This window comes from Nuphar pumila, chromosome 16 (genome assembly GCF_984573655.1).
Source record: "Nuphar pumila chromosome 16, dmNupPumi1.hap1.1, whole genome shotgun sequence".
In the NCBI taxonomy this organism is placed as follows: domain Eukaryota; kingdom Viridiplantae; phylum Streptophyta; class Magnoliopsida; order Nymphaeales; family Nymphaeaceae; genus Nuphar; species Nuphar pumila.
The window spans coordinates 85,860,572-86,004,750 of record NC_143264.1 but is presented as its reverse complement, the minus strand read 5'-3'; the positions used below and the strand labels follow the sequence as shown (position 1 = coordinate 86,004,750).

At 37.9% G+C, this 144,179-nt stretch overlaps 7 protein-coding genes and 1 long non-coding RNA gene across 10 annotated transcripts; 3 read left to right on the top strand and 5 right to left on the bottom strand.

Moving 5' to 3' along the window:
- Positions 1 to 14,603: 14,603 nt before the first annotated feature.
- On the bottom strand, positions 14,604 to 15,671 carry LOC149813970 (uncharacterized). The gene has a single exon (XM_089991239.1). It carries the CDS (start codon positions 15,669 to 15,671, stop codon positions 14,604 to 14,606), a length of 1,068 nt encoding a protein of 355 aa, XP_089847365.1.
- A 1,712-nt stretch (positions 15,672 to 17,383) lies between these two features.
- On the bottom strand, positions 17,384 to 17,896 carry LOC149813969 (putative pentatricopeptide repeat-containing protein At3g23330). The gene has a single exon (XM_089991238.1). The coding sequence runs from the start codon at positions 17,894 to 17,896 to the stop codon at positions 17,384 to 17,386; it is 513 nt and encodes a 170-aa protein (XP_089847364.1).
- An 8,854-nt stretch (positions 17,897 to 26,750) lies between these two features.
- On the bottom strand, positions 26,751 to 33,386 carry LOC149813968 (ABC transporter I family member 19-like). Its single transcript, XM_089991648.1, has 6 exons — positions 33,154 to 33,386; positions 30,852 to 31,012; positions 29,737 to 29,788; positions 29,172 to 29,308; positions 27,941 to 28,027; positions 26,751 to 27,163 (listed from the first exon to the last, which is right to left on the bottom strand). Exons 1-6 carry the CDS (start codon positions 33,329 to 33,331, stop codon positions 26,879 to 26,881), a joined length of 900 nt encoding a protein of 299 aa, XP_089847774.1. The 5' UTR covers positions 33,332 to 33,386; the 3' UTR covers positions 26,751 to 26,878.
- A 20,948-nt stretch (positions 33,387 to 54,334) lies between these two features.
- LOC149813967 (uncharacterized protein At1g03900-like) lies at positions 54,335 to 59,380 on the bottom strand. Its single transcript, XM_089991395.1, has 3 exons — positions 58,381 to 59,380; positions 54,795 to 55,088; positions 54,335 to 54,677 (listed from the first exon to the last, which is right to left on the bottom strand). Exons 1-3 carry the CDS (start codon positions 58,861 to 58,863, stop codon positions 54,612 to 54,614), a joined length of 843 nt encoding a protein of 280 aa, XP_089847521.1. The 5' UTR covers positions 58,864 to 59,380; the 3' UTR covers positions 54,335 to 54,611.
- Positions 59,381 to 77,787: 18,407 nt separating this feature from the next.
- On the top strand, positions 77,788 to 78,331 carry LOC149813966 (histone H4). The gene has a single exon (XM_089990842.1). It carries the CDS (start codon positions 77,827 to 77,829, stop codon positions 78,136 to 78,138), a length of 312 nt encoding a protein of 103 aa, XP_089846968.1. The 5' UTR covers positions 77,788 to 77,826; the 3' UTR covers positions 78,139 to 78,331.
- Positions 78,332 to 82,387: 4,056 nt separating this feature from the next.
- Positions 82,388 to 96,231, top strand: LOC149813965 (putative methyltransferase PMT8). 3 transcript variants are annotated; one of them, XM_089992408.1, is made up of 8 exons: positions 82,388 to 82,527; positions 83,850 to 84,233; positions 84,329 to 84,493; positions 84,882 to 85,064; positions 85,173 to 85,767; positions 93,260 to 93,372; positions 93,472 to 93,692; positions 95,658 to 96,231. In XM_089992408.1, the coding sequence occupies exons 2-8, from the start codon at positions 83,946 to 83,948 to the stop codon at positions 95,971 to 95,973; spliced, it is 1,881 nt and encodes a 626-aa protein (XP_089848534.1). In that variant the 5' UTR covers positions 82,388 to 82,527; positions 83,850 to 83,945; the 3' UTR covers positions 95,974 to 96,231. The 3 variants fall into 3 exon arrangements, with proteins under 3 accessions (XP_089848534.1, XP_089848536.1, XP_089848535.1); XM_089992410.1 differs by having other exon boundaries at positions 82,396 to 82,527; positions 83,856 to 84,233; XM_089992409.1 differs by lacking the exon at positions 82,388 to 82,527 and having other exon boundaries at positions 83,706 to 84,233.
- Positions 96,232 to 97,286: 1,055 nt separating this feature from the next.
- LOC149813964 (uncharacterized) lies at positions 97,287 to 120,634 on the bottom strand. The gene is made up of 6 exons (XM_089991956.1): positions 120,208 to 120,634; positions 119,934 to 120,111; positions 101,027 to 101,124; positions 98,457 to 98,553; positions 97,871 to 97,956; positions 97,287 to 97,751 (listed from the first exon to the last, which is right to left on the bottom strand). Exons 1-6 carry the CDS (start codon positions 120,475 to 120,477, stop codon positions 97,698 to 97,700), a joined length of 783 nt encoding a protein of 260 aa, XP_089848082.1. The 5' UTR covers positions 120,478 to 120,634; the 3' UTR covers positions 97,287 to 97,697.
- A 2,636-nt stretch (positions 120,635 to 123,270) lies between these two features.
- On the top strand, positions 123,271 to 129,321 carry LOC149813963 (uncharacterized). Its single transcript, XR_016428355.1, has 2 exons — positions 123,271 to 124,353; positions 129,034 to 129,321. It is a non-coding gene; the product is annotated as an uncharacterized LOC149813963 (long non-coding RNA).
- Positions 129,322 to 144,179: the final 14,858 nt, after the last annotated feature.

The window sequence follows — 144,179 nt, the reverse complement described above, 5'->3', positions numbered from 1 at the left end:
GGCCTACGCTAGGCATTGACTTGCATAGAGGGCCAACGCCCATGAAAATTGAACCTTGAATGCCCGTCTAGCAGCCAAGGCACCATCTTACTAAGCCAACCCCCTTGGGGCGAAAAGTAGGGATTTAGAAAAGGAGACTTATGAGTATCTTTTCCCAGGGAGAGTTTTGAAAAGACACATTGTTTTCCATGGCTGAAAAAATGGCAACTCTCTCCCAGACTCTCCACAAAATCCCAAATCCCTCCTCACTGTCCTTTCCCAAACACCTGGGCCTGTTTGTTTCATTGGCCGAGCCTTTCATACAGAAACAACCGAGCCCCTAAGGGCCATACATTTTTTCATGGAAAAATGTCTTCCTAGGATGAGTTGGCACCAACGGGGGCTCCTCTTGTCTGGTAGGAGCAGCTAGTGCACCTCACTCTGTGTTGGGACGTTGCAAGTTCAAAACCCAATGGTAGAGTTGTATAACTGGTAGGGGTCTGCGAACCCCAGCTTGGCTTTCAAAAAAAAAGGGATGAGTTGGTGCCATGGGAAATGGTTTTCATATGAAAATCCACCTCTGAAAAAATGTGGGCTCATGGCCAATCGTAGGCCACGTGTTTGATGTCCCCCAGGAAAGCAGCCATTTTCATGTGAGAAATGACTGTAACTCCCACGCGTAATTTAGCCACAAACATTTTCAAGTCTCCCAATTTCCCCAAAACCATCCAAAAATGCCACTGTGCCAAAACAGTTTCAGGGTCATAGTCTCATAGACTGTGCCACGAGCAATTATTTGTGCTTATTTCTTTGTTCATGTGTTAAACAAGAATAGCAGCTGAAGAGAAGTTGAAAATTATTATTCACTTTGTAAATCTAAGTCTTTTAAAGAAAGATACAGTCTAAGATAAAGATACAATCCTAACTATCTTAAGAAGATTCCTCTTATCTTTCCTTCTAATGTGGCAACTAATCTTGGTTGCCATGCCGCATTTGAGTATAACCATACATAATGAGGTTACATGTTTTACATGAACGTTTATGTGAATCATGCTAAACTTTTCATTTGTCTTGAAGATCTGCAAGCATGAACAAGTTCATGATAACCTTCATGATGCATATGGACACCACCCAATATCCATAGTTCCTGGATTTTTAAAATTTTCCTACAGTTATCTACAAGTTGGACCTGGAAATCCATGAGAGGTTGGACCTTCAGTAGCATTTCCTAGTATAATTATTTTCATTATTTGTAATTCATTCCAGTCAAGGATTTCCAGGATTTTCATTAGCAGTCACAATCACGCCATCTACCAAAAAAATTTATAAAATAAAAAAAGGAACTTTAGAAATGAACCAAAAAAAAAAACAAACGCTGCCTCAAAACAAGATCTCTTCCACTTCTTATCACATCTTTTTGGCGGCATAACCGCGATCGTGAAATATTGAAACTGAAAAGTGAGTAAATTTTAACAATTAAGTTGGCCGAGTTTAGGATCCAATATTGGAACCAGGGATCCAAATGGATCAGATTCCATCAAACATCCAATATGGGATCCAAGCATTATTCTAGGATATGGATCTTAGAAAAAAGATCCTAACAAATGTTCGGGTTGGATGTGGACAAACATGATTTTACCTCTTCGTACTCAGACTCAGATCCATTTCAGTACTTACTGCCTGATGTGGATCCAAATTGAATCTGATAAGGAAAAGGAAAATCTCCAACGAAAACTGCCGAATTTGCACTTTTTACATGTTAAATCATTGTTGCAACCCATTTTTTTTAATCAAATCCAGTGTTATTATTTAACTTTTGAATACAAAGTCAACTCTATTAACCCAATCTAATTTGGATTTGGAACTGTGTCTGAATTTGCCGTCCAAAATTTAAATTTGGATTCAGATTTAAACAAGGATTGGCTTTTTAGCAACGCATGGAATGTATCATCAAATATTTAATGCGATTCCACAAGATTTATCTTCGTTCAAATAATGCATTTTAGCCAACTAGATGAAGATCCGATTGGCTTCTGGTTCTCCAATACAGTTTGTTACCAATTCTTTGACTGGGGATCTGCATTCTAAAAAAGAGATCCGATTCATGTCAAAATCCAATCTGTACCCACATGCTGACAAATGCCTTCATACAAGTCATAGTATGTTGCATGCATTAGGAGCATTTACGGTTCATTATTTTTATTCTTATGGACCATAACCTGCCGATAGTGTTATATAGGGCTGTGAACGGTTCAAATTCGGGTCAGATGTAGCCAATACCAAATCTCACTCTTTGAACATTGGTTAATTAGAGTTGGATACAAATTCAGATTCGGATGGAGAAAACTCATTGTGAATCCTATTTTTTGCGTGTAATCGGATTTAGATATCTATCAAATTCTGATATCTGCCGCATTGCTAGCAAAAACTAAAACCAAATTGGACTCTGGTTATTAATCAGAGCCGGCTAATCAATGTTAGATTTCATATAAAATCTGATCCCATGTTATGAAATTTACATCCCCCACTTTGAAATAAGTCGTAAACTAGTTGATTGGTGTAGAACAAGTGATTACACGGGTATGCTATTTATGTACGTACTGCAGGTAGGAGTGTATGTGGATCGGATTCAAAACTTGGACCCCATTTAAAAAAAAGGTTTGGTTCTTAAGTATAGAAGTTTAAGATGTGAATATGGTTGTACCGGAAGCATTTTTATATCCAGCCCGCAATATGCAGCCTAAATCGACTCGGACCAAAACTTGATAAGTACAAAAACCAATTTGTGCTCATACTCATAATGATCCGAAATGATTTAAACCTAGCATGAGCGTAGACATAGTATCAATTTCATGAAGTTACCAAAAGAGTCATAATCCTCACAAATATCAGCGTTTTTTTAATGCAAAAAAAAAAAAAACAAACAGAAGAAATTGTTTAGCTGATAAAAAAACAAATTTATCATGAGAAATTTAAATTTTTAATGTTTTAAATTTTCTTTTAAAAAAGTTAGTTTTATTTTTTACATTTATTTTTTGCTGAGATTTTAATGTTTTTACATTTGTTTGGGACCCAGGTGGACCAAACCCAGATCTGATTTGTGATGCTGATACTGGGTCAGGACCCAGGTCCAATCAGACCCATTATAGAGAAACCGGATCCTATAAGGATTACATTAACCGGATCCAGACCATTTTCATAAAAAAATTGTGGATCTTAGTCTGAACTGGGTCATACCTGGCTCTGTATGTAATGAAATTTCACAGACCATACCCAGCTCCATATATTAATCAGATCCTTTGAGCCTGGCCCAGATTCTAATCGGACCTCCTTGTTTGTCACCAAACCCTGACCCTATCAGGTCAGGGTCAAACCTGACCCATTGACACCCATAATCACACTGAACACTTTAGTGTACCTCTGCACCTGATCGGCCCTCCATCTTCTGATGGCCCCCCACAACTGGCAGGCTGTGGAGGGCATTCAGATTCAGCGGCACACTCAAAGTGTGCAATGTGATTGCATCTGATCCGCCCTCACTTTATTGCCACAAAGCCTGCCAAAACAGCTCTCTCTCTCTCTACATAAAAAGGTGTTTGGAATGCACCCACTTTTGCAGAATATAATTTAGGATAAGTGGGTGCATACAAGCAAACATCCCCTAGAAGGCCTCTTTTTTGTGAGCAGTGGTGTTTCTTTAGCCTTTTATTTTTACCTAATTCTATATGTTCTCCACAGCCTACATTCAATGTGCATGTTTGTCTTTTCTTTTTTTTTATATTGAATTTTTAATTGTTCTATTCACTGTCCAAGGATGTATAGTTATTTAATTGTAACGCCAGTGTTCTTTTTCATTTTTAATTGTTATCAGTAGTTCTGAATTTTTGTAGTGTCTTTTACGGCCCTAGTTGTTTCTTTTGCTTTGGAATTGGATATGCTTTCTGTCATCATCATCTTGGACAAGAGTTTACATTATCCCTACCAACTGCACTATGCTCTCTGTCATTCTGGACAATGAGTTATTAAGAGGGTGTTTCTCTTCACCTACTTATTAAAATAAAATAGGATAATCAGGGAAATTGCATTGGAGGCTATTGATGCAAATTCCCAGGTAAACTCACTTTGTTGTTCCAGACACCGCCTAAGGTGCATGGTTATTTAATAAATGCGATCATGTTCAGGAACTCCAAAGGAGGAACACTGGGGTTTTGGTGACGTTTCAATTTTCAGGTGGAGCACAAACATTCAGTCAAGATGGAAATTCATGCTTGCCTTGGAGTAAAAGTTCCATTGAAGTGTGATTGAAGGATGCCATTTCTTTGGTAAACATTTGCTTCGTATAATTAACCAACGGTTTGTTTGGTAGGAGCTGCTATGTGTTGGAACTAATTTATTATTATTTTTTTTTTTTATAACCCGAACCGACATGAAGACCTGGTCGCGCTTGCTCTGCCTGCCATACCTATGGTCATCATGCTGGCAGTATAAAACTCCGAGCCTAAGACCCTTGCCCTCGGGACCTTATGATAGGCATTTACTTGTGCAGAGAGGCGACATCCATAGGAATCGAACCTTGACTGGGCATCTAGTAGCCAAGGCCACAACCCAGTACGCCATCCTCCCTTGGGGCACCATGTGTTTGGAAGTTGCAAGTTCAAAACCCAATGGTATCTTGTGTAACTGGTGGGGGTCTGCCTAACCCCAGCTTGCCTATTAAAAAAAAAAACATTTGCCTCATAAGGCACTAGTGGCAAACTTTAAAATGACATTGTAACGTGCTGGACGTTACTGGCTTGAATTTCATTTAAGTTAATGGGACATGCCTAAGAGAATTATGAGATTCCATTGTTGCAGGTTTGTTTTCATCAAATTTAACGTGGTAGATGTGATTTACATGCTCTGCTTCGTGAAGATCATTGTTTTAATCACTGGAATCTGGTCTAGGTATGTGCAGATTTTCAATACTTCAAAATCAATGGCCATAATAACACTAAAATTCTGTGATTAAACAATTATATTTTTTGTTGTTGAAAAAACATGGTCAACTCCTATATACCGAATCGGCCATGTTGAATTCATCTACAGTGTCAGATTTGATGAAAACAACATGCAATAATATCTCGCAAGGGGTATGACATTACAGTATGAAGATGGGGATGAGTGGATATCTATCATCTGCATCGTTTAAGATGAGCAGATGAAAAAAAAAATCGAGCTTGTTTCATTTTTTACATCACGTTTACCACATGTGAATTGCTCACCAGTCATTTCATGTGGAATTTAATCCCAAGATCCGTGATCAAGATGGAGCCAGTGGGTAGTGATAGGGACCGAAAGGCTGCACAGTGAGCTGAGCTTGGTTTTGGGCTGGCTCGCCAAGGCTTGGACTTGTTAAACCAAGTTCTAGCTAGATCGGATGAAGTTGGGTTAAGATATCCAAATCCAACGAAGGAAGAAGAGACTTCTTCAGCAAGAACGTCTAGGAAGGAAGGTATGAAATAGTTACTCAATCAGGTTCCTTGGTGGTGAAGGACTCAGCTAACTCCAAGTCTTCTTCTTTTTTTGTGAAAGAAGCTTATTGTCAAGTCATCTATGAGTTTTGGAACGTATACAAGCCTTTCCAAAGTTAAGTTGGAAAGAAAGCTTGAACAGAGGGAAGCAGATCAGGTCATGCTGAACATGAGCTTTTTTTTTGCTCATGCCAACATCGTGGCCGTCCGTTTTGTATCTTGAAAAGTTAAAAAGTCAACAGAACAGTTATATGCTACGTAGCATTCATCCAAAATGCAAACAGACGGCCACGATGTTGGCATGAGCAAAAAGCTCATGTTCAGCATGACCTGATCTGCTTCCTGAACAGAGAGGCTTCTACTGTGGACGCTGAACCGAACCACGTAAAAATAGCGTTCAGAGTGTGTACTTGTGATCATATATCATCTCATGTTTTCTAAGATGGTATCAGAGCCATCTTGTTGTTGAGGTCGTGCATCATTTGAGGGGTGCTTTGTCGATATTGTTGTCAGTGTATAATTGCAGTTGAAGTGTTATGTTTGCCATAACCGTGAGAGCTACTTTAATTTGGCCGGCGTCATGGCATCTTGCTCCCAACGTTGCTATACCCTTCTGCAGCTTGGTTTCAATTAAGTTGGACAGAAACAATTATTTGCTTTGGCGGTCACAGATAGTCACAAACAGAGCCTCCTGTGATGTATTGCCAAGACTTGATCAAATATGTTGATGAGTTGTATTCTCGGTACGTTTGAATGTGGATTTTCTTATTTGGAAGAGTTTTGATCAACTTGTTTCAAGTTAGATTAAGGCTGCTTTGACTAAGTGGGTTTTTAGTAAAATTATACAGATTCCCTCAACTAGGGAAGCCTAGGTTGCATTGGAGTGTATGCTTCTAAGAAAGAGCTCAACGATGTCGTAAAAGGAGATAAGTAGATAATTGATTATTTAAACCATGTTAAGTTTTTTTGCATATTCTTTTGATGAAGTGGTGTCCAAAAATGATGTTCAGTTTACTCTCACATGAGTACGAGAGCTTTGTCACCACCGTGACTACCTTGAAAAATCTTACCTCATTTTATGAAGTGCATGACATGTTGCTGAACCAGGAAAAACGTATTCAAATATGAATCAGAAGTCATCAAGTGAGTCATCTGCAATAAACTTCTATGCTCAACAAGAGGGTGCGGTGACTTCACTAGAGGAGGACGTGCAGGTCGAGGAAGAGGAAGAAACAATGTCCATTTTCAAACTGGAAATAATTCAAACAATCAAGTGTCTACGTCTAAACCTCTGCAGAGTAGCCAGGGCGTGATTTGCCAGTTTTGCAATGGGATGAACCACTCAACCAAAAACTGATGGGACATATCAAAGGACTTTATGGCGAAGCAGGTTATATGTCCCCCCCGAACAGGGAAGTTAGCTACATCTCATGTTCGGGGGTCTCAAAGAGCACCACGTATGTAAGCATGTGCGTCTCGTATCCCCATGTTTGTCAGCATTAATTAGCGTTGGAGTTTGATGCGATTGCAAAGACTTAAGTACCCTCTCCTCCATTGGTGCAAAAAAAATGACGATTCTTGAAAATGAGTGATTGTAAAGACTTAAGCGCCCCGAAGATGATTATTTAAGACCCAGTCTCTATACTGCAGGATTATCCGAGAAAGAAATCTCCCCTGGAGGAGGCCATGAACATCAACCCTGTCACTCTCTCTCTCCCTTCTATTTTTGCTTTTGTGCACATCCAGCAGAAGATCCTACATTGCTCCATCAAGCACCGACTGACCTGCACATTGACTGTTGTGGAGCCTGATTCAGAGTTTTTACCCTTACAGAAGGAGGGTTTGGGGGCTCATCCCAGCGTGGGTACCATCATTCAACTAAATGAGTTGTAGATCCTGATTCAGAGTTTTTACCCTTACAGGAGAGGGGTCTGGGGGCTCCTCCCAGCGTGGGTAGCATCATTCAACTTGATGAGTTGTGGAGCTTGATTTAGAGTTTTTGCCCTTATAGGAGGAGGGTTTGGGGGCTCCTTCCAACATGGATAGCATCGTTCAACTTGATTTATTGTGGAGCCTGATTCAGAGTTTTTGCCCTTACAGGAGAAGGGTTTGGGGGCTCCTCCCAGCGTGGGTAGCATCGTTCAACTTGATTCATTGTGGAGCCTGATTCAGAGTTTTTGCCCTTACAGGAGAAGGGTTTGGGGTTTCCTCCCAGCGTGGGTAGCATCGTTCAACTTGATTCGTTGTGGAGCCTGATTTAGAGTTTTTGCCCTTACAGAAGGGGGGTCCGGGGGCTCCCCCCGGCACGGCTCCCGGGTGTCGTGGTAAAAAAATGCACAGAGTGTCGTGGTGAGAAAGACATATGTTTGTTTCAAGCAAGGTTGGAAGAAATCAATTGAAAATCCAACAAGGAGCATGTCAGAATCAAGATGTGGATGTCAAGCGAGAAAGGTGTTGTGCAACTCAAATAACACAAAATAATAAGGGTCTGGTTTTTAGTTAAAATAAGGAATGAAATGACAATAAAAATTGTTTAAAATTTACAAGAATAAACTAGACTCAATAACGAAGACACCACTTTTTACGGATTTGGAATATGACCTCCGGTTAGGGAGATATGGCCCTGACAAGTTTGTCCTAATTCGGGTAGCGATTTACAGCGATTTGCTTACTGAATAACACTACAAATCGCTATAGTGATTTGCGAAAGACACTACAAATCGCTATAGTGAGATTCAAAAACACTATAAATCACTATAGCGATTTGTGAAAGACACTATAAATCGCTATAGTGATTTGCAGAAGACACTATAAATCGCTATAACGATTTACGGGAGATACTACAAATCACTATAGTGAGATCCAAAAACACTATAAATCGCTATAGCGATTTGCGGAAGACACTACAAATCGCTATAGTGAGATCCAAAAACACTATAAATCGCTATAGCGATTTGCGAAAGACACTACAAATCGTTGTTGAAAAGCCGGATAACACTATAAATCGTTGTGGGGCTCGTTGAAGACCCGAAAATACTACAAATCGCTGTAGAAAAGCCCGATAATACTACAAATCGTTGTTGGAATGCCCCAAAAAATTCAAGCCCGGGATCCGCGCCGGGGGGGGAGCCCCTAGACCCCTCTCCTGTAAGGGCAAAAACTCTAAATCAGGCTCCACAACTCATCAAGTTGAATGATGTTTCCCACGTTGGGAGGAGCCCCCAAACCCCCTCTTGTAAGGGCAAAAACTATGAATCAAGCTCCACAACTCATCAAGTTGAACGATGCTACAGTCAGTGTGCATGTCAGTCAATGTTTGATGGAGCAATGTAGGATCATTTGCTGGATGTGCACAGAAGTAGAGAAAGAAGGGAGAGAGAGTTAGAGGGTTGATGTTCATGGCCTTCTCCAGGGAGAACTCTTTGTCTCCCTTGATTTCTTCTCTAGAGAGAGAGAGGGTTTTACAGTGTTTTAAGGAGAAAGAAGAAGAAGACTTTGAAGAGTCAACATCATCCTCGACTTTTTGGATGGAGGACATGTTTGTCCTTTTTTTGAACTGTTTGTTTTTTCTTTTTTGAATGAAGGGCATTTTTGTCATTTTCTCAAACCATCACTTTATGAGAAGAATAGCAAGAAAGGGTACTGAAGTCTTTGCAACCACACCAAACTCCAATGCTTAGTGATGTCAACATACACGAGAATATGAGCCCCAATGTGCTTGTATACGTGGTGCTCATTCAAAGCCCCGAACACAGACGTGGGATTCAGTGAATCATCGGGGGGGGGGAATGGCAGCAATGAATGTGTTCCGGTTCTGGAAATCCAAACTAGTGTCTACACTGGTGCTACTCACCATATGTCTACCACTGATGTCAACATGATAAACAAGGTGGAAAGTCAAGGTCCAGATAGTGTTACGGTTGGTAATGTGTCAAGCTTGTCTATGAGCAATCCAGATAATATTACTTTTTCAACAGGTAAATTTTTTATTTTAAAAGATGTTTTACATGTTCCTCTATTCAAGAAGAACTTATTGTCAGTGACTTGTTTTACAAAAGATTTGAGTTTTGCCCTTTCGGTTTCTGTGTTAAGGATTTTAAGAACAAATTTTTGCTTTAAAGGGGAACAATAAAAGTGAATTATGCTCGTGACCGATGGTTAACATGAAAGCAGGAGAAAGCATAGGTTGGCATGAACCCCAGAAAACAGTGGAAAGTGGCATTGCAGGCTAGGACACTCAAACAAGGACATTTTGAATTATCTACACAAGAAACATTCTTTATTTTCTGATAATGACTATTTTTGTATATTCAGTCATTCTAGTTGCATGGTTGGTAAGGCACATAAACTTTAATTTGAAAGCTCTTATTCATGCTAATATGTGGGCACTAATTAACCCTTGTTTTGTCTAGAGAAGGTTATAGCTATTACTTGCTATTGGTAGATGACTATTTACATTTCTCGTGGTTGTTTTCTTTGGTTAAAAAAATCAGACACTTTGAAATGCTTTAAAAAAATTTAATGTATTGCAGAAAAACAACTAGGGTATTCTATTAAAATATTTCATAGTGATGGAGGAAGTGAGTTAATGAATGGGTTGTTTTCTAAATTTTCGAACCAGTATAGCACAAAGTTTTGGATGTCTTGTCCTTATATCCACAACAAAACGGTATTGTTGAAAAGAAAGCATAGACATGTTGAGATCGGGCTGAGTAATATGTCATATGCCTCCATAGGTGATTGGCTCTGGGTTGATGCATTCAGGACTACAATATATCTCATAACTAGAATGTTAAGTGTTAAGCTTAAGTATAAGTCCCCGTATGAGATTTTATTGAATAAAACTCCATAATGCATATAAGGATATTTGGTTGCACCTGTTATCCTTATCTAGTACCTTATAATCATACAAAATTGACCACAAAGTCCAGGCAGGCATGTCAATTACAAGGATTACATGTGTTTGGATACAGTCACAGTCTCCGCTTTCACGACATGTTCAATTTGATGAGATGAATTTCTTGTATGTCAGGTCGGGTTCACCTGTCACTAGCCTTGAAGACACGAACTAGTTAAAAAATTGTGAGCTTATGCCCTGCTATTGTTCCTGTTTTGCCAAACACACCTGCTACTATTCCTATTTCACGTAACATAGCTGAACTTATGTCTGGTTGTGATCTTGAAGGAGACATATCCAAGTTGGGTCTTGGTTATGAGTCTCCTCAGCATGTACCGAGTGACCCTAGCTAGTGATGATGCAGAATCCGTTTGCCCAAAGTCGGTGTCTTCAAAAATCAACCTTTTTGTTGATATTAAAGCAAGCATAGAGAGTTTTCCTCGGCTATTGAGAATACATCACATGGTGAAGGCTCAAAACCTTTTTTGTGCTGCTAAATATCCTGAGTACGGCTTTACTTTGTCAGCTTAAACAAGAAGTTGAACCCACTTAATGCTAGACAGGATAATAGCTGGCAAAGTGCATAAAGGAAGAAAAATGATGCCTTGGTAACGAATGAAACATGATCTTTGGCTCTTCCTAGTGAGATGCAAATGTATTTACAAAATCAGGAGGCATGTTGCATTGCTTGTCACCAAGGGTTGCAGCCAACAAGAAGGCATTAACTATTTTGAGAGATAGTTACTTTATTGAGCTTAAAGTTGTTAAAACAATGTTTTTTTATAGAAGTCAGTTAATGTTGGATTTTGCATAAGTTAGAAGTCAACAATGCTTTCTTATATGGGTTTATTAAAGAAGTAGTTTATATGAGTCAACCATTGACTTTCAAAAATAAATGTTTTCCTTATTACATTTGTAAGTTAAATCATACTCTTTATGGGTTCAAACAAACACCAAGAGCATGGTTTGGTCTTTTAAATGTTTATCTAATTCACTTAGGGTTCATAGAATCAAAGGCAGATAGTGTTTTGTTTATCAAACACTATGGAAAAACACAATTTATATGTTGATGATATTATTATAAACGAAGTGCAAAAGTTGATTGGTGAATTTGAAAAGAAATTTTCCATTAAAAACCTTGGTTCACTTTGGTTTTTCTTGAGCATTGAAGTTGTGACAACTAGAGATGGAATCATTATGTCATAACAAAAGTATATTGTTGTTCTTAATAGAGCTGGAATGTTGGAAGCAAAACCAATGGTGACTCCTGCCGCTGTAATTAAATGTGTCGCTCTCCAAGTATAATGGAGAACCCTTTGAAGATGATTCTCATTATAGCAAAACCAATATTTGTTGAAAGAGCTTTATGTCTAACAATCCGGACTTCCCTGGTGTGATAATTTGGGAACTACTTATTTAGCAGTCAATCTAATATTTCATGCTTGTACAAAGCACATAGAAATAGACTTTTATTTTGTTCAATAAAAAGGTCAAGATACATGAGCTTGAGGTTCGTTTTATATCAACAGAGGAGCAGCTGACAAATATCTTTCAGTTTAATCATATCAAAAGCAAGCTCAATCTCTTGAGGGAGAAGTTTAAGCCAAGTTCTGGATCGGATGGAGTTGGGTTAAGAGATCCAAATCCAACAAAAGAAGAAGACACCTCTTCAGCAAGAACGTCTGATAAGAAAGGTCCACAAATAGTAAAACAACCAAGTACCTTGGTGGTGGTGGACTCAACTAACCTACTGTCCAAGTCATCTATGAGTTTTTGAAAAAACATGTAAAGCGTGTAAAAGCATTTCCAAAGTTAAATTGTAAATATGTAGAAGTTTTTCAAAGGAAGGAAAGCTTGGACCATAATCTTGTACTTTTTTTTTAAATTTTGAAAGGGGGTGAGGCAGACTTATACAACTATATCTTGGTGTTTGAACCTGCAAAGTCCCAACACAATGTGACGTGCAGCAGCTGCTCCTACCAGACAAGCTGATGAGTCGGAATCGGATGCAATCACATGGCACAAAATTTGTGCATTAAGCACCTGATTGCCCTCCATCAAGCCTTTGGGCCCCTCAACTGACAGGCCTGTCCCCAAAGATGGAGGGTAATCAGGTGCTTAATGCACAAATATTTGTGCAATCGTATTGCACCAGATCTTGTACCTGGTTGAATATAATAAGTAGAGAATACCTCTCTCATATTCACGTTTTTAGAAAGGGAGAGAGGCTTCTACTGTGGACGTCGGTTCACGCTGAACTGACCGAACCACGTAAAAATCGTGTATAAAGTGTGTGTGCTTGTGATCATATATCATCTAGTGTTTTCTTAGAGGAATGAGCTCACTCCTTTACTTAAATGAGCCAAGCGTGCCCATGAACTTGGGTTTATTGGACTAGATGAGCTATAGCCTGAACAAAAGCTTAGGCTCGATAATACATGAGACACTGAGCCAAGATTGAACAACCTGGGATTGGGCTTAGTGCAGCCCCAGCAGTGGGCCTTTTTCAAAACCACCGTCATCGACCCTCAACAACCCCACCCCAAAAAAGTATCAAGTGATTGGAGAAGCAGATCCAGTGTTGGAGCAGAGCACCTTTTGCTCGGTGGGTTCCTGAGCGTCGTTCATAGGGACGGCAGTGGACCTGCGCAGTGGACAAGGTCTCTCCACTCCTGCCCCGTCTCAAAATCCTGCCCTTCATCTTCGCCTCCATCCTTGCACAGGTTTTGATTTTAACCTTCATCCCCGCCTCCATATCCCTGTTTAATGTCATCCATCCTTGGTCCAAATAGGGCGAGGTGGGGGCAGGGCAGGAAAAAGCATAAGTCTACTTCCTTCCCTGCACAGGTTTTGATTTTAACCTTCATTCACGTTTCATGTCCTCCATCCCCGGTTCAAACGGGGCGAAGCAGGGCGAGGCCCGTTTCCCCTCAGTCCACTGCCATTCCTAAAAGTGGAAGGAGCAAATCAGGGCATATCGTAACCGGATTTATCAGTCTATCAATCCCCACCGTGAATCTCACTTTGATAGAGATGTGGGTGGGGCCCAATTTCACGTGTCCTATGTGAAATACATGGTTTTCAAGTAAGATATGAGATAAGCATCTTTTTTTGTCTTTGACTAACGAAACTATATAAACCCACCTCAATCCTAGGGATGATGGTTAGAAAACTCGCCACGTATGTTTAAAGGATGCACGAATTGAGTCAGGATGCAATTAATTTGCTGGAAAACAGTGGGCATATTTTTGCAGATTGCCCTCGTGAAGGAGTGGGATCACCACAAATACAAATGGAAAAGATAAAAATAAAATAAATAAAAAGAAAGAAATATTGACCTAGCATTTGTCATAATCAACAATTTTTTTTTATAACCCGAAGAAACTGCACCAGCAAAAACGGACATGGTCGTGCTGTCTCAGCCTGCCATACCTACTGTCGTCATGCCGCAAAACTCCAAAGCTATATAAGACCCCTTCCCACAAGACCTATGCTACATGTTGGCACTTGGAGAGGGGAGAGGTGACGCCCATGAGAATCAAACCTTGACTGTCCTTATAGCAGTCAAGGCCTGCCCCCCATGCCACTCCACTACGCCAACCCTCCTTGGGACCAACATTCTTATTCTTGAACAATATTTTAGCCAAACTTCCTCAAATTGACTAAAGCAACTAACTACCACCACGTTAATTTCACTGTTAAATCATCCCCCCTCATTAACGTCATTCATACATAAGATCATTTGCAAGATCCAATAAATTGCATAATTCCTCTCCTTACAGTCCAAAAGATTCACGTTTAGTGTTTAGAGATACAATTTATACTTATGTATTATAAATGCAACAAAAAGATACATATGCCCTCATGTGAATCATCACCAAAGAATAATTTGGGTAAGTTTTGTGGAACAACAACCAAATCAAGGAGAGGATATATATTACTCGGGCAAAGGTACTAGGCCATGCATATGGATGACACGCGTACCCCAATCGCCTCCTCCTCTCATGGGGGGGACGCGTGGCATGCATTGGTTAAACTGAACGTCCGATCACTAGGTCTGCTCTCCAAATCAAAATCAAAGGCACCAATACATTCTATTGTCAAAAAATATAACAAGACAAAAGAGTTATAGTAGATAGGGTGAGTGATATATCTTACTCTCAGAAAATTCCAAATATCAAGCTTCTGGACTAAGGTGGCAACTTCTTCATTGTGCCTCATGAGGCCTCCAAATATGCATTGAAGTCTTCCCCGGCCTTCTGAAGGCGTGGTGAGACCACCAATCTGGAGGATGATGTTGATTTCAAGAAAGATGGTTGGGAATTGAGAGAGAAACGAACATGGCGAGAAGAATCAACGGATTTCCTTGAAAAAGATGATATGCTCTTCTTCAGGACGCCACTCAGCCCTGGCACCTTATTGTTGTTGAAGACGAACGCGGTCGAAACCGGCGAAGTCGCATCGTTGCCATTGTATCTGATCAGTTCCGAGGGTAAATCAAAGAAGAGACCAACTTGTGATCCTGCCTCATCATCCATAATGGCTGAAGATGTCCAAGATCCACACTCAAACTTCTCTAAAGAGACCCTGCTAGATGCCACCACCCCACCTCCCTCATTATCACTGGCATATCTTTTATTGTCAATCTCTTTCTTCACTTGTTTCCCTTTGGAAAGGCCAGGTAAGAACATGCACATTGCCCCACAGTGAAAAGCACTATCATCATCCTCGTTGGATTTTTTCAACTTGTTATCTTCAACGCGTATGTACTTGTCATCAGAATTGCTGCTTCTGCTACTGACAGAATTATAGTCAGTATAATTACTCATCCTTGATTCATTACTGCCCTTGATTTCCTCGCGACTCATTGTCTTTCCAAGCTCAAACTCATCAGAGGGATCGTATGTTTGCTCGCCGATGTGACAAGATCTGCTACGACCGATCGAACCGTGCCTTAGAAAGGACCACTTCCTCGTGGTTGGAGTTAGATCGCTATTTATGCTCCATAAGTGTGCATCCTTGTTACCTTTGAATGAATCTTCGGACGATCTCGGAGACGAATTGGCAGAAGGAGATAGGCTTGCGCTAATGAACTTTTGTTTTCTTGATGATGTTTGTTTCTTCGATCGGAATTGAGACAACGGTCGGAAATTCTTAGTAAATGAGGATGTTTTCAATGACTTGGGATCAACTGAGATTTGTCTCTCTTCCTTGTCCGCCATGAAAGGTTCATTTTTGCTTTCTTCTTCACTGGTGTGTATAGGAGAAGATGGTATGGAAGCCATCGTTCAAGGGGGGTGGAAAATGGGTGGGTTCTATATATATATATATATATATATATATATATATATATATATATAGAGAGAGAGAGAGAGAGAGAGAGAGAGAGAGAGAGAGAGAGAGAGAGAGAGAGTATGCGTTAGGTAGACGTGGAAGGCATAACATACATCAAGTCTAGCACGTTCTTCTCTCCCTTCTTTTGTCTTAGATTCCTTTATTTCATTTTCCTCCATGTGTAGAACTATGGGCGTTTGCATGTCAAGGAAGGGGTAATTCCTTTCGTGGAAATCCCTGCCGCGAAAATGGAATCGGACCCCCATGGAAACCGTTTCCGCGGAAAACCCAGAGGCAGCGTGTATTTTGGTACGCTCATCGAGGGTTTTCTACGAAAATGGCAGTTTTGGCTGTTTGATTCGTTACCGTGGGCCCTATGAAAACCCACCCATTTTCCGTGACACAAACGTACCCTACGAGCATAACGTCCAAAACGTCATTTTCCCTTTTCCAAGGTGATTGAATCATGCTGATGGATGTGATGATGATTTTTGGTCATGGGGATGAGAGACCCACTTGGGCAATGTTGAAATTTTCACTAATAAATAGCTTAGCATGACCATGGATAACGTGAAGCGTACAAGAAGCAGTCGCCAGAGAAGTCGGATCTAAGAGATGAACGGTGCACACTTCAAGGTGGTTCACAGAGTGCTGCTCATAGCAGGCCACTGAAATACCAAAAACCACCTAGGTTTTAGGGCCACCAATGGCGGGGTAAATCCAACACGTCCCCGACCCAGTTGATTAGGCCTAGGGACTCTGTATCCAGAAAAGTGTGCTTAGCCAATTGCCCAAAGTGAGATACCAGTGTTTCAAGGTACTAGTAGCCTATAGGTTCTTTTGGATCTGGATAACTAGCATTGAAGTGGATCAAGTCCACAGAAGCTTGGATGAAAATAACCCCAAGTGCCCTGGATGATATTCACTTAGGCAACTCATGCTTAAAGGTGCAAATGGATCGGGTTTGGTTGGACCTTCGATCCTAATCTGACACTATTTCTGGATGAAAGTTCCTAAAATAAGAATTGGAGATGTCATTGCATGGAATCCATTATCAATAACCGCTCTAAGTAGGTTCATGTTATTCGGCTTGTCATCACTTTTTTGTTGTTTAAATCCATTATTTATGTGGGCTTTGGTCTGCCAACAAGATCTGTGGATTTAAGCTAAGCTTAAATGTTGCTTAAATTTGTGCATATATAGCAATCTTACAAATACTTTTGCACCAAAACAGTAGAGGAAATAGGCTATATTGGTCCTCCAATTCTTTGAAGTTACTCAAATTTCCAAATATTCCACGAACTTTCAGAAATAACCAAGAACTCTTTGTTATCAAAAAATAAAATAAAATGTGTGCATTGGGTTCCTGATATTTTTTCTTGCGTTTCGGCTTCCAGAAATGCAAGACATCATTAACCAGTCCCCTTGCATAACAATCTTCTTCAGACGCATATTCTCCAGTCTATGTACGTTAGCTTGTCACAAATGAGTCAGAGTGCTTGTGGTGTTCACTAAATATGTTTCATCCAGAAAATGGTAAGAACAAGATTATCCAAAATCACAAAGTTCATTGATCAACTTACAAAGCCTTAGAAATAACTCAACATTCTACCACCATACTGACCCAAGTCATGGATGTAAGAGTTTTCTCTTCATGCAAAACTCACCAATAGTCACCACAGGAACATGACCCATCCTTGAAATGGTGAAACCGGCTCACATCCCTCACCACAATCTCCCTTCCAACAATTTTAGATATAAACTTCGTCGCAATGTGGCAATCTGAGCACACCCGGAGGTTCTTTGTCACCCGAATCGACGTCGCAGGAGGTGTGCTGATGATTCCGAAAGCTATAGCGAGCCGCTCGCTGTGCCCGCAAAGCATGTGCCTCTTCTGCTCTTCCTCTACATCATGCAGCACATCCTCTGTGTTGGGAACATATCCCTCGAGCTCCACCAGTTCAGAAAGAACAGCCAATGTGTCTTGGATTGCTTCATAGTCAGGGTGGGATTTATCGTCAGCGACAAAAGCATGCACTGCATTCTTCACCTCAACCCAGCTGCAAGCTGGTATCTTCTTGATCCCCTTGCCCCTCATTGTAATCCTCAGCTTTGCAGCAGCATTCCATCTACCGGCAGCCGAGTAGATGTTCGACATCAGTACATATGCTCCCATGTTCTCTGGTTCAATTTTGAAAATTTTGTCCGAGACCTTTTCCGCCAATTCGATGTTTCGATGAACTCTGCAAGCACTCAACAATGTGGCTCATATGCTAGCTGTCTGTTTCACTTTCATGCTAGAGATGAACGTTGGCAAATCCTGTGAAACAAAAGGCAGGAAGCATACCTGAATTCGCCATGGATCGCAATTACGTGTAGATAATTCGGCGTTCTCCTCAGCCGGTCGACGCCAACAATGAGCCCAGGCCTTAGGTCGACGGTGAGCAGGACCCTTCCACGATATCAGAATGTGGAATTGTTTTGGCAGGATAGTTGCAACGATTAACTCATCATCTTCATAGCCTCCTAACCCCTTTATATAATGGGAGAATAAGGCAGTTACGTGAATGTGATCCCTCCACATTCACGTAACACCCACCCACTAACCCCATTATGTGGCCACTAAAGTGACCTACTAATGACTGTCAAACCGGGTCACACTGTGGGTTGGACCCTTAACCCATAATGCCCAACATTCTCCCACTTGACTCATTGACACCAAAAAGTGTACTAAATAGAGGTGTATATCGTTATCTCGATTTAATTCTTCATGTGGGTTCACATGCCACCCTTTATCACAAGGATGAATCATATGAGTCATAGATATGAACATTCATTTATGAAATATCATATTCCCATGTACTACACTACAATTCACTTTCAGTGCTTAAGCATGTAGAAAATTATCTTTATGAATAGGTTGGTCTCTCACCTATTCTATTGGTCCTTTAATATTGTTATTCTGTTATTCTCTCTAACCCATATGAGAGATTCTTTATGCAAAATCAATAATAACACAAAACCTTAGAAAATAAAAAACATAAACACAAATGTGATTACATAATGTATTGTCATACATTAGAAGAAATTAAAAACACCCATCCCCTTTACATGTTGGGAATACAATCCCGGTGCTAGCCCTTTAGTAAGGGGATCCGTAGTCATTTCCTTCGTCCCAATTGTATCAATACATACCAGATGATTATCAGTCATTTCTTTAACAACAAAATATTTTAACTCCATGTGTCGACACGATGTTGAGCTCTTATTGTTATTTGAAAAAAACACGGCTGCTTCATTATCACAAATGATCTTTAGTGGTCTCTCAATAGAGTCCATTATACTAAGACTCATAATGAAGTTTCTTATCCAAATGGCCTGTGATGAAGTCTCGTATAGAGTAATAAATTCTGCATCCATGGTATGAGCAGCAGTGGTAGACTGTTTTTCACTTCTCCATGAGACAGCACCACCCGTTAGAAAGAAAATGTATCTAGTAGTGGATTTTCTACTGTCAATACACCCTCTTAAATCCGCATCAGAGTATTCAATGACCTCTAGGTGGTCAGCTTTCCTGTAGGTCAACATATAGTCATTCATTTCTTGTAAACAACGCATAACCTTCTTCGCTACTTTCAAATGCGCAATGCCTGGATTTAACTGATATCTACCAAGCATTCCCACAGCAAATGTTATATCTGATCGAATGCAGGTCTAGCGCGTACTGCAAACTCCCAACTGCTGAAGCATATGGGACATCATACATCTGAGCCTTTGCAATATCATCCTGAGGACAGTCCTTTAAGCTCAATTTATCCCCTTTCAGTATAGGTGCCGAACAAGAAGAACAATTCTCCATCCCATATCTTTTAAGAACCTTAAGGATATAGGATTTCTGAGAGAGGTCAAGGACACCCTTAGTTCTGTTATGACGGATCTCAATTCCAAGAACATAAGTGGCCTCACCCATGTCTTTCATATCAAAATGAGAGGAAAGAAAATCTTTTGTTTCATGTAATAGACTCAAATCATTAGTTGCAAGAAGAATATCGTCAACATATAAAACCAAAATTATGAACTTACTCTCACTAGTCTTAATGTAAATACACTGATCAACAATGTTTTCAGTGAATCCAAAGTTCATTATTACCTGATTGAACTTCTTATACTACTGACGGGAGGCCTGTTTAAGTCCATAAATTGACTTATTCAATTTGCAAACTAAGTTATTCGAGTCATCTATACTGAAACGAGGAGGTTGTTGCATGTATACCTCCTCATCCAGATCCTCATTCAGGAAGGCAGTTTTCATATCCATCTGATGCAGCTCTAAATCAAAATGAGTTACGAGGGCCATGATTATCCTCAATGATTCCTTAGTTGAGACAGGAGAAAAAGTCTTATTATAATCAATGCCCTCTATCTGTGAAACCTTTTGCAACAAGCCTAGCCTTATACCTCTCCACATGACCTTTAGAGTCTGTTTTGGTTTTATAAACTCATTTACAACCAACAAATCTAACTCTATCAGGTCAAGGTACAAGATCCCACACTTGGTTCTTTGTCATATAGTCAAGCTTTTCTTTCATGACATTAATCCAATGTGTTGATCTTTCACTTTCAATGGCTTCTGCAAATATGAAGGGATCTTCATCAATGTCTATGAAATCATTTGACTCTTATAAATACACCACATAGTCCGGATGGATAGCAGATTTCTTGATTCTGGTGGACCTCCATACAGGTGCTACAGGTGGTTCAAAATGAGCTTTTGTATCATGTTGTTGTTGTATATCCTCATCAACAACCAGATGTAGTTGAGATTGATATTCATTGACTGGACTTTCTCTTACATTATTCGAAGGAACAATGATAGAGAAAATTGGGTCTTTATCATTAGCAGGTGTGAAACCTGAATCCTGCATTTTCTCAAAATCAATATTTTGAGACGCATCTATCCCAACAAAACCATTTTCAAGAAATCTTGTTTTATCTATTTCCACTATCTGCGGTGTATAAGATGGATAATAAAACCTAAAGCCTTTCGATCTTTTTGGATAATCAATGAAGAAACCACTAGTTGTCCTAGGATTAAAAGTTTTTATATGTGGGTTATACAATTTAGCTTCTGCTGGACATCCCCATATGCGCATATATGACAAAGAAGGTTTTCTACATGTCCATAACTCGTAAGGAGTCTTTTGAACAACCTTCGTAGAAACCTTATTCAGAATATGCACTTCTATCCTAAGAGCTTCACTCCACAAGGTCAAAGGAAGGTTTGAGTGATTCAACATCGCTCGAACCATTTTTTTAAGCGTACAGTTTCTCCTTTCAGCTACACCATTCTGGTAAGCACTACCAGGCATGGTATACTGAGGTACAATGCCTTCCGCTTTTAGAAACTGCACCAATGGACCTTCCTTTTGTCCTATATCAGTGAAACGACCATAATAGTTGCCACCTCTATTAGACCTGACAACCTTAATAACTTCACCGGTTTATTTCTCTACTTCTTTCTTGAAGTCCTTAAAAACCTGAAAGACCTCTGATTTTTCAGATAATAAGTAGAGATACATATACCGTGAGTAATTGTCTATAAAGGTAACAAAATATTTTTCACCCATATAACACGGTGAAAAAGAGTCGCACACATCCGTATGCACTATTTCTAACTTTTCATTGATGCGTTTGACATCTTTCTTATGTGTTAGACTACTTAGCCTTTATGCAGTCAACACATGACTCTATATTCGTAAAATCAAGGGATTCGATGATTCCCTCTTTCACGAGTCTTTGGACTCTCTCTTTTGAGATATGTTCTAACCTCTGATGCCAAAGCAAATAGACGACCTTCACTACCTCCAGAGGATGAGGTCGTGGCCATAATTCTTACCGTGGTCGCGATAGAGGACAAGGTAGAATTTTTTCTCCAAATTCATTCTCCACCAATCTTATACCTCAGAGTCCAGGTACCCGTGGAGTTGTTACTTATCAATATTGTGGCAAACGTGGTCATACCACTAAAAAATGCTGAAATATTTTTAAAGCCTTCTCTGCTATGTCACTTCAGCAAGTCACCGATGATTACTGGTATCTTGACACAGGTGTTATAAATCATCTATTCATGGATGATCAATAACTCTCCAATAAGTCACCATACCATGGCTGTGAGCAAATCATGGTTGGCAATGATAAGATGCTTTCTATCTCTTCCACTGATAATCTTACTCTAACATCTCGTGGTTCTTCTTTTGATCTAAAGAATGTTCTTCATGTTCTTGCTATCATGAAGAATCTATTATCTGTGAGCCAGTTCACTAAAGACAATGATTGCATCTTTGAATTTACTCTTTATGAATTTCTTGTCAAGGACCATCAGACAAGCAAGATTCGTCTCAGAGAACCGAAATCTAGTGTGGGACTCTACCCAATTGAATTGGATAGTTGCATGAAGGTGGCAGCTTATGCAGACAAAGTGGCCGCTTTTGACATATGGCATCAGCATCTTGAACGCGCCAACAAGAACATTTTTTCTTTTTAAAATTCTAGTAATGTTATTTTTGTTAATAAGAATAATTCCACAACAATTTGTGCGAGTTGCCTTGGCGGTAAAGCTCACAAACTTTTTTTTGGATGATCTTTGTCTTCGACGTCTTCTCCTCTTGAACTTCTTCATACTGATGTGGGGGGGGTTGTCCCAGTACTTTCGCATGATGGTTTTTGGTTTTATCTTCTAATTGTTGATAATTTTACTCGGTCCTCCTGGTTGTTTCCTTTATATGCTAAGTCTCAAGTGTTTGAAGTTTTCAAGACTTTTAAAAGTGTTACTGAAAAGCAACTCCAACAACCAATTCGCTCTTTTCAAACTGACAATGGTGGAGAGTTTACTAGTCATGAGTTTGACAACTTTCTACAGGAACATGGCATATTGCATCAGTTTTTGTGCTCACACACACCGGAACAAAATGGGCTTTTTGAATACAAACATTGGCATGTCATTGAAACATCACTAAGTCTTTTGCATACCTCTTTTCTATCCTATTTTTTCTGGGTTGATGCTTTCTGCACTGCCACTTACATCATTAAACGTCTCCCAACTCTTGTCCTGGATCGCAAGACCCTATACGAACTTCTTTTTCACAAATCTCTCGATTACAGTCATCTCTGTATCTTTGGTGCCCGTTGCTATCCACTTTTAACACCTTATCATACCTCCAAATTTCAGCCCAAAAACCTCACTGTGCGTTCTTCTTGGCTTTGCCTCCCGCCACAAGGGATATTTGTGCTATAATCCCTCTCACAATCATACATATATCTCTCATCATGTCTATTTTGATGAGTTCCTTACTGGCATTGAACCACAATCCACTTCTTCCTCTTCTCCTTTTTCTGACTGGGACCTCACTAACTGTGTACTTCTCCCTCCCCCTCCTCTTCTCTCCTCTCAACTGACCCCCCCCCCCCCCGACTCGTCCAATTTCTCCTGTTTCCAGTGCTCCTCCCACTCCGGTCCCTGTTCTAGACCCACTCGTCCCCTCATCTCCAATACCCACATCTGTTGTCAGACAACCGGTTGATCATACGCATCCCATGGTCACTCGTTCCATAACCAACTCCCTTAAGCCTCGTGCTTTCCTCTCGACTCGCTATCTCATCTCCTTTGAGTGCTTTAGCATTGTCCTCCTCCCAACCAAACCGACCTCCTTCAAGCAAGTAACTCTTGATCCCAAGTGGCGCACAACCATGAGTGATGAATTCAAAGCTCTTAAACTTAATTACACCTGACATCTTGTCCCTCCTCTTCCACATTATAACGTTATTGGCTCCAAGTGGGTGTTTCGAGTTAAATGGCATGTTGATGGTTTTGTCGCTCATTATAAAGCTCACATTGTTGTTAGGGGATTTCATCAAGAAGAGGGCATCGATTACTTTGAGACTTTCAGCCCTATAGTAAAGCCTACCATTATTCATGTTGTTCTTGCGCTTGCCGTCTCTTCAGACTGGTCGATTCATCAATTGGATTTTAATAATGCTTTTCTTAATGGTCTTCTCTCTGAGGACGTTTATATGACACAACCTCTTGGTTTTGTTGATCCTGCTTGCCCTCAGCATGTCTGCAAACTTGACAAAACTCTGTATGGCCTCAAAGAGGCTCCGCGTGCATGGTACCAGTGCCTCAATTCTTATCTGTTGTCCCATAATTTTTGTATCTCGCTCTCAGATGCTTCGTTATTTATTTTCCAAGATTGTGACCTGGTTATGTATTTACTTGTTTATGTTGATGACATTATTATTACTGGCAATTCTTCTCTTGCTATTCAGGAATTAATTAAGTGTCTTAGCATTGACTTCTCCATCAAAGATCTTGGGCAGCTAAATTATTTTTTGAGCATTGAAGTTATTTATGCTCCCTCTGGGCTCTTTCTCAGTTAGCGCACATATGCTCTTACGTTACTACAGTGTGCCTCTATGGCTGGCACCAAGCCCATCACCACGCCATTAAGCTTCACCTCTCGACTATCTAAGGATGATGCTACTCCCTTTCATGATTCTACTTTATATCGTAGCGTTGTTGGTAGACTCCAATATCTTATATTCACCCGGCCCGATATTGCGTTTGCAGTAAATAAAGTATGTCAGTTTATGCATCAACCTACTGTTACACATTGGTCTGTTGTCAAACGCATCCTTCGCTATGTCAAGGCAACCATTCATAATAGCATGTTTCTCGCATAGTCCTCTTCTCTACATTTCAGCGTCTTTTTTATGCTGACTAGGCGGGCAGTCTTAATGATCGTAAGTCTACTAGCGGTTTTGCAATTTTTCTTGGCTCAAATTTAGTCTCTTGGTCCTTCCACAAGCAAAGAACTATTGCCCGGTCCAATACTGAAGCCGAATATAAGTCCTTAGCCTGTGTTGCTGCTGATCTTCTTTGGCTCAAATCTCTTTTATCTGAGCTTGGACTTGTTCCTTCCTCTCCACCTACTCTCTGGTATGATACTCTGAGAGCATTATATCATGCGACTAATCATGTTTTTCATGCACGCACCAAACATATAGAAATTGATTTTCACTTTGTAAGTGACCATGTGCAAAAAGGACATCTTCACAGTTTGTTAACTCTGTTGATCAGCTTGCAGATGGCCTCACCAAGCCTTTACCAGTCCCACGTTTTACTGTTATCCGTAACAAGCTCAACGTTGCTGACCCCACGTTGAGCTTGAGGGGCATGATAAAGATAAAGACAAGGTTACCTAAAACATAAGAAATATGCATATGATTGATAAGGATAAAGACAGAGTTAACGCAGAGTCGGTTCAGTCTAAAACATTGATTTTCAATAATAACAAAAGTCTGAATTGGTTGAAAGCCAGTAGAAGCTTTCAGAAGATTGAACCAAGCATAATGTGAAGAGTCCACGGTCATCAGCCCTATCATTTCTGATAAACGATAGAGCCCGATTTCATTAAAAATGATAGTCGCTGTGGTTTATCAGTATTGTGTTTTATTGTATCTGGTAATCTTATTGATTGATGTAATGATTTTTGCGCGCGTGTATATATATATATATATATATATATATATATATATATATATATATATATATATATATATATATATATATATATATACACACTCGGTTTCTCTATAAAAAAACGTACAGGGAAAATCTAGTTTTCTCAAGCGTTTGTATTCCTTTCAAGAAGAATAGGTCAACCTCAACATGAGAAACCCGTCAATTCTTGATTAATCGGTGACATCATGAATGACACATTAAAATGTATACACCTAAATTTTAAAATATAAATCATAAAATTTAGCTAGTTGCACTTTTAAATTTGATGGAATGTTAATATTTTAACCAATGTTGTCAGTATCATCCTGAATCGGCCAATATGTATCGTATTGAAAGAAACGATACTATACTAACCTAACCTAATTAATACTCTCTCTCTCTCTCTCTCTCTCTCTCAATGCACAAACCTTTGTCCCTAAAAAAACGGCCATGTATGGGGCCCCAATAATTGCCATGTTTATCGATAATTAGGCGACTTCTCCACTTTTATTGCACAGGGTCGTCACCCCTCATCCCCAGGGAGTCACCTTGCTTCTGCTATAATGCAAGGGGTTGACGCCCATTGACTTGGAACCTTGTCTGACAGTCTAGCAGCCTAGGCCCCATCCCACTGCAGCAAACCCCTGGGGGCTTAATCAGGTGTGATTCTATAAGTAATAATATCTAGGAAATGCTTAAAGATCCCATATAAGATATCTGGCCCAGGCCCAGTCTGTTGACATCCATGGGCCCAAGAGCCATAGCAGCACACATTAACCAAGAGATCGTGCACACCCCTATTAGCAGCACAAAGTCATCCACCTCAAGTCTTTGGCTCGAGGGCCAGATCTATACATTGCACGAAAACAAGGGAGTTGATACCGTTGCCTGGGTAGAATGGCTCGGAACGATTTCATCACCACTCACCAAGCAACCACCACCCCAAATGGGGTTCCATTTATCCCCCATGTCATCCCTGTCTTCATAACCCTCCTTGGGACTTCATCGATGCAAGTTGTTTTGATCAAATCGGACCCAACAGATGTGATCTACACCATTCATTTAGTGAAGATCAAAGTTTAAATCATCAAAATAAGATTTGTGTACATGATTTTTTGGCGATTAAAAATCAACACGGTTGACAAAACACAAAATTTTGTGACTTGAAAGATTAAATTTTTTTGTTGAAAAAAATATGATCCAAGGGTTGATTCTTATCAAATCAACCATACTGAATACACCTATAGGATCAGATTTGATCAAAACAATTTGCATCATGAGATTTAAGAGGGCCACGAAGATGGGGGATGACATAGGGGATGAGTGGAACCCAACTGACCACCACCGTGTGTTGAAGGGAACATGGATGGCATAGATCCAGACATGTCCATCGCAAAGCAGGAACCTCAGAGATTTACTTGGAAGTCGGAACAAGTAATAATACAGCTGAAACAAGTGACCACGCACACCCTTAGCTATGACATACGGATACAGATTACTTATAGATCACCTCAAAAAAATGACAATCATACATGGAAACCTAAACGAACAAACTAAATAACCATACAAAAGGCGCACTAGCATTGGGGATTAAAAACATCAACGATAATAAGCCATGTGTCTCGATGATCTGAAGGGGGAACCATCAAAGGGAGAGGCCCTACTCACTTGGCTTGTGGGTTTTAAGACCTTCCTCTTGTTCTTGCTCTCACTCCGCAGCCACGATTCTACAACGGAAAGCAGGTTCTCGGTGTTTCTCATTTCTTTCAGATCGGAGAGCTTCTCGACACGCCTCAGGTCACCATCTTCAATGTAGGCCACATGAGTGGCCCACGTTTCCAAACCATCAAATATATGGGTAGCATAAACAACGGTCGCCCTTCTCTGAGAGAAAACTTCAATTAGCTTGAAATCATATAGAATTTCTCCAACCCGCAATATAATCAACAAACATACGTGCAAAGTGCACATAAAGAATCACGCAAGCACATGGATGAATTATAAAGTAGGAAGCTACAGTGTTCTTATTTTCCCTCCCCTGTTCAGTTTTTGCTTAGGCCTCGTTTGTTTCATTTGCATGTAAAGGAAAGGATTTACATGGGATGGGCACAGATTTCTAAAAAAATCCTGCCAGCTCAGTCCATGTGAAAGCTTTCATAGGAGGGGAGGAATGGACGGATTTACACAAAAAGTAGCAGGTGGTGGAAAAAACTAGAGCCCACTTGTGTCAGCATGGCACTTTGGTGTTTGTTTCATTCATGGTGGGAAAAGATAATATCAGGGTTGCCAGCTCAGCACTTTAGCATGTAAGTTACATGAAAAAAAATGAGGCCTTTGGGTCTGTTTGTTTCATTCCCATTAAGGGAAAGGTCTTTCATGAGAAGGGGCACGAAATTCTAAAAATCCTGTCAGCTCAGCCTTCCCATGATAAAGCTTTCATAAGAGAGAAGGTACGAAAGGATTCACATAAAAAGTGGTAGGTGGTGGAAAAAACTGGGGCCCACTAGTGCCAGCATAGCACTTTCCCACAATGATGATTTCATGGTTGTTACATTCATGGTGGGAAAGGGAAAAAAAAGGATTGTCAGCTTAGTGCTTTCCCATGAAAGTAGCATGAAACAAACAAGCCCTTAGAAAAAAAGTAGTTCACATTATCCACACCTGTTCACACTCTTCCTTGAAAAAATCAAGCAAATCCATCCGTGCAACAACATCTAAGTCCACGGTGACTTCATCCAATAGCAACACCTGTAATTTAGCAAAGCGAATGTAGTTGAGTCATATAGATATAGAAAAAGAACCCATGTTCATCAACTAATTATGCTCCCACTTTGATGAAATAGTCAAGCTAAAAGGATAATAGAGAAGGCCAAGATTAATTAGACCATCAGCATTAACAGATTTTTTCATTTATCCATGCATTTGGCCTTGAAATGACAAATTTCATCTGCTGAGAGCTCTGAACTTCATATTGCTATTTATGGTAATCCCATTTTACCAACATCAAATGAAGATGTGTGATTGTCGCCCATTGGGCCAGCCACAAAGTGATAAGTTTCTAAAGGTCCTGGACACACTAAAGCAACCCCACATCCTCACAAGTACATGCCTCAAGGTGTATTCCTTTCCTTTTCCTCCCCTAATAGTCAACCCATGGGTTGCCCCTAATGGGATTTGATCCCAATATCCTTCATTAAGAGTACAAATCTAACTAGCACTTGGTGCATTCGTCAAATGAGATTAGAAATTTTATCTATTATAATTACCAACTTGAGAGTACCTCAATTTCGACAAGGGCTTCTGCCAAGATAGAACACTACCCATCACCATAGATTAGCTACACATGAAAACATCAGAATAACACTTTACGGGCAAATGCATATCTTCAGGTTGAGACAGAACAGACAAGTGCACACAATATGTCTTAGTATTGGACATGGTAAAAAGCCTACCACGGATAAATTCAAGAAAACATCATGAGACTCGCCACTTGAACCATTTGCAGAAATGGATAAAAATTCAGGTTACTTGGATAACAAAACATCACAAGTTGCCCACCCAAGTCCATCAGGGTCTTGGATGCTAACATTCTGAATGTGTGACCAAGGCCTCTTTTGAACAATAACATATCGCAAACCATTTAATCAAGTATATGAAGATCCAAATCACACAGCAACACCTAAAAAAATCAACTAAGCTCATAGGGACTGAATCATAACCAGAGGAGTTGACACTCAAACTTACATTTCATGCATATATTGGATTTAGCTTAGGAAATCAGTTCAAACTGTTGATATAATTTGCACTCCTGAAAGCCGCTTTTTGCTCTTCTACTTGTACAATAATATTAGTAACTACAACATATGCTGGTGTTCATACCATAATGGCTTACCTTGAAAGGATGAAGAAGCCCCATACATATTTGAACTCGACGGCGCTGCCCATCAGACACTTTATGCATCCGCCACTGCAGATCGATGTCGAGCAGCTCAATCAGCTTCTCCCTCCTAACAGGATCTATCCCTTCAACTGCAAAGAAAAAATAGAAACAAACAAAGGGAAATTAAAAGAAAACCAGATGATCTAGCACAACCCATTCCTCTAACTCAATTAGTGACATATGGTCTTCAAAAAATAATGGAAGACAAGAAAGGGGCTCCCACATCAAATAGCACTTGCAAGCACACATACACACACAGGTCATAGAGAGAGAAAAAAAAAGATAAAGAAAAGAAAAAGAGGGATTCCCTCATCAAAGAAAAAGATGGGTGGCTCACATTCCATATGATTATCCAGGTTCCTCAAAATGACCATTAAATAAAGCAGCTTGGAGATATCAACAGTTGACTCTTTGCAAAATATTTAACTCAAAAATAATCCAAAGGGAAAACCAGAAAGAAAAAGATGGAATAAAAAAAAAACTGGCTTCCAAATTATGCATATCAGCAATAGCATACCTCCAAAAATCATATGTTCAGCTGAGAAATCACCTTGCAATGGAACCTCCCCCTGTAAGTATATGAAATGAAATACAGTAAGTCATCCAATTACAAATTAAATTCATGCAATGCTTTGGAAAGAGCACTTTGAAGAAGCAAGGCCAATGTTTTAGCCCTACTCATAAGTCTACCTCTTTGAAGCAAAATGAATTACCCAAAAGGAAAGTACCAGTCAGCTACTTATATCTAGATTAATATTTTAGGAGCCATATGAAGCCCTAGTATCTGGGCATTCGCAACCAACCTTCAATCCCATATGAATGAAATGAATTATAGTGCGACCAGCACAAAAGTTGAGGTTTAAATTGCCTAATCATGATTGCACACCCAACTTTTTTCTCGCAACATAAGTTTGGACAATATCATGCCAGCATTCAGATTCCCTAGCTAATTGATATCACAAGACAAAATTAGCAATGAACGACCAGAGTATGGGGCCAGCTACCAAAAAACTTTAATCAAGCTAGAGACATCAGGCGACTGACACCAACCATCTAAAAAATTATAATCTATACTTTATACTTGTCTTTACATAACATGGGCAAGAATTTCTCACAGCATGCACCTTTTAGAAGGATACCACAATTTGAAAAGCAAAATTTTAATAAATACGAAAGAACTTTTTTAACAAAGATTTTAATCAGAAAAAAAAACAAAGAGTGAAGAATAGCTATTTTTTCTTTATCTAAGAAATTTGCATCAAAGAGAAAACAGAGTTAATAATAGCATTAAGAAGTCAATACACCGTTGTGAAGACTAAAAGGCCAAGTGATCATTTTTCACTAGCAGAGCTTGTGACATTCAATGAGGATTTATTGAAAATATAGGTCCAATCCCACATCAGAATATAAAACAGGTTTCCAAGACTCATGGTTCAGAATATCACAAGTAGGATGCCTTTTTACATGTGAAAGTTACATTTAAGTTGGATAAAACCCAAAATAGAGACCATGGATATGCATTTAAAGCTAAAGTATAGTATTTCACCCATTCACCATGTATTATTTTCAGAAATAAAGTGAAACAAAAAGAAAGATTGCATCAAAATCATAGAATAGTTGCAGTGAACTTACAGCAGAACCAATAGTCTTACTCCATGAACCTCCCAAATAAGCAAGATCACCACTACAAACAAGTTGTGTATCATGAAAAGCAGAAGAATTGAGCACTCTTACTACATCTCTGCCTCCCACCATGTGCTTTCCTGCTAAGATTTTTAACAAAGTCGTCTTCCCTGTCCAAACAAGGGAACGAAAAACTGTCAGACCAGCCCTATTTTGAAAGATTTGAAATTTGAATATCAGAGACATCGTTTCTTGGAGTCAAGGAGTGAGTCATATCATCATAAATATCTAAACGAGAAACTCAAAATGAAGCATTTTTTGCAATAGATGGTTCTTACTCAGGAGAGTCAGGATAGTTTGTACATGTAACACTTGCAAGACCTCATCTCCTGGCATTAGAGAAGCAAAAGAACAACCATTGAGTGAACAATACCCAATGACCGCTTCAATGCGGGGCTCGGAAAATTTTTTATTGTTTTTACACTATTTTAAGCAATTCATCCTTTGCTCCCCTGTTCCAAAGTATAACATAGCTTATCCTCAAATTTCCACTTGCTTTCATTTCTCACTATTCATTATGTCATGTCCATGCTATACTTTTTTGTCCGTTGACCTTGAGCCCCTGTACCACCAATCATCCCTTATTTTTGGCTGTCCAAAAAACCTCTCTCTACCACAAATTCCACCATATATGCATCATTAGGCTCACAATAAATATAGGATTCCAAACCCAATGGAAGCACATGCAATAACAAACTCATAGAAATAATATCCAAGAATGGCATTAAGCATTAGAAGTGAATATTATAAATGAAACTAAGTGACACAAACATCCAAAACCATGCAAACCAGTGACAATTTTTCATCAATCAAGAAGCACTGTGTAGATAGAGGCAATTTTTAAAAAGCATTCCCTTTTAAATTCCACAGTGATGTTTTGCCTTGATAGAGGCAAGGGTATTTTGGAATTTGGATCACACACACACACAAAATGCAATTATCATGTTTTTTTAAGGTATCTAGTGTCAGAAAAAGTATCACACAGCTCTGCTAAACTTATTTGAGAAATTACATATTCAGAAGGTTCACTAAGTTAAAGATTGAAAGCTAACAAAAAGGAAGAAAAATCACTGTCACTCTAGTGTTGAAGCTATAGCAACTGCTACCAACTAAAACAAGTACCCAGTCAACTGCTACCAACTAAAACAAGTACCCAGTCAATGGTTAATGAAAAAAAACGGTAATTTTTTCAATCACATAACACAGACATATCCCAGTGCCGATACCAGTGACGAGAATAAGATTGCATACTCGAACTTACCTATGCTAACACCCCAAGTAACAACTCCACAGCATTTACATAAAGAAACAACTGAAACAAGCAAAAACCTTAAACAGACCATGAGGGAAGCCAGATTTCCAAACGCTTGCATTTTCATTCCGAACTTACTCAGAAACTCGGAATATTGTGCAATGAATGGGAGCAAAGAGATCAAATATATTTAGCCTAACACCATAGAATTAACAATCTACCCGTTTGTACCATCAGAACAAGCAAAATTGTAAGAAAATGACCCGGTTGGATCTTCAAACTCCAAATTCGTATTAAGCTAAAAGCCTAAACCTACAATCGGGGAGGAAGGAGGTATATGGGTGTGGTTGGGGGTGTAAAGAATAAGAAGAAAAACAGACAAGTGGGAAGGCAGGAAAAAAAAAACAGGAAACGGAAGGCAGGAAATCAGGAAACGAGATCCGTCAGCACATGAAGTAACTGTTCCACAGTGTTTGATGATACGATAAACCGAGAAAAAAAAGTAATATTGGAGCTCAAAAATCAGTTCCTCGAAAAAAACTATACTTAATCGAAAGCCCATATCAAGTTACTGGACCCGTTAGCTTCGATGAGGAGGCAACGGGAGGCAGGAGAAATACTGAGATCGAAATCAAGCAATCAGATCTGTCAGCACAGTTCCACAGCCTTCGATGAAAAGAAAACACGCTTCCTCGATCGAAAGTTAAAATTCAGAGACATCCAAAACCAGAAATCAGAGAAAATTGAGAGCTGTAAATCAAATCTCTAGATCCATTAGTGCCGATGAGGAAGCAAGAGGAGCCAGGAGAGATACTTGGATTGAAATCGAGTAACCTGACCCTTCAGCGAGCAAAGCAACCGTTCTATGGTGTTCGATGAAACGGATAAACAATAAACCGTAAAACCGAGCCCTGAACCCGCTTCCTTCGCCAAAAAATCTCAGAGATGGCTAAAACCACAAATTAGAGCAAATAGAGCGCGAGAAATCGAGAGAGTTACCGGATCCGTTAGCGCCGATGAGGAGGCAACGGGAGCCAGGAGAGATGCTGAGATTGAAATCAGCGAAGAGAAGCGGTTGGTTCTCGTACGCGAAGTTAAGTCCCTTCACGTTGATGCTGTAAGCATTGCCCTGTCTCTCCTCCCCTTCCATTACCGCTTGCTCCGACGCCCTTCCCATCTATCATCCGCCCTCTTCAGTTTTGAAAGCGCGCGACGTCGCCTCACCGGCGCACTCTTCGCTCCCGCGCCTTTTATAATTTTAGGTATGCGCCACACGAACCGAACACGAAGTGTTCGAGCTCAAGCTACAGGAACCGGGTTCAAGCTGGTTCGTTTATATATATATATATATATATAGAGAGAGAGAGAGAGAGAGAGAGAATAAAAATAATAAGATTTAAACACAAAGACTCACTATGCTAAAGCTCAACCTGACTCGTTTAGTATATGATGTAATTTTAACTCTCTCTCTCTCTCTGATCGGTGGTCACGCTTCATGCGCGTAACCTCAATGATTTCATAGCGTGTGTTTGACGTGGACTCACCGAATCCACATTGCAATGAACGCAGTAGGTGGACTCCCTTTGATTTATTCATTGTTTTTTCTCTCCTTTACTTTCAATTCTTCATTTACTGGTGATCTTATCGATTTGCTTTTTGACAATTTTTGAATGGTGGAAGGGTGAGAATCAAGGGTTTGCATTCGGTGAGTGTTTGAGGAGATTCACGGATACGTTTAGGAGGAGGCCCATGAAGCGGCTGAAGTGGACTTGGGGAAACTGGCTCGCCCAGCTTCGCCCTATTTGGATCGGGGATGGAGGATATGAAACAGAGAATGGTACGAGGATAAAGGTTAAAATCAAAACCGGTGTGGGGATGAAGCGGGGATGAGCTTACTCTTGCCCTTGCCCCACCCCCGATCTCTGTTAAGAAAATTATCATTATACTCTTATACATATTACATAATCTCACACACACACACACACATATATATATATATATATATATATATATATATATATATATATATATATATAACCCAAACTTAAAATATTTTCTCGAATCTTTTATCCTCCTTCCTCTAACAAGTTGTGCAAGCGCTCATTTTCTTCCTCTCCTTCCTTCAACGGCGTAAGGCGACAGCAACAGAAGAACCAGGTAAGCGAGGCCACACCCCACCTCACCCCGTTTGGACCAGGGATGGAGGACATAAAACAGGGAATGGAGGTTAAAATCAAAACTTGTGTGGAGATGAAGGCAAGGATGGAGGGCAAAATTTTGAGATGGGGCAAGGGTGGAGACCTAAAAGTTTAAAATGGTAATTTCTCACAAAATTTTTAAATCGTGACAAATATTACGATATTTATGTTTTTAGCAAATATTTATCATGAAAACCCCCAAGATTTTTATTTTAAAATATGTTTTATTTATATTTTCTAATAAAATTTATTTTTATACTTTTTAATTTATTTTTTACTACAGATATTTTGCCAAAAAATGTGAGATCTATGAAAGTTTTCAAAATCTCCCATATTTTTTATTGTTGATATTTTGTTGTTCTAAACTTTTGTCACTATGGTCTTAGGCTAAAACCTTCCCATCCTCATATCTCAAGTTTGATTTAGAAAATGAATTTGAGGATCTCTGGTTGAGATTGCTAGAATCTTGCAATGTTGTAAGATTTTTTTTTTTACAAAGAAAGCTCGGGTTAAGCAGACCCCTACCAGTTATACAACTAATATCATTGAGATTCGAACTTACGGCATCCCAACACAAGGTAAAGTGCATTAAATGCTCCTACCAGACAAGCAGAGCCCCTGTTGGTAACGCAGTAGTAAGTAATTTAACAAAAACTATGTAACAAATATAAAAAATATTATGAAGTTAATATTTTCAGAAGCCAATGTAAAATATTGAGAGGAGGTGCTGCCCCCCTATGGGCCTCACTCAAGTGACATTTGTCACTTGAGTTAAATAAAAAAATTTGATTTTTTTATGACACTTGTTAGTTTTTATTACTTTTGTATTTTTTTCTGACATTTGTTGGAAAGAGAAAAGGGTTGGGTGTCGCTAATGTCACTTGAGTTAAATAAAAATGATTTTTTTATGACAAGTCATTTTTTTATTACTTTTGTATTTTTTTTGACATTTGTCAAAAAGAGAAGGGGGTTGGATGTCACCTCCTCACTGTGAGATGACACATGGCAGCCCATGGTTTTGGGCCTATGGTTTTTCAAAACCATGGTCTTTGAAATAAAATAATATAAAATATTATATTTTATTTAATTTCCTATTTTTTTATACCTAGACTACCCCTGTTTAAATCTCATATTTCAGAAATGCCATATGGAAATTTGAAAGTTAATTTATTATCATTTTATAGTTCAAAAATTTACTAGGCCCGCCATTAGGGTGAAAATTATCGGTTTACCCCTGATAACTTTATTAATTCCCTAAAAATATCCCTAAAAGAAAAGTTATCATTTTATCCTTATATAGTTGGAGATTTTACCAAAAAATGCCACTAGCTTAGAAAATTACCATTTTTCCCATGACAATTTAATTTATTATAAAAATATCCCTGAATTCCATATTTTGAGCAATTCTCTACTTGATTTTATCAAGATTTCAAATATAAGTTCAAGTTTTCACTTCAATCAATACTTAACTCAAAAATTTAGGTTTTAAGACAATAACTTATATCCATAATAGGGGTGGCAATCGGGTCGGGTTGGCGGGTTGGCGTGTCAGCATACCTCAACCCGAACCCGACCCGTTTATTAAACGGGTCGGCTGTGGCAAACACGAACCCGACCCGTTTAATAAACGGGTAACCCGACACGACCCGCCAACCCATTTAATAAATGGGTTGGGTCGGGTAAACGGGTTTTCAGGTTCGCGGGTCAGGTTGGCGGGTTGACGGATCGGGTTGGCAGGTAGGCAGGTTGGCGGGTCGGGTTGACGGGTCGGGTTGGCGGGTCGAGTTGGCGGGTTGGCAGACGGGTTGGCGGGTTGACCCACCCGCCTAACCCGTTTATTAAACGGGTCAGCCGGGTTGGCGGGTTGGCATACCCCCAACCCGAACCCGACCTGTTTAATAAACGGGTTACGCGGGTCGACCCGTTTATTAAACGGGTTGGCTTAAGCCCAACCCGAACCCGCCTAAGAGGCGGGTTGGCAGGTCGGGTTGGCGGGTCGTGTCAGAAATTGCCACTCCTAATCCAGAATAGATCAGAATTAAAAACTTGAATCTTTTTTATAATTTATTAATTATTAAATTTTTTCAAGTATTACATTCTACCCTCCTAAAAAAAATCGTCCTTGAAATTTACTATACAAATTAATTGAATAATTCTGGATACTTCTCCCTGATATTATTTTCTAGTGTCCATATACATTCTTCGATCTCATGATGTTGTTATTAATTTGACTTTAACTAGAGGGATAGTCTTTGTTCTTAATACTTGATCCCTTCTATCCATAATTTTTAATGGCTTTTCTTCGATGGTCATATCTTCTCGAATTGCTATATCCTGATGTTGGATAATATGGGATGGATCATAAATGTATTTTCGTAATATTGAAACATAAAATACATTATGAATCTGCGTATATTGAGGAGGCAATGCAATTTTGTATGTTGTTTTGTTGATCCTTTCTAAATTTTTAAAAGGTCCAACAAATCTGAGGCTTAATTTTTCTTTCTTTCTGAATCTGAACACATTTTTGGTTGGAGCTAATTTAACAAAAACCATATCATCAACTTCAAAAGTGAGTTTCTTACATCTTTGATCAGTGTAACCTTTTTGTCGGTTCTGAGTAACATGCAGTCTGTCTCGAATCATATTTACTTGTTGTGTGTAATGCTATAATATTATTGGTGATTCTAACTTTTGTTTATCAATTTCATACCAATAGAGTGGTGATCGATAGGGTCTTCCATATAAAGCTTTGTATAGCGTCATTCTAATAATGGTATGATAATTGTTATTATAAGAAAATTCAACTAGTATAATATGAACATCTCAATCTACTTTTCATTCTAGCATACAAGTGTGTAGCATATCTTTCAAAGTTTGTAAGGTACGCTCTAATTGTCCATCAGTTTGGAGATGGAATACAAAACTAAAGTTTTATTTTGTTCCCAAAGCCTGTTGAAGTTGGTTCCAGAATCGAGAAGTAAATCTGGGATCATGATCAGAGATAATTGAAATCAAAATTCCATGCAGCCTTATAATTTCTCGAATATATAAATCTGCCAGACTTTTCAAAGATTGATTTATTCGAATAGGCAAAAAATGAGCTGATTTAGTTAATCGGTCAATAATAACCTAAATTGCATCATGTTGCTTCTGAGTCTTAGGCAAACCTAGTAGGAAATTCATAGTAATTTCTTCTCACTTTCATTGTGAAATTTTAATTTGTTGCATCATTCCACCAGGTTTCTGATGTTCGGCCTTTACTTGCTGGCAAAACAAGCACTTAGATACATAGTTTGTCACATCCCTCTTTATACCATTCCACCAATACTTTTTCTGTAAATCTTTGAACATTTTATACATTCTGGGTGAATAGTATACTTACTTTTATGAGCCTCTTCAAGTATTCCATTCCTTAATTTATGGTTATTCAGCATCCATATTCGATATTGCATTAAGATGCTCTCATCTTCTTTGAGTCAGAAAGAAACATCATCCTTTTGTTGAGCTCTTGCTAGAAATTCTTCACATTGAGGATCTTTATTTTGTAAGGCAGTGATTCGAGTGAAGATTTCAGGTCGAATTATCAAATTGGATAATCGAATTTTCCCAGATTTTATCATAAATGATTTCCAATTGATGAAATGTTCAATAAGTTTTCATTTTTTTCTACAAGATTTGCCAAAGTACCTTCAACTTTGCGGCTAAGGACATCAGATATAATATTCATCTTTCCAGGATGATAAGAAAGGGTAAACTCATAGTATTTAATAAATTCTAGCCAATATCATTGTCTCATATTCAATTCTTTTTTTTTATAATAAATATTTGAGGCTCTTGTGATCGCTAAATATTTCAAATTGTTCACCACATAAATAATATCTTTAGATCTTTAGTGCAAAAACAATTGTTGCAATTTCTAAGTCATGAGTTGGATAATTCTTCTCATGATTTTTCAATTGTCTTGATGCATAAGCAATAACTTTTCGGTTTTGCATCAATATACAACCCAAACTTGTTCTGAAAGCATCTATGTATACCACAAATATTTCTTGACTTAAAGGTAGAGTTAGCACTAGGGTTGAAGTGAGCTTTTCTTTCAAAAATTGAAAACTTTCTTCATATTTAGAATCTCAATCAAATTTAACACCCTTTTTTAGAAGTTTGATCATCGATGACGCTATATGGGAGAAATCTTGAATGAATTTTTTATAATATCCCACAAGTCCAAGGAAACTTTGAATATTTATAATATTCTTAGGTTATTTTTATTTTAACACAACTTCCACTTTGGCAGGATCAATAGAGATTCCATCTTTTGATATTATATGTCCCAAAAATATAACTTTTTCCACTCAAAATTTGCAGTTAGAGAATTTGGCATATAATTGATTGTTTCTCAAAGTATCCAGAATAATTCTTAAATGTTCTTGATGTTGTTCTTTACTCTTAAAATATATTAAAATATCATCAATAAAAATAATCAAAAATATATCTACAAATGGCCTGAACACACAATTCATAAGATCCATAAAGGTTGTTGGTGTATTAGTAAGTCCGAAAGGCCTGACTATAAATTCATAATGTTCATACCTTGTTTGAAAAGTTGTCTTAGGAATATTTTTTTCTTTAATTCTGAGCTTATGATATTCAGACGATGTCTATTTTTAAGAAAATGATTTTTGAAAATATTTTTATATGAAAAGTAATGTGAAAACCAAACACCAAATATAAAACTGGTTCTCACAAGTGGTAGAGATCGGGTCGAACTCAGGGAATGAGGAATACTTTGTATTCAAACAAGCAATTAACTATTCTTTATTGATAAAATAAAAAAGCACGAGGAAAGTAAAACTAATTAACTATTACAACAAATGAATACCCTACGCAGAGGGTTTAAAAATGGTTTTATTATGAACCCCAAATTTAAATGGAAAATTAAAATTCCTAATCTAGAAGAAAACAAAAATGTCTTTTGTGCTTGTGCCTTGTGTCACGTGTCAAACTGCACCACCGCGTATCCCGCTCGCTTGCCTTTGCTCTGCGCTTTCCTGCGAAACACGAACACACAAAGCAGAAATATTAAACAAATAGTACTATACTAAAAAATATAAAATACTGTAAAAAGATGTGAAATACGAGAATACAAAGTGCAAATAAAATGTCGTAAAGTGCAATGACGTAAAAATCTAAATGACTCAAATGCCTAAAAAATATAAAATGCCTAAAATGCAATGATAAAATAAAACTAAATGCAACATATAAAATAAAACTAAAATGCAATGCTTGAACTACGAAATGAACATTATCATAAAAAATCAAACTAAAATTTTGCCATGAACACGCTTTAAAAACAAGCCGCAAAAAACTTCTTTTAAAAACAATTGCCTTGAAAATTTTGATTTTAAAAACACAAGCACATCATAAAAAAATTGTTTTTAAAAGCACACTGTGAAAATCAATTTAAAAAATAACACTTGCCATGAAAATCGTTTTAAAAACAAACACACCCGTGAAAAAACTGTTTTTAAAAACAACACTTACCCGTGAAAAACTATTTTTAAAAACAACACTTGAAAAACCTTTTTCAAAAGCAAACCGTGAAAATGTTTTTAAAAGCAAACCGTGAAAAAGAGGCTTCACGGCAAAAAAATCATTTGTCATGAAGGAATTTTAGAATGCTGTGAAAAAAAAATCATGGATACACAGTAACCACGATTTTCACGGTGGCCGGAGAGATGAGCTTCATGGTGATTCAGGTGAAGAGTTGTCAGAGAAATGCCGACTTTCCAGCAACGAAGAATGAATCTGCCGCTCTGCAACTGACTTCCGGCAAAAAAGGAGTAAATCCGGTGGGGCAGAGGAATGAATCGATTTGCAGATGGCTCCGGCCGATGAAGGGAACGATCGAATAGATGCAGAGATGTTGGATCAAATGTTGGTCATCTAAAGATTTTCATGGTGGATGACAGAGATCCGGCAGATAAAGGCAGACGCAGAGGGGAAATAAAATCTGGCATACAATTTCGGTCAGCGGAATTGAATCTGATAGATCAAATGGAATCCGACCGAAACCAGTGGCTATGCCGGTGAACACAGGATGTGCGTGAGAGTTAGGAAAGTTCCAGCAAGTCCGATGGACTGAATCTGCTTTTACGGCATAGCTTCTGGCAGATGCACTCGGCTTGCTTCACGGCAGATCTGAGCATTTCACAACATCTCAAAGGCCACTGGTTCTTAGCAAAATCGATTCACAGTTCTCACCGTGAAATCAAAACAGAAGAGGATTTCATGGTTAAGAACATGAATTTACCGCAAATCATAAAGAGCTCTGATTAATCTGATCAGAGTCTTTGATCACGGCAAATACAATATGCAATATGAAAGAATTGAAAAATATTGATGATGAAGCAGACAATGCTATGGATTGTTAGGATGTCGATGAAGATCAAATATTATGCAGATGATTGAGATGTAGTGAGAGCATGCAGATGCAGAACAGTGATTCACGATACAACAATGAACAAATGAAAATTAAAAATCAAAACAATGCACAACAATAAATGAAATGCAGAATTGAAGAACAAATGCAAACAACAGAAAATTACAATGAAAGTGTGATGTGCGCAAATGTAAAATGCAGAAAAGAAATCTGAAGAAACAAATAATAGTATGCAAACTTAAAAGAGGAAAAATCGTGAAACAAAAAAGAGATAAGAAGAGAAGAAAAGAAAAGAAGTAGAGAAGAGGAAAAGAGAAGAGACTTACAGATTTGGTTGGGAGAAAGAAGGTTGGACTCCTCCTCCTTGCGTCATCGTCGGACTATGTCACTCCACCGGAGAAGAAAGAAGGGAAAGAAGAAGAAGAAGAGAGGGAAAAGAGAGAGAAGAAGAAGAAGAGGTAAGAGGATCCAGAGGAGAAAGAAGGGGAAGGAGAGAGGGCTCATGCACATGGAAGAGAAGACACTCTTTCCCACTTCTGCGTGGGCTTTTAAAATGGATTGTGGTAAAATTACCACAACTCCAATAATTTCCAGAAAATTCTAAAAACCTCACTTCTAAACAAAACTTTATTTGCTAAAAAACTCGATTTCACTAACTTTTATTAAAACTAAGACTAAACCTATTCTAAACACATTTTTTCTCATTATTTTACTAACCTAACCTCCTAACTTAATTACAAACGATAAACTTTAAACTAAATTACAAAATAAACTCATTTTCAAGCATTTCACAATTTTTATTATTTTTACACATTTTCTCGAAACTAACAATAAACTTGAGATTTTAATACATTTTTCTATGAAATCATGCATAGTTTAATATGATTTAAACCCTAAATTGTATGCATGATCACCAGGTCTAAGATCAATTTTCGAAAATACTATAGCCTTTTGTAAATAAATCTTCAATGTGTGGCAATAGATATTTATTTTTTATTGTAACCTTATTGAGCAATCTGTAATTTATACCCAGTCTTAATGACCCATCTTTTTTCTTTATAAATAATATTGGTACTCTTGAGAGAGATGTACTTGGTCTAATAAATCCCAATTCTATTAATTGCAGTAATTGCTTTTTCAATTCTATAAGTTTCACTGGTGCCATTCTATAAGGAGCCATGGAGATCAGTCCAGTTCCTGGTAGTAACTCAATACCAATTTCGATCTCTCTATGAGGAAGAAGTCTTGATAATTCTTTAGAAAAAATATCTAGAAATCTACGAACAACATCCAGACTTTCAATAGAAACCTCTGTCGGCTGAGCAAGGGTGATATTTACTAGAAAGGTCATGCATCCTTTCCTCAAATATCTTTGGGCCTTTAATGAAGAAATAACTCGATTCTTAACAATAGGATTAGATGACTTAAATTCCACCTTAGGAATTTCGGGTTGAGTAAATATCACATTTTCTTCCTGACATAATATTCTTGCATGGTATTGATGTAGCCAATTCATGCGAGAATAACATCATAATCCAACATATCCAATACAATTGGATTGGCAGATAAATTATGTCCTTCAATATTTACCTCTAAATTCGGCAAATATGACCCACTAAAAGATTTACATCCTATCAAGTTAATCACTTCCCATGAATAATTTAATAACTTGATAGGTATGTACAACAAGTTAGCAATTTTTTCAGAAATAAAAGAATATGTTGAACCACAGTTGAATAAAATAAGTGCAACATATTCAACAATAAATAAAGTCCCTTGAATTAGGTCACCTTTGGTGAATTGATTAATATTGGTGTCATAAACACGACCTGATGCCCTTTTATTCTATGGTTGTTGTTGTTGTTGCTAGTATGAGTATTGGGGTTATTGTTGGGGACGAAGTCTAATGATACCTTTCATATGTTCATTTGTCTCCCTCTTATGGGAGTCTTTGATATAATGGCCCGGCTTACCACAATATAAACAGTCACCAGTCACCCGAGGACAGGGTTGTCCTGGATGAAATCGGTAGCATCTCTGACGCATTCCAGCTGGTAGTTATGGTCACCTGGATGAAATCGGTAGCATCCTTGCAAAAGGGACAAATCTTCTTCCTTCTAAATTTCTCTTAGTCCAACTCCTTTGGCCTCTAAATTGAGAAGTCAATCTTTCAGATTAACATTTTTGGATTTCTTCCCAATCTTCTTGTAGCAATGTAGCTATTTTCACTATCTTGTCCAAAGTTTTTGGCCTACTAGTGAGAATCTTACTTCATAGCTCCGGCTTCAGTCCCCTAGTAAACTTCATTGCCCTCTCATCTTGCGTATTATAGATGTGTGGGTAGTACTTCTCCAAATTTCAGAATTTAGTAATATATTCTGACAAATAGAGTTTTTTATGTTGTAATTCAAGGAATTCTTTTCTCTTTCGACTTCTTTCATGCTTGAGAAAATATGCAGCATAGAAATCCTCTACAAATTGTTACCAAGCGATGAGTATGTTGTCAAACTTAATTTCTAAGGTGGATGTCCACCACCTTTTCGCATTTTCTTTCAAACGGTATATTGCATAATCAACTTTACGATCCTCGGGCACATTCAAAACAAAAAAAATCTTTTTTATTTCTCGGATCCAAACCTCTACAACTTCTAATACCATCTTTTTTTAGAATGTATATGGATCTAGTCAAAGAAACTTTTCATACGAGACTTCGCTATGATTATGACAAGCTTCTAAAGATATGATTGGATTTTGCCTACACTGGGTTTGATTTCTTATGACAGCTACTAAATTATTTAATGTTTTCATAACAAATTCATGTTGATTATTCTGCTCTTTTGATCTCTTCTTTTATACTTGGGTAGGCATCTTTTAATCCATAATTAGATAATAATCAGACTTAAATTAAGATGAAAAGAACATTTATTCATATGAACAAATATACATCAAGGCCCATATTTACAAAAATTTACATATTCATAAAAGACTAAAAAGAAATTCTGTAAAAAATTGAGGAATTGACTCAAGTAATCCCTCTTATTTTCAGTCTGTCTTGGTCGGTGAAAAGGCCTCAAAACGTCTGGATCCGCAAGATGATCTTCTCTATTAGGGGTTTTTAAATTTAGGTTAAGATCTTTCCTAGGTTCTGTTGGGTTATAATTTATAGGTTCTGGTGGTTGAACTGAAAACATAAAATTTAAAGGAGTTAAGGTTGGGGCAAGGGTTATAGGGGTAGGTATTATTCGTGTAGGGGGTCTAGGTACACCTGGTTTTGATGAGTCAGAAGAAATAATTATTGGTTCATTTATACAAGGAAGAATCTCTACATGAGATCGTTGATCTGGTAAGCTCTCGGTCGCTTATTGTTTCTTAATGCATCCTAGCCTTATTTGACACTATCTTTCTATATGTCCAGTCTTCCTACAAAATAGACATTCTTCTAATTTTAAAGGACATGGTTGTGATGGATAGGACTGTGAACACCTATGACATTTTTCTAGTTGTTCTTTTTCTATTAAAAGTTGTTGAACTTGATTATCTAAGTTGTCTATAATTCTTTGTTGTATCTAGAAAGTTTTTCCTAATCTTTTAATTGTCTCGGCCAACTCTTCAATAATCTTTGTCATTTCTTAAGGAGTCATCTATAAGAAAAATAATTTATTTATTCAAAAAAATAAAATTTAAAATAAATAGTTACAGTGTGATCTAGGGACAAGGTGAACCTTGAACCAAATTTTCCAAAACTTTGCTCTGATACCAATTGTAACGTCCTGAGATTTTAAAACTTTTAAAAATACATATTTTTTTTAAATAGCGAAAACAAAATTTAAGCTTTGGTTTAAAAATCTCGGGCATTATATTTCACAAACCATAATACAAGAAAAGATAAGGTTAAATTTAAACAAATATTATACACAAATTCTTCATACATGGTTTAAAAAATAAAATATTTAGGGTTTAATTTAGAAGAAATCTTAAAATTAATTTTGGGATCTTGGGAATCTGAGTTTTTTCATGTCGCACATGTCCAACATCCACTGCTTTGTAATTTATTTTATATCTAAACTTGTAATCCCCATAAAACAGGGTCAGACTTATGACAACCTGGTAAGCAATTATCATAATCAGACAATTCAAATATTAAACATAATTTCAGTAATTTCAAAAATTAAAATACATGCTTCAAAGAACAATTATGCAATTTAAAATATATTTAAATGTGATATTAGCAATGCATGTTTTCATATTAATTATGTGAAAGAAAAGGTCTTTGTTTTGATATTTAACATCACACCCTGGTACGTAGGGGACTTTTCACATTTCAGACGAAGCATTCTGGGGGTATACTATTCTAGTGTTAATTACCCATATACTTGACTGAACAGACTCCTAAAGCAAGTGGTCAATGACCAGAAAGAGTTTTACAATGACTTTGCAAAAGGAGAGACAAATACATCCATTGATTGTGGCAGTCTGAGTTCTATCACCTAGGATATATTGATAGTCTCGGCCTCCTCAACCCGAATGATAGGAGCCCTCAGAGAATCTATTGTTCCCAAAATTAACTTAACAATGTCACTCCTAGCTATATCACTACCCCTTCTAAGGTAGAAAATATTGAATGGGCCTGAAGGGTTCTTTTATAGGACTTAGTATTTTTAAAACTAGGCTCAATAGCCTATATATATTTTCAAAATAAACACTAGGGTCATATGTACCGAGCCCATTCAATGTTGCTCTGCAAAATGAGCACTTGTCTGTAAAGGTGAAACTATTTAAGTTTGTGTGTAGACATGACTCAAATATTTTGCAACTCTTACTTTTTATGGAATAGTCATGCTATACCAAAAAGTTCTTAGTTTAACAGGATCAAAAAAATGGCTTTATGCTCTGGCCAATATTTGGCAAAATTTCTTTATAAAAATTCTGGATGATTTTCATACAATTCAACTAATTCTGGACGATTTTCATACAATTCAACTAACTTTAAATCTTGATATTTTAAACAAACATCAATTCATATAAATGCTAAAATTTATATATGAGCATGAATTAAATTTTCAAATAATCATGCATGCATCAAAAACATGTCTAATATAAAAATTATCAGATTTTGATAGAAGAATTTACTTACTTTACTTTTAATGGATTTGTGATGGAATAGAGTAAATTACTTACGCTTCTGATTTATTCTTATAATAATTATATTAGATTATTTTTCTGCTAGATTTTTTATAGTATTTACTCTATAAAATTAAAGAAAAATATTTTTAATAAATCATTAAATTTTTTAAAACTATTGCTTATTTCTTATGATTTTGAAGTATTCATAAATGGATCCAATCATTGTCCAAGTCAATATATCACTCAGAATGGTATTTCAAAATTAAATCTTGAGTATGTTTCATGGAAAAGAAGAGATCAAGACCTCTTAAGCTAGATTATCTCATCCCTTACTAAACCTGTGCATACACAGGTTATTGGTTTGAGAACATCTTTTTGTGTTTGAAAGGCCCTGTGAGAAGGATATGATGCCCACTCTCAGTCAAGAGTTATGCAGTTGAAAGGGCAACTACAAAGCATGATTAAAGGTGATAAATTTGTTAATGAGTACATACAAAAGGCTAAAGGCATTGGTTATTAGTTGGCAATGATTAGCAAGCTCATTTGTGATGATGACACGGTGATGTACGTTCTTGGAGGCTTACTTCATGAGTATCCCTCTTTTTGCACATCCATAACTACTTGTGTTGAGCCCATTATTATGAGTGAATTGCATTATCTTCCTCTAGCTGAAGATGCTCAAATAAGAGACAGTGAGGAAAGGTCAAATCTTGTAGAAGTTATATTTTTTTGTAGACAAACAATTTTTGCAATAATTGAGGCAATTATGGAGTTTTTTAGAAATACGGCAATAGGGGCTGAAATAGAGAGTGTGGTCAATTTAAGCAAAACCAATTGTCTGGTCATGGTAACCAATAGGGCATAAATCAAGCTTATGGCCATCAGTTTGTGTTATGTGATAAAATTGGTCACACAGCCAAAGTCTACAATTTATTTACTCAAGGACAACATGAATTTGATCATCCACATGCATATTCAACTGATTTTGATATAGGCAGCAACAGTAAAACCCGGTACCCTGATTCCAGAGCATCACATCATGTTGCACCTGATTTGAACTCCTTGTGGCCACAATGAATATTATGGCAGTGATTTTATGAAAATCGACAATGGTATAGGTTTTGCATATTCTTAACACTGTGAACAGTTTTGTTTTCTTTGATTCATCAAAGTTTCAGTTAAATGATATATTACATACTAAATGACTACTTTATTTTCAAAGATTCACAAAGGACAATAAAGTAGTGTTTGAGTTTCATCCTAATTTTTATTACGTTAAGGACACCAAGATTGGACAAGAGTTACTCTAAGGAATTAACAAAAATGGTTTATATTCAATTAAGTTTGATGATTTTAATAAAGAACCCACACTTGATCAGTGGCACAGTTGCCTAGGTCATCTCTCTCTTAAGATTGTTAGTCTATTTGTGGGCCAGTTTGGACTACCACTTTTAAATAAAACTTTCTTTAGTATTTGTCCAACATGTCAAATGAGCAAATCACATAAGTTGCCATTTTTTGTTTTCGTTAACTCTGTCACTCAATCTCTTGAGCTTATTTTTTCTTATGTTTGGGGACCAACCCTAGTTTTTTGCAATAATAGTGTGATATATTATGTGGCGTTTGTTGATAGCTTTTCTAAGCATGCTTGGATATATTTACTGACTCATAAATCTGATGTGCTAAAAACATTTCAAAAGTTTAAAATCTTGTTGAAAATACATGCAAGAAGATAACATTTTTTCAATTAGATGGTGGTGGTGAGTTTAAAGCCTTAGAACCATATTTGAGTCATAGTGGGATCCAACACCAATTTTTTTGTCCCGATACTCAGGAACAAAATGGTAGTGCAGAACGCAAACATAGACATATTGTTCAGATTGACATGTCTCTCTTGGCATATAGAGGGATTGCTACACGATTTTGGACATATGACTTTCCTACTATATTTTACCTTATAAAATGGCTTCCTACTTCTGTCTTGCATAGCAAAACTCACATTGAAGTCTAGTTAAAAAACCTAATTATTTTTTCCTAAAAACTTTTGGGTGTGCATGTTATCCAAATTTAAGACCACATCGATCTCATAAACTTATGTTCTGGTCTAAGCTTCATATCCTACTCATCATGGTTATATTTGTTTTGACCCCCAAACAAATAAAACGATCATCTCCTGCCATGTAGTGTTTGATAAAGATAAGTTTTCATGCAACAATCCCAGAACAATGCACTAAAAATTTTTGTTTTTCAAAATTTTTATGGTTTTATTTTATGAGAAATTGACTTTTAAGAGAATACAATTTTTAGAGGGGTTTTCTTTCGAATACCCTTTCTATTTTGTACTTCGATAGCCCTAAGTCAAACCCATATGTGAAAGGCATGGTTTAGGATCTATATTTATGAAAATTTGATGAAATTCGTGCCCACGAATTTCGTTCTACATATAGAGCATAAAAACCCCTACTTTTTTTGGCAAAACTGGCTCCTAGGCATGCAAAATTAGTGTTTTGACACGAACCAGCCGTCCAACACGAGCAACGGTCATGCCAATGGACCCCTTTTGCTTCTTACACGAATGTAGGTGTCTTCTTTGTTGGTCCAAGGGTGAGAGCACCAAGAAAACATATGGAATAAGGGGAAGGAAGAAGAGAGAGAAGGGGAGCAAGGAAAAGAGAAGAAGCAATAAGAGAAGAAAAATTCACAAAGGCAAATAGGGGGTGTGTGAGCCCCTCCTTTGCTTTTATAGAGGTTAGGGGAGGTTAAGGGCTGGAGTAGATCCCATCCCTTGATCTAAGATCATGATTTATTTTCTAATCTCTAAATCTTCCTACTTTTCCTTTTTCTCTTTTTTTTTAATCTCTTTTTTTTTGTATTTCTACCTTAGCTACTTAGGCTATAATATTTATTTTATACATAGCATATAGTATATACAATATATATAGGTAGTATAATGTGGGCACATGGGCTGGTCGACCCCCATAGCCCAAGCTCTTTCCTAATAGGAAATTATCAACTTGCTTGCTTGGCAAGCAAGTTGACTAGTCTCTCTCTCTCTCTCTCTCTCTCTCTCTATATATATATATATATATATATATATATATTCTTTCTTTCTTTCCTTTCCTTGTTTTTTCCTTAGTCCAACCTACTCTCCTTAGAAATGAACGTCCCCCCCCCCCCCCCTCTTGGGAGCTATTATTTTAGAAATATGGTAAGTTTGACTTTGGTTCCTTATTTTTTATTTTTTTTTAAGTTTTTAAAATATTATGATTTTAAAGTTTACATTTTATTTTATCTTTTTAAAGTTAAAAATGAGGTGCCACATAGGATGGGATGGCCCACCTATGGACCCCTACCACTTTATTAAATTTAATTAAGTCCTATTTTCTATTCTAATAAATAAATTTTAAATTAATTTACCTTAAATTCAAATTCAATTAAAATATGAAATTAATTAAATGACTCTAAATGAAAGTTGAATTAGGCTTAAATGTAAATAAATTTCATCTATTAAAATTTAAATTTTTATGTATTTAAATTATTTATTTTATGTATTCTTTTTAAGGCTAATTCATATTCTTCAGAAATAATTTGTGAAGAAATATAATTCAATAAGGTCGATGGAACCCTTGGGGTGTGTAGTATATTTTTTTCATATTTAATATTTTTTTATAAATTCTACAAACCCTATAGCATCATACTTAAGTTAAATTTTTATTATAAAGTTTTTTTTTCTAAAAATATCATTTTTTCGAAAATGCATTTCCAAAATGATTTCTACTAGGGTCAGCAAGACCTATTGTTGTTTTGAATATTTGATTTTATTTTTGTTTTGTACATTAGATTTCAACCTAAATTCATATTTATGAAATTTATATTGCATACATATCAAGTTATCCTAAATTCGTCTGAAATCCCATTCAACTTCATTTTGATAACATTTATCAGTTATTTTATTAAATTTTATCTTTTTCAAAAATTCAATTCTGAATGAAAATTTTACTTAAATCAACTCGAATCAACTTTAATTTTTCATAGGATGTTTCTTATATTTTATTTTAGACTAATTTATATTTTTACACTTATTTCTCATAAAATTCATCATTACTATATTTTATTCATTAAAAATATCTTGAAAAATTTGTAGGTATTGTTTCTAGATTCAATTGAAGGTCTCATATTTAAATTCAACAAAATACACAAAGTATTGTATATTTCAAACTTGAATTAACATTCAGTTAAGTCTTAATTTAGATTCAAATCTAATTATAATATTCGAGACATACTTATTAAATCTAAATTCAAATTCAAATCCGATTAAAAATCGAAACCTTAATTCAAAATAAATTCTTCATTAAAAATTTATTCTAAATCCTAATAAATGTTCAAATTATAAATTAATTCTTATCTTAATCTCAAATAATATTTTAGCCTGAATGTTATTTCTCGTAAAATATCAAAAAATTATGAGTTTTACACTTGCACGTCGATAATTCAATTAAAGAAGACCAGATCAAGAGAAGCTCTTCCAGGTTGGATGACTTTCATAGAGAGTAAATTTAGTGTAAGTGCATGTGCAATTGACTCTCCAAATAAGAGTCTCTCAGCTAACTTGTGACTCTTATATCATAAATAGTAAGGCTTCTATCTCACGTTGAGTGAGAGAGAGAGAGAGAGGCATCGTGGACGTCTCAATAAATAAAAGCATGTTAAAATGTGTTCCTTGTGTTTTGTGATTTCTTCACAGGTGTGGGTCAACTTTTTGGTCATGTTTTGTTGCCTACACACAATCGTCGATTTCTTTAGATAAAACTCTTGAGGTCCCCTCTTCCCACCAGGAGCACACTCATCATCAACCATGCCACATCCATGGGTTTTAACCATTCATTAAACTTGTCATCAGATAGATCTCTTGTAAAATTTGAAGAACATTACATATCAAGAAACCACACCCCCGCCCTCCAAAATAAAAAAGAAAAAGGAAAAAGAAGAACCCAACAGTGGCAAACCAAAGCATGTGTTTCCTTAGACACCCTATAAAGAGGAAAAAATGGTTGAGAGAGAGGGTCCTCTCCACATCAGGGATTCAACAACAATGTCAAAGAATCATCTTGAATTACTCCTTCACACTCGTGTATAACTAGGGGTGGGCATCAGGCCGGGCCGCATGGGGGCTTTGTTCTCTAAATTTGGCCCAAGCTCAGCCCAAACCAGGCCGGCCTGCAGCTCGACCCGTATATATATATATATTATAATAGGCAGGCCAGGCCGGAACCTGTTGCCCACCCCTACGTATAACCATTCCAAATACCTTATCATTTTTTAAGGCAAGCTGGGGTTAGGGAGACACCTACCAGTTTCTCAAGAAAAGGATAAAAAAAACTTGCATCATATTTAATGTCAGTCGAGATTCTGTAAAGGATGCCAATCATATGGTTGGTTTCACCAATGGCTATATTTATGGGATCCCAAGTTTGGCATGAAACCTGAGAACAGAGTCCCAAATATGTCATTGGGGATAGATGTTAGAATTGAGCACTCCAGCAATGGAAATATGACGCAGGTTGTGGTACATGACTATTTGAGTGGCTTGGGAAGATATGAGATAAGGGGTTCCATACCTGCCCATGGGTGAAACCAGAATTTAATGGATTGGCCATCCCCAACGTGCCATCCAATGCCCCTTTAATGGTCTGCCTTGGGCCTACAACTGGTCCAAATGGATTCAACCGTCAAATATTTTATTTCCATAGTGATTGACTATCCTCCAAGACATTTACCCCAAAAGAACGTGATTCATATGCCTTTCAATCCTACCAAGGGGGGCTCTACTTGTTTGTTAGGAATAGTTGGTGCACGTCAACTCTTGTTGGGATGTTGCAAGTTCAAAACCCAATGGTATGAGTTGTATAACTGACTGCCTTGTTGGTTGTGGCTTAAATGGGTTTCTATTGGTTTAATATTCACCTTGCCACATAAAAAGTTCTTTTTTTACCTTTTTTTAGAAACTTGTTCCTTAATTAATAAGGTATTTACTTTTGAGAATTATAAAGAGAGGATATGCTATCTTTTTTTATGGGTATATGGCTAGGATTCATGTGAGGGCGGGGGGCAATCAGGGGTGTAGCAAAAAAAAATATTTATGTGATAGTCGGGGGTTTGGGGGCAGCGCCCCCGTTGTTTTTTTTTGTTTGAGATAAAATAAAAAATGGCTACAATTATTAATAAAAAATTATTTCATATGGACAGATCAAACTATTTGCTGCAGTGCTGGGCTACAAAAATAGATACAAATCTATTTCATATGGAATCAGGGTTGGTTGGGATAGTACTGGGCTTTTAAAAAAAAAATTTAACTGTTTGGGGAGGCAGGACTGGGCTATAACCCCCCCTAGCTACGCCTTTGGGTATATGTAAGAGAGAAAAATAGTGATTTTGCTCTCTTGGGTAGTTCTTTGATGCTTGAAGCTTTTCTTGGATTTTGAAAAAAGTGAAAGAATGTAATGGTTATTTCTTGGTAAGTAATAGAAAGTTTTGGGTTGCATGCATCGATTGTTTTGATGAGTCAAATGACATGCTTAGTTGTTATTGTTTGTGATTTTATTTATTCTTTTTTGTTTTGGTTATTGATTATATTAATAAAGACTCTTGATACTTTTACCGTACATGTAGACTAAGACAATTTTGGTGAACTAAGTAAATTCTCTTGTTTTGTGATTATTTACTTATTTATTGTTTTTATTATGATTACCTGTGTTTCTTAATCATATCAACATCAACCTAGGATGATCTTAAGTATCTTGGGCACAGAGCCCAAAATCACAAACAAACCGCTTCCTGAATTTTGCAATCAAAGGAGCGCACAGTTGGGCTTTCATCATCCTGTAAAAAAGGGGAACTCGCCCAAGCAAGTAATAGGAGGGGTTCCTGATTGCCATCCACACATTTGTTGCTTGCACCTTAGCTAATGCGTGAAAAGAAATAAAAGGTTCAGTCCATTGCATTCGGAGAGTTCACGCAAGAATCAGAGCGTCCACTTTGACATCATGTTGCCCTCCCTACATGCTTATTAAAGAAACGGGCTTTGCCCTTGTTTATTCACTATTGATCTCTGGCTTACAACAATTCGGGATGTAAAGCCTCCCCCACTAGAGCTCCATAACGAGGCAGGGTTAAGCGGAATGGGTTTCAAACATCCCTCTTGTTATACAACCCTTGGATCATGTTTTTTTGACAAAAAAATATGCTTCTTTAAATTACGTGTACTACGACCGTTGAGTTTTAAACAGCCAAAAAATCGTGCACCCAAATAGGATTCTAGCAATTGAGGCATTGACCTTCACTAAAGCTCAGTTTGGAAACTGGCAGCTGGGACGAGAGTTTATGCATTTGGTAGATACATGGCAAAACTACCTTGGTGGCAGTGTGATAAATATCGTATCACAACAAATTACGTGAAAGCTAAAACAGTAATTTCTCACGATATTTTCAAAATCTTGTGATTTTTTTCAGAGAAACAATAAATATGGTGTTTTAAATGCAATATTTATATTTTTATCAGCTATTTATCATAAAAACACCGTGTGTTTTTATTTGTATTTTTTATATTTTCAAATTATTTTTATTGCAGAAAAAACTCTAGCTTTTAAAAAAAAATCTCACAAAGTTTTTCGCTGTTGATATTTTGCAGTTTTTAACTTTTTTCACTATGCTTGGTAGTGGCTGTTTGGAAAGTGGTAGCTGGGATGAGCCTTTATGCATTTGGGAGAGGACGTGAGACTGTCTCCCCTTCATATTTGATTTGGCAACTACCACATAAACTCTCTTGGACTACCAGTTTCCAAACAGAGCCTAAATGGACCATGTAAATCACATTTATGGGTCAGATTTGATAAAATCAACTTACAATGGGGTAATGATGATGGGAATGGTTTTGGGGACGACTGGATCCTATTCAAGGTTAAGCCCTTGATCATGATCTAGAAATTGGTAAGCATTAAAAACACCTGGAGGTTGAAAGTTTTTTTTAAGGAATAAATTTTCTTTACTCCCACAAAAAAAAATTGAAGGTTGGCAGGCTGACTTCACAAGTACACAGATGAAAACTGAAGCAGATGATGTGTCAAGTGCGCACACGTGCACGCAACTGCCACACAGGCTCTAAACGAGTCATTCTATTTCATGTTCACAGATAGCGTGAACAATCCTGCTAATGCAAGCACGGGAACATTTGCTTCATCAAACAAAAGGACTCAAGAATCAGATGGTCATGGATGCATGAGGCAGAACCAATGCCTGTCTCCTTTGCAACCTTCATGAAATCGGTGCCTTTGTCAACATTCCCATAAATTATTAATGGTGAAAGAGCAACAGGGCAGGCGCTAATGCTAGTGCTCAGTGAGAAAGGAAAAACAAAATAGAAGAGGCAAAGCATTACATGTATATCAAAGAGTCTTCAGGAGTATTCCTCAAAACGGCAGCAAATAAAGAAATTAACACATTCTTTTGGTAAAGGAATTAGCACATCGACGACCAAAAAAAAAAAGTAAAACCGCAAAACGGGTCGCACCTATATGCAAAATGTGAAGCTCCTGTTCCGTATTATCAGTCAGAGGGAGAAAGAGAATCTCCTTCTTTGTTCCATTTTAGTGGTCATTTTCTCTCCTTAATTTGGTCTTGCGTACATGTTAACAATCTTAAAAGGCGGCCCATCCAGATGCAGTGCCCTTCGCTGTGCCAGAACCGACCTGCGGAAGGCTTCTCTGCAGTTCCAAATAAACCAGTAGCTTATCCTACCACTGTTAATTTCAGACATTGAAGTGTGTGTGTGTGTGTGTGTGTGTGCAAGATCACATGAGGGAGAGAAGGGCAGAACAGACCTCAATCTTAGAGAAATCTGATAAAGGATCAGTATCATGCCCTGCACTTTCTTTTGAAACAAGGAGACACCCAGCATTAGGAGTCATCCGAACAGCAACAGGGTCATTGGGTGGTGGTGGAAGAGGGGACCTGATCTTGGGGGCATCACTTGGAGGAGGTGCAAGACATCCACCAGTTTTCCCTATGACAGCTTTCTCTGTCCCAGAAGCTCCACCATGTATTCCAGCAGCTGATAGCATGCCAGTTCCCGTGGATGGTTTGTTCTTCACATTAATCCGGATTGTTTCTCCTTCCTGATAGACCAACATTTGTTAATCCAAGTTCAGAAAACTAAGGGACTTGCCAGCACTGAAGCCTGGAGGAGCCACAAATTGAAGTCAGTTGCTAATGGACCCATGCCAACCGGGAGGTTTATTATCACCTGGATGGGTGCTAATCCATTTGGACAACCATTTGCCGGTTAGCAAGCATACCTTATAATTTACTATATAATGTTGACAGTTTTGCAGACTAGTAACCACCAAACCAATCCAAAACTTCAAAAGTTGCCAACAGAATGCAAACTGGATATTTTGAATTAGCCCACAGGAACCGTGCAATTCCATTCAACCTTCATGTTTCAGACTGATTCTAGACCAACACCAACCACATGCTTAGTGTCCTACAATTTCCAAAACCTACGATTTTCCTCCAAATGGATGGAGTTGAGAAATATAAGATTTTAGTTATGTGTTTCCAATTCCACATAGTTATGCATTTTTTTTTTAACCTTAGACTCTATGATGCATCAGAATCTCTCCCGGAAATATCCCAAACTATGATACGGTGAAAGGAACCAGTTTCTTACAAGTTCTTCACAATATGAATAGCATCTCCATCTAGCTTATCAAGAATAACTAATACAACATTCCCAAATGCACTCTCTGATTCCTAGTGAACGACCAACTGAACTCCACTCAATACTTAACAGCAAGGTAGACAAGAAAAGTGGGTGGTGGTATTGGCATTATCCATTATTCCGCTCTTCCAGAACTTACAACACAACATGATCACAACTGTTCTTTAAGGAAATTCCAAGGCACAAGAGAGATCCAATATATTTGAAAAAAATTAAGGTCTATGTCACACGGACACTTCAGTTAGCATGTGTATCTCGTACCAATACGACACAACACTCAGACACTTCACGGACACGATAAGACACTCCATAGACATAGTCATACCAGTTTCACACACAGTCAACATTGTGTCATTAACTTTATCTATATTCTTTTATAAACAACAACAACAACAACTACGCCTTCATCCCAAAACAATTGGGGTCAGCGATATCTATATTCTTTTATGATCTTATTTATTTATTCGCTTGAGTTATTTTTCTTTTGAAATTTGTTATGAATTACATTACATATCAATTTCAACTTAGTTTCACTATTTAATGTTTCTGACTGTGGTGATTTAAAGTTGTTTTATACATGCATACATACATCTATGTGTGTGTATGGTCGTGTCCCCGTGTCCTAATTTTTGAAAATTATTGTATCGTACTAAGCGTATCCGCATCATGTCGTTTGTCACATGGATACGGATGTGGGTGAAATGGCATGTGTAGTTCTCCCAGTAATGCAACATCATAGATTGATAATATTGTCTTGATGCATACAGATAACAAACATTTGCACAAAATACATAAATAAATACACATACATATATATATATATATAGAGAGAGAGAGAGAAGGTGGTAGCTGCTAACTACTTTTCTAGCTAACCAATGTGCTAACCGGGCTTTCGAAGGGGGTTTCCATGTTTTTCTTAAATCTGACCGTACAGATGCATTCTACATGCCTGGTATTATAGGAATAGACTCTTGGATCATCCGATTCCGATACACAGGTAGGTTTTTATAAGGTTTAAAAATCGATGGTCTAAGATTTAATACCACAGCATTCAGTGATTACAATATAAACATATAAACTTTAAGCAGCTTAGGTTCCTCTTTTGTCTCCTGACCTCTCAAATGCAGAGCCTGTTAAAGCCTCGATGAATACAACGACCAGGTATGGATGGAAAATGAACCAAGCCCTCTTAAGTCAGTGGTTCAGGCCACTGACCACACTTGTGCTCGTACAGGTTGCTCATACTCAACTGGATGTAAGCTAGTTATGTCAAATGAACCGAGCTTGAACAACAGCTGTTTGGCTGGGCCAGGCATGCTCAGGCAGGTGCATAAAGATAACATATGTATATTCTATATGATACATAATAATGTATAAATAAATTGGCAGCTAGTCATCACTTTAGATACAAGAGGCTGGAAGTTTATTTCTTTGCTCTAGCATCACTTGAAAAACAAAAAAGTATATATAGAAAAGAGGAACCGTCCAGACAAAGGAAGGTTCAAAAATGACAAAATCTACAACTAACAATAATTGTCAAAGACTTTATCTACTTAATAGGACCTTGACTGTATTTATTAAGAGTGCCTTCGTGTTGGAAGCAAATGGGTTTTTTTCCCCCATGAAACATATTTTAGATTGAGTCATTTCAGCACAAGAACTCAATTATTTGCATCATAAAGTTTGATGCATTGTGAGTTTGATTTTTAACGTTATTAAAAAATGTGTTTGAATATCAAATATCATAATCTTTTTTTATGAGGTCAAAAAATATTTTCGATGAGATAAATATCATATTCTAAAAAAATGATTTACTAAATAACCTATAAACGTCAAATATATAAAGTCTTATCCACGAAACACTCAATGGATGGAGAATGAAAGCCATCCGATCATCCTCACTTCTAGACTCTCTCTCTCTCTCTCTCTCTCTCTCTCTCTCTCTATATATATATATATATATATATATATATATATATATATATATATATATGTGTGTGTGTGTGTGTGTGTGTGTGTGTGTAGCCTGAACCCAGCTCAAGCACATGACAGGGAAGTTTGGGCTAGAACATCGCAAGCTCGGTTCTTCAGCTTGTTTACCAGCCATACCATCACGCTTCACAACCAAACCACAGTTCCACCACCAGAACCATTGTGATTATGAATTATCCAGCATCATCACTACTACCTGACAAGCACTATTGCTGTCGCCAGGATTAATCACACATCAAGTGACATAATAAGAAAAATGCATAACGCATGAAGTTCCCGTGTGATTTCTTCTAAGAAATGAGGAAAAGGGATGCAAGTTTTAATTAATACATTACATAATCGCACCAATGCAGTCGCTCATCCAGGACATGATTCAATGATATAATTCCAATCAAACGTAAAATGCAATTAATAGATTAAAGTTATCGACAACGCGTTTGATGAATCAAAAATAGGGGAGAAGGAAAAAAAGAAAATTCTTCAATCACAAAATGCTGCTCTGGAACTAGATACAGAACTAAAGACACATTGTAACAGATCTAAATTTCTCGCACTTACATTACTCAAATCAATTTCCAAATTTAAACAAGAATGAAGCATGATTGCGTTTAAAGATCAAAAAAATAATAATAAACACAATTTATATGGACTATATATATAAAGAAGGTTATTCAAAGAATGAACCATGTCATTACCTTTAATCTGTGATTTACTGCAGGATGGATATCAATGTGACCATCGTCGTTGTCTTCCCCTGAATCCCTTTCGTGATCTCTCTTGACATACTTCTCATGATCCGAGAGAGCGACATTGAAATCGAACGCCTCGTTCCTCTCCGCGAAGCCTAAGCCGATGAATGCGTGCTTGCCCCTCCCATCCTCGATCTTCAGCACAAAGTATCGAGAGGAATCAAGAACGGTTTCCACGGAATTCTCCCTCTGGCCGGGAAGGACGAAGCAGGCGGCAAAGAGCTCACCGGAATTCGGATCCTCGAGCCGAATCTCGCACCGTTCTTTACAAGAAACGACTCTCAATCTCCCCGACCAAATCTTATCTGACTGAAGCCACTCGCCGCACTTGTAACCATCACTAGTGCTTCTGGGAGGAATTTTATACACAGAGACTTCCCGGACAACAAGGAGAGTGTGTTCGAACACTTCTTCTTCTTCGAATGACATTCTTCTCTCGGAATCTAGGGCACCCCTGAGCTAATGAGATGTGGGTATTGAAGAATCGGTGTGGGGTAGAGGAATTGAGGAACCCTTACACAGATTTCGATGGGAAGAGATCAGAATACTCTAGATTTCTGTTGGGTTGACGGAATTCGAAGCGGGAATTAGGGTTCCTGCTCAGATCAAGAAATTGGAGCGGGGTGGTATTTTAGCAATTTTCTTTTTGACGTTTAAACACAAGATATCTCTAGATTAAAGTGGGATCGGCAGATTCTGGAGAAATTTGAAGGAGAATTCAGAATTTCTCCCGGTATCGGCAGTTGGGTCTCCGTGAATTGAAGTGAAAATGATGCAGTTGAAGAATTTCTCAGGGTTTATGATCAAAACACGCCAGAATGAGGCGAGCTTGGTGAGAGATCGGGCAGGTGGAAGAAGAATTTAAGATCTTTCTAGTTTTTTAGGACATGGGTATCAAAGAATTGTAGTGAATATGGACGAAGCAAATCGGGGATAAGAGTTTTCCGGGATTTTGCAATTGTGGGTCGGTACAGAAAACCAGAGAGAGAGATTGACGATGTTACCCTTTCTCTCGCCTTCAAATACGTAAATATATTTCCGATTCACAGCCTTCAAAATTGGCATCTAGGTTTTCAGAATAATTCAGTTTACATTTTAGAATTCTCAATAGTACACTAAGCGGCCATAATTTTGGCACTAACTTATTAATTACTTTTCTCCATTTTCTTTCAAAATTCGATCTTTCTATTCTAAGTTGAACCAATTTGTTGTGGCATTGAGACGATGATGGTCTAAGCATCAATAATATACTTTGGGGATAAATGAAAAACAGTAAAATAAAAGTTTGAGATTTGAGAGTTAAAGATATCAAATCAAAACCCATCTAATTCAAAAGTATGCAAATGGGTCGGATCCAGGATAGAGATTTTGCACATTTTGGCTGTTTCTAATCTGACCAGATCTGAATCCCCAATGTATTTAGCTGTTTCGGATCCAAAGCATTTGCATCCCTACATCTAAGCTCACGTTAGCATATAAGACCAAAAAACTGAGAAAGATATCAAATCAATGTTTCTAATCACAGAACGGTGAAAAGACCAAGCCAATCACACCTATCCGGTGATGCTGTCTTTCATGGTGCATTTTTTTTTTCTTTTTTGAAAGGCAAGCTGGGGTTAGGCGGACCCCTACCAGAACAACAGCCACCCCATGTGTCTGAGGGATTTGATCCTGGGCCTTCAGCTTAACACAGGAACCCGCTTACCACATGGGATACCACCTCAGTGATGGCTTTCATGGTGCATTTCATAGTTACAATGTCCGCCATTTTTTAACTTGTGATTTTATTGTGAGATTTTTTTAAAAATCATTAAATTCTTTAAAAAATTTGATGTGTACATCATTTGTTTCAAAAATATCATGTTTATATTGTAATGTTGTCAGATAATTAACGTGATATTTATATTTTTATACCTTTAATGTTTATATCTTTTTACATAATTTGAAAATTCAAACATAGCGATATTTTCTGTGATTTTTCTTGTTGTTTGTCACGTTGATGCATTTGTTGATTAAGAAAAACCAACAAAAAAATCCACAAGATCTGAATGATTTGAGGGATATTCCAAGACAAGGAGGGTAGATATGTCCTTTATCATGGGACGTAGCTTTACAAAAAAAATTCTGCCGACGGTAGCGTGTGTTTCCAGTGAAACCAAGTAGGGAGGAATATATAATCAGCATATTAACATATTCTCAGAAATTCCTTCCCCACCATTGATCAAAAAAGGGCGACGAGCCGTTATTAAAAATCTTCATATAATTCACCACCTTTACAACTGATACCTCACTGGTTTGTGAAGAAACAACGGATACATCTTTGACCTAGTTTCTCCTTTTGAAAACTCCATCAAGAGTGGTGTAGGAGGAAAAAACAAAAGGAAATTGATGGTCTCTCTCTCTCTCTCTCTCTCTCTCTCTCTCTCTCTCTATATATATATATATATATATATATATATATATATATATATATATAGTTTCCACTTTGGATGCACGAAAAGGATGATGTATAAATTAGCGGGCCGTTTTAGGTATAGCCCCCTACCATATTGTGAATTTAGGTTTAGCCACTTCAGGTTTCCAATATTTTAAGAAAACGCCTTACTTTTTTGGAAATTCGATGAGTTTGGTTGCTATGTTACTTTTACCTTCTAATATTACTTATTTACCCTTAACTATAGCTACAAGAAATGAAAAACTTTAAAAGTGACTTTCAATAATTAGGGCGAATATAAACTAGTTAGGGTAGCCATTTGAACAAAGTTTTAAAAAAATAAGTGTTTATCTTAAATATTTGGAAAATGAGGTGACTAAAGGGGAATTTGTCATACCTAAAGCGCCTATATGTAAATTATGCATAAAATGGTATAAACCCCATCAATTCTCCAATTCCCCAATTCCATTACCTTGACTCCCAACTTGCCCATTTTCTCTACAAGGACGACATGATTTCAATTTGAGTGGATAAAGCTATTGTGCACTTATGCCTAGGCCATTGAAATGTATCTTCACTTAGGTTGGATAATTCAGAATCGCTTTATCGGGTTGCTTTCGATTCTAATAACCTAAAATCTCATGTGTTGCCCTGGGATTTAAAATAAGAAAGAATAATTTCAAATTATTTTGATTCTAAATCCCGTCCAGTTGAGGCACCAGAACGTACACTTAATTTCTAAAAAAGTGGGGAAAGAGATAATGGGATATATTTACTACAATCGATTAGAAATCTTGTGATGCAAGCCTGTTTTACTCACTCTAATATCATATGCGTGTTCAGCGTGGTGAATTTGCTAGGTATCGATTCTTTGATCATTTTCTGATAAAAAAATGATGCATTTATGATTGTTGATTTTTCAATTATAAAAAAAAAAATCCACTTTGATATTGGAATCCAATATCCAAATATGAATCCCCACTGAACACTACATGCATCTTGCATCTATGAAGATAGATTTGTGAAAACATAATTAAGAAATATATATATTTTACATAAGCCGTTTGTAAATACAAAAGATTATAGCAATTATACTCTATAGAGATAATTGTCTTTGTTTTTTTCTTAGGTGAATGCATGCAAACACAAGATGCATTGAAATAACAAGAAAGTAATCAAGAACATATGAGTTCGACAAAACCGCCTACGTCCATAGAGAAAATATGAGAAAAATCTTGAAATCGACAAGCATATGATGTTAAAGGGCTCTCAAGAACAAGAAAAAATATACTAATATGCAACCAATACAGATTATCTTGACCCTACAAGTTAAAACCAAAACCTCCACCGCCTTATTTCTCCTTCCTTGTTGCAATCTAAACAAATGGTCCTTCACACTTGTGAACAAGAGCCTCTCTTAAAATTCACGTATTGAAATCACCCTCTATATCTCTTTATATAGAGATCTCATACTAAGTTTTCAAAATAAAGAAAGAAATCCTCGATGAGGTTTCCTTGGTAATATATGAGAAGGACTCTATTTGGAATTTTCTTAGTAATATAGGAGAGACACTCTAAGTGATCTTGTATTTTATTTGGCAAGACAAAGCCACATCACCCGCCATCACCCATGCTAAAAAAATCACTTACATTCGATGCCCCCTCTTTGGGGGCCATGCTTCTAACCTGAAACATTAATCAAGTTCAAGCAAGGCGTGAACTTTTCACCATATATTTTTTATGCAACCTCTTTTATTTTTGAACACTCACTTTCACCTTATGTTTTTTTACCCTTGGATAACTCCACCAAGTCCCAAGTTTTATTCTTATAAAGTGATTTTATATCTTATGTTATAGCCAACATTCATCTAATGCTATTATTTGAGTTGATAGCATCTTTATAGCATGATTGATCACCTACACCAATAGTTAGAGCAAAAAAAATCATCTTTAAATTCATACAGTGGAGCTTTGTGGGTCATTATTTTTTAGTCCTTTGCCAAGTTATAGGGTTGTTCTTGCTCTTTAACCTTGCTAGGAGTTTTTTTAAAAGAAATCACATCTTCTCTTATTGGTGGATCAGTCTCATCCACCTCCACATCAACCGTCAATTTCTTTTTACTATCTTTTTGTTGCATGTAATCATTTTTATTTGCTTTCACTATAGGATCCTAATTAAACACAATGTCCCTATTTATGATGATATTATGAAAATTATGATCTCATAATTTGTACCCTTTCACTCTCTTTTCATGTCCGCGAAAGATTCATGACTTAGACTTAACATATAACTTGGAACATTGTCAACTATGCACATTAATATAAGCACAACATTCAAAGACTTTCAACATAGAATAATCAGTTGGCTTTTCGGTTCATAACTTCTCTAGAGTTTTGCAATCAATTCCTTTATATGGTGCCCTATTGATAATAAAGCAAAACCTATTAAATGCCTATGCCCAAAAGTTTTTCTTTATTTCTGCATTCAATCTCATACTGCAAGCTCTTTTTATAAGAGTCATGTTCATCTTTTTCGCCAAATCATTCTGTTGATGTATCTTTGGTGTGGTAAAGTGACGAGTGATTCTCTTGTTTCTACATAACTTCATAAACTCATTAAACTTATACTCTCTTTCATTTTGTGACCTCAAATATTTTATTATTTTTCTTGTCTTTGTCTCTACCTTTGCCTTCCACTACTTGAATTTCAAGAATGCTTCTGCTTTATTATTTATGAAATAGACTTAAACTTTCTTTCAGTAGTTATCTACAAAGGTAATAAACTATGCAGCTTCACCATTAAATTTTACCGATGCAGACCCAGACATTTGTATGCACATAGTCTAATATGTCACGACTTGTGTGCTTTGCAGTTTTAAAAATCACCTTGTATTGCTTTTCCGATACACAATATTTGCAGAAATCTAATTTGCATGACTTAACATCATTCAACAAGTGTTTTTATAAAGTTCTACCATATATCTTTCACTCATATGTTCTAACTGTATATTTCAATGAATGGTTTTATTTGAACTGACCCCTTCATTGATGGTTACAATTGCTCTACTTGAAACTATGTTATCTCTAAACCCTAATAAGTTATTTGTCAGTTGGTCTTTCTAGACTATCAAAGTTCTTTTAGTTACCTTAAGAATTCTATCTATTGATGCAAATATGTAACTACTTACATCTAAAGCATCAAAAGAGATTAAACTCCTCTTAAGTGCAGACACATATTTCACATTAGACAAGGTTTTTATCACCCTATTAAACAACTTGATTTTTACTGTTTCTATTCATATGATCTTACACGTAACGTTATTACCCATAATAAGAGAAGTATCATCATAATCTTGATATGTATCAAACCAATCTCTTTGTAAGCACATGTGGTATGAGCATCCAGAATCCAAAATCCAATGATATGAGAATTGATTCATACATGCAGGAATTGAAAGAAGATCTGCACCATCATATTCACTTATGCCATTTGCCACACTTGCCTGTTCTCAGCTCTTGCCCTTTTTCTCTTTTTTCACGATGTCCTCTTTGCGCTTACTGCAGTTCCTCTTCAACTGTCCAACTTTCTTTTAATAATAACTAGTAAAAGTGTTGTTTCCTTTTGACTTTGATTATTTCTTATTTGTAGGACCCCGTGATTTTGATCTATCTATTTCTTGGCCCAAATCACATATTGTTAGAATCTCTTCTCTTAGAGGTTGGTCAATGCTAGACTTTTTTCTTACCTTATTCGATAAAAGAACTGCAATAACCTCATCAAACTCAAGAGTCTCATTCTTGAATAAGAGAGTAATCACTAAGTGATCGTAGGATGGAGGAAGAGAGACCAAAAGTAACAAAGGTTAATATTTTTCTTTAATATTTACTTAAAGACTCACAACTAAGTCTGTATCTTATTGAAGACATTCAAGTGATCCTCCAAATTTGAATCATCCACCATGTGAAGAATATATATTTGTTTCTTATAATAAAGTTTATTAGTCAACAATTTTGTCATATATAAGCTCTCTAATTTCAACCATAGGTTTGGGGCAAAGTCTATATTCATGACATTATAAAAGACATCATCTGCAAGATTGAACCAAATAACACTAACCTCTCTTTCACATGTGTCATCCCAATCAACATCAGACATATCCTTGGGTTTATTATTTTTTCATAGAGGGCTTTAATCAACCCTTGTTGGCTCAAAAGATTTTATACTCTACGTTACCATAACTCAAAGTTTATTTTTTTTATTAAACTTTTCGAACTTGTACTTCACACTTGATCCTTTTATTTTCATCGTGAACAAGCTTTAAAATCGGGTCTTGCTCTATACCAATTTGAGGGTGCAGGAAGCATGCAAACACACGATGCAATGAAAGAACAAAAAAGTAAAAAAGCATGCAAGACATTGAATTTACGTAGTTTAGCAAAATCGCTTACGTCTACGAAAAGAGTACGAGAAAAATCTTTATTGAAACCGACAAATATATAATGTTACAAGGCTCTCAAGAACAAGAAGAAATATACTAATATGCAACCAATACGGATTACCTCAACTCTACAATTTAAAACTGAAATTTGCACCACCTTCTTTCTCCTTCCTTGTTGTAATAAAGGTCTTACTCTAAGTTTCTATAACAAAGAGAAAAACCCTAAATGAAGTTTCTTTGATAAATTAGGAAAATAACTCTATTTAAAGTTTTTTTAGTAATATATGAGAGGGATTCAAAGTGGTGCCATGTCTTATCTGGCACCACAAAGCCGCATCACTCTAACAAACTTGGTCTTGCTTGACACAACACCAAACCAAATTAGTTTGTCCCATCAATTTTGTATTAGTCAAAAATGCAACAATAGATGGTGAATTTATTCACAAGGTAAAGACCGAACATACGTGAAGGCATTCAAGAATATTGGACAATCATTAATTTAAGGGAAATTTTAAAAACCACACCTAAATTTTAATCATTAATAAAAAAACACACTTGCGTTTTGAAAAAAATAGAAAAGAAACCTAATTTTTTGCACCGCTAATAAAATAAACTTTTATCCATTTAACCAAGGTTATCACTAACTCAAGATGAGTTAAAGACACTTAATTTACTAGTTAACCCTTAAAAACTCTTCCCTCTTTTCAATGTGCACTTTTAAAAATACGATATTGAGGGTAAAATGATAATTCCACATTAACTCGGCGATGGCAAACTTCTGGGCGTTTTTAATTAACCACAATATTTTTTAGGTGTATTATTTAATTTTTTAAAAACTTAGTTGTTGTTTTTTATTAATGCTTAAACCTTAAGTGGTTTTTTGAAAACTCCATGGTATGCTTGCCTACCAACTACAAGCAGTGGACTTACGCTTTTCCAGAAAATGCACGAATCCCCTGACCACTCCGTGGGTATCTTAAAGCTGGTATAAGCATGTTTCAAAACTTTATTTTACTTGCAAAATTTAAAGAAAAAAAACTAGGGATCTCTTTGCGTCCGGAGATCTAGTAACAGAGTCCTCTGAGATTGGACGGCTGGTGAATATATATATATATATATATAATGTGTAGGTGTAAGATCGCTTTCAAACATGACCAGAACCAACGAGGTTTTGCCAAATAACACTTTTATCTCATACCCTTCGGTGACTTTTGTCACCGTTAAAGGTCGCCACAAAAGTTGCCGACAAAAATGCTTTGCTAAGCGGCGAAAGTTCATTTTGGTCATGTTCCAAAGTGATCATGCACCTACACACTACTCTCTCTCTCTCTATCTCTCTCTCTCTCTCTATATATATATATATAAGTGTCTGCAAACCACCATCACTTTTTTTTATAAGCAAGCTAGGGTTTGGCAGACCCATTCAGATATCTCTTAAGCCCCATGAAACAGAGGGATTCGAACCTGGGCCCTCAGCTTGGCATAGGAGGGCTTACCGCATGGGATACCACCTCTGCGGTCTGAATCACCACCACTTATAGTAGTAGTACACAGTTGAATAGGTATAAAATGTCTACGAGCAAAAATTTAGCACATGTTTAGGGTGTTTAATTTAGCATTTTTCATGTGTTAAAAGTCAACATAAACTATTATTTTCATAAATTGTGAGTTGTTGATTTTTTGCATTCTCACAAATCAAATCTTGTGGTGCAGATAAAGGTGTCAACGGATCCTGACCAGTACCAGATCCTATAGGGTCAGGATTTGGTTGCAAAGAAAGGGGTTCAATCAGCTATTCGTGTCAGATCTGCGATGTTGGATTATTAAATGGGCTGGGTATGATTTATGAAAATTCACACCAAACTGGGGTCCACGAATTCTGATTAAGATCCACAAATTTTCAATGTAAAAAATTTAAAAAATATTATTTTATTATAATCTGAATCTGATACCAGCATCACTTATTCAGATCTGCGTTTGGATACTTTCAGTTTAGTGGGATCCGACCCGTTGACACCCCTAGGTGCAGAGATGGTCAAACCTTACAACACAGGAAATAAACGATGTTAAAACATATTTACATGGCTAGATCCATGAAAACAAGAATGTATACCACCATATTATGGTATACAACCACAATCTTGTGGTGCAGACATGGTTAAACCTTTCACCATAGTCACAGATGGGAGTAGGCAGCTACCCCTAAATATATGCAAAAGAAGCCTATTGCTGTTCCAAACCATATATAACATCCTAATTATCTATTACATAACTACATATGAAAATTTTCACAAATACAATAGAGATGCATTGGTCATTTAGTTGACTATTGTTTATTCAACTTCTAACATTCATGGATTTGAGGTAAAATTTGGATTTCAGACAGGGTGAATCTGAAAACCATCATTTGCACACACCACGAAGTATGCAATACACAACTTTCAGACCCATGGTATTCATATGGTGGGTTTGAAATTGAATATTGAAAATCTTTTTTTTGTTTGACAGAAATTGAAAATCAAGGCATAGACCCACACCAATTCGATATCCCATGAAACATGAGGATCTCAGATCCTCCAAAACAAAGCTAATCCATGGATTTTGAGTATGCTTGGGCAAGGGGAAGATGGGACAGAGAAATTTGAGATCCTTGAATCTTATATTGAAATGAAATCGTCTCAACCGTAGAAGCTTAGGTTTCTTTAGTTTGTTTGTTTTTTATAATCCAAGGGAAAGAAACCCTCCCGCGCATTGGCTGGCCTATGGTTGGTAAAACCCTTTAGGTCCCCATGCTCACCGGAGAGTACACCCAGCTTTGACTTTGTGGCAAGAAACTTCAGCATGAGTTTTGAACTCGTGACATTCACAAGTCGCCCCTATTAGATGAGTGAAGCCCTTATAAGCTTAGGCTTCTTTAGTTACCAAAGATGTAAAAGTGGTTTAAACCAAGTTTGTGAAGATGGAAAATGAAAAACCAAAGATATTTTTTAACTTGCAGACAGTGGCGGAGCCAGGGGTGGGCATGGGTGGGCGGCCGCCCACCCTAAAATTTGAAACTGAGTCGACTCATGACTCGGAAAACCGAATCGAATCGGGACTCGTGAAACCGAGTCGACCGGACCTGGGCTCTCGATTAGTCTAGAGCCTGCCAAAAGGGGCGAGGGGTAAAACCCTCGCCAATTTTCCTTTATCGTCCGTGCTCTGCCCCTTCGTTCCGGCGTTCCCCTTCTGTCACAGGCAAGGCGGCAACCCCATTCGCCGGCAACCCATGTGCTCTGCAGTGTCGCCGGCCTCCCTTCGGTGAACCTGCGTTGGCGGTGCTCCCCTCCGAGCTTCTCCCTCTCTGCTGCAATCTCCGGCGACACGAGGCACCAGTGTCGCAGTCAGTCGGACCTTCGCCAATCTCCGACGACCATCGCTAGCAGCAGTGGCGGAGCCAGGGGTGGGCATGGGTGGGCGGCCGCCCACCCTAAAATTTGAAACTGAGTCGACTCATGACTCGAAAAACCAAATTGAATCGGGACTCGTGAAACCGAGTCGATCGGACCCAGGCTCTCGATGAGTCTAGAGCCTGCCAAAAGGGGCGAGGGGTAAAACCCTCGCCAGTTTTCCTTTATCGTCCGTGCTCTGCCCCTCCGTTCCGGCGTTCCCCTTCTGTCACAGGCAAGGCGGCAACCCCATTCGCCGGCAACCCCTGTGCTCTGCAGTGTCGTCGGCCTCCCTTCGGTGAACCTACGGTGGCGGTGCCCCCCTCCGAGCTTCTCCCTCTCTGCTGCAATCTCCGGCGATGCGAGGCACCGGTGTCGCAGTCAGTCGGACCTTCGCCAATCTCCGGCGACCATCGCTAGCAGCCGGCCGTCGCACTGTCTCAGGTAACCTCCCTGGTCCATACCCCTTCTCTCTTGCTTTTCTTGTAGATCGGCAAACACGATAACCCTGTTTGCGGTTTCTGAGAAACCGAAGGCTTCGGTTTCTCAGAAACCGCAAAGCATCAAACGACCCATGTCGCCTACCGAAAGATCTGCCGGCGATGACTGCCAACACGACGCCCAGCCATGCCCACCCCTGGCTCCGCCACTGGGTGAAACGTCCCAACATCCCAGCTGAATGCGTATTTTCAGTGGGTTATTTTGTTTGCATTTAGCTGTTAATCTTCCTATCTACTTGACGCTATTCAATTCAATTTGAATACCGTTTGTCGAGCAGTTAACTATTCTTATTTATCCGTGTTAACCAACTCCAACTGTTATATGTAGTTTTTGAGTTAAATCTGATTTCTATTTTTGCTTGCTTGAATTGTTAGTAATTTGGTTTAGGACAGGGTTTGTGTTTCACGATTTTTTTCGTCTGGATTTTAAGCCAAAAGCGTTGTTAGTAGTATGGGTATGGGAAACACACCAATTGTTTGGTGAAATGGCTCAGTGACTCAGTTGAACCAGTTTGGTTCAGATTTTTTGGCCACCCATTGTCTTTTTCTAAGGGTCGAGTTCCTACAGTGTTCACACATTTTAAACAACGTTTAGGCATCTTTTAGGAGACAGTTTGCTGAATTGTTTTGTTCCATAAATCAGTACTTAAACCAGTCCCTAGTCATGTTAAATAGTTTGAGAATTTCATACATTTAATTCCACTATCATTGCTACTTGTGCATACTCTTTACAGGATCGTCCTTCAAGACCATAGCATTGTCCCCGAGACCCGAAGTCTGCCCACCCAAGGAAAAACTTCTGGCTCCGCCACTGCTTGCAGAATGAAAAATATGTGTGTACACACGCAAACATGCATGACATAAAGTAAAATTTTTGCAATTACATTAAACTACGAGATTTCTCCATCTCAACCAACACATTTCATTATTTTTAATACTAAAAATATGTAAAAATGTATTTAATATGTAATTAAAGTTTTCTAATTAATAATACATGTACCTAAATATTTTGTTTTTACTAAAAAAATTGTTTCTTATATATGGAAAACACCTGAGAAACATGAAAAAATGGCTTCTCAAATAAGGCACTTTTGGAAGCAAGAAAGATGTAAGAAAAATGATGAAAAATGAAAAAACCGTATAAAATTTTTTACCCTTCCAAACGAGAGACCTTTTAACTGAGAAAGTTTTTATAAAAAAGTATAATTTTTAATAAGAAACATTCTTCCACGAGGTAGGTATGACGTGAAAGAATGTCTCCTACTAAAAGAAAATTTATTTTTATTGTTGGGTTTGGCACCGGGTCAGCCCATGATGGGCGAGATCTGGACCCGACCCACATTTGAGGAGGAAGCGGTTTGGAAACCGCCCATCTCCCCATCTTCTCCCATCATTCCTCGTTTGCATGGATAGAGAAAGTGAGAGAGATAATGTGCACAGGGAGTGCACATTTGTAAAGATAGAAGAAGAAGAAGAGGGTGAGGTCATCTTCGCGGTGATAGTGCATCGTGGGGCACTTTGATTCGTGGATTCACCATTCACTCCAAGTGAGGGCACGCACCCGTTGAGCATTGCGAGCATCCATGCTTCCGCTTCAAAGAGGGTTTTTTCTTCATTGGTATCAAAGCAATTTTTTATGCCATTTTGTTTGTGGGTGTATCCCTCGTGTGCACGTGGTTGGGACCACATGCATGTGCGTTTACGATGGACACACTCGGTGGGGCCGTCATACAACAATAAAAGTTTTTTTTTTACTATGTGATAGTGGCCGCACGACCAAGGCGAGGGATCGACCGACTATAGAGCACGGGCCAGGCCCACTGCGGCAGGGCCGCTGGGTCTGTTTTTTATTTGAGGTCGGATCCTGGCATTCAGCCAGGGTCCATGTGGGCCGAGGCCCATGGTTTTTTTTGCCTCAGCTAGGCTGGGGATACCCAGACCCAGTCCGGGGTAATTATTATTTTTTTATTTTTTTAAAATTTTTTGTTTCAGTATATATATATATATATATATATATATATATATATATATATATATATATATATATATAAACATAATATTGAATGAATGTGATGTGATCATGCTGATTATCTAAGGAGTTTGAAGTACTTTGGAAGTACTTACTCCATGAGTTAATAATTTTTTTATACAGTTATAATAAAGTTTAGATGAATATAATCATCTTAGGAAAATTGAGAAAAATAGGAAAAATGGAATATAATCATCTTAGGAAGTACACTCTGAGAGAAATTATATATTATCTAATCGTGTGATTATGGCTGCATATAGATGTGCTAGTGATTAGATCACAATATGCATAAATAACATAGTTGCACATTTTATCTTTATAAGGACATGGCTGCGCCCAACAAATCCATAATCGACTTGGCACGAATTGAGAAACTGAAAGGTGATAACTATGATATATAGCATAGTAAGGATCAGTTTATACTGGAGGAGGCTGAGGCCTTGGAGGCTCTCAACCATAATGCAGAACGACTTGAAAATGATAATGGGGCACAATCTCGTAGGGACATAGAAACTTATGAGAAATAGAAGAGCATGAATATTGTTGTGCATGTCATCATGCTATGTTCAATGCAGGATGACATCATGTGCCAATATGAGCATTATAAGACTGCTCAACAGATGTGGATGACCCTTAAAGATAAGTTTTGAGGAACATCCGTCACAAAGCTTAGAAGGCTGACCATTAGATTCAATTCCTATAGGAAGTTCCCTCAGCACATTATGAGCCAGCATCTCAGAAACATGACAAATATGATAAGAGAGCTCAATAGTGCAGAATATATCCTTACAGATGAACAACAGGTCCAGGCTGTGATTCACTCTCTGCCACACAGTTGGGAGCATATGAAAATTAATATAACCCGTAACGAGAGTATTAAGACTTTCAATGATATTGCTCATCGTATAGAGCTAGAAAATGATCACCTAGAAGCGATTCGACCATCTAGCATGAGGGCATATACGGCAGAAAGCTCGAAGAGGATAAAATCTTTTAAGAAAAAATTTTATGAACCAAAGAAGTTCAAGAAGGGTGACAAGAAGGGACAAGATAAAGAGCAAGAAAAGAAGCCTTATCAGCGCTCTGGTAAGCGTGGTAGCAAGAAAAATAAGGCAAATGCAAAATGCTTTAAGTGCGGCAATTTGAGTCACTATGCTCGTGAATGTCATGAGCAGAAAAAGGTACATTCTTTTATAACTTCTGATATATGTGTCAATGTTTGTAGTTTTACACTAATTATTGAATCTAATCCTATGTAGATTTTAGACTCAGGAGCCACCGAACATGTGACCAAAGATCGCACAAACTTCATCGAATACATGAAGATGTCATCTGGTTCGAAGTGGTTGTTCTTAGGGAACAACACTAAAGCAGAAGTCAAAGGAATCAGGATCTACAAATTAGATTTGCAAGGACGATCTTTATTATTACATGATGTTCTGCATGTTCCAGAGATTCGACAAAATTTGATTTCGGTTTCTGCTTTGTCTATGTTAAACTATAAACTTGTGTTTGGAGATGTCAATGTTGACATCAACTTTAGTTGATCCTGGTTTCTTGATGAATGATTTCTATGTGTTGGACACAGAACTTAAAATTTTGAATGTTAGTGTTAAATGTTTTTCTCTTGTTTCAACTGCTAGTAATATGAATATGAATATATCTATATGGCATGCTCGACTTGGACATATAGGGCAAAAGAGAATGGACAGGCTCACACGAGAGAATCTTTTGGGATCCTATACGAAGATTGAAATGCCTATATGTGAGAATTGTCTCGCTGAAAAAGTGACTCGATTGCCTTTTAAAAAGGCAGTTAGAGCAACCTTTCCTCTTCAATTAATTCATTCCGATATATGTGGGCCAATGAATGTGGCAACGAGGCATGAAGCCTCTTATTTCATTACTTTCATTGATGATTATACATGATTTAGCCATGTGTATTTAATTTCACATAAATCTAAAGCATTGGATTGGTTTAGATCATTTATGAACAGGTTAAATAATCAACTTGATCGTAAGATCAAGGCTTTGAGAACAAATCGCGAACGTGAATATCTATCCAAACAATTCAAGAAATTGTGTGACGATAAAGAGATGGATAGATAATTGACTACTCCTCGAACTCTGCAACAAATTGGTGTTGCAAAAAAGAGGAATAAGACCCTCTTGGAGATGGTCATGTCCATGATAGCGCAGGTAAATTTACCCATTTCTTTTTGGGGTGATTGTTTGTTGACTACAGCCCATGTATTAAATCGTGTACCAACTAAATCTATTTCTTCAACTCTCTATAAATTATTGACAGGCAAAAAGCCTGATTTGGCTCATCTCAGACCCTGGGGGTCTGTTGCATATGTCTATGATCTTTCTCATCAACATGAAAAATTAAGTCCTAAAGGAAAGAAGTGTATCTTTATAAGATACTGTAAACATTCAAAAGGATATGTATTCTTAGAAGAGAATACGGATGAGAGTATTTCTGATATAGATTCTAGAAATATCACGTTTATTGAGAGTGACTTTCCTAAAAGAGGAGAGATAGAGCATAACTTCCAATTCTATAAATTGGATGATTCAGATCAGTCTAAAGATATTGATCATCATGTTTTAGAGACACAAGAGGATGTGTCTATACCACTACTAAATAGTGGGAGTAACACTCAAATGAATATCGACTTTGATGAAGATCTGACAACTCGAAAGAGTTTAAGAAAGAGAATTTCTCGTTGGAGATTCCAAATCGAAGAGGAAGCCTTTGTGGTCATGTCCCAAGATGATAAGATACCTAGGAGTATTAGATATGCTCTATCTTATTATAAAAAGGATGAATGTCGCAAGGTAATGGAAGAGGAAATAAAATCCAAGGCATCCAATGAGGTCTAGAATCTTGTTAATCTTTCAAAAAAAAGAAAACTTATTGAGAGTAAATGGGTTCTCAATATTAAGAAGAATGATGATGGATCTATTGAGCGATACAAAACATGTTTGGTTGCTAAAGGATACACACAGATGGCAGAGATAGACTATGATGAGACATTATCTTCTGTGGTCAAATTGACCTCTATTCGCCTTTTGTTAGTCATAGTGTCACATATGGATTTAGAATTACATCAAATGGACGTTAAGACTGTATTCTTAAATGAAAAACTAAATAAATAAATGTATATGAAACAACCCGAGGGGTTTGTTACTGCTAAATTTAAGCAAAAAGTATGCAAGTTCAAACGATCCATTTATGGATTGAAGCAGTCATTCAGACAGTGGTATTTAATGTTTCATGAGACCTTCATGAACAATGACTTTGCTATGATTGATGAGGACCACTGTGTTTATCTTAAGCACCAAGGTCAAAAATTTATAATTCTAACTTTATATGTAGATGATATTTTATTGGTTAGTAATCATTTAGAGTTTCTAAAAACTATTAAAGAATGATTGTTTATTCATTTTGAAATGAAAGACATGGGTAAAACATGCTTTATGCTGGGCATAGAGATTAAAAAACATTGTTCAAAAAGACTTCTTTCTCTTTCACAAGAGTCGTATATAAAGATCTTAGAACGATTTCATATGCAAGATTGTAAACCTATAGATACTTCTATTGCAAAAGGGAATGATTTAAGTCTTAAGGTATATCCAAAGGAGTAAAAAAAAAACCAGAAGCTATGTCCAAAGTCCCTTACTCCAGTGCAGTAGGCAGTCTGATGTACCTAATGATGTGCACCCGACCTTACATATGTCATGCAGTAGGGTTGGTGAGTAGATATCAAGCTAATATAGGACAAGCGCATTGAAAGGCTGTCAAGAGGATTATGTGATATCTTAAAGGCACATCGGAATTCAGTTTTTTTTTACCATGGTGGTAACATGCGTGTAGTAGGCTATACAGATGCAGATTGGGGTGGGGACCCTAATGAGCGTAAGTTTACGTCTGGCTATGTGTTCTTGATGAACAATGGTGCTATATCTTGGTGTAGCAAGAAGCAGACGTATGTAGCCTTGTTTACAATGAAAGCTGAATTTGTTGCAGGATCGTTGATAGTGCAAGAATGTGTTTGGTTAAGGAGATTCATTAAACATTTGGGAGTCACTTTTGATACAAAACTGCCAGTGTCTTTATTATATGATAATCAAGCAATTGCGTTTGCCAAAGATCCTAAGTTTCACAATAGAACTAAACATATAGACACGAGATACAAGTATATGTGTGGCATTGTATCTAAAGGCAAGGTTGCCTTGGTATACGTTAATACCCAAGATATGGTGGCAGATTCCTTTACTAAGCCAATTAATAGGAAATCTTATGTCAAGCATGTAAAATCTATGGGTATTTGTAAGATTTGATAATGTTATTAATATTTCTTTTTATGATTATTGTATAGCATGTCGCACATCTATATGAGTATGCTACCAGGTTTGAGATAATTCTTCTCACACGGATTTATCGCCTCAGACGTTGCTTGTGGGCGGGATGAGATGAGATGTAATAAAATCCAGGGTTACTAAATTAATAAGCATGTCAAATTTTGAGGATATCATGTATTAATAACTCAAAAGAGTGAGAGTACAATGAGTTATGATATCTATCATATATACGTATATGAGATACATTGCCCTAACTGAGTTAGGATGAGGTCTCATGTATATTTAACTATATGGAGAGACCGACCTTGCTATCTAAATGTCAAGGGTAACCTGGTTGACCAGATCTGAGGATTTGGATAGACATTGCATGAGAATGTGCATTCTGAAGGACTCAAGTTAGTTTCTCAGGAAGGAACTGAACTAATATAGATCTGTACGATAAAAAATTTATGGTATATGCATACACTCACTAGAGTGAGATAGTCTTGCCGTAAGACGTGAGTCATACCACGTATATCGCACCATAACTATAAGTCGACCATAAAAAAAATGAAGAACAATCCCTACTTCTTCATTGTGTGAGTCTTTGATATATATATATATATACACACACACACACACACACTTTAGTGTCCTTATTGATTTTTGACATTATTTTAAGGAGAAAGATAAGTGTTGCTACTTTAGCATGTTGCTTAAGGCTATGTCTGATCCAGTCTAAAAGAACATGTTTGAAAAAACAACTTATCTTGATTCAAAGAATGAGTATTGGAAAGGAAGATCATTTGACATTTTCAGATTATGCATATTTTAAAAGCTAGCTTATTTTATTACATCCTGGGGATGTTGGGTTTATGATTAAACATGTGACATAATGGAAGGCCTTGTCTGGCATAGCTTGGCACTATAAATATGTGCAGAGAAATTCAGTATGTTAGAATGTGAAAAATGTATTTGATCTAGGACACAGTGAGCTTCTTACCTGGCTTGTGCAGATATACCTTGTGTCATATTATTTTTTGCAGATTTGAGCTATTATGTTACACTAACCGGTACATAATATGCCTTCATTCCCTAAGCTCATAGGTCGCACGATCCATTTGCCAGTATGAATACTTGATGTTATTCACCATTTGAACACATATGGTGTTCCTTCGTTTAAGATCTCTTCCCATCATGTGTGAGTGGGAGAATGTTGGGTTGGGTACCGGGTCCGCCCATGATGGGCGAGATCTAGATCCGGCCCACATTTGAGAAGGGAGCGGTTGGAAAACCGCCCACCTTCACAGCTTCTCCCATCATTTCTCATTTGCACAGATAGAGAAAGTGAGACAGATAATGTGCACAGGGAGTGTACATTTGTAAAGAAAGAAGAAGAAGACGGTGAGATCATCTTTGCGGTGATAGTGCTTCGTGGGGCACTTGGATTCATGGATTCACCGTTCTCTCCAAGTGAGGGAATGCACCCGTTGAGCACTACGAGCACCAACTATCGCTTCTACGTTTCTGCTTCAAAGAAGGTTTTTCCTTCATTTACATTCTCCACCGCCCATCTCACGACATCTCACCATCACCCACCATCTCACCAATCACCACCACCCTCCTCCTCCTCCTCTCTTTCATGTTTTCACATTTTTTTACTCTGTTTTTCTAATGCTACAAAAACAAGGGGAAAACTTTTTTTGAGAAACTTCTCATATAAAAAAAAAACTCTCGTAGGCAAACTTTCTTTTCTTATGAGAGTTTCTCTCTTCCAAACGTGCCCACAAGTAAAACAGTTTCTTGTGACGTGAAATGAGTTCATAGCTTCTTGAAAAACAGGTTTCCCATGTGTTTTTCATAAGTTTCAGAAACATCAGACATTTGGTTATGAGAAATGGTTTGATGGAAATCAGGTTCTGTAAGCTTTTGCTGCAGGTAGTCCGGTAGACTTTACGCGTGCATTTGCGTTAAAGGTTTATGTGGTTAGATGCCGATCCCTCCCCGTTTAAATTTTGGCCCAATCACGTCACGATAAATCACATCCTACGGTCCACACAAACCCATAGCCAGCACACACAGATCGAGAGTCGATCCAACGGCCATAATCGCGCAAAAACCTATATAAAAGAAACCCCCGCCCCATATTTTCACCACTGCGATTTTCGCTCTCTCTCCACATCAGAAGAAAGGAATCGTAGGGAGAGGAATTGAGATGTCGGGTAGGGGAAAGGGAGGGAAGGGTCTGGGGAAGGGCGGGGCGAAGAGGCACCGCAAGGTCCTGAGGGACAATATCCAGGGCATCACGAAGCCGGCCATCCGCCGTCTGGCCCGCCGGGGAGGCGTCAAGCGCATTAGCGGCCTCATCTACGAAGAGACGAGGGGCGTCCTCAAGATCTTCCTCGAGAACGTCATCCGTGACGCCGTCACCTACACGGAGCACGCCCGCCGGAAGACCGTCACCGCCATGGACGTCGTCTATGCCCTCAAGAGGCAAGGCCGGACCCTCTACGGCTTCGGGGGTTAGACCATCTTCCTTCTTCGTCGATGGGGTGTGTGGATGTGTTCTTGTTTGGGGGGGTTTGGGAGCGTTTTTTGTTAATATTAGCATGAAATGGAATGTGGATGTCTTCCTTTTTCTCAGTTTTATGTATAACCGAGGCTTAAATGGAAACTCTGGTTTCCACAAGGAATGGTAAACTTGGTAAGCTTGTTTGGCGCACTCTGGTTCTGTTGATTGTTCTTTTCTCTCCTATTTCTTTTGTTCCTGTGAGAGAGATCTCAGAAGTGAGTTCCTAAGCTCATGCAAAATGCGAGAATTTGCTTGGGATCCCGCGAGCGTAACTCACTGTCAAGGGGTCCATCCCATACGATCTTCTCGGGATTCTTCCTAATCTCCGTTTCCATCATCTTTGCCGGCAACCAAAAATCTCCTGGGTTTCTACAATGGGATTAATGGACAGCAGGCGGAAAAGTAAAGAGAAACCCTAGCTTTGATTCAGTGAGGAGATTGTTGGAGAAAAACGCACAAGTTGGAAAGAAGGGGCAATTTTTTCTATTTGTTTTCAGCAATAGAAAATCTTTTAAAGGAAACGTTTTCTATTTTGCCCTGATTTCATGGGAAAATTCTCCATCCTTTTTTATCCGATTTTGATTAACTTACAAATCTGGTTGCAAGTAAAACTGTACCCGATTAGATAATGAAGCTAATCGGATAGAATCCAGTTTGCGCTATATACAATTATGAAGCTTTGAATCAGATACGGATTCAGAAATATGGATTTTCGATGCTTTCAGACCAAACCGAGTCATATCCGGTTTCAACCCGTGTGACGATCGGGTCGAAGTCCAAATGGGAGATCCAGATTCATTTATCATTAAGTCTTTTAACACCATCAGTCGAAATTAAAGCAACCCTGTGGCAGTAGTGATAATACCTCTAAAAACACTAACTTTAATTTTCAATATGTTACAAGCATAATTAAACCTTGGAACTAATATAATTTATTTGCAATCATATCCTTAGGCCCTGTTTGTTTCACAACGTAGAAAGGGAAATCAGTGGAAATTGAATCCCCCACATGGAAAATGCTTTCCTAAGGGGAGGTGTGTGCCACGGGTTTTTGTTGAAACCTTTATCTGCCTGGAAAATGTGCGGGCTCTAGTTGCTATTTCCCACTTGGTGTTTGTTTCAACTCAGTTGGTAAAGAGTGCCACTTTCATGTGAAAGTTTGTCACATAAAATTGGGGGTGTGAAACAAACGGCCCCTTGGTTACTTTTTGTTGGACATTATTTTATTCTCAGTACTTAAGGGAAAATCTTTCTTTAAAACCTTGTTAGTACTATAGGATATACTCTTTGCAGATAGTAAAGTCATATTCATACCTCTCCTAATGTCAGTGTAAGCCCAATCATTGTAAGCGTGGTCACTTTATATAGATGCGTGGTTTCGCTGTGGTGGGCATAACACCTACTGTAAGTGTTATGCCCCTAACACTACATCTGCTTCTCTTTATGTAGCATGCGTATTTACGCATCTTTTTTTCTTGGAGGACAATATTAGTATAACACATGATGCTACGTTGGACACAATCAATGTTGTGTCTTGAATTGATCTTTTTTCTTAATGTCACATGTATTTTTTTTAATTAATTTGTTATCAATTGCATTATATTTTAATTTACAACTTGAATTCATTATTTAATGCTTTTGATTGTAATGTTTTAAAATGTCACTTCTCCATGATAGTTTAGAAATTCTCATGAATTTGCATTTAAGTTTGTCTTTTTTTTAATGAAATGAAATTTGTTACATTTTTATCATACTATGCGTGACTTGCACTATGTTACATAGCCACTGTTTAAACTGTAAAACGTCTTTAATAATATATGATTATTTTTTTAATAAGATTACTTTCACTTTTCAAACTAAAATCAGTGAAGTGCTAAATTATCACCTTTTAAGACAGTTTTTTTTTAAATTTTACCTACAAGGGCTTTGCTCATCTGAGAGGAGCAACTCATGAATACAGAACATCAACAAGTTAGATGTCACGAGTTCAAGACCGTGATTGTGCTGGTTAGTGGTTTTACGAACAGAAGGTCTATCAATGTGCTGTAGGTGATGGGGTTGTTTTTGACTTATTCATTCACCTGGTTTAAAACAAGTTTCCTTTCAAAATAGGACTGATTTTACCCTAAAGATAACTATATTTTGAAAAAAAATGTCATTTTTAAGAGTATTTTGATCGTTTAAAGCAATTAAATGCTTCTAACATTAATTAGGGTATATATAGGATAAATATTAGCTACTAATGAAGGTACTAAACTAATGAGCTAAAAATAATAGGTGCAAATTGTATAGACTCGATCTAACCACATAGATGTGTTCAACATGGTTTGTTTGCTAATTGGATCATGCTTTCCTGATGTAAAAATGTGATCCTTTGAGTTATGAAATTTTGGCACATGGTGGGCCATTGATTTTTGGACCCCTTTAAAAACCTAATTACTTGTCATAATCACAAGACTCTAAACAAGTTTCTTACTAAACAAACCATGTAGATCACATCTGTAACATTTGAACTACCCAAAATTTCAAAATTTTGAAGAAACAAGTGATTTCTACTCATTAGTTTCATACCTTCATTAGTAGCCAATATTTACCCATATAGAGGGGGTAAATTTGTTATTAATGAAAGTACCAAACTATTGAGTTAGAAAATGTAAATACAAATTTTATTGACTTAATCTCAACACGCAGCGTGGTTTAGTTTGCTAAGGATCTGTTTTTTTATTGTGTTTTTCAGACGTACGAGCATATGATACTTTGGGCCATGAAGTTTTTATACATTGGGGTTGTTGATTTTTGAAGTCCTTGCAAAACTTGTTACAATATTATATTCAGATGATTCAAAACTCATTTTATAGTAAATAAATGATTAAATAATGTCAATACCAAATATTTACTCATATATATGTCCATTGGTTAAGAATTAAGAACTTTTACACTTAAAAAAAAAATGTCACAAAGATACGTGCACAACCGGACATGTGAGTTTGAATTTTTTTTTTTTGAAAATAAGATATGGCGGCACAAATTTTTTTAATTGTATTGATATTTTAATATATAAAAATACATTTTTTGTTGAAATATTATTAAAAACATTAAAATAACATAGAATACAATTGAAATAGTGTACACTTGTGTAAGAGTCGCTTCATCGTGTCATAACGTGTTCTCATCGTGTTATCTATGACACGCCCTCTAAATGGCGTGTCACTTTTAAATAAATGTGAACTTTTTCCCAAATCTCTCCATCGCTTTCTTCTTTAATTTCGAAGGTACCTTCCACTGGCAACAGTGCAACTTGACGTTTGGTTGTTTTGAAACTCGTGCATAAAGCTTGCCTTTTTGCAATCTCTTGATCGTACATACTCACGACATACGCTACCGTCTTTATACGATGCGTATACTGAGTCGGCCCTCCATCGTATAAAAGGGCGTAGGCGGAGATCCACACCTATGAGGTGGCAATCGGGTCGGGTTGTCGGGTTGGCGTGTCAGCATACCTCAACCTGAACCCGACCCGTTTATTAAACGGGTCGGCTGTGGCAAACACGAACCCGACCCGTTTAATAAACGGGTAACCCGACACGACCCGCCAATCCATTTAATAAATGGGTTGGGTCGGGTAAACGGGTTTTCAGGTTCGCGGGTCAGGTTGGCGGGTCGACGGATCGGGTTGGCAGGTTGGCGGGTCGGGTTGACGGGTCAGGTTGGCGGGTTGGCAGACTAGCTGGCGGGTCGGGTTGGAGGGTCGACCCACCCGCCTAACCCGTTTATTAAACGGGTCAGGCGGGTTGGCATACCCCTAACACGAACCCGACCCGTTTAATAAACGGGTTAGGCGGGTCGACCCGTTTATTAAATGGGTTCATTTTTTCCAAATCCGAACCCGCCTAAGAGGCGGGTTGGCGGGTCGTGTCAGGTTTTGCCACCCCTACCTATGATGGAGTTCAGATCAGGTGATATCCCAAAACACAGAATTTTGGTGTTTTGAAAATACCACCGTCCATGTTCTTCTTCACTTGCCATTCATTGTAAAAAAGTGGGGCCCACCAGAAATGATGATGTCCTGCTTGCGTAAGGATCCAAGACTATGGATGGTCATGATTATAGAAGACAAAAATTTTGTGTTTTGACGTAGCACCTGATATGACCTCTCGTTCTCTCACTCGCTCTTTATTTCTCGCTCGCTCGCTCCCTCCCTCCTCCTCTGGCTCGTCAGTCGTCACTCTCTTCTGATTCGTCCTTCGTGCCCGTTGGGGGAGCTCGATCGCCAATGAGATCTAGGGTTTCTGGTATCGCTCTGTGGATCGTTTAGGTCTGAGGAGGATCGGATCGGATCCGATTGTAAGCGTCTCTCTCTCTCTCTCTCTCTCTGGGAATCTTCTGAATGGAGCGTTGGCCGATCAAATTTTTGGCAAATGCGTGTTTAAGTTTCGGAATCGGGGTTCGTTTGGGGTCGGATGTAGTGTTTAACTCGGTGTGTATATTTTCTTCATTTTTTTCCAGAGTTTTTTTGGATCTATGAATCTCTCGGTGAAACGTTGAAGATTTTGGGATCTATTTCTCCAATTTTGTAGATATTGCTCCTTTTTCCGCTTTTCCGATCTGCGTTTTAGTTTTCGTTCCGGAGTGGAGTTGTGAATTGTAGTGTCATGGTTCTTGTTTTCATTCTTTAAAGATAATTTCGCATCTGGAAGTGCTTTCTTAATCTTGGCGATGAATTATAGGGTTTGGAGTAGATATTTGGATTTCTCATATTTTTCTTTCTTTCCATTTTCTCCAAAATCCTGGATGCTGGAAGCTTTGCAGAGTCGTTCCTTGTGAGTGTTAAATACGTTTTTTTTTATATTTAGACGGAGAACCGCCCCAAGATCAGAGACCTAGCAGCTCTGGCTCTCCCTGCCGTACTTAGATCACTGTCCTGGTAGCGTAAAACTCCGCGGGCGTACTCTTTGCCCCCAGAAAATCGCCAGGCTTAGGCAAAGGGTGACGTCCATGAGATTTGAACCTAGACAGCCTGTCTTGCAGCTTAGGCCTTATCCCACTACTCCTAACCCCTTTCGGCCTGTTTCTGCTACGGTTAATTCGTGAAATCTGGATTTTTCTCAGTTTTTGACGTTATTTTTTTTCCTATTTGTGTTGAGTGCCTTTGTGCGTACGTGAGTGTGTATTTTCCCCATCGCTAACCGACGCGGCATTTATAATTATTCGCACTATGCGCGTTGTCGGTGGCCTTCTTAACGTGTTCTCACCTGTGAAATTTCCGAGCCTTTTGCGCTGTAAAGTGGAAAGTCATGGGTAAGTAATTATTTTTAACATTCTAATTAAAATTCAATATTGTGAGTTAGAGCTGGGATTCAAGATAGAAAAGTTTGATGCTTGAGAAGATGGGTGAAATGCGTGAAATTTGACCGTCTTCATCATTTGTAACTCTCTTTTAGCTGCTCACATTTTTAAGTTCACTTGTTGCGTTCACTTTTTTTGCATATCTGGTCTGAGATTTGTGAGTTGTATTTGAATAGGGTCGGGTCTCTTAGGCCTGACTTCTGCAGATCTAACTTGATGGGGTGGTAGATCTTGAAGGGTAGGATATAGGGAGAACCGTGCGATTTCTGATATTGGGTCTTTGCTTCGAGGTTTCTGAATTCTGTTTGTAACTGTGCTAGGATCAGCTAGTACCAATGGTTGCGAGCTTTTAACATAGCAAAATCCCAAAAAGGGCTGAAAAAGAGAGTTGGATTAGAGGAAACTTTGAAGCCAAGATGATGAGAAGTCGGCTGGATGGAGCGCAAAAGAAGAGCTTGGTCACTTCCTTGTGCGTCGTGGCGGTTCTTCTCTGTTTCATATTTGTATACTACGGATCGTTCTTTGGATCTGGAGGGAACCGCGGCGCGTCGGCGTTTGAGCATGGGAGATCACTAAGAAAGTTAAAATCCTCCTATTTGGCCGGGGATGAAGAGGTCAATTCCGTTGATAGGGTTCAGACTCAAGAGGATTCCAGGCTCGAAACGGAGGATGGTGATATTGATTTTGTTCCCAAAAGCTTTCCTGTGAGTTATTCCTGCTGCCACCATACTGGTACTTAGAGCGGCTACTGTTTCACAAATATCGGCTTACTGTTGTAGTTTGTTTTATGCGTGTAAAGGTTTGCGATGATCGGCATTCGGAGCTTATTCCCTGCCTAGATAGGAATATCATATACCAGTTGAGATTGAAGCTGGACCTGAACCTGATGGAGCACTATGAGAGACATTGCCCTCCTGCTGATCGGCGTTATAATTGTTTGATCCCGCCGCCTTCAGGGTACCAGGTGAGAATAGGAAAACTGTTGATATGGTGCGTGTTTCAACACTCTTTGGCCTTTTATATGCTATGACATCTATGATCAAACTCATTGGTAGAAAAACATCACATTCACCTTTGATTTTTTTTCCATATAATGTGCACTTTGCTTTGAATATGCTCCAGCTTAAGCATCCTAATAAATATATCCAAACCATGCAATTTAAAGAATGTCAAGCAGTGACTTAACCATAATAACCTTGCCGTATTGCTCAAAACTGCTTCTATATATATATATTTGATTCTATGATTTAGTCCTGATTTCATGTGTTCTAGAATGCCTCTCTACTATATGTTTCTTTCGGCGTCTTAGTCATATTTTTTTTCCCTTTTTATGTGGCAACTGCATATTGAAGATCCCAATCAAGTGGCCCCAAAGCAGAGATGAAGTCTGGAAAGCGAACATACCTCACACTCACCTTGCCCATGAGAAGTCTGATCAGAATTGGATGGTCGTGAAGGGTGAGAAGATTGTATTTCCTGGTGGCGGTACCCACTTCCATTATGGTGCTGATAAGTACATTTCCTCACTAGCAAATGTAAGACCCATGAGTGCACAATTTTAAAGTATCTTTTTGTGAATTACTTATACATGCTGTCACCTTCAAGTGTTATGCAATTTATCTAGTGCTTGATCAAATTGTCAGATGCTCAACTTCAGTGAGAATATTCTAAATAACAATGGGAATATCCGCACTGTTCTTGATGTCGGCTGTGGAGTTGCAAGCTTTGGAGCATATCTTCTATCCTCAGATATAATTGCTATGTCATTGGCACCCAATGATGTACATCAGAATCAGATCCAGTTTGCATTGGAAAGAGGTATACCTGCATATCTTGGTGTACTGGGCACAAAGAGGCTTCCTTATCCAAGCAGATCATTTGAATTTGCACATTGTTCTCGATGTCGGATTGATTGGCTTCAGAGGGATGGAATACTTCTGTTGGAGTTAGACAGGTTGCTGAGACCAGGTGGCTATTTCTTTTACTCATCTCCAGAAGCATATGCACAGGATGAGGAGGATCTTCGGATCTGGGGACAAATGAGTGATCTTGTTGGACGCATGTGTTGGAAAATTGCTTCCAAAAGAGATCAGACTGTCATTTGGGTGAAGCCTCTAACAAATGATTGTTACGTGAAAAGAGCACCTGGTACTCAGCCACCTATGTGCAAACCTGATGATGATCCAGATGCTGTATGGGGTGTTCCAATGGAAGCTTGCATTACTCCATACTCTGAACGTAAGTGTCATAACTTTTAATTCCTCCTCTCTTAATCTTTTTGCTACTTATGCCTGATAACTGAGAAGATGGAACCTGTAACTGTGCGAAACTTTTTCAAATTTTGTGACAGTGAGTAGGAACTATTATGTTGATTAAACCAAGTTGAGTAGTTTGTGATTTGTGATCTTATGTTCACACTCTTTTGTTATCTGATGACTGAAGTTGCCTAGTAGTGTTAGGATGCATGAATTTCTGTTCACTTTTTTTTTTAAATTCCGACAGTGAAATGTTCATTCTTTCTGTTTCAGAAGCATGAACCAAAGAAAAATGTTTTACAAATAAAGGAGGTGGTGATTAGTTTCTCCTTTTATAACTTTATGTTTATGTTCTTTCTTTCAATTGTACTATCATTATAAATCCAACTCATTTTGGTTTACTTAGGTTCTAGGAGTAGAAACTCCATGAGTTGACACAAAAGCACTTGTCGTGAGCTACAGAAGCATTAAAATCAATGGACCGAACCAGATCCAACTCCTCGGTCTATTATGGATGAGCAAATCAGTTCAATGTTTGTGAATGTGTTTCTCACACTTGGGAGACTTACACAAACATTTTCTGAGGAATCTCGAGCTAAAGTTAGTTGGACTTTATGGAGATTTGAAACTGCAAAGCTCTTGGCAAAGGAATCCCTTAATCTAAATCTCACCAATGGTAATGTGCTTCTTCATCATTCATTGTTGCCAAATATATTAATAGCTATGTTACCGTGATATGGCATTTTAGTTGCCGTACCTGTGTCCACATGGATACGGGTACTAGGCGCAGTGCGGGTGTGCCTGGTACCCGAACCTCAGAAAAAAAACTAAAAAACAACCCCCTCTGAAACCCTCCACTCTCTCTCTCTCTCATCTTCCCCCACTCAGTCTCCTTCTCTCTCTCTCTCTCTCTTATCTTCCCCCTCTCTGTCTCTTCCTCTCTCTCTCAATTCCCCCCTTTGCCTCCCTCTCTCTCGTCTTCCCCCTCCCTCTTGAGAGGGAGATAGGGGGGGAAGGAATCAAGAGGGAGAAGACGAGAGCCAAGGTTTGTAATAAAACAAGAAATATGACAAGAGAGTGCCTCTTATGGGCTTACAAGAACACAATATTCAAAAAGCATAAGGACCACTTATGGGTCAATCACATAAACACATACACATAGGCCACTTATGGGTCAAGAGCACATTAAAAAATATAGGAATGGTATTATTAAAATGCTTTAGAAAGCATTAGCATTACATGAGGGGGCGCACCCCTTTATATACATACAAGATCCCTTGGGACACTCCCCAACGGCTAGAAATAGAGCCATTGAGGAGGTTCCAACGACTCTTAAGGGTTGATTACATTAATGCCCTTCACAATAAATAAAATCCTAGACACTAAAAGATAAATATAAAAAGACTATTGTGTTCCTAGTGGACACAACTTATTATAAGACTGTGAAAAGATTAAAATACCCCTTTGGGTATTTAATTATTACAATGATATATATATTGCAAATATGCATATCTTAACACCTCCCTCAAACTCACGGTGCCACAACCGAGAGTTTGCAAAGGAGAAATTGAAATCTTGGTGGCAAAAGTGCTTTGGTGAAGAAGTCCGCCAATTGATACTCGGTCGATAGATATAGCAATTTAATGTTCTTCTTCAAGAATTCTTATTTGACATAGTGGCAGTCTATTTCAATGTGTTTGGTCCGTTCATGAAATGTGTGACTACCGACGATGTAAATTGCACTTTTGTTATTACAACATAATCTTTAGGATTCTGCTACATGAACACCTAAGTCTTCTAACAATTGTTTCAGCCACATCAGCTCAAAAGTAGTGGTTGTCATTGCTTGGTATTCTGCTTCTATAGAGTACAAGGACACTTTTTGTTGTTTTTTTGTATTTTCACAAAATCAATGAATCTCCTATAAAAACACAAAAACCTGTAGTTGAGCGACGATCATTTATATCTTCTTCCCAATCAAAGTTTGAATTAGCAACAACTTTTAATGAGAAAAAAGATGACAAAACTAATAGTTTTTCTGATATATCTAATAATCCTCGTTACAACACTCATATGTACTGTAGTAGGAGCATGTTGAAATTGGCTAACAAAGTAAATAGCAACAACAATATCAGGACGAGTAATAGAGATATAAAATAAAGCTCCAATCAACTATCTATAAGGAGTTGGATCTTTTAGATGTTTTTCATCATCATTCTTCATTTTGGCATTGATAACCTTTGGAGTATCAACTTATTTTTCATTAGAAAGCCCTGATCGTTCAATGATCTCTGTCGCATACTTAGTCTGTGACAAATAATAATCACGAGGTGAGTAAGCAACTTCAATTTCAGGAAAATACTGTAGGAAACCAAGATATGTCATATTAAAGTTAGCCTTGAGAGCGCTTTTGATATGACTAACTTCTGCTTATCACCTCTTGTAATAATCATGTCATCAACATAGAGAAGTAATATTACTATGTTTGCATTATAAGACTTAACAAACAATGCAGTGCTAGTATAACAAGATTTACAACCAAGTTGTATCATTACACTATTAAATCGATCATACCAAGCCTTAAGAGCTTGTTTTAGACCGTTTAAAGCCTTGCACAACCGAAAGACTTTTTCATGTGTCAACCCTAATCTTGGTGGGAGTTCCATATAGACTTCTTCATTAGGGTTACCATTCAAAAAAGCAGTTTTAATATCCATTTAAAAATAGGTCATTTTTTAATTGAAGTTATAGAAACAAGAGTTCTAATAATGATCATTCGAGCAATGGGAGTAGGGATGACAGTGGACTTGGAGAAAAGGGGCCCCGACCCACCTCACTCCATTTGGAGTAGGGATGGAGGATATGAAATAGAGAATGGATCAGGGATGGAGGTTAAAATCAAAACTCGTGCAGGGATGAAACTCTTTCCCCCGCCCCATCTCCGTTCCTCGTAAAGGAGATTACTATTATATCCTTATACATTATTATAAAATCCTACATATATATTCATAGCTCTAACATAAAACCCTTTCTCAAATCTCTCCTCTCTCCTTCCCCTCCTTCCTCTAACAAGTTGTGTAAGCTCTCATTTCTCTCCTCTCCTTCCTCTAACGACGGAAGGCGGCAGCGGTAGAAGGTGACAACAGTGGAAGGTGGCAGCGGTGGAAGGACCTGGGAAATGGGGCCCTGCCCCACTTCGCCCCATTTAGACCGGGGATGAAGGACATGAAACAGGGAATGAACTGGGGATGAAGGTTAAAATAAAAACTCATGCGGGGATGAAGGATAAAATAAAAACTCGTGCGGGGATGAAGGAGATGAAGGACAAAATTTTGAGACGAGGCGAGGCTGGAGATCATGTCCCCCACACTCGCCCCGGTCCACTGTCATCCCTAAACGAGAGCAAAAGTTTTATCATAGTCTATTCTGTACTCTTGACTATATCCTTAGGCCATAAGTCTAGCTTTATACCTCTCAAATGTCTCATCGCTTTTGGTTTTAATTTTATAAACCCATCTACACCCTATTGTTTTCTTTCCTTTGGGTAATGTTTGAATTGTCTAAGTTTTTGTCTTTTCTAAAACTTCTAATTTATCATTCATGGCTCTAATCCATTTTTGATGGTTTTTAGCACCATTATAAGTTGATGCTTCTACATATGAGTGGATGACCATTAAACATGCTCTATATTTAGGTTTAAAGGAGTCATAAGACACAAACCTACTCGGGGCTTTTGGCATTTCTCATGGATTTTCTAATATTAGATGAATCTATATCTTGACTTTGGGAATATACATGGAGGATGATCTTCGATACATCGATTATAAGTTTGAACTTTATTATGTGAATGCTCTATGCCATCAAAACCTTTTCATTCTCATGTGCACCATGAGTGACCTCATTGTCACTCTCATGCACGTCATGAATGTCATTACCAGAGTTACCGGAAACACCTAGATAAGTGGTGAAGCGCGAAACGTCGCTCTTTCGAAATGCGCGGGGAAAAGACATTTTTTGGGAAGTGCGCTTCTTTTTTATGGGAAATGCACTTTCCTTTTATGGGAAGCATGCTTCCCTTCGCGCTTCCCCCCATTCAAATTTTTTTGTATTTTTATTTATTTTTTCTCTTTTTTCGCTTCCCCCTCGTTTCCTAGGTCGCTTCCGGTTCGCTTCCGAGACGATTCCTGATTCGCTCCTAAGTCGTCCCACGCTTCCCGCTTCTTAAAATTTTGAAAGTGCCTCGCTTCCCGCTTCCTTCCCGCTTTCGCTTCCCGTATCGCTTCTCGGTCCTGCTTTCTCAACTAGCAACCATGGTCATTACTATCAAGATTGACAATTTTATCATGTAGATTAGCAAGGTCAAAAAGAAATGAATAATCATAATGTTCTTTGTTTTTATCTTTATTAAACCCATTTTTATTTTCAAGGAACGTGACATTTCTTGAAATATATAGCTTTTTTTTTCTTATTTCATAACATCTATACCATTTTTGGTTATAGGCATATCCCAAGAAAACACAAGGTATAACTTTAGTGGGAGGAGGAGACATAAAAAGGAAAAGGAGAGAGAGCGGAGGAGGGAGAATGGGGGATGCGCCTTTAGATGGAGCCAACCTCCTTATATTTTCAATATTCCAATATATAAGTACAAGAGGGGGGTTAGGCCTTTTTATATGGACCACCTTTACTTGGGCTTTAAACAACCTAGCCTAAATATGAATTCCTCTTGGTTACTAAAGTAGTAGGTTAAGACTTCGGTCTAGCGAATCAATATTAGCCAAACCTTGCGCTTCAATCTATTGGCATCTTAAGTAAGCAAACATCAAGCTTAAGCTCACCAAAATGGTACACGTCAAGTTGCAACCTTGTGTTACCTCTTGAGCATAAATAATGTCATGTGCTTGGGAGGTTGTAGCTTTATGGAGTTCGTAGCCCTTGTCCTTTGAGTCAAGAGCCTGAATGGATGCTAGACACCTTATCGGGTAACATAGACTGAGTTTGTGATTGAACCCAATGTCTATAGTTGGTTGTGCTAGGATTGCACCTGTAATCAAGTGTGAACAAATTGAAACTAGATATGATCTGGTATGATATCAACTTTGAGGTTGGCAGACTAAGCATAGCTCATGGTCATCATATCTTGGGCTTTGAGTATGGGAGCCAAGCTTTGATACTTCAAAGAAGCAAACGGGCTTAACTGCACCCAATTCTTGTAACTGCACCCAATTCTTGTAATTCAGGATCATTGTTCTTTTTTGTAGGATTCATATTGTTACCTTATTTAATGATTTATTATCCAAGATAGGATCAATTTGTTAGAATTTCCATTCTACAGTTTCTTAGATTAGGAAGTTTCTAGGGCTTAATGTTCAACAGGTGGTGGTCAGAAAACTTGAGCTGGAAAGGAGATTGCGTGGACTTGGGAAAACTGTGTACTGAAATTTGATTGTTGTTTGGGTTTGGTGAATTGGTGCCTAATTTGGAACAAGGGTGGGTGTCAATATGAGATCGAGTGAGAACACGATGCATGCTAGACATAGTAAACATGAATTCATGATACAAATCCATAATTTTGATCCAAAAATGACATTGCAATATAGATTATTTGATCTTTGTCTTGAAGAGTTTCTTTTCTCAAGCCCTATTTGGATGATGGGGGACAAAACCTGGGTTTTAGAAAGCCAAGTTTTGCTTTAAGCCCAGGTTTTGGCAAACTTAAGTTTGCTTAAAACTTGGTTTATAACTTGTTTTGGATGTAAAAAAAGAACTAGATTTTTCACATTAAAAAATAAAAAGATGTAATGAAATAGATCTGGCCATTTTTTGGTCACCCACTGGCTGGAAAATTGGCTCGGCTGGTACCATCCATGCTGGACAGACCAGCCTGATAATTTTCTGGCCGGTGGGTGGCTGGAAAATGTCAAAAAATGTCCAAAAGAAAAAAATCCTTTCCTAACTAGCAATGGCTGAAAAACCTCTAAGAAAAGCTTCATCCCTATTCAATTGCATCTTTCAGGATTTATTTTCCGTTGGCCAGTGAGAAAATGACTGGAAAACGGTTAAAATAAAAAAAATGTAAAAAAAAGAAAATGGCTGTTTTCCGGCCATCCAATGAACGAAAAAACTATGAAAGGTGCCATCTATTAGTGTGTGAATTTTCTATATATATATATATGGTTCTGATCCAAGTCCGATCCTAGATATGTTTGTATTGGTTTTGTTATTTATTCTTTGTATTACTGTTTCAACCCTTATATTGTTTGATTTCTTGTATTGTGTTAAAGGGGTATTATTGTAAAGTAGATCTGTGTTACAGTTTTAATATAATAGAGAGGTTTTGCATGATTTCCCAGATTGGGAGTCATGACCCTTTAAGCAGCCCTATTGCCGACTTGCCATCTTCCTTCTCGTTTCAGTGGTTTTGGACAGATTGGGTACCAAAGTTGATACCATCCACTGTCAGTGGCACTTTCAGCTATTAATTCGCCATTGGACGGCCTGAAAATGGCTTACATTTAAAAAACAGTAAAAATCCATGACCGTTTTCAGGTGATGAGTCGCTGGAAAGCTGTCACGATGGTGCTGTGTGGTGAGGGAACTCTATTTGACCCACTGCTGACAATTGTCCAGCCATGTGCTGGCCCAACGACGGTCTGTCAGTTCCTATGTCACAAGTACACACCATTTTGTCTGTATGTCCCTGGTGACACGAGCAGACATGCCGACATGAACACCGACGCATACAACATTTATTTAAAATTTTAATATTACTTTATTATATTTTAATTTTATTTCAATAAAAAAGCTATTTTTATGTTAAAATATTCAAAAAATAGTTTTTATTGATTAAAAAATCAAAACATTTTGTGTCCTCATGTCCTATTTTTGAAAAAGTTTTCGAACTTTCGAGTCGAATCCAAATCCCTCATCCTTGAGTCCACCAATCATTGTGACATAGGTCAGTTCTATCGAGAAATGAGGGAGACAAGGAGAGGTAGAATGGAGTGTCATGAGGGACGGGGCACAAAGGAGCGGTGAAAAGGTACCCCCCCGCCCCCCCCCCCCCCCCCCCCCCCCCAATTTTTTTTAAAACCAGGTTTTGGAGTGGGTTGGCTCCAAAACCTGGTTTTGAAAATGTCATCCAAACCATAGTGACAGTCTCATGTCCTCTTTCCAGTTTAGAATTTTGTGCTTGTAAATTAGCTTATTTCTTAAATATTTCAGAATCGTTGTTCTTTGTGGTCTCTGACGTGAACTTGTTGTCTGTACCTCTATGGTTCATACTTAATTCTTGGTTCCTTTTTTTCTCAGTTTCTTTTTCTAGTATTCTTGGAGATTATACTTTGTGCAAGTTCTCACAGCTAAAGAAGTCTTAATTTCAAAAGATTCAAGGAAAAAATGTTACTGTCGTATGTTCATAATCTGCCAAAGATGGAGAATTAACTTGTGTTCATGCATGGCCTTACAATTCACAGATGACCACAACACCATGGGGAGTGGACTGGTTCCTTGGCCAGCTCGATTGACTGCTCCTCCTCCTCGGCTTGCTGATCTCCACATTACCCCTAGCATGTTTAAGGAGGACACAGTAACTATTGCTGACTTAACAACCTTGAGACACTGGATGCATCCCTAGTTGCATGTTACCATGTATTTACCATTATGGGTTGGCTGTCCATGTGTGCAGGAACTTTGGCAACGCAGGGTTGAGGTTTACTGGAACTTGTTGAAGCCAAAGGTTCAAGAAGACACTCTGCGAAACTTGATGGACATGAAGGCAAACATGGGGTCTTTTGCTGCTGCTCTCAGAGAAAAAAATGTTTGGGTAATGAATGTTGTTCCTGAAGATGGACCAAGCACACTAAGGATAATATATGACCGAGGATTAATCGGCACAACACACAACTGGTAAGAACTCGTATAAAATTACTACTGTCTACGTCACATGGTTACTTGCGTATATTCTTTTAGTGTTTTCCATTTATAATAGTATATATGACAGGAGTAAAACATGGACTATCTGTGTAACATCGATTGCTTTCCCCTTTTTTCTTGTAGTGCATGAACATCTTCATATGGTTGTGGCATGTGAATAAAAAGGAAAAAGAAGAATAACTGCTTCAGAATGCAAGTGTTTGTGTGTGTGGAAAATCTTAGGTTTTCTACTCTGCTTTAAAGTGTTTATCTGAAAGAAATGGCTATTCAAATACGAACAAACTTGGAAATAAACTGAACAGCTGTCTGTTTGTTCATAATTAATTGTAAAAACCAAAGTTGAAGCCCTGCAAAAAAGGGAGACTATACAATATTAAAAGAAAGATAAAATCGGGTTTATGTCAACATATATGCTGTCTCATGGATATGTCAAAAAGGACATGGAACATGGCACTCGTGTGTAATTTTCCATTGAAAACAGTATACAAGGGCACATAACACGAGGCTAGATTTGAGTGTCCATATGACAGTGTAATAAGTTAATTCTAGATTACCTCTTGGCGTATAAAGTTTTAACAGTTTGTGGAAGCCTGATGTGAAATCCGGTAATAACTTTTCTTGAGGAAGCTATATGCCTGATGTTCATAGACTGAACAAATTTTAAGGGAAAAAAGACAAAAGGAAATGCATGCAGAAACTTTGTGACGGGTTGAGATCAGGTGATGTTGAAAATCACCACCAATGGCGATCCTCATTATGGTGGTACGGAGAACCACCTTGGGGAGTCCTTTTAGGCTCCTCTTAAGGGCATTTTCTTACCACCTTTTGGACTCCCTGAAGGGCATTTTCGTACTACCAGGCCATTTTGGTGATACGGACATGCCTCCTTACAAGTTGTGGTGGATATTGAAAATCACTCACTTGATCCCAACCCCTTTTTGACATAATGTCTTACATTTGAATGTGTGATTGTGATCTTCAACTCTTCTGCAATCATGTCAGTTATCATGCCATCTTTTCTCATTATCGATACATATTCATGAATCACAGCCATTGCCCAACCAAAGAAACTTCCAAGCGAGCTGCTTCCATTATTTTTATTTGATATCAGATCCACATTCTCTGAGAACTGCCAATTAACAAAAGACAAACAGGATCATCTTACATAATTGTCATGGTGAATGCTATAAAATTTATCTTCAGTGCTCCACTTTAAGCTGATTTCTGAGAAACTATAGCTCCTCCATACATATCTTCTGATTTGTTGAATATATAACAATAAAGATTAAAATACCTGTAAAAGTTTCCGACCTATTGGTATGATAGTATCAGCACTGCTACACAATGAAGTGTAGGACATATCAGAAGCTGATATTTGGAGCCCAAAACTATAAATGAAGAATGTGACTACAGATGCCTGAAAGCAGAAGAATTTGCTTTTCATTAAATAGCTTAAACATGCATGGATTCCTAATAGCCAAAATACTTGCTAAGCACAATTGACGTACCACACACAGCATGTGCTTTGTGTCTGATGGTGGTGCAGACTGTGCAGCAACAATACTACCTAGCAATGGTTGCTCTTCAGGGGCTCGATCAAGACTGGAGACAGGTGCTCTTTTTCCATAGCCCCGTTGATATGCCATGTATGACCTTGCTGTAGGAGTAGGGCTACTTACTAGAGATCTCGCTGAGCTGCAAGGTTTGGATGGGTGCTCAAGATAATGATGTATAAAAACAAATTGATGAAACAAGATTGAAAGACCAATAGGTATACACTGCAAAAGAAACCACTATACATCATAAAGTTCAAATGTCTACACATTACACTTCCCTTTTCCCCCCTTTTCTTATTGGTGCTTGAACCTCAACTTTTCTGGTTGATCATTTAAATCCTCATGAAATTAGAATTCCTGATGCTTGATTTCTCTGCAACAGGTGCGAGGCATTTTCTACTTACCCACGAACGTATGACCTCCTGCATGCTTGGACTGTGTTTTCTGATATAGAGAAGAAAGGATGCAGTGTGGAGGATCTGCTCATTGAGATGGACCGTATGGTCCGTCCAACTGGTTTCATCATAGTCCGTGATAAAAAATCCACCATTGATTTCATTAAGAAACACCTACCAGCATTGCACTGGGAATCAGTGGCTGACGCTCAGCCTGAAGCAGAATCAGATGAAGATGAGGCTGTCTTCCTGATCCAGAAGAAAGTGTGGCAATCATCCACGAATTTCAGGGATTCCATGTAAAAATTCTTCTGGCTTTCTTTGGATTTGTCTTTTTTTTTCCTCCACCAGCTGATGCACGTCCCTAGTATGGCCAAAAGTGCTTATATAATTTATCCCCTTCAGTGTTGTTTTTGTCTAGTTTAGTAGAGCAGATACTACTGTTTGTGTAGTGAAAGGAAGAATCCATTCAGAACTAAGTTTCTTTTCCCCCTTCCCATGTCAACGTTTCAGTATTCTTTATTTAAGGAATGCCAAATTCATAAGTTGGTTTGGAGACATTTATGCTTTTTGTTGTAATGACCTTGCCGATTGAGGGAAACGTGAATGCTAAATAAATGGTCTGAGTTACAGCATCCGCTACTGCACACGCATAGGACTTTTGGGGTTTTGTTTTGATATATGACTTTGATATGCTGATGACCTGATAATGTTGGGACCATAACTTACGAGAGTAAGTAGTGCAAGCTTAGTGATAAATTTCAGCAATATTTTAAAAATATTATAAAAACATGATATTATAGTTCTCATTTTAAACAGCAAAAATATCGCTATTTAATTGTGCTATTTACATTCGTCTTGGCTATATCATGATTGAAGAACATATTATTTTTGCTTTTTATGTATTTTACCTTTTATTTTTTACATAATTTTAAATTCATTTATTTTGCTGATAAGTGAGAAAAACCAAAAAATTCAATTTCTCATGAGAATTTGGGTGCCACTATTTTGCTCTCTGCCGGCCAGTCTGACACGGTTCAAACCCAAAACATGACTTGGCCAGTCTGTTGCCATTAGGGTGATCCGAACCCAACAAAGACTTGGCCTAACAATGATAGGCCAGGCCTTTGTAACTTACAAACTTGGATCAAAACCTGCCTCTTTAATCTATTAAGAAAGTGATTGGGCTTAGGTCGAATCAGAATTCAATTCAAACCCAAAAAAAACATTAAAAAGACCGTTAATTTTTCAATCGAGTTAACCAGTTGTTTTGACGGCCACCAAACTTCCCTCAATAGAGTATCAAAGCCCATCCACTGGCCCAAGATAATTTGGGTGGAGATGTATTTTTAATGGCTTACTATTGGCAGCAAATAGGATTTTTTCTTTTTCAACACAAACCTGGGTCAAGAACTCTAAATATCTTTTCCTGTAGTACCAATTGTCCCAAATTAGTGTAGTGGGCCATGAAGTTACCAAAGCCTCGTGAAGCATCCATCTTGTCGATGTAAATAGATAGCCAGTGAAGATTTTTCTAGAGGAAACGATTACAAACATGCCGGTAAACCACTAATCACGTATATTCATCATATACTTATCAATAATAACAGCACAGGGAAATGAAAATCTTCAATTCTATTTATCATTATCGCCTTTCAGGAATGTAAGCTATACAGAACACAGCTTATCTGCAATAAGACTAAATCACAACTGGGATCATAGCAACTGAAGAATGTTAGATAAGGGAATTATGCTGAGTACAACATAAACTAAATGCGAAGCAACCTCATACCTAAAAGATATTAAATTTAGAATAAATTCTTCCAATACTCGATCCATTTCCAAGTAGGCCAAAATATAAACAATTACAAGTTCTTCTGGTTGACAGCAGCAGGGTACCTTCTGCACGTTTAATGCTCCCAATTCATATGCACAGTCTGGGTAAACACTCAAGTTTGTCCTCAAGCTCATGCTCAAACGTCTTCAAGCATTCCTGTTAACGAGCTAACATGACCCACTCAAAGGCTTCACTTGTGAAGAATACCCTTCTTTGGCAATTTTGATTTCTTTTGAAAATGGTGCTGGAGGCAGAAATGTGGAGAATCAATTATAATCAGGCACCAAAAATTATCATAAGAAATGGCTGTCATTAAAAATCCTAATTGAGAGAGAGAGAGAGAGAGAGAGAGAGAGAGACCACCTTTTGCCTTTCTAGGGCTTCATAGTCAGTCCTCTCCTTCCAATTACTCTTCCGCAGTTTGATTGGTCGGTTTCCCACATATTTACCTGCACTATTTCTTGTCAAACATTTAACAAAGTTTGAACTCAAATTGCAAATATCATATACATAACGGGCTATAGTGTGGTTGATCAGGGACTAGTAGGATTCAGCAACAACAAATCAATAACCAATGGGTATGGTAACTGGGTATGATGGTCCAACATAAGGGAAGCAAGGGTTTTGCCTCTTCCATGTTCACAGAAATCAGGAGGTGCAATACAGGTAGATTCCTATTTAGATGGACAATCAAGGTGAGTGTTGGGGCGTGGAGACTGGTTATTTCCAAAGCATAAGAATAACCGAAACTTAGATTCAGCCGTGCTTTGAAGATGGCCAAACATGAAATACAGGTCACCCGAAGGATTAGCTTTTCCTAGTGGACACAAAAAAAAATCAAGAAGATAGTAACCCCTATCAATTTCTCAAATACCAGAGAGAGAGAGAGAGAGAGAGAGAGAGAGAGAGAGAGAGAGAGAGAGAGAGAGAGAGAGAGAGAGAGAGAGACCATTCAATTCCTTTATTGCTTGAGCAAGATCTGAAGGGTTGGAGAAGCTAACAAATCCATAACCCCGAGTCTTTCCAGTCCTCTTGTCTCTTACTACCTGCACAAATTTTGGCATAAAACAATTTAACAGACCTGGAAACAGTTTTAAGCAAATAGTATTTGCTAAATACAAAGTATCAGGTACATGACCAATTAATGCCTGTATGTGAAAGGCAAAGCTCCTCAGAAACAGAACATATAAATGCTCCAAAAGCCAAAAACAATGATGCCATTAAACGAAGATCTCCTATGTGCATTAAGACAAACTAAATAAAAAATTGGCAGCCACTCCCATTTCTTAGACACCAAATAAAACCAGTTCAAAGAAAAAGATTTCAATATGCCTGTTTTACTTTCTACAGATCATTGGGTTTTTTTCATTCTGTCCAACAATCACCTGTCACGAAATGGTACGGAACCCAAGACACAAGAAACTAAACATAACAACATAGATAAAATCCAAATGCATTTTGCTAGATACAAATTACAATACCCCATGCAAATATAAGAGAAGAAACAATATATAAAAAGTTAAATATTTTATTCATGAGAAATAAACACAAAAAATATACAAGAAAAACCTCACTACAACACTCATGCACACACTCAATATACACCCATCCTCTCTCACCTATACAACAAAAGGATGCACAATATATAGAGGAAGACGTAGCTAAACTAGCCATTAGAGCTAGTCCTACTGTTAGAGCAAATCCCATAACCTAGTCTGACTATTCAAATTAGTCATTAAAGCAAATCCTAACGGCTAGTTTGCCGTTACAAACCCCAATGACTAGTTGGTAAATCTCATTTGACCAAAAAGAAAAGTAAATAAATAAATACAGTTACAAAATTTAGTCATCTTAAATAATGACTAATAAAAATAAAAATAAAATCCCTATTCTACCCTAAAAATATCAAATATGTATACTTATCCCAAACTATCCTTTTAATAAAATCTAAATCACAATAAGTATACTTTAGTATACTTGGAATTACAATGAGATAGAAAATACAAAGGAAAATACCTATAAGTATACCTAAGTAAACTTAGGTATATATACAATGCATATTTCTTAACACCCCCCTTCAAACTTATTGCGTACAACAAAAAATTTGCAAAAAAATATAAGGGACAATAATAGATCTTCAATGGCTTCAAAGAATAATCTTTATGGTGAATCCTTCAACAACAATAGATCTTCCAAAGGAAACCCCATTATCATTATTAGGAATCCAATCTTTCAAATCTCTAAGGAGGTTTATCCCAATCCATGACTTTGATTAGATCCTGCATTGAGAAAGCGACAAAAGACAACAACTACAACCAAAAGACTATAACACAAAATCTAGTAAAAAAACACAAGAAATATATATATATATATATATATATATATATAATTTTTTTTCTTGATGAGAAATAAACACAAAAAATATACAAGAAAACCCTCACTACAACATTCATGCACACACACTCAATATACATCTATCCTCTCTCACCTATACAACAAAAGGATGAGCAATATATAGAGGAAGACATAGTAAAACTAGCAGTTAGAGCTACTCCTAATGGCTAGTTTGACTAGTCAAACTAGCTGTTATGGCTAATCCCAACAACTAGTTTGACTATTCAAACTAGCCATTAAAGCAAATCCTAACGGCTAGTTACAAACCCCAACAACTAGTTGGTCAATCTCATTTGACCAAAAAGAAAAGTAAATAAATAAATAAAATTACAAAATTTAGTCAACTAAAATAATGACTAATAATAATAACAGAATCCCTATTCTACCATAAAAGTAAACAATAAGTATACTTATCCTAAACTATCCTTTTACTAAAATCTAAATCACAATAAGTATACTTTAGTATAATTGGAATTACAATGAGATAAAAATACAAAGGCAAATACCTATAAATATACCTTAGTATACTTAGGTATATAATACAATGCATATTTATTAACACCCCCCCAACCGATATCCCTCACAGTAGTCACTTATAAGAGATAAGACTAGCAGGTAAGTTTGCTCTTATCGACCATAGACATCAATGACAATTTTTTACCTTAGAGTACAACCAATGACACCATCAAATCATTGTAGACAACAAGAAAGATATAGTAGCATGATCAAACATCTTCAAACAATCAAGCACGTAGTTACTTCGTTGTGCCCAACTCTCATGACACCCTACCGTTTTGAATAAGTACATCAAGTTACAAATTAGTATAAACCATTCACACTGGGCTCAAGGCGACATGCATGACAAGTAGGCTTTGATTCTTCGACATGCATGACAAGTAGGCTTTGATTCTTCGACATGCATGACAAGTGACCGTTGATTCTTCACCACCAAGGGTAAAGAAGGATCCTCTATAGGCATTTAATACATGTCCAAGTTGTTTTTAATTTTGTTTTTTTAATCTTTCACTCTCTTTGGCTAGACAACCAGAGCAGTAAAGATTCAAAACCTGAGTGTGATGACAAAGAAATATTTAGAAATGCAAGACAAATTCTAATGAAACGCACCTTTGCCATGTTGAATGAAGGAAACCTTGTAAATGCTTTTGAAAGAACCTCATCATTGACCTCATTTCCAAGATCTCCACAAAATAATCGAAAATCATCTGCAATAACAGCAAGACAAAATTTACAAATAGGATACAAAAAATGGTGAAGTATAACTAAGGCTCAAAAAGAATTGTGCAGCTCTTAAAAAATAAGAACATAATGCATGAAAGACATACACATTTTGAAGTTAACTGCAATAGTAGCACATAAACTAAACATAAAGAACCCCATGTCAATGCCAATGTGGTAAGAGCACATCCAAAAGAAGTGTGATGCCCAGCCATTTGAAGCATATATGCAACAATGAAAAACGACTAGGAACATTAATGTGCTTATGTGCCTAGAAATTTTCCTAAATTACCCAAAAGAGTCTTATGGAGAAAAAGAGGGATCTTCCTAATCAACACCAATAAAAAAGCTCCTTGCAGAAACACACGTAACTACGTAGGTTGGTTTAGCAAAATGCATGATTTTCTTAAGAAAGTAGACTCCATGTAAAGGGGTGCACTTTCCTAAGGAGATTTCTTCACCTGGGAATGGGATCACCATTTCTTCTCCTATGAAGGGATATACCTAGGACCATAATTACCTGTTTCTCTACTTTGGGCAGAGAACTGCAACCCATGACCTGGCATTCTGGGCATAGCCAAATCCTTACCTACCTGAGCAAGCCAGGGTCTTTAGTGCTCGATGCCACACAACTTGCAATCAGCAAACCTTGTGAGCATGTCTAGGATTAGTATTCCTTCTCGCAAGTTTACCCTTGATAGTTACACAGATTGCAAAAGTCTTTGTCCGGGGATGAAAGAATAGTTGAAAACTATAGCTACGTTGTCATACATGAATTTTCATGAGAATTTAAAGGGATTAACTTTCAATATCTTTACTAGGAAGTCTCATGTTGGCCACAGTGGGACTTTCTCTTCTCCCATGTACAACTTCAACTATTACTGCCATCCTAATCACTGATGCATGTACATGTTTTTCTTTTTGTCCACTCACATTTTAAGCATTTTTCTTCCTCTTATCTGTCATGTAATCTTTCGCCATTCATTGCTGAAGTGATATTTTTTTTGTGCACAATCCTTTCCCAACAATTTTAATTCTATAAGCATCCCATGAGCCATCAGAAAAAAGCACATGAAAAATATCACAAAAAGGAGACCTCAAGCATAAGTTTCATCCCAAATACCCAGAAAAACCAAACTACGAAGTAGAAGTTCCTGAATCAGCAGCCTGCAACATTGGGAACTTATAAACTAAGACATGCAATCATACAAACACTAGCATGAACTAAAAATACGACCACACATTCGATACAATAGCTACATCAGTAAAGCTGCACTATCTTAACTGGAGATTCATGTTTCAAGCCCCTGGCCGTAGCATTGTCCGCTCCATGTAAAAAGCTAAGTGTTTGGACTAACACCATACAACATTCAGAATTCCAAAATAAATGGAATAAAGGGTGTGAAATTGTCAAGCCTGAATGATTAACAGACCGATTTGGTCTGGACAGACCGATTTGGTCTGGACAGACCGAGTCAGGCCTATAGTTCTACAGGTCTGGACAGAGTCGTCTGTGCTATAATTGACAGATTGGCTCGGTCTGGACAGGTTCAGGATTAAAACAGCAAGATCGACTCGGTCTAGACCAGACCGAGTCGGATTTGTACTTTTTCGGACAGACCAAGTCAAGTCTAGTTAGTTGAAAGAATGACGCGGTCGAGATAGACTGAGTCGAGTTTGAGGTCTAGCGAAGAGACCGACTCGATCAAGTCAGATCGCTTAAAAACAACAAACCGACTCGACCTTACCGGATCGAGTCGAGTTTTGTTTAAGGTTGATTCAGTTGGAATAGAATAAGTCGGATCCATTCTCGTGGATGGACTCGATTAGACCAACTTGATCAGGATCAAGACAAACCATTGCGAGCAGGTTTGGATCAAGAATACCAGATCTAGGATCCAAATCAGAATTGAGTTGAGAACCTAAGTGATCCATTTTGAAATTTAGTATAGATGTGGATCTGAAAGTAACATAACGTAAAGATGGCATAAATATTGTTATGATTGGTCGAAAAAAGTAAAAAGATCATTTTTTCCTTGGTATGCTTACGTAGTAAACAAGGCATAACTTGGTACCTCGAAGTCGGATTCAGGTGATTTTTAGGTCCTTGGATTCTACTGCTTAAGTAGAATCCATTAGTAGGGGACGTGAGGACAAACTCTGAAAGAAAGAAGTCAGAGTTTGGCATTTAAGTTCAAGGGCATTTTGGTAATTTTGACGATAATACGTGATATTCGTTGATTTTAGATCAAAAGTTGCGTGAGATTGAAAATTAGAATTTAAGCATTCCAAGTAAGTGAACATTTGTAAATTCCTTCTTAGTTGATTAAAACACATGTTAACTACTTTAGGCATCTTTCAATGTAATTCCAAGTACTTTAAGTATGCTAGTTTTGTTTATTGTGAATAGACATTGTTTTGCTTCCTTAGGAATCTAAAAAGTTGAAGTGTGATGCTTAAACCTGATCATGCATATTTCCTGATTTATGATATAAATGTGGCATAACATGATAGAATGTAAGAGATTGATGTGTTATGAAATAATTGAAGGTAGAGTTCTAGAGTCTCAGCGTAGGTATTACTTTGGGAAATGTCATGTTCATGCCTTGAGAGGAGCATTGTAAGTGTCGTGAACTAATCTGTGGTGTGTTGCCATCCTTAACAGTTCAAACATATGAACATGTGTTAAAAAGATAGTTAGTGGACATACATTGATAATTGTATAACGCATTGACTTCAAGATGTTAGTACTGAGAGAAAGTTGTTTATAGGATGACCATGTGTATAATTACCAAACTAAACTAAGACAAGGAGCTTAAAGCTAACTGTAGTTGTAACGGTTGTCTATTTGTAAATGAAATCTTACAGGATTGTAGACTCACCACCTTCATTTGGTTACAATTGTTGGTTCAAGAACTGTTGTCACTTACATGACTTAGTAACAGGCTGCGACTCTGCCACGTCAGAAGTATGGTTCACCACTACGCTTTTATTCTGCTTTTGTATTTGGATGGTTATGTTATTGTAAACGGATGTATAAACCTTCAATTATTAAATGAAAAAAAAAATCTGACATAGTTTTGAGATTATTAGAGTAATTTGTCATTGAGAACTAACGTCCACGAACCTGGGTTTGAAAGGCTCCAGATCAGGTTGTTACAAGTGGTATCAGAGCCAGGTTTTCGAGAAAAGTTTGATTTTAAAAGAAATATTTTATTGAATTTGAAATAATTTGAAGGTCCTAAAAGAATAATAATTACAACCATCCAAATGAATAAGTAGCAAAAGAGTTATAGGAAGGTCCATGTAAGTCCTGAACTTAATGAGCGACTCATATTAGCAGGAATGAACGCTAACAGTGATAGTGGCAATGAGAGCGATTATAGAAGCAATAGGAGTTCAGGGAGGTAGAGACATCCCGAAGTGATCCAGATGGACCAAATGGTCATCGTCCTTTCACTATTCGTGACAGTCATGATGAACGTCATTAGGGAAATTGGGAGTATGATACCTCCCATTCCTCCCCCAGCATCAGTAATGGTTATAGTCAACAACCAGGGGCACAATGTAGAAGAAAAAAGGGTAGCACCACCCGTTGGAAGATAGTCAAGGTCACGAGGACGTCCTCATAGGCACATCACATCAGGAGAGGATTATTAGCAAACCGATGAGGTAAGAGAGCTGCAACATGTTGTTTGGGGTGCGGTAGGACTCGCTACGACTACTACAGGGCAGGGCCAAACAACGTTACACCTACCAGTAGCAGGAGGAGAAGTCAAGAGCACCCCGGAACATCCTGTCATGAGGGTGTTCAAAGGTCAGTGGTGCAACAAGACAAGGGCTACCGTCACAGAAAAGGAACAAGTAATAGAATTTTCACAACCACTTAGAGGAATGTCCCTACTTAGGAGAGGTAGAGGACATATGAATAAGCACACATACCTACGTGCCTTTAGCAATACGACATCACCAACACCGGTTAGGGTTCCTTCAGATTATGAGGACCTCATTTACACCCCTAGTACCCCTACACCTTAGGGATTTTATGATGTCTTGTTAGTCATGTAATAAAGGCCTATTGTGGTTTAGTCGTTCGTAATAAGTCACGGGTTGTATTACGAAAAAAACCCTGAAAAAGTTGTAAAGATGTTGCTTTTATTAATAAATAATAAATTTCATAGGACCAGTGTTGTGAAAAGCGTTGAGGCGTAGCGAGGCACTCCACCAAAATCTGAGGTGAGGCGTAAGCCTCGAGGCGCAAAGCGTAAGCCTCAAAAAAAAATTTTTTTAAACTTAAAAAAAAATATAAAAATGATCTAAAATTATAAATAAATAAGAAATGCTTTATTGATGAAGCGCCGACCAACACGAAATAAAAAATCTCAAATAAATACAAAAAAAATATGAGATTAACATGTAAAAGTAACATTAATGCAACACTTATAGCCACACACACATAGTAGAGATAGAGTGGAGGTGGTTTGGATCCCAGATTTCTTCTCAAAAACAAAAAGAAAACACCAACCAACTCCAAGGCACTCCAAACAAATTTTGCATTGATTGAAATGAATACCATCACAAAAAAGCACCAACAAAAGACAAAAAATATCCTTAAAAACACAAATAAAACACCAACGAATTTTTTTTACTTATTTTTGTTATTATTTTATTTTTTAAGTCCCCATATTTTCCCAGGATTTATCACCAAACCGATAATATTGCGAGAAATAGCCTCTCGTAGGTGTAGCCGATACCCATATTTGTGACTATGGTATAAACTCATAATAGACATTTATTTCCTATATGGAAGAGAAGAAATATATAACATAAATGGCAAAGAACAATAAACATCTACTTGAGCCTTTTTCTATAGCTACAGTTGGAAAAACCAAAAGGAAATAACACACAAACATAAAAGCAAGAACTGTGGAAGGTGAAGTCCACTGAACATTACAAACAAGAGAACATTAAAAGAAAAAGGTCCCATCAATATACTAGAGATAAATTGGGTCGTTGATCCTTTTCCCTTGGTACCAGAAATGTGGACAGCCTAAACGCACAACGAATCAAATGAGTGAGTTTAAGGAGGGGAGAGAAATTCAGCAAATTCATGTCAACTATTGTAACAAACATAAATAGAAATTTCAAGCAATTGCACATAAAGATTCAAGCAGCCTAGCATGCAATATGGTGAAAATTGATCTTCAAAAATATCAAACAATTTCTCGAGAAATAAATAATCTCAACGACAACAATGAGCCAATGTATTTCCATCGATGAAGAGAAGAACATAAGACACAATCGTTATGTGGGTGAGTGAAAAAATCAGCCTTTGGATGTAATCGAAAAAAGCTTTCTTTTGGAAGCACTAGACATAGTGGTGCTCTGATCTCGAGTGGCACCTTAAACTCGAGATGAGGGTTGCCAAGGGAGCAGAGCAACCGCTTCATCCTACCCAAGGTGATAAACCCAGAAAATTGTTACCGGAAAACGCAGAGGTCGCCAACGGCGAGTGGTGGCCGGCGACAGCAATGGCGGCGGCAAGTGGTAGCACGGCGGTGGCTGTGAGTCGCTGGCGAGTGGTCGCACGGCGGCGGCGAGTGGTGGCGGGGGACGAGAGGGAACAGAGTGGAGAGAGAAGGGGAGAGGGCTTTCCCTCGCCTTGAAGCGCCTGTGTCTTTTTTAAAGACACAGGCGCTTCGATCTTTCGAGAATACGAGCCCAGATCCGGGTCGAACTCGGGTCCAGACCATCCGTTTTTTAATGCGCGCCTCGCCTCAAGGCGTACGCCTCAAGGCGCATGAGGCGTACGCCTTAACGGTGTTGTGCTTTTTAAGTGCGCCTCAAGGCGAAAAGGGCCTTGCCTCGAGGCGAGGCGCGCTTTTTGCGCCTTGAGACACGTTTTTAACAACACTGCTTAGGACGAATGTGCAAACCTGTGAGAATGTGAATGAGTAAGAAAATGTAATCTTTCAGCAATCACTCTACTCATGTTGTAGTACGAGGACTTGTCAGGGAAGATTGTACCAGTCAAGGCGTTCCTAAGTAAGCAGGAGACAATCAGGCCCTTCTCAAGCGAGGCATGTGAATGAAGGTTCTACAAGGAGAAGCTGCAAGCCCTATTGGTCATGTGTCTCTATAAGCATCAGGCAGCTTGCCTCCAAGGAACATGGGAACAGAAGGTGGAGGCGCCAATTTCACCTCAACATGAGCGTGCTCCAGTTGGCAGTGGTGTGCCGCCCGGCTATACCACAAAAAGAATTCTGTATGAGCTTAAAATTCACTGCATCAAAACCAAAACCAAGTAGCGTTAATAAGTAGTTATTGGACCGAGAAGTTCAAGAACATGAGAGTGCCCACCTTTGATGGAACTCCTGAAGGAGTAGCTGCCGAAAAGTGAATGATGCAAGTAAAAAAGACACTAAATGTGATGCAGTGTCCAGAGGACCAGAAGGCTTGGGTTGTGGCATCCAACTTAGTTGGGGATGCAAAGTAGTGGGGGCGATCTATCAGAGATGTCGTGGGTAGTGAAGAATTTGTTCATCGGATCACCTTCATGAACAAATTCTATAGACAATTATTCCTCAGGATCGAGAGGATGGAGAAAGAAGAAGAGTTTAGAAAGCTTAAGCAAGGAAGCATCAATGTGGCAGCCTACACCGCCAAATTTAATTCTTTATCCAGATTTGCAAAGGCTTTAGTATCTACAAAAAAGTAGAAATGCAAGCTATACCAGTGTGGATTAAAGCCTGAGATTCTGATGATGGTGGGACCTCTGCAAATTCGGAGGTTCGACAAATTGGTGAAAATGATATCACATTACAAGTTTTGGGATGCCCAAACAACAAAACCGAAAGCATAGGAGAAACCCAAGCAAGTACAACAGGGACAAACCAGTTCGTCGTCCCGAGGGTTTTTCAAGATAAGGTAAGAAAATGGTATATTTCCACAGGCACAAGAGGGAAGCAGTGCATGAAACAATAATAAGCAACAGGAGAAGAAACCTGAACAACCAGAAGCCAATAAACCTCGATACCGAGGACCACCTTCCAAGGGCAACAACATTTGTAGGACTTGCGGTTTTAGGCATGAGGGACGAAAAAAATATCAAATGTTACAATTGCGGATAGATGAGACATATTGCGCGGAAATGTCCCCAGCCAGTGTAGAGAGAAGGAGAAAATCCAGAGAGAAATCAATTGCTCTAGGCCGAGTTTATACGACGACTCTGCAGGAAACATGGTGGAAGGTACACTTTTGATTTATGTTATTAGTGCACATGTTCTCTTTGACTCGGGTGCTACACATAGCTTCACTACTACTACTTTTGCGACATTATTACATGTTTCACCTGTATCTCTAGAAATAAAATATCAAGTAGAGACACCAGTGGGAAAGACCGTGTATGTAGATAAAGTCAACAAAGAATGCATGGTACAAGTCAAACGTCTATTGCTGATAGACCTCCTGATATTAGACTTTAAAGGAGTGGACCAGAGTTGCCAGTCGAGGAAGCGGGAGCGGGAAGCGATACGGGAAGCGGAAGCGGGAAGCGAGGCACTTTCAAAAATTTAGGAAGCGGGAAGCGTGGGACCACTTAGGAGCGAACCGGGAAGCGTCTCGGAAGCGACATAGGAAGCGAACCGGAAGCGACCTAAGAAGCTATAAATTTCTAAATTGTAAATTATAAGCTACAATGTTCTAAACTCTAAGTCTAACCTTAAAATTAACATAATCCACTACTTCACTTCATCATGCAAGATTCAAAATAAAAATATACCAAAAAAATATTATAAGACCATGACAAAAAAGTAACATAAAAGTTTTTAAGTTGGACAACTCCAACTACATCATAAAAAAAAAATAATAATTCAAGAGTTCATTAATCTGTCATCTTTCTCTTCCCCTTCAAGTCAGCAATAGATCGCGAACTTTCTGCATCATCACGTGCATCTTGTCCTCCACGATCATGTCTTCTGCTCCTTCCTTCATTTCCTATAATGAATACGTTAAAAAGTTAAAATGTTCAAAAACCATAATTTAAAATATAAAAAACACAATATCAACATACCTTGCCTAGGTCTCCGGCTAAAGAAACGATCAATCCGACCATGAAGAACTGATGGTCGCTCTTGTATATCTGCAGTTCTACTAGCTCTGATGGATTGATTTGTATCCTCTTGAACTTCATTTGTACGTATAATTATTGGAGGTAATGGAGCTCTTGGTTGTGCATCTTTATGTTTGGATTTGGAAATAGTGTTTGATTGTTGTGCACTATCATCCAAATCTCTCCATCGCATATCCTCTAATCTCAACGTATTTTCTTCTACAATAGGAAGTTCTGGATTGATATCCCATTTTCGACTAGGCCCTTCTTTATAGCGATTGTTGCACCTTTTATAACAAGAATATAAAATATAAATGCTAATAAACAATCAATGATAAAAAAAGAGAAAAAAAATACCAAAACAAAAGTACAACACAGTTTAATTATACTTGTCAATCAATCGAAGATTGAAATGAATATACACTAAGGTATCAGCACGATCTTCATTGAGCCTATTTCTTTTAACATTGTGAATGTAACTATAGGTGCTCCACACTCTTTCTGCAGAAGATGTGCTAATAGGTTGAGATAAAACCTTAATGGCTAATGCTCTCAACTCCGGTGTATCACCACCATAAAAACGCCACCAATTAAGCACTGACATTGTAGGATTCAGTGCATCTATTCGTGCTGCACTTCGGCTAAATCTTCCACTTCTTGATGCAAAAGCCACAAGTTGTGACCTATAAAGTGTAGATAACTCTTCATTTCCAGAAGATATGACTTCAAGCGCAAGCATTGCACCGTCTAAGATATCATTATCCTTTTCTGCAAAAAAAATGTTTAGTAACTATAACAAGAGAAATGCAAATGAAATAATAAAATAATTAAATCATTTAACTTTAAACTTTATTAAATAGATAGAATTAAATTTTTACCAGGAGAAACTCGTTTGACCCCTCCTGCTGCTGGGATTTTGAGATACTCCGACTCGTAATATTTTGGAGTAAGCATGTGGGCTAGACTATGGAGAGGCACATTCATTCTGTCCCATCTATTTGAGACAATCTTATGAATCTTTTCATATAAATCTGGTTGTCCTTTTAGATTGTCTTTGATTTCCCCCAACATGTTGTCCATGCCTTCATACACTTCACCAATTATAGGGCCTTCCTGATCACAAAATTTAATCATCTTATAGATGGGTTTTGTAATCAATAATGCTAAACGTACAGAATCCCAATATTCTTCATCAAGAACAGTTGTTTCTGTTGTAACAACCCTTTTTTCATAATTTCATCCGTGCATGATTGCTTCCAATCACTCCATCTATCTGAAATTACTGTGAGCCTTAAGCTCTCCCTCACATCAAGCAAGCGTTTCAAAGTAGTATAATGTGAAGCAAACCTTGTTTTTGCAATCTTTATTAATTCTAATTTTTCATTGCTTCTAAAGATTGCTAGTGTTTTTGAATGATTTGTGATATACTTCACAATTTCTTTACTCTGCAAATATGTTTCTCCCAACCAATGAAACTCATGTGCCAAATCCTTGAAGATCAAATTAAGTGTGTGCACAACACAAGGTGACCAAAAAATATACTTGTACGTTTGTTTTAATTCTTCACCTGCTAACTTGCAATTTGCTGCATTGTATGTAATCACTTGCACTACATTAGAAGGCCCCACAAGTTTAAATCCCGTCTTCAAAAACTCGGCAATGTTTGCAGCTGACTGTTGCACATTAGAAAAATCGCTTGCATATAAGAACATCGAGCCAAAACAGTTTGAGGCAAGTATATTTATCAAGTGTTTGTTCTTGATATTTGTCCAACCGTCTGAGACAATGGAAACTCCAAACTCCTCAAACTTTTCTCGAAATTCATTTAACTCCCTGTGAACACACTCTTTCTCACTGTCAAGCAACGTTGTTCGCGCTTTTTCATATGATGGGGGTTTATATCCGGGCACTTTACTAACTGCAGATATCATCTCTTCCCAATATGGTGATCGAAGCACATTGAAAGGTATGCCATTTGCACACAAAAATCTGATAATTTTGTGATCTACATCATCTATTTCTACCTTTTTAAAGGTATCACGAATATCAACTGTTTTTTGACTTCCACTAGATGATGTAGTCATACTAATAGGCTTCTTCGGAGTATCAATTCTTGATCTCCTCAACTCAAATGCACTTGATGAAACCTCCACTCGACGAACTTGCCTCTTAATTTTTTTTGCCAATTCTGCATTTTTTGCAACTTCAGGGCAAAAGGCAATCCCAACACTTTGTCCCTTTGGAGATCCCATGAGATGTGCAAAAACTCGAGTATATGACCCATGATAAATATTTTTGCAGTGCCTGCACATAAAAACTTGGGTTCCACCTTGCTTTCCTTGCCCACTCTTCTTTTGTTTCAATACATGGCGCCATAGCACTGTTGTTTTATGCATGCTAGGTGGTTCATCATCTTGGTCATCTTCAGAATAGTAGTCATCCAAGTCATATTCTTTTTCATCTTCCTCATCAAAACAACTTTCGTTTCGGTCCTCAAACTGATATGGACAAGCAGAAGACCTCTTCTTGCCCTTCCCAACACCACTAGATGATTCATGCTCCAAATTGTACAAAGAATCGTCATCGTCATCAGAATTATCGTGATCATAGCTTGAGATGGTCATTAATGAAGCAAAGAACATGCAAATATATCTGTATCATAAAAGTATCAGAATCAACCTAAAACACTTAAAAAAAGCTATTATTAACAGTAAATAATGGAGAGTGAAGAACACAAAGCATGGGGATGTAAACAAAAGACTAAGCTAAAAAAGGGGGGGAAATTACGTGCAATCTGACTATCACTGAACTAAATACTCAAACAGGCACTTCAAGTTCTAATAAGAAACAAGCAACATAAATAACTGAGAATATATAGAGAGAGAATAGTTTGATTGAACTGCTAAATCAGATCAAGAACATATAAATCCAGTTTTCTTTCAGGACTCCACTAAAGTTCAATACCCGACTCATTGGGAAATTCTCCAAGTACCCATCAACTTAATTTTGCACAAATGGAGAACATTAAAGTGCTACCAGCCTTGGCAAACATTGATCTCTGAGACAATAGACTTAGAACTGAGGTTCTAAATCATTACGGTTATCTTCTTCATGATAATGTTCATTTACTATTTGTACCAGCTCACATCCTCCAGCAGCTCTCAGCCTCTCACTGTACATCGGACTGAAGAAATAGCTTTTAAAATGTGGGAACAACACACTCAAATGCTCTCCAATAAAACAATAATATTGCATATTATACCCGTTATACACCAATTAGCAAAAAAATTATTCATCAGTGTAGAATAGTTAAGATCATTAAAACCATCAACAATATCATGTTATCTCTAATGATACTTCCACCCCATCCGGTGCACTGATTTTCTTTGCCAACTGATGAAGTATAAAATGAACTTCCACATACACTATCACCATCATATCATAAACAACTGAAGAGTTAAATAAGAAGCTACAGCACATAATGGCCAATGCAAATTAACAATCCAGCTATATCAGAAAAGTTTTGTGACGAATGCATACCATCTGTTTAGATAAGAAGTTAATATTACATTGCTTACGCTATCAATAGACTAGTATCATGGAGACAATAAAAAACAACCCACTGCTTCATGCAGAATGAATAAAAAAAACGGCTGCGATAATGAATCAGAAACTAAAAAAACTACAAACAAACCCTTGATCTACAGGAACAAAAAAACCCTTGATATACACCCTGAAAAAAAAAACCCTGTGATAGATCTACACCGAGAAAGAAAAAACCCTTGATCACTTTCCCCAAAACTACCCTATTGGATCCCACTGGTGTTGCTGACTGGAGGGGAGCTCGCACGACAGAGAGATAGAGAGAGTGACAGAGCGTGAGAGAGGGGGATAGCGTACCTGAAGGTGAACATCTTCATCTTCGGAAGTCGGTGGAGGCCACCGGAAGTTTTTGAGGTCGCCGGAACTTGGAGCTCGCCGAAAACTCGAGAGAGAGAGAGAGAGAGAGAGAGAGGAGTCAGAACGCGTGAAAAAACAAAACCCTAAGCCCCTTTTGATTTTATTTTTTCACGGGTTTTATAAAATACCCATTTTAACCTCGGTAAAAAATATATTCATGTGTAAAAAAAAATTTTAAGGGCAAACTCGACCTTTCCATAATAGTGTCCCCCTTTAAAGGGGTACGCGTCCCCCTTTAAAGGGGTACGCGTACCTCTTTAAAGGGGTACGCGTACCCCTTTAAAGAGGTACGCGATTCCCTTTAAAGGGGGACGCGCTTCCCTTTAAAGGGGGACGCGCTTCCTCAATTGAACCTGCGCTTCCCCTCGCGTTTCGGAAGCGCTGCGTTTCGCGCTTCCGAAACGCGTCCCGGGGAAGCGCGCTTCCCCTATTCTATAGGCGTTTCCGGTAACTCTGGAGTGGACGTTATCTTAGACATAGATCGGTTATCTAACCATCATGCGACAAATAATTTTTCGAAGAAAAAGCGTCCGTTTTCAACACCCCGAAATCCCAACTTTCAATTTTCAGGGTATTAGAAAACTTGCGAAGCTGACAATTATTTCATGTCTTCAAGCAAACCGATATCTACATAAGGGTTGTATTGAGTACTTGGCTTATATGAAGACCAAAGTCGATGATAAACTCTCAACTACAAAGATAGAGATTGTACGAGAATTCGTGGCTGTTTTCCCTGAAGAACTTTCAGGACTTTCACCTGATAAGGAAGTCGAGTTCCATACAGATCTAGCTCCAGGTACGACACCCATCTCTATTCCATCATATAGGATGGGACCTGCTGAGCTCAAAGAACTCAAGGATCAGTTGTAGAAGTTGTTGGATATTAGATTTATCTGACCATCGGTGCCACCATGGGGCACACCGATCTTATTCATGAAAAAGAAAGACGAGTTGCTGTGTATATGCATCGATTACACAAAATTAAATGCAGTGACAATAAAGAACAAGTATCCTCTACCAAGGATAGATCATTTATTTGATCAACTACAAGGTGCAGCCTGTTTTTCTAAGTTGAATCTACGTTCCAGGTATCATCAACTAAAAATTCGGGAAGATGATATGGCCAAGACAGCTTTTCGCTCAAGATATAGGCATTATGAATTCTTGGTCATGCCCTTCGGGCTGACGAATGCTCCAGCGACATTTATGAATTTAATGAATCGAGTATTCAAACCATTCATGGACAAGTTTGTGGTGGTATTCGTGGACGACATACCCATATATTCGACCAGTAAGGAACAACACGCAGAATATTTGAGAATTGTTTTGCAAATACTTAGAGATCATAAGCTCCAATGCTAAGTTCTCTAAATGTGCATTCTGGCTTGATCAAGTCTCGTTTTTGGGACATATCATCAGTAAAAAAGGAGTAATGGTAGACCCAACAAAAGTTGAAGCGATGACCAACTGACCTATACCCAAGAATGCCCAAAAAAATCAAAGTTTCTTGAGGTTAGTTGGTTATTACAGGCGCTTTGTAGAAGGATTTTCTATATTGGCGGCCCCAATGATTAAACCGACAAAGAAATATGTAAAGTTCGAATGGAATGAAAAGTGCGAGAAAAGTTTTCATGAGATCAAGAAGCGATTAACGCAGTTTTACTTATTATAGCAATACAACACAAAGGATTGGGTTGTATCTTGATGCAACATTGTATCTTGATGCAACATGGCAGGATTATCGCATACGCATCTCGACAACTAAAAGTGCATGAGATAAATTATCCAACTCATGACCTAGAGTTGGCTGCAGTAGTGTTCACACTCAAAATTTCGCATCACTACTTATATGGAGAACAATTTGAGGTATTCACTAACCATTAAAGCTTAAAACAGTTGTTCTCTCAGAAGGAATTGAATATGAGGCAGAGACGATGGCGGGAGCTACTTAAAGATTATGATTTTAAATTAAAATATAATCCAGAGAAAGCCAATGTAGTGGCTGATGCACTTGGTCGGAAAGCATAAGCAGCCACGAGACTATCCATGTCAAATTTACTAGTCAGCATTATGGAGCAAAAAGCAGAAGTATAATGTCTTTCGGGTCGGTTGAAGTTTGTCCAGACGACCTTAGGGTCGGAAATTTAACAAAATTAAGGAGAAGCAACTCTTAGATCAAGAGTTAGAAGGGATTAGGTCAGCAATATTTAAAGGTAAAGATCCAAATTTCAAAATAGATGATCAAGGTATTCTAAGTTTTCAAGATCGAGTATATATTCCTAAGGATGAGGAACTTAGGAAGCAACTACTTGACGAGGCACATCATTCCAAGTATTGCATTCACCCTGACAGTACGAAGATGTATATGGACTTGAAGAGTGATTTTTGGTGGAATGGAATGAAGAGAGATGTTGATTTTGTCAGTAGGTGCCTAGTATGTCAGCAAGTAAAGATTGAACATCAGAGGCCGGGTAGACTACTGCAACTGCTACCTATTCCTGTATGAAAGTTGGCATATATAATGATGGATTTTGTCACAGGATTCCCTAAGAGCAAAGAATGATTAAATGCAATTTGAGTGATTGTCGCTAGACTGACAGTATGAGCATTTTTTCGTGTGCAAGACAACATATTCCTTTAAACAATTGACTCATCTCTTTATTAAAGAGATAATGAGATTGTACAGAGTGCCAGACTCCATTATTTCGGACAAAGATTCAAAATTCACCGCTAAGTTTTGGCAAAACTTTAAAAAAGCAATGGAGACTCAATTAAAAATAAGTACAGTTTTTCACCCTCCGACAGATGGGTAGTTATAAAGGACCATCCAGACATTGGAGGATACGTTGCAAGCTTGTAGACTGGAGTATCCGACACTTTGCACGAGATTCTGCTGCTAATTGAATTTGCTTGTAACAACAGTTTTCAAGCCAGTATTGGTATGGCTCCTTACGAAGCCTTATATGGGAGACGTTGTAGAACGCCTTTATGTTGAGACCAAGTAGGTGAAAGACTTAGGGCCTCAGTTGGTTCGACAAATGGAAGATCAAATCAAATTCATCCGTAAGAGACTCCAAGCAGCTCAAAGTTGTCAAAAAAGTTATGTAGAGAGGCGACGTGAGTTTGAGTTTGAGCAAGGTGATCACGTCTTCTTGAAGATATCACCGTTTAAAGGGGTAATGAGGTTCGAAAAGAAGGGCAAATTAAGTCCAAGGTATATCAGATTGTTCAAAATTTTGAAAAGGATAGGGTAAATAGCCTATCAGTTGGCATTACCCTCATTATTCTCCAAGATACATAATGTATTTCATGTATCCATGTTAAGAAAGTACGTACCGGATCTTTCACATATAGTGGTTACAGTGGAATCAATGTTGGACATCTAAGAAGATTTAAGTATTCAAGAAAAACCAATTGAGGTATTTGAATTTAAGAAGCATACGCTAAAAAGCAAGGTTGTTCTGATGGTCCTGGTGAGATGGAAGCATCACAGTAAGGATGAGGCTACATGGGAGAATGAGGCAGATATGCGAGCACAGTTTCTCTAGTTGTTTTCGAGAAAGATTCAGGATGAATCTTTTTATAAGGGGGTGGAATTATAACGCCTTCCCCGTTGTGGCTCGGTTACATGAGGGGGAATCGCCGCCCCCTTCCTCTCCCACAAACTTGATCGTGGGAGAGGAAGGGAGGGGGGGACCTGTTCCCCCCAATTTTTGAAAACTCGTGAAAAGGGGGGAAGTAATCGATGCCCCATGGCTATAAAAGCCAGGGGGGGACTCCTCCCCTTCCCTATCCGCAGTGTAGAGAGGAGAAAAGAGAGAACCAGAAAGGAGACTCTGCCGACAGGTAAGCTCTTCCCTCTCTCTCCTTTATGTCTTAATGCAGGGTCGTCAACAACTTCACTGTTGTCGACGAGTTCTAGTGGAACAAGGAGAACCCTGTCCCAGTGTTACTGTTCGGAAGGTGGGGGTAGCAGAGGACATTTACTCTGCTATTGCCACCGGAAAACGGGAAAGGGTCGACACCCAATGACGATCGCCAGCAGTGCCACCCCCCCCCCACTAGAAGAAACACGCAGTAGTCAGGCAATAGGGGTGGTCAGAATTGCTACACTTGGTGTTGGCAGACTCGGCCAGCAGAAATGTAGACCAAGTCGGCCATCAGTTTGGACAACCTAGACAGAACCAGGTCAAGATAGATCGGGTGGGCTCAGTCTGGGTGTGCCCAGACCGAGTCAAGACAATGTGATCACACAGACCGACTCGGTCTGGACAGACTAAGTCGGGTTTTTTTTGACAGATCGGCTCGGTCTGATCAAGCCTATAGTTCTGACAGACCGAATCGATCAGGACAGGCCAAGACAGGTCTGTGCTATAATTGACAGATCGACTCAATCTGGATAGATCGAGCTAGGTTCATGATTAAAAAAGCAAGATCGACTCGATCTAGACTAGACCAAGTCAGTTAGATGTTTTACAGACAGAGTCTGATCTGTACTTTTCTAGACAGACCGAGTCAAGTCTAGTTAGTTGAAAGAACGACTCGGTCGAGATAGACCGAGTCGAGTTTGAGGTCTAGCGGATAGACCGACTCGACCAAGTCGGGTCGATGAAAAACAACAGACCGACTTGACCTTACCAGATCGAGTCGAGTTTTGTTTGAGGTTGATTCAGTTGGAATAAAATAAGTCAAATCCATTCTCGTGGATGGACTTGATTAAATCAACTCAATCAGGATCGAGACAAACCATTGCGAAAGGGTTTGGATCGAGAATACCAGATCTAGGATCCAAATCAGAATTGAGCTGAGAACCTAAGTGATCTATTTTGAAATTTAGTATAGATGTGGATCTGAAAGTAACATAACGTAAATAAGGCATAGATGTTGCTATGATTGGTCAAAAAAAGTAAAAGACCATTTTTTCCTTGGTATGCCTACATAGTAAATAAGACATAACTTGATACCCCGAAGTCGGATTCAGGTGATTCTTGGATCCTTGGATTCTACTGCTTAAGTAAAATCTATTAGTAGGGTATGTGAGGACAAACTCTGAAAGAATGAAGTCACAGTTTGATATTTAAGTTCAAGGTCATTTTGATAATTTTGATGATAATACGAGATATACGTTGATTTCAGATCAAAGGTTGCGTGAGACTGAAAAATTATAATTTAAGCGTTCTAAGTAAGTGAACATTTACAAATTCCTTCTTAGTTGATTAAAACACATGTTAGCTAGTTTAAACATCTTTCAATGTGATTCCAAGTACTTTAAGTATGCTAATTTTGTTTATTGTGAATATACACTGTTTTGCATACTTAAGAATCTATAAAGTTCATGTGTGATGCTTAAACCTGATTATGCATATTTTCTGATTTATGATATAAATCTGGCACAATATAATTGCATGTAAGAGATTGATATGTTATATGAGAATTGAATGTAGAGTTCTAAAGTCTCACGGTAGGTATTACCCTGAAAAATGTCACGTTTATGCCTTGGGAGGGACATTATAATTATCATGAATTAATCTGTGGTGGGTTGCCATCCTTAACAGTTCCGACATGTGAAGATGTGTTAAAAAAATAGTTAGTGGACATACATTGATGATTGTATAATGCATTGATTTAAAGATGTGAGTATTGAGAGAAAGTTGTGTACATAATGACCACACAAAACATGATGAAGAACAATATTAGGAGGCATGGTCTGAGACAATGTTGAGGTATGTACCTCGTGAGTAATTTGAGAATATCTCATACGTTCCTAGGTCACCCTTAAGGGTTAAAACATTGCACATTAGACACATGTAGGATATAGCATGAACCACAAAACCTTAGCGGCAAGTATAGTTCCTTAAGACATCTTGGGGGCAAGTATAGCTCTTTGAGATACTTTGGGGGCACATATAGCTCCTTGAGACATCTTAAGGGCAAGTATAACTTCTTGAGACACCTTAGAGGCATGTATAGCCACCTTGACGCTTCGGCTAGTTACCGATTGAGCTCTTGAGCTCCTGGCTTGCAACCAGCCTATGTTCGTAGTCTGGCTGTTTTGAACTACGTTGTTGTGAATGGTTCATATGTCTGACCAATATCGTAAACTTTGAGTTGTCTACATAGGTTGATACGTTCAAGGAAGCTATGTTCAAAATAATCAATTAGAGTAAAGTATGTGTTTGAGAATGAGGTGAGAGATACACTAAATGAGGGTAAAACTCATAAATAACATATGTGCATAATTAACAAACTAAACTATGACTAGGAGCTTAAAGCTAACTACGGCTTAAAGGGTCGTGTTTATTTATAAACAGAATCTTATTGGGTTGTAGACTCACTCGCTTCTTTTGGTTACAACTATAAGTTCAGAAAGTGCTATCACTCGTACGACTTAGTAACGGACTCATAAGAAGTATGGTTCGCTTCTACTATTTTATTTTGCTTTTGTATTTGGATGGTTATGTCATTGTATGTATACACCTTCAATTATTAAATGGAAAAAACAATTGACATAGTTTTGAGTTTTTTTAAAGTAATTTCCCTATGAGAACTAAAGTTCACTATCCCTGGCTGGAGAGGACCCTGATAGGGTCGTTACAATATCACTCTGTTTCGAAGTTCACTATGAGTTTTTCTTTCCCCCACCTTGGTGTATGTCATCAAATAAGATAAATTCAAAAATAACAAACATTTCAGTAAGAAAGGAGGAAAAAACAAAAGGATTCATACTTTCCGGCCAATCGGAAAGGGTGGGATCCTCCCACGACTGCCCGGCGGCCTTCCGAGGAAGGGCCTTCTTCTTCGTCTCCGCCTTGTTCTCGATCTCGCTGCTCGCTAACGCCGCTTTCACGCTCTCGAGAGCTTCCGGCGTGATCGTCTGAGCGTCCCTCTGAAACAGCTGCTGAGCCTTTTGCAAGAAAAGAACGAGCAATAAACACTCTCCACAGACCAGCCGAATCTACGAAAGAGGCTAAGCAAGATAAGAAAAAGGTTTTTCCCATACCTGCTGATACTGAGGGAGAGAATACACTCCGGCCACCGGCGCGGGAGCGGGCGCCGGCGCCGGAGAGACATAAACTGATGGATACAGGTGCTGCGGCCCCTGAATCTTCGCCGGCTGAGGGAATTGAGGCAAGGGATAGGCACATGGTTGCTGGGCCGACAGTTCGGGTTTCTGGAGGTGGAAAGGGACGGGGAAATAGGGCGCCGGCACCGCGCTGGACGAGGAAGGGTTGGTGTACGGAGCGCCGGCGCCGGTGGATGACGACGCCATGACGGAAGCTTCAGGCGATCGAACGGCCGAGAGAGGCGATGAAGGGAAGGGTTTCCGGCTACCGAATGCCCTAGGCGATCGGAAATACGGACAGAGACTTAGAAGAGAGAGAGGAAGAGGAGGAGAGTGTTTGGGTCTAATTGGGTCGGGTTTTGTCGGACGCGTTCTTCAATCGTGTCTAGAAATAATATTTAAAACTAAAGACGATCCAATTTGATTCGAGTCCGGATTCAGATTTGAATAGGTTAAAAAGGGTTTGGGTTTTAAGTAGACTTGTTTTTATCAGGTCTAGCAAATAGGCCTATATCCGACTCTGTTTGATTCGGGTCTGCGTTCGGGTTCAGGTATTTGAAAGAGGGTCTTCCAAATGGGTCAGGTTCTAAATTGATTCGTGTTCAGTTTGGGTCTACATATTGCTAAGACTATATTCTTGTATGAGTTAATCAGTTTAAGCATAAATTAGGTTGAGTATAAATGACAGGATTTATTTTAATGCTAGTAAGTTCTTGTCCGATTTGTTTACTTTTTAGACTTAGAAAAGTTGTTATCATAAAGGAAACTTATTGGATTAATGATGATTGTATTTTTTTATCAGTAACAATTATATTAAATTTCTCATAATCATTAAATATTAAGTTCATGTTAGGGTCGGTTTAGTTACCGGGTTCAAGACCGGTTCGACTTCGGTACATATTATACAGAACCATTTAGGTCAGGTATGAAATGGTTTTGGATATATATGAGTTCAGGTTCGGGTTGCTTTGGGAATAAAATTATATGGAACCGTTAGGGTGGAGTACAAAGACCGAATCGGATGTATATTTTTTAATACTCAGAACCGATACATTTTTAATTGGTTCTTGATTTTAGACCCAATCAAACCTATGATTTTGCCTAAATTGGGTTGGTTGGAAGTATTAGTTCAGTTTGGTATACCCGACCCAGTTACACTACTACTAGATTTAATGCCTCAGGCTCAGGGGTAAGGGTAAGAGGAATGAGAAGGGTTAACATGGCCGATATTTTGAAATCTGCACGATTTTATCCAGATAACTTCAAAAACAGCATAGTTGAAAATATCGCTTTTTCTCGCAATATTAACTCGCCAAGAGCAAATATTTCACTTTTTATATTATTTATATGTCATATCCTTTTATTTTTTTAATGCTTTTATGTATGGTCGTGTGGAGCTAGGCCTGCTGATGGGTCTCATATATGAACCTGGGTCTTGGTCTTAATGTACTGGATCCAATTAGCTGATTGAGTCCGATGAACGAGCTTCAGATATGAGCAGATAGTAAGTGGGTAGCGGGTCTTAGCCTTAATGTGCTGGATTCAAGTAGCTAATCAGATACGCACGAGGAGTTTTACAATAGGGATGCTTACTCATCGGGTCAGACCAGCAAAAATTCACAAAACTTTCATGCCGGATCTGGTGCATTTGGATCAAATCCGCTCAGAATTTTGTGGAATAGTATATAATAAGAGTGCAACTGGAGTGTTGTGCAATCGTAGAATGCCATTGCGGTTGAAGAAAAAGTTTTATACGACGACAATTAGGCCTGCTTTACTATATAGTACGGAATGTTGGGCTGCCAAGAGACATCATATTCAAAAAATGAGTGTAGCTGAGATGCGTATGCTGAGATGGATGTGTGGAAATACAATAAAAGATAAGATTCGAAACGAGGAGATACGTAAGAAGGTAGGCGTTGCACTCATTGAAAATAAAATGAGAGACAATCGTTTACGGTGGTTTGGGCATATTCGACGAAGGCCTAATGATGCTCCAGTTAGAAGGATGGAGAGATGGGAAAATATATTAGTCAAAAGAGGTCGGGGTAGGCCTAGGAAGACATGGATGGAGGTGATAGAAAAATATATGAATGCTTTGAACCTCATCGAGGACATGGCATTGGATAGAAATGAATGGAAGAGAAAGATTCATGTGGAAGACCCAAAATGATTTTCTTTGTTGGTTCATATCGCCGACTCCAATTGTTTTGGGCGTAGTTGTTGTAGTATATAATAGGACGCAACACGGGAGCAAATTTGAGTGTCAGTGTCACCCTATGACTAGGGGTGGGCAACCCACCGGGTTTGTACCATGGGCCTAAAATCATGGTACAAACCCAGCCGGGCTCGGTCTGGCCTGTGGGCTATCGGTTTGGTTCGATGGGCTTCAATTATTTATTATTTTTTAATAATATAAAATTTTAAAATTAACTATTACATAGTACTTGAATAACTATGATTATTGCCCAATTAATTGCATGAGAACTTGATATTTATTAATTATTACTATTTACTTAATTAATTACACTAATTAAAAATCCTATTGTATCATGAAAATAAAAGAAAATAAATAGGTTTAAGTTGAGGCGTGCCAGACCCAACTCGCTTCACATTGGCCCGTTGGAACAATGAACCGGGCCATGGGCTTCTCTTCAAACCCGAGAGCACGATAAGAACCAGGCCAAAATCTGGCACGTTAGCCCGGTCGGCCCGATCCATTCGCAGACCGGGCCTGCACGGAGCCTACCCCTACCTGCTACCTGTGACATAAGTATGAAAAAGATTGGTGTGAAATGTAATAACCTAAAAGTTAAGGGCCTTATTTCAACAACAAATATTTCGATGTGCGTAGCTGAAAAAGAAAGGAGTATAAATACGAGCCCGCCTCCAAATTTTACCCCTTCCCGCCTTCAGAGAGAGAGAGAGAGAGAGAGAGAGAGAGAGAGAGCTAGGGTTTCCGATCGCTTCTCGGGAAGAAACTTAGGTGGCTTCATCGTTAATCCGATTGCTGTGGCAATGGAGAACGGTGGCCGTACCGGGAGAAAGAGGGCTCGTGACGAAGATGGAGAAGGAAGAACCCGACGATACCTCTTGAGATAAGTCAATGATTGCTCTCATTTTTTTCCCTTTTTCTCGTTTCTTTTTTATACGTATGCGCGATTGGTTCTCTCTCATTAAGAAGGGGCCATTCCACATGAGAATTCTGTAGCAGTAGGAGGAAAAATACGTTCATACTTATTTTCTTGCTACGTTATTTGGTCGTTCACTTCTACATTGTTGTTCTTCCGGACCACCTGTTGAATCTTGATTCATGATTAGGTGATATCGATGAGAAATTTGTTCATTCTTCAGTTAGTTTAGGTGTAGGTCATATGCATCATCTAATCGCTGATTCATACTTCTCATGTTCCTTGAGTTGTAATAGCTTATCTTAATGTTTCATCTGTTGACAGCTATTCTGAGCATGTGATTTCAAAAGCTGAACTTGCCTTGACATTATTTATGGCTGTTTACTCTGAAACTTTTTCTTGAAATCTGGAATCTTGCAAGACTGGTGAAAATTAGTTTTTGAGAGCTAATCAAACTTTAAGTATAGAGATGATTGAGAACCTTTTCCAACATTTTTTTTGTAACACTTTCTGTTGGAGCATTCTAATGTCTTCAACAATATTACGAGTCAGCTCTTGAAAATGGATGTGTTACTTGCAGTGGATGATAAATATTTAATCCTACTGAAATCATTGTCTTCGAGATATGTGGATTTGTACAGGAAAAAGAGTATCAAGTTTGATGGTGTAACTTTAGCATTTCTCTCTTATGAGATGCTTCAGAAGGTTAGCCTAGGTGATTCACAATATGAGGGCTTGATAGCGAAAAGATTGGATCAGGATCAAAACTGAAATCATAACAGGAAAAACATGTTCATTATGAGGTGCCGTTACTGCAAGAAATCAGGTCATAGGATAAAGTGTATGAAACATGAAGAAGATATGATAAAAAAGAAGGCCAAGGATATTGATCAAGCAAGTGTTTCAAGGAGAGATTCTAAGGATGATGGAGAAAGTCTGGTTGTCTCATAAGGTATGGATTCCTTTCATGATTTATGGATTTTAGATTCTGATTGTTCTTATCCTATGTCACATGGGTGTGGGGGTGTGGCACTTTAAAAAAACTTGGGTGCGGGGGTGCGGCAAAAATAATATATATATATATATATATATATATATATATATATATATATATATATATATATATATATATATATATATAATTTGTGCAGGAGAGGGGTCGAGCTCCCTCCCTGCACCCTCTTTATGCATGGGAGGGGTCGAGCTGATGAGTTGTAGAGCCTGATTCAAATTTTTTGCCCTTGCAGAAAGGGGGGTTTGGGGGCTCCCCCCCGGCACGGGTCCCATTGCGCATTCAACGGGCAGGGGGGCTGCCCCTTGTGGGAGGTCTCGGGGGGGGGGGGCAGGACCCCCCCTCCCCCCATTGTTTTTTTTAATATAAAAATTGGACACAAATGACCCTAGGTGTGGTCAACGCACCCATGGTTGGGTTGACCGCACCGGGTGCCGCACCTGGTTTGCCGAGTCCCTGTGACATAGTTCTTATCATTGTGTTATGGCATGGGTATGTTTGATTCATATACTACATGTGATGCCTGGATGGTTCTTACGAGATATAATGTCTATTGCAAGATAGTAGGAGTTGGTATAGTCAAGATGAGTGTTAAAATGTATAATGTATATATACATATATTATAGATATGTATGTATATGTATTGTGTACATATACACATATGCATACATATTATATATATATATATATTGTAACTATCGGTATTGTGAAAATCGTTGTGGCGTAGCGAGGCGCTCCACCAAAAACCGAGGTGAGGCATAAGCCTCATTTTTTTTGATAACTTTAAAAAATTATAAAAAAATATATAAAAATACAAATAAATAAATAAATGCTTTATTGATGAAATAACAACCAATAAGAAATAGAAAATCTCAAATAAGTACTAAAAAATATGAGATTAACATATAAAAGTAACTAAAAACTGATTACATAACTGGAAAATATATGAGATTAAGCAACAAAAGTTAAAATATAATAAGAAACTGATTACATAACTGAAATAACTGAAAAATATATGAGATTAACCTATAAAAGTTAAAATATATGAGATTATTATAAAAAATATGAGATTAACATATAAAAGTAACTAAAAAACTGATTACATAACTAGAAAAATATATGAGATTAACCAACAAAAGTTAAAATGTACTAAGAAACTGATTACATAACTGAAATAACTGGAAAATATATGAGATTAACCTACAAAAATCTTGTTGATTATGTCTTAGAAATCTTGTTGTACAAATTTTTTTGTGCCTCACACCTCAGGCTTGCGCATTGAGGCACAGAGGGCCGTGCCTCAAGGCGAGGCGCACCTTTTGTGCCTCAAGACGCGTTTTTGATAACATTGGTAACTATAGTTTAGATTTTTTAGTTTCTTTTTTTCTTTTTAGTTCAAGTTGAACTAGTCAACACAAGGTTGACTAGTCAAACATAGAGACGTTGGAGCAGGTCCAATGGCTCTATTTAGAGCCGTTGGACAAGCCCCAACGTCTCTATGGAGCTTGCTTGTTGTATATAAATATTGGTGAAACCCCTCTCATAATGTAATGCTTCTTGCATGGGTTTGACATTAATACAATATTATTTTTATATTTTGTGAGCTTCCTTTGTGTGCCCCTTTGTGGGTTTTGTGAGTGAGCCCATTTGTGGCTTTTTTTGTGGCCACTTCGGTGATTTGGTGGACCTTGTTATGGCTCTTTTGTGTGTCCACTTTGGTGATTTGGTGGACTTTGTTGGAGGCTCTCATTTCTTTTTAATGAGATGGTTGATGGAGTGTTTCGAACTCTTGGTGATGTTAAACATGTGCTAGAATTGAAAAAAAATTAATTTCTTTGAGTGCATTTGATTCCAAGGATTGTCTTTTGTGTATAGAATGAAACCTTGGTGGTTAAAAGGCATGCATAGGTTTTGATTAAAGGAAAGAGGTTTGGAAACTTATATCAATTGGTTGGGAATGTTATAGCTGGGGTAGCTACGGTATCTTCTTTTTTGAAGGACAACGTTAAAAAGAAAGACTTGCTTAGGGCTTGGGCTAAACAAGAGGAACATGATTGGTTGTAATGTTGATTTTGACAATAACTCCATATAAAGGTAGTTGAAACAGAGGCTTCAATTGATAAGAAGTGTGAAAAAACTTCATCGTAGGTAGAGCAAAAAATTAAGAAGGGATGATGGTTATTCATCAAGGTCTTCTTAGGTTGAGTCATGAGTTAGTTCATTGCAGAATGTGACCCCATTTTAAAGGAGGATTGTTCAAGCTCATGGACAATGTCCACGAGATGATAATGTGATACTGCATGCTTTGTTAATTGAGCACGTGGATTTGTGCATATTTCTTTTTATTTGCTTGTGTTATTGTGTTTGTGTTTGTTTCCTAATCACATTAATATTGAATTCGACTTAGTGTGTTCCTTATGTCATGTGTGTGTTTGCTTCTTTGGTGATTTTTTGTTCCCTCTTTAAGGCCTGATTGGATCCTTACCTCATAGTGATCTTGTGTTTGTGTGCCAAAACCACAACCAACTCATATCAGTGATGCATGTCTGAGGGGATGCCTCAAAGATGATGAGGGTTCAATTTAAGGTGCAATAGTTTGATGGCAAAAGAAATTTTGGCTTATGAAAATAATAATTAAAGGATGTATTAAACCAATGGGACATGCACAAGGCGTTAATTGGCACATTGAATAAACCTATTACATATAAAACAAACAAAACAATGAAAGGAGTAAAGTTCAAAGCTTGCTTAAACTTGGTTCGTGTTGTGAACTAAACTGCTCGGCCCCAGGGAGAGAGGGTGTTTATTGAGAGCTGATCGAAGAGAGTTCAAGTCAAGGTGGATAATGCTGAGAGATGTGACTTGAATGAATTTTTTGAGTGAGACCTTTTTGCCACGTATAGAGACTTATTATTGAAATGGTTTTTGGTAACCCCATGGTAGTGGTTTTGGAAACGAGCCATAAAGGGTTTCCTTGTGTCTTAAGAAAAGAGAGAAAGGGAAAGGGAGTGGGTTGCTCTCTTAGTGAGAGATAGATAGAGAGACTTGGGTTTGAGAGGAGGTGGTATTTCTGGGCTTTAGAGAGGGTGAAGATGGATCCAACATGGTGAACGAGTTTGACAAATCGACAATTCAAATATATGCATTAGTGTAATTGTTTTGTGTTTAAAGATAACCAAGGTTCATAGTGTAGTTGGTTTGGTGTTCTCTTTGTTTGTTTGGTTCCTTTACTGGTAGTTAGTTTATTCGATGTGCTAACTAACCTCGTGTGTATGTCCTACTGGTTCAATAGATCCTTTAACTATCTTTGCCATACGCCAAAGTTTTCTTTGCCATCAAATTTCTCCACCTCAAATTCAACAATCAGAATTTTTTAGGCCAATCTTTAAATCTTCTATCCAACATGCAATTTCAATACTAGATTGTTGTGGTTTTGGACCTCATGCCCAAGATCACACTTGGTTAGATTCGATATCGATGCAATTAGAGCACACAAGTGCAATAAACCAACAAAGAAATAAACCATGTATAAGAAAACAAAATTTTTACATGGTTTGAGAGTATGCCTACATCTTGAGGGAGAGTCTTGAGAGGTTTATTGTTGATAACTAAGAGACATGCTGATAAGACGTGACCGATAAAACATGATTGAATCTGGATTGGATCCAAATCCGGTATGATATTGTAATTATGTTTTAAATATGTGTAATGACATGTTTGTAATTTGCTTGTATTTTAATGGCTTAAGCCTAATGTGTATCTGTTTATATATAAAAGGATTAGGGCATGCCTCTTCTGGTGTGGCTGTTGTTTTCTGTGCATCTCTCTCTTTCTCCTTCTCTCTATTTCCTGCACAAACCACACATGTCAACACTTTCCTCCTATGTGCAACTTGTGAAAATTATCTATTTTGTACACACACTTTTAGGACTCGGATCTAGCAAAAAACCCCAACTTTTATGATTGATTTGGTCTCAAAACAGGGTGGGTAGGCTTAAAAAGTGGGTTTAAGGAGGGCGAACACGCAAAAACGGGATCAAAATGACCTTTAGGGCTAAAAAATAGCCTCCATAAGTAGTCGGTCGACACTTTTTCAGTGCCAGAAAAGTAAAAAGAAAAAGGGGATTAACTTATACTATACAAGGTGTATCGTAGGATATGGTATAATACACCCATGTATCATACGAGCCATATAGCATCAGTACAAAAATTGTACTGAAATATGACCCTTATATTGTATCGGTTTCCCTCCCGATAATGCGATATATCATATTGTATCCTACGATACAATATGATACTGATAACACTGGGTTAACCAAAAGTCGGGCATCAATTTGCAAAAAACACTTAACAAAATTGCATATATGTAGACAATAGACATTGATCTTGAAAAAGGAAAAGGTAGAGAAAATGTCAAATCTTATTTCTTCTAAAAAATCATGTCATGCATATTATTTCCTGAGGTAGCATTATTTAGAGGTATTGCTGATATATTGAAGTATTGCAGTGTTGTCCAGTCTGTGCTAGAAACTTCTAAGTTATGGTTTAGTTTTTTTGAGGCAGATTGAATCTCTATAGCAAGTTTTTTGGTTAGATTAATAATTCTGCCATTTTTTGTAGGCGCACCAACTGGTTGACTCAGACATATACTGGTTTTAGATTCTCAAATATTGAAACTTGTCTCAGGGCATGTCTTCGGTATCTAGAGTATGCCTTTAACATCTAATGCCTCTTGTTGTTGCAAGCCTTTTTGCATAATGAAAGTGCAAATAATGGATTTGTTAATGTCATTATGGGATATCTTGTATTGTATATGTTTGCATCACACAAAACATTTGAACAATTTGTGATGGGTAATTGTGGAATAGAAATCATAGTAAATGACTTATATATGCCTTACATTCTGAACCTGATATATAGCTTATTTTGGTTTTCAAATCCATCATGCAACTACTTGAATAGTTAAAAACCATTAACAGTTTTAAATTGCTTACAAAGCTGTTATACAAACAGATTCATGTCTAACTAGCTTATTTACAACTTGGTAGCTTAAACAATTTGTATGGGTTTGTTAGTTTTTACAACCAGCGACCTTGAAAAATATGATAGAGAAACGAGAGAGATAGAGAGGAGAGAGAGAGAGAGATAAGAGAAAGAGAGGGAGAGAGAGTACGCCATTTCATTGATCCCTAATCCCCTTTTTAAATAGGGATTAGTCTAAAAATAAGAATAACAAGTGGGCATACATAATTTAGCTAAATTATGTATGACTACCCAAACTTATGAATATTACTTTTAACACTCCCCCTCAAGCTGGCGCATATATATCTATCATGCTCGGCTTGTTACAACACCTAGAAAAACCTGCACTTGCAATAAATTTGGTGAAAACATCTGCAACTTGGTCCTCAGAAGCCACATGACTAGTAGAAATATGCCCCGATTGCATTAAGTCACGTATATAGTGGCAATCAACTTCAATGTGTTTCGTCTTCTCGTGAATTATTGGATTGTTAGCTATATAGGTGGCTGATCTATTATCACACATCATCAACATTGGGGTTGGAATCTTTACCTGTAGGTCTCTCAGAATGGACCTAACCCACATCATTTCAGCAACTGTTTGAGCCATAGCTCTATATTCTAATTCAACACTCGTTCGGGCTACCACAGATTGCCTCTTACTTCTCCTGATAATTAAGTTTCTTCCTACAAGCACACAAAACCCAATGGTGGACCTTCTATCATCAATGACCCTTGCATAATCAGCGTCGGAATACACAACTATATTAAGGGATGAGCTTTGTTTATACAACAGTCCCTTTCTAGGAGGGGATTTCGAATACCTGAGAATCATCATCACAGTCTGCCAATGCACTCGGGTTGGCTTGTCCATGAATTGACTTATCTTGTTCACAATCAAGGAAATATCTGGTCTTGTTACAGTAACATTTAAAAGTTTACCAACTAGGGATCTAAAACTTCTACTGTCAATCGATTCTGCTTGTTTATTATATATATGAAATTTAGGATCCATAAGGATGTTGGTTGGTTTGGCCCCTAACATTCTTGTTTCTTGTAACAAATCAAACATTTACTTTATCCGTGATAGAACTAACCCCTCACTGCTTCTAGCCACTTCTATGCCCAAGAAATATCTAAGAGAACCAAGATCTTTTGTGATAAAGTGCTTATGAAGATGAACTTTGGTGTTTGAGATATCCTTCACACTGCTTCCTGTAAGTATAATGTCGTCAACATACACAACCATAACCACAATACCATCAAAGGTCTTCTTAATAAACAATAAGTGATCCGATGTCGACTTGTTGAAACCAAATGCATACATAATTTCAAATAACTTCTGAAACCATGCACATGGACTTTGTTTTAGACCATATATGACCTTTTTTAATTTGCACACCTTGCTACACTCCCCTTGAACCTCAAACCCTGGAGGTTGTTGCATGTACACTGTCTCAAACAAATCACCATACAAGAAGACGTTCTTCACATTTAATTGGCATAAACTCCACCCACAATGTACAACCACATATATGACAAGCCGAATAATCTTAAGGCTGGCTACTGAAGAAAATGTTTCAAAGAAGTCAACTCCATATGTTTGTGTGTACCTCTTGGCCACCAACCTGGCCTTGTATTTTTCAATGGAGCCATCGGAGTTGTACTTAATGGTGTAGACCCACTTAATTCCAACAATATTTGCATCAGTTGGAGGAATAACCAAATCCCATGTGTTGCATTAGAGCAAGGCATCCATCTCATCCTGCATAGCTTGCTTCCACTTGAGATCCAACAATGCCTAGAACAGATGCGGCAAACAAAGTTGAGAAAATTCCTCATGTGACCCCCAAGCCTTACCTCTGTAACAAACTTGAAAATAGGATATAATGTGCATTGTCTTTTACCTTTCCTTATAGCAATAGGTCTGTCATCATCCACAACAGAAATCTCAATATTTTCAAAAGAACTTACTTCTGAAGAAGGAGGTGGTGTAGGTTCTGATTCAGGAGGTGATCTACGAATTTACGCCGGAAGAGGATCATGATACCAAGCAGTTGTGGAAGACTGAGAATGAGGAATACTCTGAGAAATTAACTCCAAGGGAAAAGGAGGGACAGGATGAGGCATGACATCACCCTATTTAACATGTAGTCTGGACGCAATGTTAGAAAAATAAGGGATATATTCAAAGAAAGATACATCCGCATTAAGATACTCTCGACGGGAAATGGGATCATAACACTAGTATCATTTTTGGTTTTCTGGATATCCAATGAAGACACACTTTGTGGCTTGGGCAAATAGTTTATCACGGTTAGGTCCCAGTTTATGAACGGAGCAGATGCATCCAAATACTTTGGGAGAAATCGGGAAAAGAAGGGCATTAGTACATAGAATTTGTTTTCCCAACGATGAGGAAGGCATACAGTTAATGAGGTAGCAAGCAATGAGAATGGCATCCCCCCAATACGAGGGAGGCATACTAGATTGCAACATGAGGGTGCGAGCTACATCTAGAAGATGTCTATGCTTTCTTTCAGCGACCCCATTTTGCTGAGATGTATGAGCACAAGTGGTTTGAGGGCGGATGCCACGATTTCGATAAAATTGTAACAATTCATTAGATTTGAACTCGAGAGCATTATCGGTGCAGATAATCTTGACAAGAGAATCAAATTGAGTCTTTATTTCAATGACAAGAGACATGAGAATGGAGGGAACATCTGATCTCTCTTTTATTAAGAAAACTCATGACAATCTAGTAAAATTATCAACAATCACTAAGTAATAATGACTCTTAGACCTACTAGGTCTCGATACATCAACATTCAGAATCTCAAACATTCTTTGACTCGATGGACTCTGACTGGAAGGAAATGAACTCTTGTGATGTTTGCCCAACTGACAGGCTTCACACTAGAACGAATCAGAAGGAGGAATCCGAGGAATAAGTCTATGAAGCTTTGGCAAAGGAACATGACCACAATGGAGATGCCACTGATATGGACTCGAGGACGGCTCAGACAGAGAGTACATGGTTCCAATTGGTTGATGTAGATAGTAGACACCACCCTCCTCATGGCCTCCACCAATCCTCTTTTCCGTCAGCAAGTCTTGAAAAATACAATAAACAAGATCAAATATCACCCTACAGTTGTGCTCCTTAGCAATACGACTAACAAATAATAATTTTTTTGAGGAAATGAAGGAGCATAAAGCACATTAGTCAATTGAAGTGTTGGGGATATAAAAATGTTTCCTTGGCCCACAACAAGAGAAGACCTCCCATCAGCTAGTACAACATTGTGAGGTTTAACAAAAGGATTTAACTTTGAAAAATATGGGGGGTCCCACACAGGTGTCTAGAAACACCTGAATCAATAATCCATCTACTACCTTGGTAACTCAGGTTATCATCTATAGAACATGCAACATTGATGACAGACGTAGGAGCACTCGAACTGAAAGGCCAGTGAGACAACAACTTATCGTACTCTGCAAGACTGAGGGTAACAAAATCACTTGAAGAGCCGGTAGGAGTCTCTGCCTCAAGTTTTGCAACTTGAGCCTTGGGCACATTTGGTTTAGATGATGAGATAGGAGGTCGACCAGTCTTATCCCAGCACTTGTCTTCAAGATGTCCTAGTTTACCACAATATGTGCACTGAAGCCTGCCTCTACCTCCCATAATGCGACCATGACCTCTTCTTCGAGAGTTCAAGAAAGTATCTCTTCTACGACCTGAGGTGATTGCTAGGGCTGATGCCTGTGATTCAGATTGGGTTTGAGGAAGAGTAATGACAAGTCTACTCAGACGATTGTAGGTTTCTGCAAGAGTAGGAACATCAGAACTAGTTAACATTTGAATTTTGGCAATTGAATATTCAGATGATAACCCTGTAAGAAATTGGGCAACCATAGTCTGCTCCTGATGGGTCTTCTGTTTGGTGCAGCATAAAGGCCTGTGTGCATTTAGCCTCTCAAAGGCAGATTTAACAGAAACATAATATTGAGTCAAAGTCTGTTCTCCTTGCTGCAACTTCTTCTGCTCGACTTGTAGAATACGATTCACATTGGTTTCATCATGGAGAATATCCAACATTTGTTTAGCTGAGGTATAATAAATAAGTCCTTCGGCTATATGAGGCTATACATTGTTCATTATCCATGACATTACGATGTCATTGTCTTTGTCCTAGGCGACATATTTCCCAGTTTTTTCAGCTGGTTCTTGTTCTAACATGATGTGCTTCTTTCGATGACCAGAAATTGACATTACGAAGGTGTGAGACCACCTTGCATAGTTAGTATCATCTAACTTAACTGAAGATCTGTATGAAAATGGGTTTGCGAAGGCCTTGTATTCACTAAGAACCTCCCCCTTTTGATCATTATCTTGAGCACGAAAATCAGCCATGATAATATAAAATAAATTTGCTCACCAGAGATAGCAACTGAACGGGATCAACACAAAAATAAATAAATATCAAATCAGGTTATTTCTGCACAACTATAGCCTCCCACCAGCACTGGACAATCCTTCATAGGCTATAATTTCAACCAAAACTTCCACCTGAGAATTAGAAAACAAACATTGAAGACATCAGTTCAGACCACAGTATTATGTTCATCTTCACACAACTTTAGATCAAAGATCTCTGCTGTCGTCAGGTTTCGTTCTTCCACCAACATCACTGCTGAATAACCACACTAAGATCTGATCTTCTCTAAGTCAGACCTCACAACCACATGATTTGCTCCTAGATCGGAACAATAATACCGATCAGATCTTCACCACGCCCATTAGACTTGCTTTTCGAATAAAAAATTGGAACAACAACCATTAATTCTCCACTGCAATAGTCTGATCGCAAACATTCAACAACGATCTAGTTTATTTTCAGATCTGATTAATATTTTCAGATCTGATCGCCGACTGCAACAGATTTCTACCACGATCATTGGATTTCTTTCAAATCTGAGTCAGGGCGACACCGGTCTGATCTCCACCAGATCTGATCATTGACAGCACTCAGATATCTACCACGACAGTTGGATCTACTTTCAGATCTGACCCAGAATGACGCCAATCAGATCTCCACCAGATCTGATTTCTTTCCTTCCCTTTTTTTGTTGTCTTCCACGATGATCAGACACCTGATTCTCCTTCACGATCCACGATCAGCAGCAGCAGCATCCCAGGAGAGAGACCTGCTCTGATACCATGTTACAACCTACGACCTTGAAAAATATGATAGAGAGACGAGAGAGATAGAGAGGAGAAAGAGAGAGAAGAGAAAGAGAGGGAGAGAGAGTACGTCATTTCATTGATCCCTAATCCCCTTTTTAGATAGGGATTAGTCTAAAAATAAGAATAACAAGTGGGCATACATAATTTAGCTAAATTACGCATGACTACCCAAACTTATAAATATTACTTTTAACATTAGCTAACTTGCATTTGTGGTCCATTATTAACCACAAAAAGAAAGAGGTTGCATGTACAAATAAATAACAATTATTCAAATATAAAGTTTCAAAAGAAACTACTTGATGTTGCCAAATTCAAAATTTGGCTTGTGAAAGAGAAGCAATTTAACAAGCTGCTTAATATATGTAAGATAATGATCTCTTATGATGGTCAGGCAAGCGTGTTCTCACCCAAATGACCTTAGGCACGACTTGCAGATAAGTGTAAATATTTACTATTAGCTGGAGGTTAACATTTGTTAACTTTGATTAAACTTGTAGTCCTATTACAAACACTACATCTATAGGATTATTGATGGTGCTTACAACAAGTCTTGGAAGCTGTGGCAGATGGATGTGAAAAATATTTTTTGTATGATGAGATTGATCATGAGATTTATATGTAGTAGACAAAAGGATTTTAGTCCCTAAAAGATTTAGATTATGTTTGTTAGTTTCGAAAAAAGGCACCTCTATGGATTAAATCCAGCTCCGTGAGCATGGCCTGAGAACATTAAGTGGTTATAAAGTGGAATCTTTGGGTTTGTACCTATTGTAAAAGAAAGAGGAAAGAAGATTGCAGTTGTGCTCGATTATGTAGATGGCCTTATCATCATAGGAGATGAAGTCAACTTGATTTCCCAACATGTCTCAGTAACTTTTAAATGAAAGAGCTAGGAGAGCGAATTTTTCTTGGATTAGAAGCCAATTATGGGGAAACAAATATATTTTTAAAACAAAAGGAATATGCAAAAGATTTGGTTAGCACATATGGCATGCTCAGATGTAAGTTGATTGCAACACCAATAGAAGTGAATTGCAGGGTTAAGAAAAATTGTTGGTAAAATTTGAAGACATAACTATGTAACGGAAAGTGGTTTGTAGTTTACTTTATTTGACTTTGTTAAGATTTAGTATAGTGAGCATAGTCATGCAAACTCCAAGGAGGCCACATTTAGAAGAATTAAGAATGATACTAAATTATGTCAAATATGCTACTAATTATTTCTTTCCTATGAAAACAGGGCTACTTTTGAGGCAGTTGGTTATTGTGATACAGATTATGCTGGAGATATGAGTTGTATATCAAGTACTAAATATACTTTTAGTTTATGATTTAAAATAATGTCTTGTGAACAAGAGATAACGCGTTGTGTCACTGTCAACCATTTAAATTTTAAACTAGTATAAAACAATATTTATGGCAGTTCAAGAAAATGTATGGCGTATGCAACTGATGACAGATGTCAGACAAGATGATTGTGTGATTGTAAATTTTTCATTTTTATTACGATAATGCAATCTCTGTTAGGTTTTCTGTGAACGTATCATTCCATGCAAAAAAGCACATAAAATACTTCATTTTGTTTGAGAAAAGGTACTTTATGAGGGGATAAATCTTATGTCAATAACTTTAGATGAGTAATTGCAAATATGTTTGCCAAGCTGTCTCAATTTCTTAAGTATTCCAAAGTCATTGAGGAGTTGGCAATGAGGAAGAGAATGCAGTTCATTGTCGACTTACATGGTTGATCATATCAAGTAACTTCGAGTTACTTTTTTTTGGTGATTATCACCGTGTTAAACAATTTTTGAATATTGGTTACATAAAGCAGCTCATATAGCTACTAAACATTTGCATGATTATTAATTTGCTAGGTCGTCGCCCGGAAGTGACGCATCACACCGGCGCCCGGGTGTGGTGTCAAATAGGCAAGGGTTCCCTCACTTTGTTGGGCGAAAATTAGGTTAGCCACTTGGAACATATGATCTTTAATTGGTAAGTTGGTAGAGTTAGTAGATGTTATTTGTAGGAGAAATATTGATATTTTATGTCTACAAGAGACCAAATGGGTAGGTGAGAAAGCAAAAGTGATAGAACCTTGGGGATATAAGATTTGGTATACAGGAATAAATAGGAATAAGAATGAAGTAGGGATTGTTATGAGTCGTGAGTTTATAGATAATGTAGTTGAAGTTCGTAGGAAGTGTGATAGGATTTTACTTATTAAATTAGTATTAGGTTCAGATATTATTAATATTATTAATGTTTATGCACCTCAAATAGATTTAGATGATTCCATTAAGCGTCAATTTTGGGAAGATTTAGATGAAGTAGTACAAGGGATATCTTATGGAGAAAGGCTTTTCATCGGCGGTGACCTTAATGGGCATGTAGGCATTAGTAGAGACGGATTTGAGAGTATCCATGGAGGCTATGGTATAGGAGAAAGAAACGAAAGTGGAGAAAGGATTTTAGATTTTGGTTTGTCATATGATATGATCTTAGCAAACACTTGGTTTAGGAAGAGAGAGTCTCACCTAGTAACATTTAAAAGTGGGGTTAATACGAGTCAGATAGTTTTTTTTTTTACTTAGAAAGAGAGATAAGGGTTGTTGCATCAATTATAAGGTTATACTGGGAGAAAGTGTAGCTACACAATATAGAGTCTTAATTTTAGATCTTAAAATTAGACAATGCCGCAAAAGGGATAGACATAGGATAGATCCTAGAATTAAGTGGTGGGCACTGAAAGGAGCTAAACAAGGAATGTTTGTAGAAAGGAAGCTGATTGGTGTCTCGAGGAGGATTCAGAATCAATGTGGAATAAGATAGCGGGTGACATGAGAAAGGTGGCTAAGGAGGTATTTGGTGAGTCTAAAGGCGGTGCACCGTTAGGTAAGGATACATCGTGGTGGAACGAGGATGTCAAATTAGCTATTAAGGTTAAAAGAGAGTGTTATAGAAATATAAGTAAGAGTCGTGATAATGAGAATTTGGAGAAGTATATGATAGTAAAGAAGGAAGCTAAAAAAGTAGTTCGGAACGCGAGGGATAAGGTATATAAAGAGGTTTATGACAAGTTGGATACCAAAGAGGGTGAGAAGGATATTTATAGGCTTGCAAAGATGAGAGATAGGAAATCGAGGGATCTGGGTATGGTTAGATGTATCAAAGATGAAACACAAAGGGTTCTAGTCAAAGATGAGGAGATTAAGGAGAGATGGAAAAATTATTTTGATAAGCTATTTAATGAAAGTCATGCTCAAGATCTTGGAGACTTCTCAATTCCTTTTCATGAGATGAATCGTGACTTCATGCGCAAGATTCAAAAGAAAGAAATTGCAGAGGCTTTGAAAAAATGAAATCAAGTAGGGCAGTTGGCCCAGATGGTATACCTATCGAGGCTTGAAAATGCTTGGGAGAGAAAGGTTTAGAATGGTTGGCAAATCTTTTTAACAAGATTTAGTGGACAAATAAGATGCCTAATGAGTGGAGTAAGAGTACTTTGGTGCCTCTATATAAGAATAAGGGTGATATACAAGATTGCACAAACTATCGTGGTATAAAACTCATGAGTCATACTATGAAACTTTGGGAGAGGGTGATTGAGTCTAGGTTAAGGAAGGTTGTCATGATATCGGAGAATCAATTTGGTTTTATGCCTGAAAGATCAATTATGGAAGCTATACATCTTCTTAGACAACTTATTGAGAAAATAGAGAGAGGAACAAAGATTTGCATATGGTTTTTATTGATTTGGAGAAGGCATACGATAGAGTATCTAGGGACGTTCTCTGGTGGACAATGACGAAGAAAGGTATTTCTCTCAAGTACATTAGTATAATTAAGGATATGTATGAAGGAGTAGTAACCAATGTCCACACTTGTGAAGGGGTGACAACCAATTTTCCTATAACGGTTGGGTTACACCAAGGATCTGCTTTAAGCCCTTTCCTATTTGCTATAGTGATGAATGAGCTTACGAGATCAATTCAAGAAAATGTGCCGTGGTGTATGTTGTTTGCTGATGATATTGTTTTGATTGATGAGTCTAAAGCTCAGATTAATGCTAAGTTAGAATTATGGAGACAAACATTGGAAGCAAGAGGTTTTAAGTTGAGTAAGAGTAAGACAAAATACATGGAATGTCGGTTTAGTAAGCAACGAAGTAGTGATGGGAGTGTAGTGAAGCTTGGTGAGCAAGAAATACCGGTGGATGATTGTTTCAAATATTTGGGATCTATCATTCAAAAGTATGGAGAAATTGATGGAGATGTAAGTCATAGGATAAAGGTTGGGTGGATGAAATGAAAAAGTGCAACTGGAGTGTTGTGCGATCGTAGAATGCCATTGCGGTTGAAGGAAAAGTTTTATAGGACGACTATTAGGCCCACTTTACTATATGGTACAGAATGTTGGGTTGCCAAGAGACATCATATTTAAAAAATGAGTGTAGCCGAGATGGATGTGTGGAAATACAATAAAAGATAAGATTCAGAACGAGGAGATACGTAAGAAGGTAGGCGTTGCACCCATTGAAAATAAGATGAGAGAGAATCGTTTACGGTGGTTTGGACATATTCGGTGAAGGCCTAATGATGCTCCGATTAGAAGGATGGAGAAATGGGAAAATATATTAGTTAAAAGAGGTCGGGGTAGGCCTAGGAAGACATGGATGGAGGTGATAGGAAAGGATATGAATGCTTTGAACCTCACCGAGGACATGGCATTGGATAAAAATGATTGGAGGAGAAGGATTCATGTGGAAGACCCAGGATGATTTTCTTTTTTGGTTCATATCGCCGACCCCAATTGTTTTGGGATGAAGCCGTAGTTGTTGTTGTATTAATTTTTTGAAAATATAAAAGCTTTTACTTTTCGTGGTTAACAGTGAGTCACAAATGGAACTTAGCTAAAGATGTGAAAGTTGTCTAAGTTTGATGGTTGTAAATAAGCCACTTGGGCTATAGAAACATGCAATTACTATATTATATTTGTGTGACAACTTTGTAAGTTAAAGTTTTCATTGTTGTTAACTATCCATGCAACTGCTCTATATATTTAGTGCTCAAAATGGGTTATCTAGCTTGTAAATGTAAGGCCTGTAATGAGTCCTATAGCCTAGTTTTTTGTTTGTAATTGCATTGAGAGAACTATAAGTGCCTACAGTCAACTCATGTATCTCTCATTTTTGCTATATCAGTTGGACGGTTGGGATATAACTCTCTCTCTCTCTCTCTCTCTTATCTTTTTCATACATTGTATACGGACATAAGTTGGAGAAGTCAATGATAAGCTTGCACAAGGCGTATTTGAAATTTCAACAGTAACAGGTTCATTATCTTTAAGCTAAGTCACAGGGACTCGGCAAAGCAGGTGCCGCACTCGCGTCGACGCGATGCGCGTGCGGGTGCGGCACCCAGTGTGGTCAATGCACCCAAGGTAATTTTTGTCTAATTATTTAACGTAAAAAAAATTCTGATGCCCGATCAAAAGGGGCTGCGAAAGAGGATTAGGGCAATTTTTTTTGCCCTAATCCTCTCCTCTCCCGTGCAGCTCCGCTCTCTCGCTCGCCTCCTCTCCTCTCGACGTCTCGCAGGGAGTTCGATGCCACCTCCTCCTCTCCCTCGTCGCAGGTACCCTCTCTCTCTCTTGTTGGGTTGGCAGGGGAGGGGCCGAGCCTCCCTCCCTGCTCCCTCTCGCTCTCTTGTTGGGTTGGCAGGGGAGGGGCCGAGCCTCCCTCTCGCTCTCTTGTTGGGTCGGCAGGGGAGGGGCCTAGCCCCCTCCTTGCTCCCTCTGATTTCAGGGGAAGGGCCGAGCCCCTCCCTGATTTTAGGGGGGGGGGGCAAGCTCCGCCCTGTTTTCGGCAGTGGAGGGGCCGAGCTCCCCACCCTGTTCACTCTGATTTCAGGGGAGGGGCTGAGCCCTTCCCTGTTTTCGGCAGGGGAGGGGCCAAGCTCCCTGCACTGTTCCTTCTGATTTTAGGAGAGGGGCCGAGCCCCTCCCAAGAAAAAATTTCATCCGGGGGGCGCTGTCCCTCTACGACCCCCCGCTGAACGCGTAATAAGACCCGCGCCGGGGGGGTGACCAAAACTTTATATATATATATATATATATATATATATATATATATATATATATATATATATATATATACACACACACACACACACACATTTTTGCCATGCCTCACCCCGACACCCAAGGTTTTTGAAAGTGCCGCACCCATGTGACAGTCTTTAAGCATTTTTTAATTAAAATTTTAGCATATAGTAGAAATCCTGCTGGTTTTTGTCTTCTGATACCATCACACTGTTAGATCTTGCCCTACATTTTGCTACAAGGCTACTCATGTCCAACACATTAATACAAATTCTTTTATTGGTACTAAATTGTGTTTGAAGTTGGCAGTTGGATCTGTATGGGCGTCTTGGTTAGACATCCATAATACTTGGTTGGTTTCATGGGAATTTTTGGCTTCCAAAAATTATGCAAATTCATGTTGATTTCTAAACGTGTAAATAGGAGATAAGGTTTCTTATTGTTGGCCATCTTCTGTATGGGGGTGCTTGGCTACATGAAGGCAGGGGACCTTTCCTTGGTCTGGCTGGTGTGCTGTGGTTTGTCTGGGTTTAACCATGCATGACCTTCAGGCAGTCTTTAGTTGTGGTTCATTCTAATCTTTAAACCTGACACATATAAGCTGGACTGTAGCACAGATATTGCGACATTTTGCCACATTAAATGTTTTAATATATCACGATAGTTTGAAAATATTGTGATACTGTTTTATAAGTAGCACTAACATGATTTTATCATATATTTATATCTATTAGAAAAAATCTTGAAAATCATTATTGCATTTTTTAGATTACTTTTTACGCTTTGGTTATTTTAATATTTTAAAGATTTTAAAAATTATCATATTGCCGAGATACGAAAACCTGAGAAAAGAAAATATTGAAAATTTAATGAGAAATTGATGGCTGGATGATTGATGTTTTAAACTTTTGTCACTATGATCTTGGCGGGTGAGCGGCGTATGTCATTCTCTCATTCATGGCTAGTTCTAGCCTACAAAGATACGGGTATGACCTAACTCGCGGCAAGTCTGACATGTGAGTTTGAAATTTTTTCAAAAAATAGGAGTCAAGAACACAGTTTTTTCAAAAAATTTAATTAGCAGAAAATGTTTCATGATATTTTAATATAAAATATTTCACAACTGAGATGATACCCCTTTTAGCTTTTGCGTTGTGTTTTCATAAGGTAGAATTGGATAGGTGGCTAAGGACAATAGTAGCGAAGGACACGAGTCGTGTATGGCTTTTTTGGATAGTAATGCTGGGGTTAGGCAGACCCCTACCTGTAGATTGAGTAAAGGATAATTACATCAATAAATACATGGATGCCAGTCTGGAGGTTTATCCTTCCACTTTTGCATCTCATTAACATTAGATATTCTTGCTAAAATCCGTGCTATATCATTTGACAAACTAGGGAGAGCTGATCGAATGAAATGGTGGGTGACATTAGCAATGTCACTCTGCAGCCAGAATGGTTAATCTCGTCCTGGCTGGGTCCTGCTTGAACTGAGCTACAGTAAAAAAATTTTTTTTTTTTTGGGGGGGGGGGGGGTAACGGTTCTGGCTGCTGGGTGACATTGCTCGTTTCATGCAATCTGCTCTCCACACTAACCCTGTTCACTATACATATTTTAAAAGGATGTAACAAAGATAACCTGACCTGGAATCCGGGCTGTCTTTCCGGGGCCTTCAAGTCTCTGACTTAAGAGGTTATACATTCCGCTTAACGTCAATGATGATCTGGTGATGCCTGTCCCTCATATTTAACACTGAAAGCCAAAGGTTCTACTCATTGATGGATGGACTTTATGAGGTTGTTTATCCAGAATGCAAGAGCCCAACTCTTGTTGTAACGACCTCAACTGACCTTCAAAAAATTGTGGATTTTTTAAAAAATAACTATGGAAAACCTCTCAAGGACTTAAGGTACATTACAAATTTAATATATCCATTTCATAAACCGTTCCATGCACATAGTAAATTAAAATTAATAATTTAAACTGTATTTATTTAACCCACAAGTCAAAAAGCTCAAAATACGAAATTGACTTAATTTAAATCTTGCACACAAGGTAGAACTCAAGCTATCAAGTCACAAAGCCTCGAGTCCTTTGTTTAGTTAGTCCTACTCATTACTAAGCCTTTGTACTTTAAAAGCTGTTTTAAAAAATGGGTAAGAATATAAATCTTTGTACGAATTCTTTTAAAAATCAATAGTAAAAAAATAACATTATGCATAAATTTAAGAGAAAATACAAATAATAATTTATTAAAACTAACATATCTTTTAAGCATTCAACAATATCACGTTAAATTAGATATAAAAAATGCTTTAAACTGATGTTGAATAGTAAATGATGCATGATTCAATATACATGCATGAATACTTTAAGTTATTTATTAAAGTTGTTTTTTCTTGTATGTCCTTATTAAATTTGCACAAATTTAATTTTCACTTTTTTTTACAAACTTGTGGATGGGTAAAGTTATCGAAGTTTAAGGTAGTTTTTAATTATAGTTTAACACAATTTATATTTTAATTATTGAGTTTCACACTTGTTTTTTAATCGATATCAATTTTTTTTTACCTTCTATCAAACTATTAGGAATCCTTATGTAATGTCGGGACATTAATGAAAACCCATAACCATTGACGTTACTTTCTTGATATACCAATAACTACAATTGCATCAACAATATCACCTCTAGGCAAAGTGGTTGAAAGCTTTTTAAAATCGTGATCGAGAACACGAACCTTAGATCAGGTTTTTGGGGACACAATTGCATACTGAGTTTTGGTATTCTCACATTTTCTTACGGTCGTCATTCAATATTTTTATATTATATAAGGGAATTTGAGGAAGAACATTATTACATTGTTTTGGTCTCTTTTACCATTTTAATCAATTACAAGTTCTTTACACAAGAATAATTATGTAAATTCATATGCAATAACAAATTCATGTCCTTGCCCTAACAATTCAACAATGTAATTAATTTTAGAAAATTAATAATTTTTAAAAATTATTTTGTAATGCATCAATAATTTCAATAGCACATGAGCAACAAATGCTTCTGGCCTACAAATGCTTCACACTTTACCATTAACATAATCTAAAAAATGATTCATGTCATTGCAAAATTTTAGTGAACATAAAGCACACACGGATACACAATTTATGTTCACAATAAACATTCACAACACAAAAAGAATGTGCATTTGGCCAAACACATACTCATGGCCAAACACATATGCATATAAAAAGCTTGCAGACTAATCTATTTATGATCAAATTTATGCATATGATAAAAAAAACATGCAAACAAGCTATTCAACAATCTACTCAAGATTAGATTTATGTATATGATTAGGTTTATCCATATGATCCATAGTAATGCAA

Bases quoted from the DNA above. Each gene is read 5' to 3' on its own strand.
- LOC149813970 (XM_089991239.1), bottom strand. From the start codon at position 15,671: ATGGCTTCCATACCATCTTCTCCTATACACACCAGTGAAGAAGAAAGC.
- LOC149813969 (XM_089991238.1), bottom strand. From the start codon at position 17,896: ATGGGAGCATATGTACTGATGTCGAACATCTACTCGGCTGCCGGTAGA.
- LOC149813968 (XM_089991648.1), bottom strand. From the start codon at position 33,331: ATGGGAAGGGCGTCGGAGCAAGCGGTAATGGAAGGGGAGGAGAGACAG. The intron at 29,309-29,736 runs GTATGCTATTGC...TTTTCTTTGCAG, and splicing joins TGAACATATGATTTTTGGAG to TTGAAGGGATAGATCCTGTT. The intron at 28,028-29,171 runs GTAAGCCATTAT...GCTAAATTACAG, and splicing joins GGCTTCTTCATCCTTTCAAG to GTGTTGCTATTGGATGAAGT.
- LOC149813967 (XM_089991395.1), bottom strand. From the start codon at position 58,863: ATGTCATTCGAAGAAGAAGAAGTGTTCGAACACACTCTCCTTGTTGTC. The intron at 55,089-58,380 runs GTAATGACATGG...TTGGTCTATCAG, and splicing joins CAGTAAATCACAGATTAAAG to GAAGGAGAAACAATCCGGAT. The intron at 54,678-54,794 runs GTCTGTTCTGCC...TTGGAACTGCAG, and splicing joins CAGATTTCTCTAAGATTGAG to AGAAGCCTTCCGCAGGTCGG.
- LOC149813966 (XM_089990842.1), top strand. From the start codon at position 77,827: ATGTCGGGTAGGGGAAAGGGAGGGAAGGGTCTGGGGAAGGGCGGGGCG.
- LOC149813965 (XM_089992408.1), top strand. From the start codon at position 83,946: ATGATGAGAAGTCGGCTGGATGGAGCGCAAAAGAAGAGCTTGGTCACT. The intron at 84,494-84,881 runs GTGAGAATAGGA...TGCATATTGAAG, and splicing joins CGCCGCCTTCAGGGTACCAG to ATCCCAATCAAGTGGCCCCA. The intron at 93,373-93,471 runs GTAACTATTGCT...CCATGTGTGCAG, and splicing joins GCATGTTTAAGGAGGACACA to GAACTTTGGCAACGCAGGGT.
- LOC149813964 (XM_089991956.1), bottom strand. From the start codon at position 120,477: ATGGCGTCGTCATCCACCGGCGCCGGCGCTCCGTACACCAACCCTTCC. The intron at 120,112-120,207 runs GTATGGGAAAAA...TTCTTGCAAAAG, and splicing joins CTCTCCCTCAGTATCAGCAG to GCTCAGCAGCTGTTTCAGAG. The intron at 101,125-119,933 runs GTATGAATCCTT...CTGTTATTGCAG, and splicing joins CCTTTCCGATTGGCCGGAAA to ATGATTTTCGATTATTTTGT.